We start from the raw sequence: 116,553 nt of genomic DNA on the forward strand, positions 1-116,553 counted from the left end.
GATTTGTGATACGCCTAATTTAAAGGTGATACTTCGCGCTCTCAGCGTGATAAACGAGGAGAAGAGAATACTTTCGAGCTAAGCCGACGAGGTGGGCTTTCTTTTAAAATAAGGACATTGTCCTAAACTGATATTTACAAGAATGAGATATGTGTTATCATGCCTTGATTTGTTTTGTCGTGCCTATCCCTCGTGGCTATGCCATTATTGATTTAATCGAATTCGGATCCTTGTAGAGCCGCAAACTCTACTTGGGTTAGTGTACACCAATGTTAGACCGAGTGCTGGCGTACGGGTCGGCCTGTCTAGTGACCTGGATTGCGGCCGCATTCCTTGTCATGTAGAATGAGGATATGGTAAACGCCGATGTGAAAAATGGTTGCGCGACCGTGATTTTAGATAAATGATATATATATTGTGGTGCCTCGGGCCTTTCTAAAGATAAAACCCCGATGGACACTTGAGAATGGCATGATAATTATTGTTGTGATAAAACTGTTTTCGGCAATGAGTCCACTGAGTATGATTATAGTACTCAGCCCTGCATGTGTTTTCCCTATGTGCAGGTTGAGCGGTGACGAGCGGGCAGCGGTGTTGAGTAGGAAATAATAACATGATCTGTTGAAACTTAAGTGTCGTTGTGTCTCCATACATGGCTTCACTTCTCTCTTGGTCGCTTCCGCTTAAATATGGAAACTTGTGATCTGTTGGTTGGGTTAAATTCTTTTATTTCCTGGGAATATTTTGGATATAAAACAGATGAGATTATTTTGGAACCTTTGCTATTTCGGAGCATTTATTGTGATAGCCTTTTGTTGGATTCCATTGCTAAGGCATTATTTTTCTCCTACTTAATTGTTCATTAAATACTCTGGTAAATTGCCTTTAAATGAGACCCTAGCCTATGATCTTTGTTGCATTTAAGTCTTCCTGGATAGCGATCATCATTATTGTTGTACCCTAGAATGGCGGGTCGTTACAGTTGGTATCAGAGCCTCAGTTCTTTCCGCTCTGGACCCAAGAGTCTTGTTGAATTAAAAATCTGAAATTTGTGTAAATTGACTAATTGATAATTGTCGAAGGCTCAACACCGCGACTCGTCTCCGCTCAACTACAACGAATGAGGTAACGAGTATCTCTTGAATATTGATTGAAATGTGAAATGTTGGAAATTTCAATGAATGAAAATTGTTGTGACATTTTGAGATTTTCTTGAAGTATGAAATGATGTATATGCATGGATATGAAATTGCTAAGTGCGACTATGCCAAAAATGATGAATGCGGTTACGCAAATGAAAATGTGTTAAGACTTCTTTGAGTTGAATAAATGAGATGCTATATAATTGCGACGGCTTGATTATGTGATGAACGACATCTAAGAGAATGAGCTTAAGCATGCTGCTATACATAGTTGTAAGTCGTGTCGTGAATGAAAATTTTGTGATAATATCGAACTTGGAGGCATCAAACGCCGAATACGAGGCGAGCGACTTATGAGAACGAATTGCGTATCATCGAAACGCGAATATATATATATATATACAAACCTTTTGTCACGGAAAGGAAATTCCGTTATTTCTTGATATGATATTACTTTCACACCTCCGTCGTTCGACGCATACACACACACATATATATATATATACATATATATATATATATATATATATATATATCCATCATACTCTCGGCATCAGTTTGAAACCTCATACACTATTAATTTTCCGATCCTTGTACTGATGCTGAGGTTTTCCTTTTTGTAGATGCCTAACCGGTATTACGCACCGATGCGAGACCGTTACGCAAAGAATAAGGTTTTCCCTGTTGAAACCTACCAAGAATTTGAGTGGGATGGAAAGTCTTTTCTCCTGACCTTCGTCACCGAATTCTACGACCGCTGGATGGATGCATACACGTATGGATGAGTTACCCATCACGCGGGGATCTCGAGATTGATCCACAGTCTGCCGAGTCCTTGGAGCGAATGGACTGCCCAAGCTGCATTGCCATATACATGGTTCAGTCCGCCAGAGTACAAGCCTCGAGGCGATATAATCGGCTTGATAGGAATGCTACTCCCAGCCATGGCAGCTGTGAGGGATGGACCGCCGCTTAGTCCTCCACCGCACAAGTATCCGCCAGGTCAGGCCCGCCGATGGAGATATCGTCGCGATAAGGAGCCGCATGTTGATCGTGTCCCTACTAGGCCAAGACTTAAGGCTAATGCGGCTAACCCTTTGATCATCCATGGGAATGTGGAGGACATGCGTGCGATAACTCCACCGCCCCCGGATGTTGGTGAATATGGCGAGAATGAGGGACCGGACGAGGAAGGACCTGCTTTGGAAATGGATGAGGACGAGGACCCCGAGGAGGATATGAACGATATCGACTAGGAGTGATAGTCATGGAATATTTGTTTTGCTTCCCCCATGTTTTTGGATTGATTTGCTTGATTTTCTACCCACTTCATTAGTTTTGCTACTCTTTTATTTTTCTGCATTTTGATACTAAGACCTCTATGAGGCAACGTTTTTGATTAATATGCCATGGGGAGATATTTTTGATGCAATAGATTGCCTTTCATACATGGTGTAAATTATCTATCACTATGTTATCACGCCATCACACCATGCCTCTTATCGCACCACCATCTTTGAGTACCTTATGGCGCCCTGTACTCGCCACTCAAATTGTACAACTGCTTCTTAAGTGCAACTACCTTGATGATATGGAACATTGATCTTTTGATGACCTTGACGCAACCTATTTTTTTGTAATAATGATTGACACTACTCTTTGCAATCCGTCTATGTGACGAACTTTTGATATCTTGTGCTTGGCCATATACTCTAAAACAATTGACCCATGAACCTTGTTATTCAACTATACCACGTGACTATTGTTAGAATCATGGGAATATTTTGTGTGTTGATAAATCAGAATGCCACCAAGACGCCACCGAGAACAAACTCCTCAACCGGAGGAAGAGGACAGCGTGTCACAACCCATTCCGCACCCTCCACCTCCTCCGCCTCCGCCGCCTCCGGTCGATCGAGAAATCGTGAAGCTATTTTTGGAGCAAAAGCCACCTGTGTTTGATGGATTGGGAGAACCGACCAAGGCTGAATCTTGGATCCGGGCAATAGAGCGCATCTTCGCGATTTTGAGATGCAACGATAGAGAACGCATGAGTTGTGTGACCCATCAACTGACTGAGGCAGCCGACTTTTGGTGGGATACTAGAACGAAGACTATGCCACGAAACCAAGTAGAGGCGATGACGTGGGAAGGTTTCAAGACGGAAATATACAACAAGTATGTGCCGAAGAGCTATCGGAAAGCAAAGGCATCTGAGTTTCACAATCTGACTCAAGGACGCATGACGGTGACCGAGTACGATCGAGCGCTCAACAGCATGACCCGGTATGCCCTCGATCAAGTCGACACCGACGAGAAGCTGTCCGACAAGTTCCGTGAGGGACTAAGACCCGAGATAAGAATGTCGTTGGCCAGCCGAGGGAGACTCCCCTACACCGAAGCATTAGCACTTGCGCTAGATATTGAGGCAGCAATGCCTAGGGAGAAAGCTAAGGAGAACACTACCTCATCTTTGCCCCCACCGCACTACTCCAGAGAGAAACGGAAGTGGGATGAGCCTAGAACTTCACACGATGAAAAACGGCACTAGTCGAGTCAGCATCGATCCCAGCACGGAGGAGGGCAGCATACGTCTAGCCAGAGAGGAGACTACCGACCTAGGGCACCACAATGCAATGTGTGCTCTGAGTACCATTTCGGAGAATGCCGGTACCAGAACGTGATCAAGTGCTACACTTGTGGAGGAAACAGTCACTTCTCTAGGGAGTGTCCAAATAACAAGGTAGGATCGGGATCGAGACAGAACGATCAGGGATCCCGTCAACAAGCGAGGGCACCGCCGAATGAATCGGGAGGAAATCGCGACCCATCATCGCGGCAACAACAACCTCACCGCCCCAGACTTCCTCCCCAAGCTAGAGCGTTCGCGCTGGAACAGAAGAAGCCAAAGAAAGAGCAAGAGGATCGTGGGAAATGAAACTTGACAGGTATGGGCGAAATTCTCGATATCCCCGTTGTTGTGTTGTTTGACACGAGCGCATCGCACTCGTTTATATCTGAACTATGTGTGCACACTTTGAGCTTGCCTACTAGCAAATCTGAACGTAGAATGATGGTGTCCTCACCAGTAGCAGGAATGATAGAAATATCTAGAACGTGCTCGAACGTAGAAATTGTTATGGGAGAATTTAAGATAGTTGCTCACGACTTGCGAGTCATAAAAATGGAGGATATCAATATAATCTTGGGAATGGACTGGCTGACAACGAACTTTGCGACGATTCGTTGTAAGGAGAGGCAGATATCTCTACAAGCTCCGGGAAGCGAACCCACCATATACCACGGAATCTCGATGAACCGGCGAACCGCCATCATATCCGCGCTTCAGGCGACCGCAATGATGAAAAAAGGGCGAACTGCCTATCTTGTCTACCTCCATGGAGAGGAGAAGGACGAGAAGAAGATGGAAGATGTCGCTGTCGTGCAAGAATTCCCGGACGTTTTTCCAGAAATGTTACCTGGACCACCGCCAGATCGACAATTGGAGTTCACGATTGACCTTGAACCGGGAGCCGCACCCGTATCAAAGGCACCATATCGAATGGCGCCAAAAGAGTTGGAGGAATTAAAGATACAACTCCAGGAACTCATGGACCTAGGTTTCATTAGGCCTAGCGTCTCGCCATGGGGCGCACGAATACTTTTCGTGAAGAAGAAGGACTGGTCGATGAGAATGTGTATCGACTATAGGGAGTTGAACAAATTGACCCTAAAGAACAAGTATCCACTGCCGAGGATAGATGATTTGTTTGATCAACTTCGAGGAGCAGACGTGTTTTCAAAGATGGACTTGAGGTACGGATATCATCAGCTAAGAGTTCAAAGGGAGGACATACCGAAGACCGCATTTCGTACGAGATATGAACACTACGAGTTCGTTGTGATGCCGTTCGGCCTAACGAATGCCCCAGCGGTGTTCATGGACTTGATGAATCGAATATTCCATCCGTACTTGGATAAATTCGTTTTAGTCTTCATAGATGACGTACTAGTCTACAAAGAACGAGAAGGAGCATGAGGAGCACCTACGAATCACGTTGGAGACGTTGAGGACCGAGAAGTTGTACGCCAAATTCAGCAAGTGTGAATTCTGGCTGAAGGAAGTGAACTTTCTAGGACACATTGTGTCGGCAGAAGGAATCCGAGTGGACCCCGCCAAGGTTGAGGCGGTACAACAATGGAAGTCGCCTTCAACACCAAACGAAATTCGAAGTTTCCTAGGATTGGCATGATACTACCGAAGATTCATTGAAGGATTCTCTAAGATAGCGAGACCAATGACGCAACAACTTAAGAAGGGAGTCAAGGTGAATTGGACCCCAGAGTGTGAAGCGAGTTTTCAACTCTTGAAGGAGAAATTGACCACCGCGCCAGTGTTAGCTGTGCCCGAGTCTGGAGTGAATTACGTAGTCTACACCGACGCTTCGAAGGTTGGATTAGGATGCGTATTGATGCAAAATAACAAAGTGATTGCCTACGCGTCACGACAATTAAGACCACACGAGTTGAACTACCCAACACACGATTTGGAGTTAGCAGCAGTGGTACATGCCCTAAAGATTTGGAGGCATCATCTCTACGGAGTTAGATGTGAAATCTTTACGGACCACAAGAGCTTAAAGTATTTCTTCGAGCAGAGAGACTTGAATATGCGACAACGAAGATGGCTCGAACTAGTGAAGGACTACGATTGTAGCATCAACTACCACCCCGACAAAACAAATGTGGTGGCAGATGCTTTGAGCCGTAGAGATCATTCACAAATAGCTACTTTTCTGACGGAAGAGGAGAGCTTGATACGAGAATTTAGCAAAATGCGATTAGAAGTGATAAGAGCACCCGAAACAGTGGAAGGGCGAATTGCCACTTTGGTGGTTAAACCAGATTTGAAAATGAGAATCGTTGCAGCGCAACGGATGGATGCGGAACTAGAGGAAATCCGGATTGAAGTGAGAACCGGTGAATCCGGAAAATTTAGTGAGGAGTCCGACAACGCCCTCATCTTTGAAGGAAGGTTGTGCATGCCAAACAACGAGGAACTTAAGAACGAGATCATGAGCGAAGCTCATGAAACACCATACACTGCCCACCCTGGGAGCACGAAGATGTACCAAGACTTGAAAAAGTCCTTTTGGTGGAATGGCATGAAGAGAGATATCGCGGCATTTTTGGAACGTTGCTTAGCCTGCCAACAGGTGAAGGCATTACATCAACGACCACATGGAAAATTACAACCATTGGAGATACCCGAGTGGAAATGGGAGCACATCGCCATGGATTTTGTGACGGCCTTGCCGAAGACCCTAAATGGGAACACCGCAATCTGGGTGATTATAGATCGACTTACCAAGAGTGCGCATTTCATACCGATTCCGGTAACCCATGGATCGAGCAAGCTGGCTCGGATCTACATAAAGGAGATCGTACGATTGCACGGAGTCCCAATGACAATTACGTCCGATCGTGACCAGAAGTTCACATTGAAATTTTGGATTAGTCTACAGTGCGAGCTTGGAACACGATTGAACTTTAGCACGGCGTTTCCCCCGCAATCCGATGGGCAATCCGAGAGGACGATCCAAACCCTCGAGGATATGTTGAGAGCCGTGATACTCGACCGCAGTGGAAGTTGGGAATCCGTACTACCGCTAATTGAATTTGCTTACAATAACAGCTTCCAAGCAACAATCAACATGGCGCCATATGAAGCCTTATACGGAAGAAAATGTAGATCGCCGCTCTACTGGGATGAAGTTGGAGAGCGACGGGTGCTAGGACCCGATGCGGTCGAAGAGATGGTTGAAGTCGTTCGACAAATTCGTGGGAGAATAAAGGAAGCTCAGGACAGACAAAAGTCATACGCTGACGTCCGACGAACCGACTTACAATTTCAAGCCGGTGATAAGGTTTTTCTTAAAGTGTCCCCGTCGAAAGGGATAACGCGTTTTGGTGTTAAAGGAAAATTGAAACCACGTTTTATCGGGCCTTACGAAATTCTAGAAGAAATAGGACCCGTAGCCTATCGATTGGCGCTACCGCCAAGTCTTGGAAACGTGCACAACGTCTTTCACGTATCGCAGTTGCGAAAATATGTGTTCGATCCGAAGCACGTGATTCACTACGAAGAAGTCGCGTTGAATTCCGACTTGAGCTATGAAGAGAGACCCCAAATGATCTTGGACCGAAAGGTTCAAAATTTGAGAAATAAATTCATTGCTAGCGTGCAAGTACTATGGAGGAACCACGAATATGAAGAAGCCACGTGGGAGCTTGAGGACAAGATGATGGAACTGTACCCGGAACTTTTTCCATGAGGTACCAAATTTCGGGACGAAATTTCTTTTAAAGGTGGTGGAATGTAACGCCCCACTTTTTCAAACCCTAATTTTCGGGTTATAAAATTTTTGCATTAAATGCCTTAAATGCTATGATATGTGGATTAATTGATGAGTGATTAATTACATGATGTCTTTGTGACCTAATTGTGTATGGGAGTTGAGATTGAGTTGAATAGTCAACTTGTTGAAAATATGACATGGCTATTGAATAGCCAAAGATGTGGAAAATATGACGTGGTCGTTGAAAGGTCAATGCATTGAGAAAAGGAAGAGAAAGTAAAGAGATGATTGATTTGGTGTGAATATTTGATGCGGAGTAATATAATTGTGGGGAATTATTTTCCCAAGGGTTGAGTGAGATTAAATAGGATTTTCATAAATATCCTACCCAATTATTTGAAATATTCGACCATCACTATTATTGGAGAAGGAATCCTATTTTCTTGGATTTAATTATTTGCTTGGGATAATTATCCGAATTAAATCCAAAGTCCAATTATACTTTAATTCCACCTTGGAATTTTCGAAAACTCCACCTTTGATTACCATGAGATTTTCGAAAATCTCATATAATAGGGAAGAAGGAATTGTTTATTATATTATTTGATCCCTTATTTATTCTCTTCCATGAATAAATATAAGTATGCTAGAATATCTTACTCCCTCCGTCCGCGAATAGGAGTCCCGATTGGCCATTTTCATCCGTCCGCCATTAGGAGTCCCGGTTAGACATTTTATCTTGGGAGTATAAAAAATGACCCCACTTTTCCCTTAATTTAGAAGCTGCAATTAATTTTAATCCACTTTGATTGCAAATAATAATATAAATGAGTCTCGCATTCCACTATCACACACTTAAATTATTACACTCAAACTTTTCTTTAAACCCACACCCAACTCAACTGGGACTCCTATTCGCGGACGGAGGGAGTACCAAATCTTGTCATATCTAAGAAGATATTGACATATCCTAATTAAATTAGGATTTGAATTTAAATTCCTTGTGGGAGAGGCATAAAAATTGCCTACTACTATTATTTGGGGAGGATTTTATTATTTTATTCTGCTCCGTGATATATTATTCTACTCCGTGAAATATCCAAATTAAATCATAGGCTAATTAAATAGCCTAAGAAATTCGAAATCCTCCCTTTTCTCAACGGTTTTAACGCCAGTTACACCAACAAATCTTTCCAAATCTTTATTTATTTAATTAAAGATATTATTTTTTTGGCACTCTATAAATACATGAGAGATCCTAAACCCTAGCAACACAAATCACGCCTCCCCCACTCCCAAAATTTTGAAACCTCTCTCTCCCACTCTCTCCAAAAATTTCTTCTACTTTCTTCAAGATTTCTTCATCAATTGAGAAGAATCCAAGTTGAAATTCAAAAATTTATTGAAGAATCAAGGCTATAACTTGTTTCTACCGTTCGTTCTTTTGGAAAAGGTATTTTCTATACTAATCTTTCTTCTTCTACCGATCAATCGGTGTTCTTGAGTCCACATGCATTTAGATTGAGTGAAGGGGAATTAAATTGATGAACTTGGGATGCATGTGATAAGTGTGTGTGCGCGACCGAATGTGTGTGTGTGCGTGCACGCCTCGGAAGGCGTGCACATGTGTTGTGTGTGTGTAGAACACTCATGCGCGACACGATTTAATGGTGAATTTGGAGTTGTTATTCGAATAAAAATGATATGCTAATCGTACCTTGATTTTGGATGATGATATTAAAGATTTATCGATGGGAAAAAGGAAAACGTGGGAACATGCATGATTTGAAATCAATGTTCGAAACTGATTTGTGATACGCCTAATTTAAAGGTGATACTTCGCGCTCTCAGCGTGATAAACGAGGAGAAGAGAATACTTTCGAGCTAAGCCGACGAGGTGGGCTTTCTTTTAAAATAAGGACATTGTCCTAAACTGATATTTACAAGAATGAGATATGTGTTATCATGCCTTGATTTGTTTTGTCGTGCCTATCCCTCGTGGCTATGCCATTATTGATTTAATCGAATTCGGATCCTTGTAGAGCCGCAAACTCTACTTGGGTTAGTGTACACCAATGTTAGACCGAGTGCTGGCGTACGGGTCGGCCGGTCTAGTGACCTGGATTGCGGCCGCATTCCTTGTCATGTAGAATGAGGATATGGTAAACGCCGATGTGAAAAATGGTTGCGCGACCGTGATTTTAGATAAATGATATATATATTGCGGTGCCTCGGGCCTTTCTAAAGATAAAACCCCGATGGACACTTGAGAATGGCATGATAATTATTGTTGTGATAAAACTGTTTTCGGCAATGAGTCCACTGAGTATGATTATAGTACTCAGCCCTGCATGTGTTTTCCCTATGTGCAGGTTGAGCGGTGACGAGCGGGCAGCGGTGTTGAGTAGGAAATAATAACATGATCTGTTGAAACTTAAGTGTCGTTGTGTCTCCATACATGGCTTCACTTCTCTCTTGGTCGCTTCCGCTTAAATATGGAAACTTGTGATCTGTTGGTTGGGTTAAATTCTTTTATTTCCTGGGAATATTTTGGATATGAAACAGATGAGATTATTTTGGAACCTTTGCTATTTCGGAGCATTTATTGTGATAGCCTTTTGTTGGATTCCATTGCTAAGGCATTATTTTTCTCCTACTTAATTGTTCATTAAATACTCTGGTAAATTGCCTTTAAATGAGACCCTAGCCTATGATCTTTGTTGCATTTAAGTCTTCCTGGATAGCGATCATCATTATTGTTGTACCCTAGAATGGCGGGTCGTTACAGTTGGTATCAGAGCCTCAGTTCTTTCCGCTCTGGACCCAAGAGTCTTGTTGAATTAAAAATCTGAAATTTGTGTAAATTGACTAATTGATAATTGTCGAAGGCTCAACACCGCGACTCGTCTCCGCTCAACTACAACGAATGAGGTAACGAGTATCTCTTGAATATTGATTGAAATGTGAAATGTTGGAAATTTCAATGAATGAAAATTGTTGTGACATTTTGAGATTTTCTTGAAGTATGAAATGATGTATATGCATGGATATGAAATTGCTAAGTGCGACTATGCCAAAAATGATGAATGCGGTTACGCAAATGAAAATGTGTTAAGACTTCTTTGAGTTGAATAAATGAGATGCTATATAATTGCGACGGCTTGATTATGTGATGAACGACATCTAAGAGAATGAGCTTAAGCATGCTGCTATACATAGTTGTAAGTCGTGTCGTGAATGAAAATTTTGTGATAATATCGAACTTGGAGGCATCAAACGCCGAATACGAGGCGAGCGACTTATGAGAACGAATTGCGTATCATCGAAACGCGAAAATATATATATATATACAAACCTTTTGTCACGGAAAGGAAATTCCGTTATTTCTTGATATGATATTACCTTCACACCTCCGTCGTTCGACGCATACACACACACATATATATATATACATATATATATATATATATATATATCCATCATACTCTCGGCATCAGTTTGAAACCTCATACACTATTAATTTTCCGATCCTTGTACTGATGCTGAGGTTTTTCTTTTTGTAGATGCCTAACCGGTATTACGCACCGATGCGAGACCGTTACGCAAAGAATAAGGTTTTCCCTGTTGAAACCTACCAAGAATTTGAGTGGGATGGAAAGTCTTTTCTCCTGACCTTCGTCACCGAATTCTACGACCGCTGGATGGATGCATACACGTATGGATGAGTTACCCATCACGCGGGGATCTCGAGATTGATCCACAGTCTGCCGAGTCCTTGGAGCGAATGGACTGCCCAAGCTGCATTGCCATATACATGGTTCAGTCCGCCAGAGTACAAGCCTCGAGGCGATATAATCGGCTTGATAGGAATGCTACTCCCAGCCATGGCAGCTGTGAGGGATGGACCGCCGCTTAGTCCTCCACCGCACAAGTATCCGCCAGGTCAGGCCCGCCGATGGAGATATCGTCGCGATAAGGAGCCGCATGTTGATCGTGTCCCTACTAGGCCAAGACTTAAGGCTAATGCGGCTAACCCTTTGATCATCCATGGGAATGTAGAGGACATGCGTGCGATAACTCCACCGCCCCCGGATGTTGGTGAATATGGCGAGAATGAGGAACCGGACGAGGAAGGACCTACTTTGGAAATGGATGAGGACGAGGACCCCGAGGAGGATATGAACGATATCGACTAGGAGTGATAGTCGTGGAATATTTGTTTTGCTTCCCCCATGTTTTTGGATTGATTTGCTTGATTTTCTACCCACTTCATTAGTTTTGCTACTCTTTTATTTTTCTGCATTTTGATACTAAGACCTCTATGAGGCAACGTTTTTGATTAATATGCCATGGGGAGATATTTTTGATGCAATAGATTGCCTTTCATACATGGTGTAAATTATCTATCACTATGTTATCACGCCATCACACCATGCCTCTTATCGCACCACCATCTTTGAGTACCTTATGGCGCCCTGTACTCGCCACTCAAATTGTACAACTGCTTCTTAAGTGCAACTACCTTGATGATATGGAACATTGATCTTTTGATGACCTTGATGCAACCTATTTTTTTGTAATAATGATTGACACTACTCTTTGCAATCCGTCTATGTGACGAACTTTTGATATCTTGTGCTTGGCCATATACTCTAAAACAATTGACCCATGAACCTTGTTATTCAACTATACCACGTGACTATTGTTAGAATCATGGGAATATTTTGTGTGTTGATAAATCAGAATGCCACCAAGACGCCACCGAGAACAAACTCCTCAACCGGAGGAAGAGGACAGTGTGTCACAACCCATTCCGCACCCTCCACCTCCTCCGCCTCCGGTCGATCGAGAAATCGTGAAGCTATTTTTGGAGCAAAAGCCACCTGTGTTTGATGGATTGGGAGAACCGGCCAAGGCTGAATCTTGGATCCGGGCAATAGAGCGCATCTTCGCGATTTTGAGATGCAACGATAGAGAACGCATGAGTTGTGTGACCCATCAACTGACTGAGGCAGCCGACTTTTGGTGGGATACTAGAACGAAGACTATGCCACGAAACCAAGTAGAGGCGATGACGTGGGAAGGTTTCAAGATGGAAATATACAACAAGTATGTGCCGAAGAGCTATCGGAAAGCAAAGGCATCTGAGTTTCACAATCTGACTCAAGGACGCATGACGGTGACCGAGTACGATCGAGCGCTCAACAGCATGACCCGGTATGCCCTCGATCAAGTCGACACCGACGAGAAGCTGTCCGACAAGTTCCGTGAGGGACTAAGACCCGAGATAAGAATGTCGTTGGCCAGCCGAGGGAGACTCCCCTACACCGAAGCATTAGCACTTGCGCTAGATATTGAGGCAGCAATGCCTAGGGAGAAAGCTAAGGAGAACACTACCTCATCTTTGCCCCCACCGCACTACTCCAGAGAGAAACGGAAGTGGGATGAGCCTAGAACTTCACACGATGAAAAACGGCACTAGTCGAGTCAGCATCGATCCCAGCACGGAGGAGGGCAGCATACGTCTAGCCAGAGAGGAGACTACCGACCTAGGGCACCACAATGCAATGTGTGCTCTGAGTACCATTTCGGAGAATGCCGGTACCAGAACGTGATCAAGTGCTACACTTGTGGAGGAAACAGTCACTTCTCTAGGGAGTGTCCAAATAACAAGGTAGGATCGGGATCGAGACAGAACGATCAGGGATCCCGTCAACAAGCGAGGGCACCGCCGAATGAATCGGGAGGAAATCGCGACCCATCATCGCGGCAACAACAACCTCACCGCCCCAGACTTCCTCCCCAAGCTAGAGCGTTCGCGCTGGAACAGAAGAAGCCGAAGAAAGAGCAAGAGGATCGTGGGAAATGAAACTTGACAGGTATGGGCGAAATTCTCGATATCCCCATTGTTGTGTTGTTTGACACGAGCGCATCGCACTCGTTTATATCTGAACTATGTGTGCACACTTTGAGCTTGCCTACTAGCAAATCTGAACGTAGAATGATGGTGTCCTCACCAGTAGCAGGAATGATAGAAATATCTAGAACGTGCTCGAACGTAGAAATTGTTATGGGAGAATTTAAGATAGTTGCTCACGACTTGCGAGTCATAAAAATGGAGGATATCAATATAATCTTGGGAATGGACTGGCTGACAACGAACTTTGCGACGATTCGTTGTAAGGAGAGGCAGATATCTCTACAAGCTCCGGGAAGCGAACCCACCATATACCACGGAATCTCGATGAACCGACGAACCGCCATCATATCCGCGCTTCAGGCGACCGCAATGATGAAAAAAGGGCGAACTGCCTATCTTGTCTACCTCCATGGAGAGGAGAAGGACGAGAAGAAGATGGAAGATGTCGCTGTCGTGCAAGAATTCCCGGACGTTTTTCCAGAAATGTTACCTGGACCACCGCCAGATCGACAATTGGAGTTCACGATTGACCTTGAACCGGGAGCCGCACCCGTATCAAAGGCACCATATCGAATGGCGCCAAAAGAGTTGGAGGAATTAAAGATACAACTCCAGGAACTCATGGACCTAGGTTTCATTAGGCCTAGCGTCTCGCCATGGGGCGCACGAATACTTTTCGTGAAGAAGAAGGACTGGTCGATGAGAATGTGTATCGACTATAGGGAGTTGAACAAATTGACCCTAAAGAACAAGTATCCACTGCCGAGGATAGATGATTTGTTTGATCAACTTCGAGGAGCAGACGTGTTTTCAAAGATGGACTTGAGGTACGGATATCATCAGCTAAGAGTTCAAAGGGAGGACATACCGAAGACCGCATTTCGTACGAGATATGAACACTACGAGTTCGTTGTGATGCCGTTCGGCCTAACGAATGCCCCAGCGGTGTTCATGGACTTGATGGATCGAATATTCCATCCGTACTTGGATAAATTCGTTTTAGTCTTCATAGATGACGTACTAGTCTACAAAGAACGAGAAGGAGCATGAGGAGCACCTACGAATCACGTTGGAGACGTTGAGGACCGAGAAGTTGTACGCCAAATTCAGCAAGTGTGAATTCTGGCTGAAGGAAGTGAACTTTCTAGGACACATTGTGTCGGCAGAAGGAATCCGAGTGGACCCCGCCAAGGTTGAGGCGGTACAACAATGGAAGTCGCCTTCAACACCAAACGAAATTCGAAGTTTCCTAGGATTGGCATGATACTACCGAAGATTCATTGAAGGATTCTCTAAGATAGCGAGACCAATGACGCAACAACTTAAGAAGGGAGTCAAGGTGAATTGGACCCCAGAGTGTGAAGCGAGTTTTCAACTCTTGAAGGAGAAATTGACCACCGCGCCAGTGTTAGCTGTGCCCGAGTCTGGAGTGAATTACGTAGTCTACACCGACGCTTCGAAGGTTGGATTAGGATGCGTATTGATGCAAAATAACAAAGTGATTGCCTACGTGTCACGACAATTAAGACCACACGAGTTGAACTACCCAACACACGATTTGGAGTTAGCAGCAGTGGTACATGCCCTAAAGATTTGGAGGCATCATCTCTACGGAGTTAGATGTGAAATCTTTACGGACCACAAGAGCTTAAAGTATTTCTTCGAGCAGAGAGACTTGAATATGCGACAACGAAGATGGCTCGAACTAGTGAAGGACTACGATTGTAGCATCAACTACCACCCCGACAAAACAAATGTGGTGGCAGATGCTTTGAGCCGTAGAGATCATTCACAAATAGCTACTTTTCTGACGGAAGAGGAGAGCTTGATACGAGAATTTAGCAAAATGCGATTAGAAGTGATAAGAGCACCCGAAACAGTGGAAGGGCGAATTGCCACTTTGGTGGTTAAACCAGATTTGAAAATGAGAATCGTTGCAGCGCAACGGATGGATGCGGAACTAGAGGAAATCCGGATTGAAGTGAGAACCGGTGAATCCGGAAAATTTAGTGAGGAGTCCGACAACGCCCTCATCTTTGAAGGAAGGTTGTGCATGCCAAACAACGAGGAACTTAAGAACGAGATCATGAGCGAAGCTCATGAAACACCATACACTGCCCACCCTGGGAGCACGAAGATGTACCAAGACTTGAAAAAGTCCTTTTGGTGGAATGGCATGAAGAGAGATATCGCGGCATTTTTGGAACGTTGCTTAGCCTGCCAACAGGTGAAGGCATTACATCAACGACCACATGGAAAATTACAACCATTGGAGATACCCGAGTGGAAATGGGAGCACATCGCCATGGATTTTGTGACGGCCTTGCCGAAGACCCTAAATGGGAACACCGCAATCTGGGTGATTATAGATCGACTTACCAAGAGTGCGCATTTCATACCGATTCCGGTAACCCATGGATTGAGCAAGCTGGCTCGGATCTACATAAAGGAGATCGTACGATTGCACGGAGTCCCAATGACAATTACGTCCGATCGTGACCAGAAGTTCACATTGAAATTTTGGATTAGTCTACAGTGCGAGCTTGGAACACGATTGAACTTTAGCACGGCGTTTCCCCCGCAATCCGATGGGCAATCCGAGAGGACGATCCAAACCCTCGAGGATATGTTGAGAGTCGTGATACTCGACCGCAGTGGAAGTTGGGAATCCGTACTACCGCTAATTGAATTTGCTTACAATAACAGCTTCCAAGCAACAATCAACATGGCGCCATATGAAGCCTTATACGGAAGAAAATGTAGATCGCCGCTCTACTGGGATGAAGTTGGAGAGCGACGGGTGCTAGGACCCGATGCGATCGAAGAGATGGTTGAAGTCGTTCGACAAATTCGTGGGAGAATAAAGGAAGCTCAGGACAGACAAAAGTCATACGCTGACGTCCGACGAACCGACTTACAATTTCAAGCCGGTGATAAGGTTTTTCTTAAAGTGTCCCCGTCGAAAGGGATAACGCGTTTTGGTGTTAAAGGAAAATTGAAACCACGTTTTATCGGGCCTTACGAAATTCTAGAAGAAATAGGACCCGTAGCCTATCGATTGGCGCTACCGCCAAGTCTTGGAAACGTGCACAACGTCTTTCACGTATCGCAGTTGCGAAAATATGTGTTCGATCCGAAGCACGTGATTCACTACGAAGAAGTCGCGTTGAATTCCGACTTGAGCTATGAAGAGAGACCCCAAATGATCTTGGACCGAAAGGTTCAAAATTTGAGAAATAAATTCATTGCTAGCGTGCAAGTACTATGGAGGAACCACGAATATGAAGAAGCCACGTGGGAGCTTGAGGACAAGATGATGGAACTGTACCCGGAACTTTTTCCATGAGGTACCAAATTTCGGGACGAAATTTCTTTTAAAGGTGGTGGAATGTAACGCCCCACTTTTTCAAACCCTAATTTTCGGGTTATAAAATTTTTGCATTAAATGCCTTAAATGCTATGATATGTGGATTAATTGATGAGTGATTAATTACATGATGTCTTTGTGACCTAATTGTGTATGGGAGTTGAGATTGAGTTGAATAGTCAACTTGTTGAAAATATGACATGGCTATTGAATAGTCAAAGATGTGGAAAATATGACGTGGTCGTTGAAAGGTCAATGCATTGAGAAAAGGAAGAGAAAGTAAAGAGATGATTGATTTGGTGTGAATATTTGATGCGGAGTAATATAATTGTGGGGAATTATTTTCCCAAGGGTTGAGTGAGATTAAATAGGATTTTCATAAATATCCTACCCAATGATTTGAAATATTCGACCATCACTATTATTGGAGAAGGAATCCTATTTTCTTGGATTTAATTATTTGCTTGGGATAATTATCCGAATTAAATCCAAAGTCCAATTATACTTTAATTCCACCTTGGAATTTTTGAAAACTCCACCTTTGATTACCATGAGATTTTCGAAAATCTCATATAATAGGGAAGAAGGAATTGTTTATTATATTATTTGATCCCTTATTTATTCTCTTCCATGAATAAATATAAGTATGCTAGAATATCTTACCAAATCTTGCCATATCTAAGAAGATATTGCCATATCCTAATTAAATTAGGATTTGAATTTAAATTCCTTGTGGGAGAGGCATAAAAATCGCCTACTACTATTATTTGGGGAGGATTTTATTATTTTATTCTGCTCCGTGATATATTATTCTACTCCGTGAAATATCCAAATTAAATCATAGGCTAATTAAATAGCCTAAGAAATTCGAAATCCTCCCTTTTCTCAACGGTTTTAACGCCAGTTACACCAACAAATCTTTCCAAATCTTTATTTATTTAATTAAAGATATTATTTCTTTGGCACTCTATAGATACATGAGAGATCCTAAACCCTAGCAACATAAATCACGCCTCCCCCACTCCCAAAATTTCGAAACCTCTCTCTCCCACTCTCTCCAAAATTTCTTCTACTTTCTTCAAGATTTCTTCATCAATTGAGAAGAATCCAAGTTGAAATTCAAGAATTTATTGAAGAATCAAGGCTATAACTTGTTTCTACCGTTCGTTCTTTTGGAAAAGGTATTTTCTATACTAATCTTTCTTCTTCTACCGATCAATCGGTGTTCTTGAGTCCACATGCATTTAGATTGAGTGAAGGGGAATTAAATTGATGAACTTGGGATGCATGTGATAAGTGTGTGTGTGTGTGACCGAGTGTGTGTATGTGCGTGCACGCCTCGAAAGGCGTGCACATGTGTTGTGCGCGACACGATTTAATGGTGAATTTGGAGTTGTTATTCGAATAAAAATGATATGCTAATCGTACCTTGATTTTGGATGATGATATTAAAGATTTATCGATGGGAAAAAGGAAAACGTGGGAACATACATGATTTGAAATCAATGTTCGAAACTGATTTGTGATACGCCTAATTTAAAGGTGATACTTCGCGCTCTCAGTGTGATAAACGAGGAGAAGAGAATACTTTCGAGCTAAGCCGACGAGGTGGGCTTTCTTTTAAAATAAGGACATTGTCCTAAACTGATATTTACAAGAATGAGATATGTGTTATCATGCCTTGATTTGTTTTGTCGTGCCTATCCCTCGTGGCTATGCCATTATTGATTTAATCGAATTCGGATCCTTGTAGAGCCGCAAACTCTACTTGGGTTAGTGTACACCAATGTTAGACCGAGTGTTGGCGTACGGGTCGGCCGGTCTAGTGACCTGGATTGCGGCCGCATTCCTTGTCATGTAGAATGAGGATATGGTAAACGCCGATGTGAAAAATGGTTGCGCGACCGTGATTTTGGATAAATGATATATATATTGTGGTGCCTCGGGCCTTTCTAAAGATAAAACCCCGATGGACACTTGAGAATGGCATGATAATTATTGTTGTGATAAAACTGTTTTCGGCAATGAGTCCACTGAGTATGATTATAGTACTCAGCCCTGCATGTGTTTTCCCTATGTGCAGGTTGAGCGGTGACGAGCGAGCAGCGGTGTTGAGTAGGAAATAATAACATGATCTGTTGAAACTTAAGTGTCGTTGTGTCTCCATACATGGCTTCACTTCTCTCTTGGTCGCTTCCGCTTAAATATGGAAACTTGTGATCTGTTGGTTGGGTTAAATTCTTTTATTTCCTGGGAATATTTTGGATATGAAACAGATGAGATTATTTTGGAACCTTTGCTATTTCGGAGCATTTATTGTGATAGCCTTTTGTTGGATTCCATTGCTAAGGCATTAATCTTTTCCTACTTAATTGTTTTTTAAATACTCTGGTAAATTGTCTTTAAATAAGACCCTAGCCTATGATCTTTGTTGCATTTAAGTCTTCCTAGATAGCGATCGCCATTATTATTGTACCCTAGAATGGCGGGTCGTTACAATCTATAACCTGGAAATGGTGAAAGACAAAGAAGAGGCTCAGAAAGCTAAAATATCTCAGAAGAGAAAGTTAACCGAGCTGAGTTTTGAATGGGATGCAGATAGAAAAGGTGAAGCAAATAATGATGAGGCTGTGCTGGACAGCCTTGAACCTCACTCGGGCATGAAGATGTTAAAGATTGCAGGATTCAAAGGCAAAGATGACACGTATGTCTTTGATAGGGGGGCTGATTGAGATAACACTTAGCGGAGGATGTGAAGAAATCCCATAGCTGGGGCAGTTGCCAAATCTCAAGTGTCTTAGTTTGAGGGGATTGTGCAGAGTGACGCGCATAAAATCTTCTTTCTATGGGAATAAAGTTATAGGTGACAGTGTTCCAGCACTTGAAACCCTCTTATTGACAGGTATGTCTGAACTGGAAAAAATAGAAGATGTTGGCCTGAATATGAAGAGGGTATTTCCAAGGCTTAAATCCTTGAAAATCTACGGGTGCCACAAATTGGAATATATGTCTCCCAAGTTGGTTACTCGTTCAGGCTTTTGGTCTCAAAGAAATGGATGTAAGAAATTGCTCTAAATTGAGTGCTTTACCAGATCATCTAGATAACCTCAATTCACTAGAGTCGTTGACTATAAAAGGTTGTCAAAATCTGAAGTCAATAGTGAACCCAGAGAGTCGACGGGAGTTAACATCCCTTTGTAGTTTGGAGATTCGTGAATGCCAAAAGCTGACGGATATTCTAGAGTCACATGCACCTTCGCTCAAGAAAGTGTCTTTGGTGGAACTAAAAAGCCTAGGGAATATATCTAAGTTTCTTGATACCTTGGAACAGTACTCACCTTTGCTAGCACAACTGACAATTGTAGGTATACCTAAGTTCATATCCTATTATGAGAAATGGCAATTCAACAATCAGCGAAAATTAGAGATTGATGTTTCTATGGAGTTGTCAAGCGGGATTTGTGATGTCATGAAGAAGACAGTTGACATCATGCTGCAAAGCTGCCGCTCATCACTTGGTGAGCTAAAGTTGACAGGGCTGGAAATTTGGGATGTGGTGCCTGAATCAATTCCACATTTCGCTGCTCCTGATACTACTGCCCTTTATAGTTTAGAGTTGGAGAATTTTGGAGTAACTGAGTTGCCTAAATGGTTTAAGGATCTCTCATGTCTGAAAAAGTTATGTCTATCAAATTTTCCAAAGTTGACACATCTGCCCTCGATGAAGCACTTCAACGAATTGCAGGAGTTCCACATATGCAATTGTCCAAAAATAAATATGGAATATGAGGGGCTCAAGATTTACCGTCGCTGTGCCATCTATGTTAATCGTGACCCGCTTTAGATCCCCTCCTCAATTGTAAGTACTTCATCCGTCCTTTTAAACTATTGTTCATTTTGTCATTTTCGTCAATCCCTCAAACTTACTTTGTCTTCCTATGTCTATACACTACCCTTTGTTTTTCATACTATTTCAATTTATTTACATGAAAGCCAAACATGTCGCACACACTTAACTGACATTTATAATCAAATGCAAAGATCATCTGTCTATGCCGAGAAGAAATCGACAATGTTTCAAGGGACGGAGGATGAAAATATTGTTACTAGCTACTATTATTACCATCAGCTAAGTATGTCATTTCTTACATCTTATTCCATCCGTCCACAAAAAATAGATCACTTTTGTCATTTTGGGACGTCCATAAAAAATAGATCACTTTCTAAAAATAGAAAGTTTATCTCTCATACTTTTCTCACTTTTTCTTCCCTCTCTCATACTTTACTCACTTTTTCTCCCTATACTTTACCTACTTTTTCTCCTCATCTCTACTTTACCAATTCTACATTAAAACTCGTGCCGAACAACAATAGATCTATTGTTTGTGGACGGAGGGAGTATGAAATAAAGTACTTAATCTATGATACCTAGCTAACTTCTAACAACATTAATTTATAGCATTACAGTTTTCGTGTGGTTTTTGTGGCTGGAATTGTTGAAGGTTGATCCAGTTACAGATTATCATGACTTGCTATCCTATCACATTGTGTTCAGTCATAAGAAAATATAGGTTGGTTTTTTCACTTTATTGACAATGAGGAGAAACGCTAACTAAAGTCGAAGATCATTATAATTTGTTTCCTAATAAAAGAAAAATGATTTTTGTTAAATTTTTATTGACAGGTGAATTGTAGAGCTAAATAATCTTTTGGATGTTCTCTAGTACTCCTACTTTATATTGCAAAAACATTATTTCTTTTATTTAATGAGGAAAAAACATTTTGTCATATATGATTTTCCTTTTTTTTGTTGAATATAATATGGGCAAGCAAGTCCATTATTCAAAATTATAGAAATGATGGACTATTTGGTGGACCTCAGATCACGTAAGACCACTCAATTAATTTCTTTGTAGAATAAGTAATTACTTAGTCCACATAAATATTGATAATCTATCTGCATTATTAGGCAACATAAGTAATTTCTTTGTATATATATCGTATATTCGATATATAACGTAATTTTTGATACGGTACGACATCTCACTATGTGATTTTTCATATACCTTGGTATATATACCGAATACACAGTGTATTATGAATAATACTTTGAATATGTTTCTAAAAAATCCTAAATACTTTAAAAAAGAAACCCTAAATACTAAATACTCTTTCAATCCTTTCTCTCCCAAAATACGGTAGTTACACAATTCATGCAAAATGTTTCATCTTTGTTTCATGTTAGTAAAATGTTTAAAGTTTGCATAAATTATACTCCTACCGTAGAAAAAGTTCCATCCTCGTTCCAGTTAATACATTTCGTCATACTCCATATGTTTGGACGTCGTTAACTCTTTAGTTACGTGGTGTACAAAACATGAATCAATGATAAAAATTTTGTATTAAGATAGAATTTTTGTAAAAATTTGAAACAATGTTGAAACATTTTGTACTCTACGTAAACAAAGATTTAACAACATTCAAGCATAAATAGCATAATGTATTATAATAATATAATGAAATACGAATGGAATTTTTGTATTATGATATATGTAAACTTTCAAATTTTTTATAACAAATGTGAAATTTTTTGTATGAGTTATGTATAATGTACCCCAAATGCCCACTGACGCCACATGTCTCACTTTTCTGGCGGAACTCAGCATCGCAGCCTCACCTCAGCCCTGACGTCTCGCCTCAACCTTGACGCCTTGCCCGTCTTAGTGCATCACAAATACGGTACAGATTAATTAGCAGGATGAACATATGGGGTAAAAAAATAAGTGACCCAATATTATAAGGACATGAGTAAATGTTAGTGGTGTTTGTTTGAGGGTTTTTTCAAATTCGTCGTGACTGGCAGGTATCCAGAATGGAATGAAATTATGATCATATTCTAGAGCTTGATAATAACTTGAATAATCCAGGGATGAATCTGGCAGTAAAAGTAAAATATGTTGCTACAAATACTGCTACTTGGAATTGAAGAATGTTTTCTATTCCTTTAACACATTTATTTGGATTTTAATCCATATACCACTCTAATCTAATTTAAATTGTCTTTTCAAGCTTACAGCCAATATTGGTTTTGTATGTGTAGGAGAAGTTTGTAATGATAGTACTTTGCATGTTTGCATATAATTTTGAAAGATGAGCATGAGCAGTAGTACCTTTTTGTCATGATGATTGAATTTTGACTCAATTTTGTATGAAGTATCTAAGTATAAAATTTGAGTCTTCAGCTTAATTAGAAAGCATGATCAGGTGGTGTCGGTTATTGCTTATCATCTTGGTTTACGTTTGCATTACGTCTGCTGTCTGCAGATCTGTTCATCTTGTGGGCAACATGCATGGCCACCCTTTTAAGAACTACCCTAACCAGAATGAAGAGTCAACAGATAGGAGATCATGTTACAATCGTGGAGAGATGGGGCATTTTATGACTCCACTGCAGCCAACCTCTTCAAGATGGTATGATTATTAAATCTTATAGTACTATGGAATTTATAAGATGAATTTTTCATTATGTGTCATCATCCCGTCAATATCAATTATAACTGTCTTAGAGTCAATATGGAAGCTATGGTATTTCCATGTTCATTGTGGAGAGCTTAGAGATTTAGGAAAAGTTTAATTATATATAGTCTAGCCATAGGATGTAATTGTTTTTTATTTTCAGTTTTTATAATGTCAAGATTGTCAAGTATTCAGTGTTGCTTTCTCTAATTGTTTACAATTTCATTTTATGAAGAGTGTTGATGATCAAGGTTTTGTGCGTGGTAGGGCTTAGGCTAACACTTTTCTTTTCTATTTGTGTGCTTGCTTCAACTGGTCAGGAGGGTACTAAATCTAGTCTTGTCATTGGGTCTGTGCATAAACCTTGTATCAAAACTTCAACACACTTTATTGGCTAGTATAGCAGAGTAAGGATTGACCCACGGAGATGGATAAGACGTGATACACTTGTGACGATATCTCGGAAAGAGTTGGCTTGCTGCCACACTTTTTGTGGGTTGAACTAACTAGTTTTGGCTTTGACTGAAACAAAATCTCTACCTAAACTGACCACAAGGTCGAGTGTGACTCAAAATGCAACATGCTATAAATGGTGTGCATGAATGTGAAAGACTTAATTGTGCCCTTGGAATCAAAAGCTGTTGGACGAAACTTGCTAAAATTTGACTGGACAAAAGATAAAAGCACCTAGACACAGAAAAGATGAAAAATAAAAGGTACAAAAGCATAAAGTACACATATTCGGTGCCAAGCAAAACCAACAGAAATTAACAATCTCCATGGATGATTTCTTGAGCTCAAATATATAAGTGCAGTATTTAACTTGAAAACAAGAACGGAAACAAGATAAATTAAGATCTATGTAAATTGGTCAGCAGACGAGAGCAACGAAAACAAGCAGGATTGAAACCAAGCATTTTCTCTTACTTTGACCGGTTAAAACATGCAAAACTGCTTGGAAACGACGATCTACTTAAAACTAGACATTACTAAGCAAACATCAAAATTCAAGTTAAGAATAACACATGATAAACCAAACAAAATCTTCATACCATAAACAAATCAAGATCCCAAGGTTCAAACAACGAAATGATATCAAACACAAGATTAACTCCAGAAATCTGGAAACTAAACAATAGCAATGTTAAAAACTGAAATGAAATGCAAACTGCTGATAATTAGAACGACTGGAATAAAACAGGCACGATGAACCCTCCTCCGGCGGGCGACCGAAGGCTTCAAGTGGTTTTTGGAATGAGTCCGAGTGAAAGATGGTAAGTGATGAACGAAAATTGAAGATTGTGTTATTTCATTTCATGTTAAGCTCTCTATTAATAGGACGTCTTGGCCTCAATCCCTAGGGATACTTCTCTCTTGCTTTGACATTTTTTCCCTTCGGAATTTTCTAAGCTAGCCTCATCCTCTTGTGCATCCTACTGACCAATTTGCACCTTTTTGCTTCTTTTCACTTGATTTTCCTTCGACACCCCTTGCACGCGTTTCGACCCTTTTCCTACACACTTAGCACCTAAATTGCACATATTATCTATTTAAGCACCTTCAAACTGACCAGAAACCAATGCACAAAACTCGACTTATCAAGTGTGTATGATTCTTATTTATGATGGCTATTAATAAATTCTAGAGTATAGGGTATATATGATGCATAAATTATGAAATATTATAGTCATAGCTTGATATAGTTATTGGTGTTCAAGATGGTGCAAGTTTTGGAGTTTTTAAAAAAAATTCCCCTAGTAGTTCCTAACTTTAAAGGTTGATTATGCTTTATTTTTCGTATGAGTTGAGATACCAATAATAATCCCACGGTAGTTCCTAACTTAGCCCACCACTCATATAATAAAGACCTAGCGAATTGTGGGGTCCATTTTTTTAATAGAGAGTATTTATTTTTAGGACACAGACCAAAAGAAGAAAAAAGAAATTTCTATTTTTAGGAAACATAGTAGTATATATTTTTGCTAGTTGTAAGAAATTTGAAATATCAGGAATTCTCACAAGTAGCGGTGGTCACTGTTGAAAATAGGCAATCACTTGGATAGTTATCGTATCCCATACTAGTCTAAATCCGGTTGGTCTTTAACCTAGTCAAATATCAAGAATTCTCATTAGTACTCTTTTCATTTTCTGCTTTCGATATATTTGTATTTTGGAGCAGATATCTGTTGCAAGGAAGAAGTGAGTATAGAGAAAAGAAGTGCAACCGCAACTTAGTTACTAGCTCAATTAACTAAAGTGACACCTCATCAAATACGGTTATACCGGTTGGGAGCTAACAACTTGATAGCTGGAGCTGGAGAGAGAAGAAGCGGTAGCACGAAGAGTATAAGACAAGAGAGAGGAGGCGATTAGAGCATTCATTCTTGAATTTGATGTATATTGAGAGTAGGTCTCGAGAGTCCGGAGATTCTATTTGAATGTATCGTGTATCTTTCTCAATTGTATCATTCCTATCTTGTACTCCCTCCGTCCAAGGAAGATAACCCATTTTTAGGGCGGTACATGATTTTGTGCAATTTTATTTTATGTGTTAAATGAAGAGAATAGAGTAAGAGAGAGTAATAAAGTGGAGATAAAGGTATTTCTTTTTTTGGTAATGAATTATCTTGGTTGAAACAAATCAAAAGAGAAAATGAGTAATTTTCAGTGGGAGGGATAGAATGAGTACTTTCTTCCTATATTGAGTATTGACAGGAATTATTTGCAACAATCTTTTGTATGCTCTACCAGCGGGGTACGAACACAAGACTATGCAGATAATATCTTAATCAAAACCTGAAATTTAATTAGGGTAGGTAGTTAGAATTTTAATCAGGACAATTGAGTAACTTTTAGTGTATGAAAGTTAATTTTACTATTAATAAGTTATACTACTGCCTTGGTTCCATAATAAGAGTTCACTTTTATTAGTGTTATACTAATGAATTTGAGTGGAATGAGTTAGTGGAATGTGAGATCTACTTACTATTTATAGTAAAAGTACTAAAATGATAAAAGTGAACTCTTATTGTGGGACAGACTAAAATGATAAAAGTGAACTCTTATTGTGAGACGTAGGTAGTAGTAGTTAAAAGTAAATTTTTTTTGTATCAAGAATAGAAGTTAGGACTTAGGAGTACTAATGTTTTTTTTAACTATCCCACTTTAATTACTCCTACTACGGAGTGCTAATATATAGATAGTCAACCTAAGGTCAAGAGGTATATCAAATTAATTTAATTTGACTAATCCAAGTCCCCTGTTAAAACGTAATAGCCAAATTACTATTACTACTATTTGTTTTAAATTACACGCACTCCGCGAACTTTCTTTACCGCATTCATATGTTTTAACACAAGCTGAATCTCTATCGACTACCTACAACTAACCTACAACTTTTAAATAAGGAGTACATTGATTTTTAATTATCTACTAAGTACTACTATCAATTACAGACTCACAGTTCTGTATTTTGTAACTCCAATTGTTATGGTCAAATCTCAGTGTTTCCATTAGTCCATATGTCATAAAGATTTGTACCTTAAGCAATTTAAGTCGTCGACCAACCAAGGTCCAAGATGATAGTAAAAATTACTGTAAAAGAGAAGCAGCAGATCCAGATCTAGATCTAGAGAAGAGAACTCACTCACAAATTAAAATACTTAGAAGATGCTGCCTGTTTAACACACCTCCAAGGCTTCAATTCAATATATCCTGCTTCGTTTCATTTCTACCTCACTTGCTGTAAGTATGTATATATACTAGTACCAGTATTTAAGAATATACTCCCATGACCATCTTATATATTCTGGAGAGTTCACAACCTTTCAATTTTTTGAATGTTGTCAACTTTAAGTGCAGTGTATGTAGTATTTGCGCAAAAGTAATGCAGCTAATATCACTTTTTTTAAATCAAAGTTGGTACTCCCTGCGTCCCAGAGAAGATATCACACTTGGGAAATGACATGGGATTTTAGGAGATGTTATTTTGTGTGTTAAGTGGTGAGAGAAAATATAATTTTATAAGTGATGTGAGGAGGAACTTTTTCCAAAAGAGGAAATGTGACATTTTTTGTGGGACAAACTAAAAAGGAAAGTGTGACATCTCTTATGGGACGGAGGGAATATGATTTTTTAAAATATTAATGGACCACATTTTTTTAATATTTAAGTTATGCTTGGTATGATGGAATGGAATTAGGAGGGAATGGAATGGAGATGGGAATGAAATGAAGGTGGGAATGGAATGACAATTCCATTCCATTCTTGTGCTTGGTGAATGTAAGGTTTACAAATGGAATGGAATTGTTATTCTTTGATTGATTTCATTTCTATGCTTGGTAACTACAAAATAATATATGAATGGAATGGAATGAAATATGAATAATTAATATGTTGATTCTATAAAAAAAATATTTATTCAAAAATATTTGTCAATATTTTGGATCATATAAATTTGTACGATACACGTAAATGTGTGCATATGTGGTGTATGTATGTGTTGATGTGTGTGTGTATATGTGGTGGTGTGTGCGTATTTGTTGTTGTGTGTGTTGCTGCGTGTGTGTTGTTGTGTGTGATGTGTTGTTGTGTGTTGTTGTGTGTGAGTTGTTGTGTGTGTGTGTTGCTGCGTGTATGTTGTTGTGTGTGATATGTTGTTGTGTGTGTGTGTTGTGTGTGAGTTGTTGTTGTGTGTGTGTGTGTGTGTTTTGCTGTATGTGTTGTGTGAGTTGTTGTGTGTGAGTTGGTGTGTGTGTGTGTTTTGCTGTGTTTTGTGTGTGTGTGTGTGTGTTTTTTACATTATTAAAAATTTTAAAATTTTAATTTATGCTAAAATTGAGATGATATTAAATTTAAATATAATATTAAATAATATTTATATAATTTTGTTAAATTTTAAAATAATAAGACAGGAAAATGAAATAGAATGGAATGGTCATTCCTTAGCTAAATGGATGAAATGGGTATTTCCATGTGGAATGGAATGATTCCTAATGGAATGGTGATTTCTAAGAAAAAAATTTACCAAGCAAAGGAATGGAATGGAGGTAGGAATGCCATTCCATTCCTCCATTTCATTCCATCATACCAAACATGGTCTTAGTGTTTTTTATGTGGCCAGGGTTTCTTTCGTGGATCTAGTCCGGAATCATCACCTCCATCGTGTATTGGCATATCTAAAGGTAATAAACATAACTTACCAACAATTTAAAGTTACTTTCATATCTAGAATCTACCACTCAACATTCCTTGTGTCAGTTTTTAAATCTACATCGAATCTACTCTTTCGAAAATGTAAACTCATAATAGCTACTCCATGACCATTTTTTCAAATTTTCCCGTCGATTCGAAATGACTTTGTTTAGATTAATTAACATAGTTTTTCGGCTTATTTGGTGCCGAAAAAATGAGTGTTGTAGATTTAGAGAAAAAAACACACTTTGGTACTATTCTCTAACCGAAAAGAGCAACTTTTGATTAAAAATCTCTAATTTCTTTTCAGTGTTGTTGTGTTAGAAATTTGGGCTTCCACATAACTAATTTAATATGTATGGCTATTTTTCAGTTGTCCAATTAAAGTAATCTATTAAAGATTAAAGTTTGGGCTAAAGTATATTTATTTTTTATGGAAATAAGTGTAGATGCTATTTTGTGATTTTCTATTTGATGAGGGACCGAATAAAAAATAAAGGGGTTTATATTTAATATAAATATAAGCTAGGGTTATGGTTCCATACGTCAGAAGAACATTCGATATCTGTGTATTCTCTAGGCAGACTATTACAAAGAATGTCTCTGATCGTTTGGAAGATCCATAGCCGCTGCAAAGCAATTCTGCAGTTCAATTCGTCATGGATCAAGGTACGCTTCCGCTCTACAGTTTATGCTCCTTCTCCGTTGTTCTCGGTTAATCATCATAGAGAGCTTTATGTAATTGTTCATTCAATTATTTCAACAAGTGGTATCAGAGCCACTCTATTGATGATTATCTGAGAATTGGAAAAGGAAAATTAGGCATTTTTTGTTCTCGCTTGATTTGGATGAATTCATAAAATTTAGGGTTTATATTTTATGGATTTACTTGACTGTTTTGTTGAATTTTTTGCGCACGTATAACTATGAATTTGTGAATTAAGTTTTCGATCTTGACTGCTGTGGAGAATTGGATTGAATGTTTTCTTTCTCAATTATTTGTTACTGTCAATGCATTAACATAGAGAATTAAGGTAATTTTTTATTGTATAAACGTCTTGAGATGTTGTGCCATGATTAAAATAAATTTGCTTCCATATTGGTATACATTGGAATTTTTTTATTACGGCAAATTCACAATTCCATGATTATGGTGAATACACGTGCTTATATATATGATGGTGTATTGATTTTGTATAAACATTATGTATATAGTGAATTGTTTTGTGGATATGTGGAATCAAGTGTTTGTCGAGAAACTGGGATTTATAATTGATAATCTCAGTTTTGTTTTGGTGCATATTATGAAATATTGGATTATGGTTTACTGATGAATTCATGAATCATGAACTAGTACTAGTTTTAATTGCAGTGGAAAATTAGTTGTTGATTATTCAAGAGTACAGCTTGAATTCAATTGAGAATTCAGTCCATTTTATTGTTGATGCAGAATTAGATTATTTTGGTGAATCTATAAAGATGTGGTTTATGTTCTGTAGATTTAATTGTTTGATTGTTTTGATGTTGTTTCTGGCTGTTATATTTGTTTGTTACGATCTTGGGAACATCAAAATTCAGATATTTTGTCGATTTTAGTGAAAATCGGATTTGAAAAAATTATATGGAATCCCATTAAGAGTCAACAAATTGCGATTTGTTGGGGAGTTATTGAACTGGCCGTAAGGATTTAACGACTTGCTGAGTTTGCAAGATATGTGAACCCAGTGCCTCGTTGGCTAGCCACTATATTCCGAAAAGTTATCAACGACTTGCTTGCAAGCGTTTGTATTCAGTTTTTAAAAAATTTAAATTCAATAATTTTGGTGCATCTCATGTTCCTTTTATTGATGTGTGTATTTTAATGCGGATATTAGTCGGCCCAAAGGAAGATTAATATTTGGCACGAAATACACACATATCTTTGGTGATAAATACATGACAATTATTCAGTTTTCGTGTAAGTAGTGTGATGCCCAAAGGTGGACACTATTTGACATGATTTTATTGTCAGTGTTTGATCACTATAAGGAGGTTGCCACTTGCAAGTTCACATTACTGTCAAAAGACTTAATGTGGATGTTGTGCTCGGAACCTCGTAATATTTTACTAATGTTCAAAGTAGATTAGTCGAAGTAAGACGTTGCAAAAGTAAACTCTCTTGTCTAGACTTCTTTATTGCGAATATTAGGACGGTGATGTGTGTGTATTTTTAATGCGGATATTAGTCGGCCCAAAGGAAGATTTTATTTGGCACGAGATACATACATATGGTGATAAATGGGTGACAATTATCCAGTTTTGTGTAAGTAATTGTGATGCCCAAAGGTGAACATTACTTGACATGATCTTATTGTCAGTGTTTGATCACTACATAGAGAGGTTACCACTTACAAGTTCATATTACTGTCCAAAGACTTGGTATGAATGTTGTGTCGGTACCTCGAGATATTACCATTTTATTTGAATTTTATGATGTGAGCATGACAATTTATTTGGTTTTGTTCTCTGTTCAATTATGATGTCTGCTTCTGCAGTTTCTTCCAACATGAACAATATGCCAATGTTGAATGGGTCAAATTTTAAGGATTGCGAAGATTATATTTTGATTGCTCTGGGTTGCATGGATCTGGATTACGCGCTAAGGATTGAGCAACCTACTTCTCCTACGGATGGTAGTACTTCTTATCTAAGGAGAAACTATGAGAAGTAGGAATACTCGAATTGTGTAAGTCTACTGATCATAGGTTTAGCATCCCAGAAGCCTTTCGAGGTACTGCATCTAAGTATATCACTAAGGCCAGTGAATACCTTGCCAAAATTAAGGAACGTTTTGTGAAAAACGATAAGGTTGAGACAAGCGTGCTTGATCTCAATAAAGTATATAAGGGCAAGGGCTACATAAGGGAGCACATTATGAAAATGTCTCACGTTGCTTCAATTAAGCTTGAATTCTAAAGACTTGTATGTGCATTTGGTGTTGCACATCTGGTCAGTATCTCAAGAAATAAAGTAAAGGGCATTAAGAAAAAGTGTATTAAGAATGCTGCAATGGATAAGGGTTCATCACAAAGGTAACAACATAAGGACAATGGTAGTTGTTTCTTTTGTGGTAGATATAGATATAAAAAGGAGAATTGTGACAAATATCACGCATGTCGTATAAAGGAAGTTACAATTCTTATTTTGGTCTGTTCTGAAGTTAATTTGACTTTAGTCCCTAATGATATTTAGTGGGTAGATTTTGGTGCTACTACTCACATAAGGTTATCATATGCAAGGCTGTCTGAGCTGCCGCAAGTCAATTGATGTTGAAAGATACATTTAAGTGTGATATGACAAATCGGTGGAAGTATAGGCTATTGGGCATTATAGATTGTTATTAAAGACTGTAATTTTGCGGTTTCGAAGGATACCTTGTATTGTCTTTTAGACAAAATTTGGTTTCTATATCTGCTTTGGACAAATTTGGTTTCTCTTGTTCATTCAGAAATAGTAAAAGTTATTCCTTCAAATAATTCTAGTATTGTGAGCACTGTTTCTTAAGTTCATATAACAATTTTTGTATGCTCGATTATGTTACTTCTTATTCAGAAGCTTTACATGTTGAATCAAAAGGGACTAAGCAAATTAAATAATAAAAATTTGGTTAATTTATGACACAAGTGTTATGGTTATATCTCAAAATAAAGGATTGTGAGACTTGTGTCAGATGTTGTATTGAATAAACTTATATTTTCAGAACTTGATTTGTGTGTTTAATGTATCGAAGGAAAGCAGACCAAACTTAAGAAATTAGGTGCTAATAGAGCTATACATTTAGAATTGATGTATACAGACATTTGTGGTTCATTCACTTCGATTTCTTAGAATGATCAACAATATTTTATATCATTCATAAACGAATATTCTTGTTTTGGGCACCTACATTTAATCTATTAAAAGTTTGAGGCTTTAGACAAGTTCAAAATATTCAGGGCTAATGTTGAGCTCCAACTCAACAAAGGCATTAAGAAAGCCAAATCTGACCGTGGTGGTGAATACTACGACAGAAATGACTGTTCAGGTGAACAATGTCAAAGACCTTTTGCCTTCTATTTGGAAGAGTGTGGGATCATCCTTTTGTACACCATGCCGGGATCACCTAGCATGAGTGGTGTAGCAAAAAGACGAAATAAAACTCTTAAAGATATGCGAAGGAGTGTGATTTATCATTCTTCCTTGTCGCATTCACTTTAGAGAGAGGCATTAAAGACTGTAGCATATATTCTCACTTTGGTCTTCCAGAAAAATTTAGGGGTTTTTAAATTTTGTGATCCCACAAAAGGAACTGATTTAATAAGTGACATTATTTTTGAGGAGGTGTTAGTATCGACACCTACTACTGCTTCTGACAATGTTTAGGTATCAATTACTATCATTGAAGAAGAAACAGATTAAGAACCTCATTTAAAGTCAATCTCAACAACCTCAATTAAGACTCTCGTTAATAGTACCACAAATTTTATGAAGCAGTTCTTTCATTTGGATTTAGAAAGAATGCTATTGATAGTTGTGTGTATCACAAGTTCAATGGGAGCAAATGCATCTTCTTGGTATTATATGTCAATGACATATTGATTGTGATTAATGATAAGGATATGTTGCACTGACACCAAGAATTTTCTCTCGAATAAATTTGAGATGAAAGGTCTTGGGGAACCCTCTTTTGTATTTGGAATCGAAAGAAATAATTTTCGATTGTCACAGAAGGGATATAGTGAAAAGGTGCATAAAGTATTTGAGATGCATAATTGCAAGTAAAGAAATACCCCTATGACTAAAGGAGACAAACCTAGTCTCATTCAGGGCCCAAGATAAATCTTGAGATTTAGAAAATGCAGAAGGTTCCATATGCTTCGGTGATTGGGAGCCTAATGTGTGCTCAAGTGTGTATTAGACCCAATTTGGTTTTAATTGTTTATATGTTGGGCAGATATTTTAATAACCCGATATGGATCATTAGGAAACATCAAAACGAGTTATGAGATATTTATAGAGAACTGAGCATTACATGCTCACATACAGAAAATCAGATCATTTGGAGAGATCTTTAGGCATTTTGATTCTGATTTTGTTAGATGCCAATACAGTAAAGGATCCATTTTAGATTACCTGTGTCTGTTGGCTGTAGAGCCATTTCGTGGAGAAGTGCTGAGCAAACACTTGTAGCTACTTCTGCCATGATAACAGAATTTGTAACTTGTTTTGGGACATCTAGTTAATGAATATGACAGTGAAATTTTGTCACTAGGCTCCATATTGTAAGGTATTGAAATACCACTTAAGTTATGTTGTGACAATAATTCTGTGGTATTATATTCTAAAACAACTGGAGCTTCCTAGTTGTTAAATAAAGGTTTCAGAATGGACAAATACATATAGAGCATAAGGGAATGGATTTGATGATTACAAATCCAGTCACTAAGGGACTATCACCCAAGGTCTTTCATGGGCATGTAGCCCAAATGGGTGTTATGTTGTTTAAGGATACTTTCCGTTCAGTGGGAGTAGTTTTGGTTATTGCTCTATATTGTGTTTTGAATATGTAGTTATAAAACTCATGTTATTCTCTGCAGAATAAAATATTATGTTTTGTCCATTATTTTTGGTTTGATCTCACTTTGGGATGACCAGTTGGAAATAGGCATGTATGATCACCTTGCATGAAATTTCCATGCTACACTCCATAATTGATCTGTTGTTGATTATATTTGCATATGTGATTACTGATGGGTTTAATCATGAAAAAATATGGTGACTGCCCCTTTAGTCCTATGTCGATATGGTTGATAATAAGATTGTTTGGAAATACACTATTTGATAGCACTTTTGAGCGCTCATTCAATTTGTACACATTTATTTGGTGTCATGTGTTGCCCAAGTGGGAGATTGTTAGAAATTTGGGCTTCCACATGACTAATTTAATGTGTATGGCTATCTTTCAGTTGCCCAATTAAAGTGATCTATTAAATATTAAAGTTTGGGCTAAAGTGTATTTATTTGTTATGAAAATAAGTGTAGATACCATTTTGTGATTTTCTATTTGATGAGGGACCGAATAGAAAATAAAGGGGTTTATATTTAATATAAATATAAGCTAGGGTTATGGTCCCCAGACGTCAGAAGAACATTCGATATCTCTGTATTCTCTCGGCAGACTATTGCAAAGAATGTCTCTGATCGTTTGGAAGATCCATAGCCGCTGCAAAGCAATTCCGTCGTTCAATTCGTCATGGATCAAGGTACGCTTCCGCTCTACAGTTTATGCTCCTTCTCCGTTGTTCTCGGTTAATCATCATAGAGAGCTTTATTTAATTGTTCATTCAATTATTCCAACAGGTTGTTTGTCTAACCAATTCAGACAAGATATTAGTCAGTATTCTAATTTCCCTAGAAACATGTCATATTTCATTTTTCGTCCATCTCATAGAAATAATTCATATATATTTATGATAATCTTTTTCTCTTTCTTTTTCACGCTATTATTTATGAGTTTCACCATCCACTACACAATTTCAACTATTTTTATTTTTACTTTATCAATTATGCATTAAAACTCATGTTAATCATAAATGGCCATTTGTTACAAGACTGGTGGAGTATAATATAGGTAACGTATTTGAAGAGACTTTTCTAAATAAAGATTAACTACTAGGTTATATGGTTCAATCTCCATTGTTCGCTTTATTGGAACAAAAAAATAGCTTTGGAATTTTAATCAATTTAAAACATCATGTTTTTTTAAGTATACTATTCTTTTGGAACACAATAGTCGGGATTCATAATCCCTTGGGAAAATATATACTCACTCCGTTTTTCAAAAATAACAACTACTTTTATTTTAGGTTATTCCTTAAAAATAGAAAGTTTAGAATCTTTCTATTTTAGGATGTGGACCCCACAATCCACTAACTCTAATTTAACTACTCCCTCCGTCCCGGAGTATTAGACTCACTTCTTTTGGGCACATGATTTAAGGAATTGATATTTAAATAGTTAAAGTGGAGAGAGTAAAGTATGAGAGAGGGAAAAAGTAGGGGAGAGAAGAGAGAAAAAAGTAGGTGGAGAATAAAATAAGATAGATGTTTTTTGCTAAAAGGGGAAATGGGTCTAATATGTTGGGACATCCCAAAAAGGAAAGTTGGTCTAATACATTGGGACGGAGGGAGTACTTTTTATACTTCATCTCTCTTATTTTACTCATTTTTCTTTTCTTCTCTTACTTTACTAATTCTTCTCACTTACTTTGCCAATTGTATATTAAAAACTCGTGTCGTTTCAAATATTTCTATTTTTTAAATACGGAGGGAGTAAGACTTAAAAAGTGTTCGATTAATAACAAAAAAAAACTTAAAGTTCCCTTCATTTGTTGCCATTTAAGAAAAAATAAATAGAGTATGAAAACATACAAAAGAAGTACAGAATGGAGTTAGGAATACATATTTATAGGGATGTATTAAGATGACAACCGTTCTTAAAATGACAATGTGACATCAACTTTGCTTCAATAGTATAAACACTGCAGTGCAATATTATGAACGTTACACTACAATATATATTATAACGCTATACTGCAATATTATGAATGCTACAATGCAAAATGTATATAATGCAAAACTAAACACTCTATATTGCAATATGATGAACGCTATAATGCAAAATAACTGTCCTACAAAACTAAACAATCTAACTGCAATACGTCCATATTGCAGTGTAGATCGAGTTTATATAATTGTATTGTAGCATTTATAATATTGCTTGCTTCGTTGTTGTCACGTTATCACTTTAAGAGTGGTGTCATCCTAAGGCACCCCCATATTTATATATTGACTGTTTAGGTCTCATGTCATATAAATATGTGCAATTAATACTCCTCCATTTCACTTTAGGAATCTCATTTGAGTTCAGCATAAATTTTAAGATATGTAAAAGAAAGTTTGTGAAAAAAGATAGTGGGATGTGAGTCTATTTTTATATACTATTAATTAGCTTTATAGTAAAATGTGAGTGGAAAAAAGTTAGTAGAATTTAAGGCCTATTATCATTTATGGAATATTCTAACCGGGATTCCTAAAGTAGGACATCCAAAAATGGTAAATCGAAACTGCTAAAGTAGAATGGAGGGAATATAATTCGTACTTTGTGGGTATAATTTCTCTTAAAGTCGCATTTACTTTAAAATAGTCAAATTTGCTTTTAAGAAAAATCACAATACAATTACGAAAGAGTATTATCAATTTTAACATTCCCTTCATCCTGAAAAAATAGGCCTAATATACCGCAACACGCATTTTTAGAAAAGAACCAGACTTTCATGTTCGTGTCTATATGAGCATCAGCAATGGTAATTTTTTGGTCCGGACGATCGCTCGTCCGCGACGTTGTCTGAGCTCGTCCGACCATTGCAGGTCGATGGATGATCATCTGGATGAGCGATACGACTGAAAATTCGGTCTCGGACGACGCGTCGTCCGCCCATTGCAGGCCCACGGACGAGCGCAGACGAGGACGAGTGACGCATTTTTCCATTTTTTTATATATTTTTTTTGAATTATAAATATGTATCATTTTCACTCATTTCTTGCGTCGTGCGCCCATTGCAGGCCCATAGACGAGCGTGAACGAGGATGAGCGATGCGTTTTTCCTTTTTATTGATTTTTTCAATTTTTCAATCTATAAATAAACCTCATTTTTACTCATTTCTCACACAACATTTTTCAACTCTCAAATCATTTCTCACTCACTCACTCACTCTTACAAAATGTTTACGGGCGAGATCCAAATCGGGCTATGGAGCGGATAATGTTTGCTTTATGGGACCAGATTATCGCTGGTATTTGTGCAATACAAGAGCAAGAGCAGGCCCCGAGGCCCATCCGTCCGCCGAGAGCATGATGTAGCTCATCAACGTCTGTTCGAAGACTACTTCGCCGATGAACCACGGTGGGGATCGATAGTTTTTCGCCGGCGGTTTAGGATGCGACGAGACTTGTTTCTCCACATTGTTCAGATGCTGGGAGGGCGCGACGCGTACTTCCAGCAACGGCAAGTTGCGCCCCGCAGAGTCAGGCTATCCCCGCTTACGAAGTGCATGGTTGCGCTTCGTCAGTTGTCTTACAACACCACGACGAACATGTTTGACGAGTATCTTTACGTCAAGAATACAACTGGGCTAGTGCCTGGCGAAATTTTGTGAGCAAGTGGTGGACGCCTTCGGCGCTACATATTTGCACAAGCCGACTGCCGCTACTTGCCAAGTCCTGATGGACATGCACGAGAGGGTGCACGACTTTCCTAGAATGCTAGGGAGCATAGATTGTATTAACTGAGAGTGGAAGAATTGTTCGACAACGTGGACAGGACAATTCACTAGTGGGTATAAGGGTATCTACCCGACGATGATCCTTGAAGCCATAGGTGACCACCGTCTTTGGATCTGGCATGCTCAATTCAGCGTGGTCGGGTCAAACAACGACATCAACGTGATGAACACGTCGAGTCTCTTCACCTAGCAATGCAATGACAACGGTCCGGTTATCGAATTTATTGCCAACGGACGGCAGCATATATTTGGTACTACTTAATTGATGACAAATACCCGAGATGGCCAGTTTTTCCAAAGAGGATCTCTTGCCCAACGGATCCAATGAGAGCTTTATTTGCACAATGGCAAGATTCTACACGCAAGGACGTGGAGCAAAGTTTGGTGTACTTCAAGCGCGTTGGGCAATAGTAAAAGGTCCGGCTCGTTCTCGTTACATGCATTATATCGACAATGTCATTTATGCGTGCATCATCTTTAATTATTTTTCTCTCTACATCTTTCTTACTATACCAATTTTACATTATAAATCGTGCTGAACCCAAAGTGCATATTCTGTGAGAACGGATGGAGTATTTAATTTTGCCATTTATAATATATGAAAAAAATATAACATTAAAAATTAAATGAAAAATGGATTCAATTGACAAGCGGACACTAAAGCATTGCAGAAGGATGGGTCGGACTAAGAAATGATGATGTGGCAATTAGGGCGGACTCGTGTCCGACTATTGTGGATGCTCTAATGCCCTTCCCAAATAACATGCCAAGACTTTCAAGGCATTGATGATATTTTAATCCAAAAATTTTTTGGAAATAGTAAAAGATATTTTGATTGGTAGTAACTTGTAGTTGATGGACATCAAATAATATTTTCAAAGTTCACGGATCTAAAACTATAGTTCGACAAAGTTCATAGACCATAAAGAATATTTCCCCAACTTTTAATTGATCTTTGATTAAATCTGAGAATACTTTCCATAAAAATTACCCCCTTATTGTGAGTGGAGAAAGGTCACATCTAAGCTAAGGGATATTGTTAGCAATGATTACCAAATGTATGTATGCTGGAACACCAATTTAGGAGTTTAATTGTCAGGATCTCATAAGATTAACATTCGAATTAGTCATGTTTATACCAAAAAGGGAATTAAATACGGAAAACGAGCCTTAGCATACTCTAATGTATTCATATATACAGAATTCATTTATTTGTAATATTCTTACAGGTCCCACAACCAGAAGATGAACTCTGTGAATGAAGAATCACAAACTGTACTAGCTGAGTTGTTAGTATCTTCCTTTGACAAAAAACTTGATAAGTTGTCTGCAGATCCTGCATATCCCTATGCAGCATCTATCTATAATGTTTCTCAGAGTCTGCGAAAAGAAAAGGAAGAAGCCTATACTCCTAAATTAGTATCAATTGGGCCATTACATCATGATGAATCGCAACTTCAAGGCATGGAAGCTTTTAAATTGAGATTCATGTATAAGTTCTTGACGAGATTTGGAGTTGGCCTAAATACCATTGCCAAATTTGCAGCAAAGGAAGAGGGTTTTGTTCGTGGGTGTTATGAGGGTACAGTTAAGCTTCGTCCTAAGGAACTTGCCGAAGTGATTGTGTTGGATGGAATATTCATTGTTGAACTTTTGCTGGAAAACTATTTCATTCAGCTGAGGGACGTAAACGAGATATTATTTAATACTGACTGCTGGATGTATTCTGACTTGATGCATGATATGCTGCTGCTAGAGAATCAGCTACCTATAAGAATAATGGAGAGCCTACTGAATTTTGTGGATCTTTCATTAAATGAAGGCACCAGGGTCACCATCTATGATCTTGCTCACATTTTCTTCAAGAACATTGGTATTACAAGCAAGGTACCATTGACAGCACATTGTAGTCAGGCTAGGCATTTTGTCGAGTTCCTTCTGTTTCTCCATGCTCCGACAGAGAAACATGCGGCTTCCAAGGATAAGGGACTGAGAATTCAACTAGCATCTAAGAAGTTTGAATATAATCGTAGTGCAACAGAGCTTGTCAAAGCTGGAGTCAAGCTTCGTAGCAGAGATGGAAATTGTTTGTTTGAGGTTTCTTTTGATAGTGAGAAAGGTGTGTTGACCATCCCCAAATTGACAGTTAATGAATCGACTGAGACATTCTTCCGGAATCTTATAGCCTTTGAACACCTGGGCTGTTATGGCTACTTCTCCAAAAACATAACAAGTTATGTAATGCTCATGGATAGGTTCATAAACACTTCAGGTGATGTTGCTCTACTTGTTAAGAATGGCATTATCAAGATTGACATAAAACACAAGCATGTGAAGCAACACAAGAATGTGAAGCAACAAGTAGCAGACCTTTTTAATAACCTGCACAAAGGAGTTCTGACTGAAGTAAACGATTTCTACTTTGCTGCTCAGTGTGAAAGTTTGGATGTTTACTGCAAAACTAAATGGAAAGCCCACTGGTTTAGATTTACAATGAAGGTCAGAGACAAATGTGTTGAATCACTAGATATTCTGGGATGCAATTATTTCAACAACCCATGGTCGATCATATCTGTTTTCGCTGCATCTCTCTTGCTCTTTCTTACCATCATACAAACAGCCTGTTCAATTCTCCAGGTATAGTTTCACATCTAATCACATCTCCCTTGCTTTATATTGGTCTCCAGAAACTCTTTAACTAGTGCTGCTCTATCGATCCCCAGTCACTTGAGCAGTTTTGTAATTAGCTCAAATTTTATCTTGTTCTTTGTATAGGTTGTACCAGTTCAATTTATTGGCGATCCATGGGTGCTTCGTCGAAATTAAAGATCTTGCTCAGATTCTCCTTAATCAAGTTCTGATGAGGTTTACCTTTGAGCTTTTCTTTACTAAAAAAATCAAAAATTTATTCTCAACTTTAAAGTATTCACTTTTATCTTTCTCTCTTCTACTTTACCCACTTTATTTCTTTACCACTCGGAGTATTTTGCAGCACCACATTTAAAGTTCTATTGCAGTGTGAATGTAGTATTTAAGTTTTACGAAAAATTATCTATCAATTACATTCTTTGAGGCAATAATTGTGGCCTACGAACTTGAGGCCAAACAACCAGATACTATGAAGCATGTAATGAGATTATGAATTCTATATCCTTCAGATGTTACCTTACCAGATTTCCAAATGTCCATTTCGCCCCTCGCGCGATAGGAAAACGTGATCAACGGTCATGTTCTCAGTGGAAGAACAATATCTGTCAATTGGAAAGTATTTTATTTCTTATATCATTATCATAATTGTACTACCTAACTTTGAATAGCATTTATAGCATTAGAGCTTATGTTATACTTTTTGTTGCTGAAATTGTTGCAGGCTGATGAAGCTAGATAATATTTTGAATGTTATCTAAACCTTGCACGTGCTAGTAATTCGTTTAATTACAGTTAGATTATCAAATCTGTATGTGTTGGCACTCTTGAAACAATCAGCCATGTATATTAGGATCTGAGTGTTTAAGATGCTTGATGAGTCATACATGTGAAATGAAGCACGTGGTTGTTCATTCTTCTGTTATTGAGGAGTTCTCCAAATTGAATAGGTTCGAACCATAATCCCCGTCAACATTTTTTCAATAATATTCACTAGAAAGTCTGAGAGGCATACGCAATATCTACTTTGTTCCTTTCTTTTTGCACATGCTTATCTGCCAACCTATAGATAATCATGTGCATTTCTTGTGGCTGCTATTAGTTTATAAAGTTGAGTTGCAGAAGAAGATGATGTTAAAGAACAAATATAGAGAGGAAAAAGAATGGCTGTAGGCCCCATCCCCACCTTTCATGGGACCAGAGTCATTTGAAATTTATTAGAATAGCTTAATTAGTTAATGGAGATATATTATTACTAACGATACCTTATTTTTAAATACTACTGCCTCCGTCCCATTGAAGATGACTCACTTTCCTTTTTAGTTTATCCCAACTAAGATGATCCATTATTTAAAATGGAAACACTTTTATCTCTACTTTATTCCCTATCTCTTACTTTACTCTCTCCTCTCAACACACAAAACAAATTTGCATAAAATCCCGTGCCGCCCAAGAAAGGAGTCATCTTTCTTAGGACGGAGGGAGTATTAAATATAATGATTCAACAGTTTCATACCTATTTGATTAATTATCCGCAGTATTAAAATTTTTGTCACTTAATTCTAATCTTGTGCATAGATTTAAGATATGTGATCATAGCAATGTGAAATTACTAACTCAATCTTTAATCGTTAGCTATAGCAAATTTAAAATTATAAGATTTATAGAAATTTAGTGCTTTATAAATATATAATTTTGTTTTATAATTATATAAATTTAAAAAGATAAGAAAATTACTAAAATTAGAATTTTTGATCAAAATGTCAATATAATGTACTTATTAAACACATCAATACGATTCATTGAATATGTCAATACAATTTTGCATTGACATTGTATATGTACTATATTGACATGTTATGATAGCTATCTTGACCATAAATTACTTCTTGAAAAATATGAAAATTGTAGATTTATTTTCAAATTTTGATATCCAAACATATGCAAGTGAGATCTCGTTAGAGTCCCTATAAAATTATTATTAATTTGATATATGTTGTGTGAAAAAATAATTTAAATTGGGATAATTATAATCATAAATTTTTTAGATATTTTTTAAAAGTTAATTATAGTTAACTTTTTATTAATTAGTATTCTTATTTTGAGTATTTTTTTACACAGTATTGGTACTTATAGGTGGTGTTCGGTTTCCTAGATAAAATAATACCAAGATATAATCTAGGATTTAGTTGTGAGATTATTTTAGACATATGGAGGTTAGCTATGACTAATTATCTCATGATTAGTCATCTAGGATTGAGTTGTGAGATTATTTTAGACATATGGAGGTTAGCTATAACTAATTATCTCATGATTATTCATCTAGGATTGAGTTGATGGACTAAATCTTATAAACCAAACACACTACTAATCTAATCCCGAGATACAATCTTGCAAACCGAACACCCCCTAGAAGAATGATCTTGTAGTACCTTAATTTAATAATTCAATGCCTGCTTTAATAGTCAGTTATCAATATAATATCCTACCTATGACCATATAAGTTTATTTTATTAAAATTTCAAATTTGATGGAGTACTAGTAATAAACTTGTCGACTACCAACTTTTAAGAAAAAGGCTTTTTCAAAAAGCAATTGAAGCGTCCCCATCCAACAATGACAAATCAAAAATAGATAAGATCTGGGATGATAAAACACGAGAAAGACTAGAGAACAGTCTCATAATTCACAAACACAGCATAAAATAGTGAAAGCAGAACCTGGTTAGCACTTAGCATTCATATCCTTCAATTATATTGGCTCTACAATCATATAAGTTATCTCCCCTCTTTATTTCGATTTTTCATTTGAATTTCATTAATTCCGTTAATTGTTGTCTACTTGTCTTTATACATATATTTAAAGGGATATGATATTTTTAATATAATATGATATTGATTAGTTAACACTACACATTTATTAGTTAAGTACACTAACACAACCCTTTATTTAAATTGTTGGTCCATTATCAAAACTAAATCTTTTCAAAATGGAGATATGCCATCAGGGTATGATGTCCTTGAAAGTAAAATTGCAAAAAGATGTCAGGGTTTGCCATTAGCTGCTAACGTACTGGGTGGAATGCTTAGAAATAAATCAAAAGAAGAGTGGTTATTTGTCGAAAATTTTCTTTCTGATAGTGAAGAAGCTGAGCGTATCTCAAATATATTGAAATTGAGTTTTGATCGTTTGCCTTTGTCATTACTCAAGATGTGCTTTGCATATTGTTCAGTTTTTCCTAAAGGTTGGAAAATTGTGAAAAAGGAGTTGATTGAACTATGGATGGCCGAAGGGTTTCTTCAACCAAATGAAGGAGATGACATGGAGTCCATGGGTGAAATGTTTTCAAATGTACTCGTACACAATTCTTTAATTCAAGTTGCAAAGAGAGATGGTTATGGAAATGTTTTGAGTTTTGTGATGCATGATCTTGCAACTGCAGTTTTAGGTTCTTCTGATGACACAGATCAAGTTTATCATTCAAGTGCCATCCCAAAAGTAACAGCAAAATCTTTGCGTACATTAATTTTCCAAGGTGAAATTCTTGATACCGCCATGTTCTCGAGTTACGAATCTCTGCATGCTCTTAGTCTTGACTGCGATCAGGTTAAAGAGCTGCCACGTTCTATTAGAGAGTTGATACATTTGAGAAATCTTAATGTTTCAAGAACAGGAATTGAATATTTGCCAAACTGGATTTCTGAACTCCATTACTTGCAAACCATAAATGCATCTACAGAATCTTTGAGAAAACTGCCAAGTACATTGAAGTACTTGATTAGTTTACGGCATCTTTATCTCTGCCATGATGTGGAGTTGCCGGCCGAGATCCGAGATTGGGAGATTAACTAATCTGCAAGCACTCAAGTAGAGTAGGGGAGCGCAAAGGATACAGAATTGAAGAGTTAGGGAATCTGAACAATCTCAGACAACTATCTATCTATAACTTGGAAAAGGTGTGTGATAAAGAAGAGGCTCAGCAAGCAAATATCTCCGAGAAGCAAAACTTAACCGAGTTGAGTTTTGAGTGGGATGCAAATATAGAAGGTGAAGGAGAATGTGATGAGGCTGTGTTGGAAGGCCTCGCACCTCACCCATGTTTGAAGATGTGATACGATCTTGGAAGCCGTGTATCAAGGATTTCAACTGCAGCTGGATTCAACCGGAAACCTCCCTATCAAGATGATATCCGAAAGCTATGAAACTGCCACCATCGTCTTCGTCTTGGAAACAGCTTCGCGTGGGTATCTTGCACATCTCAATCGGAGTCTGAATGAGGGAGTTATGGCAGTTTTACAGAAGTCGCGCAGAACTGGCGAGGGAGTCCAGAGAGAACACCCGGGCGGGTGTTTTGCACCCTGCAATTCATCCGACCGGGTGAATCACCCGAGACTTAGTTTTTGTGGGCCTTTTTCCACATTTTGGGCCCTTAGTATAAATACCTTTTGGTGTCATTTTTCATTTTAGAATAAGATTGTGATTGAAGTTATCTCTCTAGTGAGTTTTTTCCTCTTTGAGGAATGTATCCAATTCCTTCCTTGAAGGTTGCTTGTCTCAATTTCATAGATTGATTCTAGTAGAGGTACGCATCAATGGGGTGTATCCATTGAGTAGTGGAGCCAAGGGGTGATAGAGCTATTGAAAGTTGCCTAGGGTTGTTTCCATTATTTTGGTCAAGGTCCTAAGGTCATAACTCTTTCATCTCATCATTATACACATGCTTTCCATTCCTAATCTTCCATCAATTCTTGTTTAGATTCAATTTTTGTTGGTTGGGTCTACCTTATCCTTTGTTTTATTGATAAATTGAAAATCAATTTCACAAAAATAATTAGATCAAGTATCATAAATGGGTAATCCTTGGGAAATGGATCATAAACTACATGGATCCTTATCAAGATGTTAAAGATTGCAGGATTTAAAGGAAGTTTCCATCATGGGCTAAGATGTTGAGAGTGTTTGACAAGCTGATTGAGATAACACTCAGTGACTGCCAAGGATGTAAAGAAATCCCAGAACTGGGGGAGTTGCCGAATCTCAAGACTCTTAGTTTGTGGAGATTGAGCAAAGTGAAGTCCATAAATTTTTCACTCTCTGGGACTATAAAAGGTGTCAGTTTTCCAGCACTTGAAACCCTCATATTGACAGGTATGGCTGGGCTGGAATTGATAGAAGAAGTATACTTATATTGACGAGTACTTCCAAGGCTTGTATCCTTTAAATTATATTGGTGCGACAAATTAGAACGTCTCCCAAGTTGGTTCTTCGTAAAGGCTCGTGGTCTCAAAGAAGTGGATATAAGGCATTGCTCCAAGTTGAGTAGATTACCAGATGATCTGCACACCCTCGATTTTCTAGAGTCAGTGACAATAAAAGGTTGTCAAAATCTGATGTCAATAGTGAACGGAGAGAGCGGAGGAAGGTTAACATCCCTTCGTAGTATAGAGATTCGTGATTGCCAAAAGCTAATGGAAATGGTTGAGCCGCATGTGCCTTTGCTGAAGAAAGTGTGTATGGTGGAACTGAAAAGCCTACAGAATCTATCCAAGTTTCTTGATTCCTTGAAACACTCACCTTCTCTAGCACAACTGACCATTGTTGGGGTACCTAAATTCGTATCCGGTATAAGGAGTTGGCCTTTCCAAAAATTGCGAAAATTAGAGATTGATGTTACTGTGGAGTGGTCAAGTGAGAGTAGTGATAGGATTAAGGAGACAGTTGATTCGATGCTGCAAGAATGCTTCTCATCACTTGGTGAGCTAAGGTTGATGGGGCTGGAAATTTGGGATATGGTGCCTAAATCAATTCAGCATCTCACTAGTCTATATAATTTAGAATTGGAGATTTTTGGAGTGAATGAGCTACCCAAATGGTTCGATGATCTATCTTACCTAAAAAGGCTATGTCTATCTAATTTTTCAGAGTTGAGGCATCTGCCCCCGATGAAGAGCTTCACCGAATTGCAGGAATTCCACATCTGCAATTGTTTAGAAATAAAGATAGAATATGAGGGCCACAATATTTTCCATCGTTATGCCATCTACGTTAATAGTCACCCACTGTAGATCGTAAGTACTGGCTGAAACCATTCTTCATTTTCTCATTTAAATAATTTGCATCCATTCTCTTGTTCTAAGGAGTTTCTACTTTCTACGTTGCTCATTTTTCATTTACATTCTCATACGTATATAACAAGGTTACAAAGAGATTTGATGGAAAAGTTGCAGGGAGGAAACTGTTACGTGGTAGAGCTTCTCAATAAGCGTACGAGGGAATCAATCTAAATAAGTGTTCATGGTTACATGGACACGTGGATTGAATGGGATGAAATCACGCCGTGAACGCGGTGTAGAGAATAGATACTTAGTTAGTTGCTGAGCTGTGATGAAATGTACGATGCATGCTCAATATATGAGCTGCATTTTCCATTGTATTGTTTTCTTATGATTTGAGAATTAATGCAAACTCCCCCTTCTTTTTCTCATATACTTTCCCTTGTAGCTCTATTCGCGTAGGTGCAATCCCGGTGGCCGTTCCTATCTCCGGCAACCCCGATCCTGTACCAAGTGGTATCAGTTCCACCGATCTTATGGTGGAAACACGTTCCGGCGATACTCGCCATCTAGAGGAAATGCTTACTGCTGCGATGACAAATCTGACCAACAAACTAGCTGATGTCGATCGCCGACGAGTGGAGTTCGACAAAATCCGCGATCAATCTGAATCAGCGCGCGATCTATCACTGCGTCAGCTTCATGAGGAATTCTTAGCTCTGCAACTCCAGCATAATGAGATCATGAATCGATATGTGAATCCTGGCGGTGGTGGTCCAGCACAACCTCCGGGTGGAGCTGGTGGATTTCAGGCGAGACAACATCAATACTTTGCGACGCGTCAGTTGAAAGTGGGGTTTCCTCCCTTCTCTGGTGAGGATCTGGCTGGGTGGATCATTCGATGCGACCATTTCTTCACGGTGGATCTCACACCGGAGGAATCTAAAGTCCGCCTTGCGATCATCAACTTCGAAGGTCGTGCGTGGCAATGGTTTCAAAATTGGGCAAAATATCATGACCAACCCATGGCGACACCGTGGCCTCTGTTTCTCCAAGCACTGGAGGGTCGGTTTGGTGATCATCTCTTGGGTGATCCGATGACAGAGCTACCGTCACTCAAGCAGTCAGGTTCGTTTGCTGACTATCATGATCGATTTGAGCTGCTTTTGGGTCGTGTTTCTATCCCTGAGTCGTATGCTATCAGCCACTTTATCAATGGGTTACGTCCTCATGTACAAAAGGTTGTTCGCTTATTCATGCCCCAAACGCTTATCCATGCTTACACCCTCGCTAGACTTCCGGAGTCGTCTGCTCCGGCGAGGGAGGGGTTTTCTCAAGCTCCTAAACGGGGTAATTTTGGTGTCTATGGTGGGGAATCTAATAAATCTAATACTTCACCTTTACTCCCTACTCCTATTGTACCAAAAGTTAAGAGCCGCCGTTATTTGACCCCTGAGGAGATGGCTGTGGAAAGAGCTTAGGGACTCTGCTATGGATGCGATGAAAAATTTGAGTGGGGGCATAGATGTGCTAAGACACAACTTTATTTGTTGGAGATTGAGGATGGGATTGAGGAGCAGGATCCGGGTAGCAATAATATTGATGAAGAAGTTCCAGAGGATAATAATCCTCTAATTTCAATTCATGCTATAAGTGGCTCAACTTCTAAAGGGTACAAAACTATGCGAATCACGGGCAGAGTTGGCCGGAAGGCTCTGCATATTCTCATTGACTCTGGGAGCACCCACCAGTTAGCTAAGAAGTTGGGACTTCAAATCACGCGAGTAAAATCTGTGATGGTAGATGTAGCAGATGGTAATAGACTGGAGTGTGACTCAATGTGTAACGGAATGAAATGGATGTTGAGGGGTACTCTATTTACTTTTTGCTGCTTCCTCTTGGCAGTTGTGATATGGTATTGGGGATTCAATGGCTTGAAACTCTGGGTGCCATTCAATGGAACTTTAAGACACTAACTATGGAGTTTAAACTGAATGGGAGGAGATATCTGCTACGAGGGGGTCAATCCAATCAGAATGTAGCTGAAGTATCTGAGAAAGAGATGGATAAATTGCTTACTCATGAGGATGATATCCAATTATGCTGTATTAAAGTCAACCATGAAGGCCATTCAGAGTTGTTAACTATGGCTGGTTCAGAGGATGAGTCACAGGCTATTCCTCAGTTCATCGAGGCTTTCATTGATAATCAGTCTAAGGTATTTATAGAGCCTTCTACTCTTCCCCCTATGAGGTCACATAACCATCAGATTGTCCTCAACAATGGAGCTTTCCCCGATGAATTGCAGAACTTATAGACATACAACCATGCAGAAGAATATCATTGAAAAACAGGTTGCAGACTTATTACAGCAAGGCTTTATTCAACCAAGTACAAGCCCTTTTTCTTCCCCGGTGGTACTTGTGAAGAAAAAGGATGGGACATGGAGGATGTGTGTAGATTATAGGAGGTTGAACAAGCTCACTGTTAAGGATAAGTAACCAATCCCTTTGATTGAGGAACTTCTAGAAGAGTTACATGGTGCTTCAGTCTTCTCTAAAATTGATCTCAAATCTGGGTATCATCAGATTCGAATGGAGGTGAAAGATATCCCTAAAACCGCTTGAAAGGTCGGGATTTTGCACGCGTGTCGTAGGCGCGTGTCCCTTCCTATTCAACAAGATTTATAAGTTCCCACTTTCCAAAATACTATTGATTAGTATGTGGTAAGTTAGGGTGTCGAACCCACGAGGAACGGTAGCATCCGTTATGTATTTCCACACTTAAGAAGGTTTTGGCGATGCCGCCACGCTTTAAATTGGGGGTGGAACTGAACTACGAAATGTAAATAACACTTAAACTAATGTGGGAACTAAACATGCAAATAAAATACAGTAAGAAGAAAGTAACTGGAAAGCAGACTGGACAAGTTGGTAAACTGGGCAACTTAGCAGTGGCGAAAATAAGAACATTTCGGAAATGAAAAGAGAGCAGCAACTTGCATGAGCATCCTAAGTTCAGAAAGCAAAAAGAACTAAGTTAAAAGCTAAGGAAGATAAACTAGTAAGTGTTGGCTACTAACGAAATCTAGAAACTAGGATTGTGACATGTTCAAAAGGTTAACTTTAAATTCCTAACTAATGTGACTTAAAGCTTAAATGAAAAGCATGTGGAGTGCAGATATTATCTAATCTAAATGGCTGCCAAAAGTGAAAAGAAAGCATGTACTTGTTGTCTCCCAACTTCTATTACCCAAGGTGTAAAACCATTGGATAAAGGCCTACAACTAATGGTTCTTCCACTTAACTCCTAAAAGCTGATCATGGCTCCTAATTCTACACTAAAGGCACGAAAATAAGAGTGAATAAAAGACTAAATGGCTGCTACACAACTAACCAAGCAAGAGAAACACCAAATCATCAATTAAACTAGCTAAACATGCATTGAAAACACCAAATTAAAAGCTGAAACTTAAAGCACTTAAACATGATGAAAGAAGCTTAAAAAAACAACAACAATGGAGGATGAAATACAAGACAAGAAATTAAGCAACAAACATTAAACTTAAAACATGCAAAACTAATTAATCTAGGTGATTTAAACTCAAAACAAGAACACAACTTTTTTTCTTCTTTTCTTCTTGAAACTTTCGAAACTAACAACTAACTAAAACAATTAAAACTGAACTAAAGACATTGGGCAAGATTTTTACTAAGCAAGAAAGGTTTAACAAACACTAGAACAACAACAACATAAAAACCGAAAATCAACAAGAGCTAAACTTTAAAACACATTCAATACATAAACACTAAGAGCAATTACTACTTGAAATAAGATTTTAAAACAAGAACAACAACAATAACTAAGAGTGAGATTGATGCAAAAGAGCTCCAAAAGGTAAGAACAAGCTAACTAGAGAAAGCAAACACTACTAATAAATTACTACTACTTCAACCCATGGTGAATTAAAGATCTTGGCAGCCTTGAAGTTGAAATCTCTCTTCTTAAGGAAGAGAGAAAAGTTTTCTAGAGAGAGAAATAAACTAAAACTAAACTAAAGCTAAAGTGATAAAGTCACTAGTTGTTTGGGGAAAAGCATAGTTAAATATTTTGTTACATCTTTCAAATAAAAGTTATTTCCCCTTTCTCATGCCCTAGGGACGGATGTGGACACGTGTAGCAACAAAGAAGCAGTCTTGTAATTGTGCTCAAGTGGCTTCATGCAGTTTTTCCGTCGGGTCCAGCTTGGCCAAGCTGACAGCTTGGGCAGTTTGCCATTTTTCTGATTTTCTTCAAATTCTTGCACTTTTTGCCTCCTTTTTGCATCATTCCACTACAAATGCCTTTCTACAATGCCTCAGAACCATAAGCTCAATTCCCTGCCAAAATAGCATCTTCTTATGCAAATATTCAACTTATAAGTGCGAAAAGTGATCAAATCCGAGTGACGAAAACTAGCCTATCACCGCTTTCAGAACACATGATGGACATTATGAGTTTGTTGTGATGCCCTTTGGGCATACCAATGCTCCTGCAACTTTTCAAAGCTTGATGAATGACATTTTCAGACCCTATTTGAGGAGGTTTGTGTTAGTATTCTTTGATGACATACTTGTATACAGTGGTAACTATGAGACTCACTTGCATCACTTAAAGCAAGTGTTTGCTAAGCTGAAGGAGCATTCTCTCTTTGCTAAAAGAAGTAAATGTGAATTTGCTAAAGAAAGGATTGAGTACTTAGGTCACATCATATCCAAGGAAGGGGTAGCAACTGATCCTAAGAAACTCAAAGCCATGCAGGATTGGCCAACACCTACTGATATTTCTAAACTCAGGGGATTTCTTGGACTTACTCGATATTATAGGAAATTTATCAGAAATTATGGGATGATCAGCCGGCCTCTTACTGATTTATTAAAGAAAGAAGCCTTCCTTTGGAGTGAGGCTGCTGATGAAGCTTTTCTGGAGTTGAAAATGGTGTCACCCCGATTTTAGCTCTACCTGACTTCTCCCTCCCTTTTGTTATAGAAACGGATGCTTCAAGTTATGGTATTGGGGCTATGTTAATGCAACAAGGCCATCAACTTGCTTTTATACGCAAGTCTTTGTCTCCCAAACACAAGCTTCTCTCAGTCTATGATAAGGAACTATTGGCTATTGTCTTTGTTGTGACACATTGATGCCATTATTTGGGTCATCAATCGTTTGAAGTGCGTACAGATCATAAAACCTTAGCTCACCTTTTGAAACAGAAGCTCACCACACCTGGCCAATTGAGTTGGCTTTCTAAACTCATGGCTTTTGATTTTGAGATTACTTATAAAAAGGGTTCTGAAAATATTGTTGCAGATGCTCTATCTAGGGTCCACTCCTCTGAGGTCTTTTGTATGGCCATTACTGCTGTCTCTACAGACTTATACCCTTTGATAGAGGCGAGTTGGAGTTCTGACCCTTTGCTACAAAATCTGATTAGGGAGCTGCAGCAGGACCCTAAAAAGAATTCTAAGTTTTCTTGGATAAGGACTCAGTTGAGGAGGAAAGGCAGGTTGGTGGTTGGAGATGATGAGGCCTTGCGACTGAAGCTTATCCATTTATTCCATAATTCTAGTACAGCCGGTCATTCTGATATATTGGCTACTTATAAAAGGCTCACCTCTCTTTTTTATTGGCCTCATATGGAGAAGCATATAAGGAAGTATATCAATGAATGCGATGTGTGTCAACGCTTTAAGTATGACAATAGTGCTTACCTCGGCTTATTACAGCCTCTTCCAATACCTGATGAGGCCTGGTCTCAGGTTAGCCTTGACTTCATTGAGGGTCTTCCCCTATCACATGGTAAATCTTCTATTCTAGTGGTGGTTGATCGACTTACTAAGTATGCTCATTTCTTAAGTCTTACTCACCCATATACGGCCCTGACTGTTGCTCAAACATTCATTGATTCGGTATTTAAGCTACATGGATTGCCTGCCATACTTATCAGTGACAGAGATAAGGTTTTCATGAGTCAATTATGGACTGATTTCTTTAAACTCCAAGGGGTCGAATTACACATGTCTACGGCGTACCATCCTCAGTCCGATGGCCAAACCGAGGTGGTGAATAGGTGCTTAGAGACTTATTTACGTTGTATGTGTGGGGATCAGCCAACTACATGGAGTAAATGGTTGAGCTTGGCTGAGTTTTGGTACAACACATCATTCCATTCTACTATAGAGATGACCTCATTTGAAGCTCTGTATGGGTACCCCCCACCAATCCATGTTCCTTATTTCAGAGGAACGTCAACAGTGCATGATGTGAACGAAAGCCTGATCACTCGTGATGCTATGATGGAGGTTCTGAAGCATCACCTCCTGCGCGCACAGCGGCGCATGAAGCAACAACATTATAAACATCGCTTGGAGAGGAAGTTTTCGATGGGCGAATGGGTATACTTGAAACTCCAGCCTTATCGGCAGAACACACTGCGCGACCGTCAATTCCACAAGCTGAGTCCTCGTTACTTTGGTCCTTTTAAAGTGGTGGACAAAATGGGTGAAGTAGCCTATAATACCGGCTGACTGCAAAATCCACCCTGTCTTCCATGTCTCACAATTGAAACGGAAGATGGGGCCCTTAAATCAGCTTCATGGCTCTTTGCCTACAGTGGGGAACTCGACATTTCTCGAGCCTGTGCAGATTCTGGAGCGTAGATTGGTGAAACGAGGCAATCGTCCGGCTACGCAGGTCCTTGTTCATTGGGCTATTTCCTTTCCGGAAGATGCCACATGGGAGTACTTACATGATCTGCAGGAGAGGGTTCCTCATTTTAAACCTTGAGGTCAAGGTTTATTTTGAGAGGGGGAGATTTGATACGTGGCAGAGCTTCTCAATAAGCGCACGAGGGAATCAAGCTAAATAAGTGTTCATGGTTACATGGACACGTGGATTGAATGGGATGAAATCACGCCATGAGCGCGGAGTAGAGAATAGATAGTTAGTTAGTTGCTGAGCTGTGATGAAATGTACGATGCATTTTCCATTGTATTGTTTTCTTATGATTTGAGAATTAATGCAAACTCCCCCTTCTTCCTCTCATATACTTTCCCCGCGTAGCTCTATTCGCGTAGGTGCAATCCCGGTGGCCGTTCCCATCTCTGGCAACCCAGATCCTGTACCAGAAACACAAACCAGGACGTGGCTGTGAGCACTGCTGCTTGGCCGCCCCTAATCATGTGTGTGCTGCGTGCTGAAGGAGAGTAAGGGGAGAAAGGGTTACCAATTTTCATTCCGTTTTCTATTTGGTGTTTTAAGTGATTTGGAGTATGTAAATTAGTCTCTAGAAAATGAAGTTTACATTTTTTAAATTCCTAAAATTAAACATAAAAACAAATCACATAAAAAATGTCTTTCATAACCATTTTACAACGAAGAGAGGAGAGCGAGTCGCGGCCGCACGCGATGCCCGTTGTGGGTGGCGAGGGCCGCACCGAAAGGGGTTGAGGGTTTAGTTCAGGGAGAAGAAAAGGAAAGTGAAGAAGAAAAGGGGAAGAGGGGGTGGATCGTGGATGGGTTTAAATTTTGTTTTTAAAATTTCATTTCTTAATTTCTATTACTATTATTTGTATTTATTTTTTTAATTTCAATATTCATTTTTTTATTATTAATGCAATTTATAATTTATATATTTTTAATTCAATTAATTTTGAATTATTAATTTGTGAATGTAATTGTGATATGATAATTAATTAAATTTTTAATATACGGAGTATAAATTTTGAAGTGCAAATTTGGTATTCTAGCGTAAAGAGTGAATTTTACATGCTTTAAAAAGAGTGAATTAATAACATGGAACAAATGTCATATTTTTGGGAATGTCGTGAATTTTGACCTGCTTTAAAAAGCGTGAATTGATAACATGGAACAAATGTCATATTTCGCTATCTAATGAAGATACTTTTATTTTAGCACAAGAATTTAAATAGGAGTATTTAGTTAATTAAATTGTTCATATTAAAATTAAAAAGACTATAAAGTACTATTTAGTTAATTAAATTATTCATATTAAAATTAAAAAGACTATAAAGTAAGAAAGAGAAAGAGAAAAAGAAAGAGAAAGAGAAAGAAAAAAAGAATAAAAATGAAAATAAAATATTTTAAAAAGTCAAAAATAAAGTAAAAGAAATAATAAAATAAGATAAATAAGAACATAAAGTAGGAGAGATGCATGAGTAAATTATTACTACTAAAGAAATAAACGTCTTATATAGGTTGGAATGTGCCAAAAAAACGTCTTATTAAGCTAGAATAGAGAGAGTATTTATTTATGATTGCTATGATTTATTATTTTTTTTATCTCTAAATGACACACTCATCTAGTATGTTTCACTGGTAAATTAATTATTTAGTAGTAATAATTAGCATAAAAATAATACTTCATCTATTCAAGAAAAATAATCTTATTTTTTTTATGAATGACATAAATTTCAATAAGAAATTGATAAGTAAATAAGAGAGAGTAAAACCAATGAAGTAGAAAAGGGAATGACAAGATGTATAAATGGGTAAGGTATGGTAGAAAATTGTCACTTTTGTAACTAGACTTTTTTTTAACATCCAAAGATAAAAAATAGGACTACTTTTTGTGGACAGACTATTTTTATTAGACACCCTAAGATAGAAAAATAGGACTATTTTTCATGGACGGAGAGAGTACTATTATAGTAGATCACAATCCAAATTTATTAATACCTCCGTTTTTAAAAATAGATCACATTTGTCAATTTAGAATGTCCCTTAAAAATAGACCAATTCTATTTAAGGAAAAAAAATTCTTTCTAATAAGGTGAGTCTCATTCTTTACTAACAACACTCTAATCTCTTTATCTAGCTATCTCTCTTATTTTACCAACTCTGCATTAAAACTCGTGTCATTTCTAAAATTGTCTATTTGTTAGAGATGAAGAGTTCATACTCCCTCCTCCCATAAAAATATGTGTACTTTCATTTGGATCGGTCTCACATAATTATTGACTTCTGAACTCCAACTGATCGGCCTCACATAATTGGGCTTGGATCTCCTGTTGTGGAAGAATCACAGCAAGGGATGTTGTTCCTCACATCCCAATTTTTTAAAATTTTTATTTTTTTGTTTAAGTGTTATATTTTAAGTTTAAAAAATTGGGATGTGAGGCACAGCATCCGCTGCTGTGATTCTTCCACAGCAGGGGATCCAAGCCCCACATAATTAGGGGAATGGATCCCCTGCTGTGGCAAATAGCACAGCGGGGGTGCAGTGTATAAAACGCAAGATTTAAAGCATGAAACACATCTATTTAATTTGATAAGAATATTACTCCCTCCGTCCCCGATTAAGAGTCATATTTTTTCATTTCGGTCTGCCCCCAATTAAGAGTTACATTTCATTTTTACCATAAAAAGTAAGCAGGTCCCATATTTCACTAACTCAATTCACTACATTTTATTATAAAACCAATAAAAAAATGGGTCTCGCATTCCACTAATTTTTTCAAACAACTTTTCTTTACATTTCTTAAAATTCAAAGTGTGACTCTTAATCGGGGGACGGAGGGAGTATATTCTTTGCCTTCCTTTATTTTATTGTTTACATTCATTTTCATAAGGAGTAGTACTTGTCATCTTTAATTTTGGTTTCACGATTAATTATTTTTATAAGTAATTTTTCGGTAATTATTTAGTAATCATACGTGGACCATTTTCATTCTTTGATTAAATCCAATCACAAAAAAAACTCTCTTTATATGAATTAAAAATAACTTAAAAATTCTGATTACAATCACTCCTAAAATAAACAATTACCAAAATTATATTAAAGGAAAGATACTAATACCAATTAAAATAACTTAAAAACGTAGTTTATGGTGAAATCATAATTGAAGAAAATGAATGTCTTGCTTTTTATTAACAGTAAAATAAATGGAAGGCAAAGAATATAATATTTATATCAAATTAAATAACTGCGTTTCATGCTTTAAAACTTGCATTTTATAGACTACCCCTGGTGTGCTATTTGCCACAGCAGGGGATCCATTCCCCATAATTAGTGACTTCTGAACTCCAACTGACCGGTCTCACATAATTAGTGACTTCTGAACTCCAACTAATTCCTAACCAATTAACCACTTCTTAACTCCTTTCCCAATGGCTAATTCCAGAGCTCAGTTTCTTCCCACTTCTTCTCTTTTGCCTGCTCAAATCCATAATTCTCTTCTATCCTCTGCTTCAGTTCTCTTTCTTCCTATCACATATGCGGAACAGGGCCACAGTCGACCAGCTACTTGACTCTTGTTTCTGAGGTGAGCCCTTAAATTATTGAGTTAATTTAGTAGCAGATAACGCGATTTTGAGTTAACCGAGCAAGTTGGGTTGGTAGAAACTTAGAAATCATGACTACCTGCGTAGCGATTTGTTGACTGTGTCTCTTAGCAAGTAAATTAATCAAGAATTTCAAGTTTTAGTCTTAATTTTCCATTTATTAGCAAGTTTCGATGAACTGAATGTTCAAAGGGCCGAAATGTAGCGTGCTCAACTCTCTGCTTTTGATTCTTTCATAATGGCCAAGTTTTAACGGTACAAAATGCTATTCAAACGTTCTTGATACTCTTTAGGGTGCATATATGAACTAAATAAAGTTTCTTGGACATCTTTCAAAGTTGCAACTGCTTACAAGATGTTTCATGATTTAATAAATTTTCAAAGTGTTTAGGTGATTGAGCTAAAGAGACAATCTTGGTTAGATGAATTTGAAAAGGTTTATGTTGGAAATAACAAATTGTTGTACAATTACTTTTGTAAATTGCTTGTTGCTTATAAGATCACTGAATACATAAGGTGGGGTTGATGAACTTTTTTTATAACTTAGCTGCTTGAACTTATTTTCAAAACTCTCACCTAGTTCCTTGTTGATTATAAGCTCAATAGTTTGAACTTAGTTGATAATAAGTTCATTGAAAATATAATATATGTGATATTTAAGAGCATATGTTATCAAACACTTCTCAAGAGCACATAAGCTCCTCCTAAACACCCTCTTTGTTTATTAGCTCAAGTGCGCCACCTTCTCCATGTATTCATATGTAAAATTCATTTATTTATAAGGAATGTTTGAGGCGAACCTTTTTTTCCTGGAAATGTACAACCATAATTTTGAAGCTGTTGATTCTATAATTGTCATTTAGGAATATTTGATTGTAGTATGTTAGAAAAAGGAAAAGATATTAGCTTGGAGATCAAGAAAGCTTGGAGGATAAGAAACACATTAGCTTGGTGCCTAAGAAATATATTAGTTTGGTGCCCAAGAATACTTGGAGCACAAGTTTTACCATATTTACTTGTTTGTAATCCCTATTTAAAGGGTGCTTTATACAATGAAATTATCATCCTATTCTACACAATTGTTTCTTCCTCTCTTCCTTTCCACAATGTTTTCTGCACCATTTAACATGGTACCAAAGCAGGACTCAGAAAAATTTTATCACTGTCCCTAACCTTTCTCGGCCTTAAGCCAAATCTGCAAAAAACCATTCAAAACAAACAATGTCAGACGAAAAAAACCCATCCCAGTCGGATGAAATTGCTCGGCAAATTGCTGAAATCATGAGCAAAAGTCTTGCCATGATGATACCATCAACACCCAAACCAGAGAACACAAAAAATCCACCAGAAAAAACCCATTGTGTACAAAATCGATACACAACCCCTCCACATCGGAGGAAGAAAATTGAATGGAGAAAATTACTCTGAATGGGCCGTCCTGATGAAGACGGCTATAAGCGGCAGGGGAATGGTTTCTCACGTAACCGGAGTTCCACCTCCCCCGCCACGAACCGATCCAGCCTTTCCGCAATGGCAACAAGCTGATCACTGTGTGTTCACATGGCTCACACAGAATATCGAACCTCGGTTGGTCAGCCGAGTTTTGAAACAACCGACAGCCAAACACATATGGGATGCATTGGCTATCACGTACGGGAGCGGAGGAGATAAACTCCAAATATACGATCTGAATATCAAAGCCAGCATGGTGAAACAAGGAAATCAATCGTTAGAGGAGACATGGAGTACCCTACAAGATTTATGGATGTCAATAGATCAGAAACGGACAAATCCTATGAAGTACCCGGAGGACATGGAAATACATGATAATTGGATCCAAGAACAGAGACTATACGTTTCTGACTGCAATAGACGGCAAATATGAAACAACCAAAAGGGAGATAGTTAAAATGGAGCCACTTCCCTCGGTTGACCTTGCTTACAATCTGATCAAACAAGAAGAGACACGGTCTCAAGTGTTACAGTCAGGAGCCGGAGCCACAACAGAAGGCATCGGAGCAGGACTTGTCATCCGAGGAGGATCGCACCAGCACGGCAGCGGCTCCAGTGGCAGCGGCAATCGCGGTGGAGGAGGCGGATGGAACCGGCGGAACAATGATGAAGACAAATCGAAGCTTGTCTGTTCTTATTGCAAGAAGAAGAAGCACACGAAAGAATCATGCTTCGAATTGATCGGATTTCCCAATTGGTGGGAGGAGAAACACGGCAAGAACTCATCCGCACCACCGCCATCCGTGCCACCACGCGCTCCCTGGAACCGCGGTGGCCACGGCGGCCACGCTGCTGCAGTTATCCGAGGGCAACCGAGGGACGGAGGAAATTACCCTATCGCCACCGCTGATAGCAACAGGGAAGCTGCTCAGACTTGGGGCGGCGACAGGGGAGCAATCGGTGCTGCTCAGCCGACGGGTCAGATGGAAGCCGCCAACTTCGCCAGAGGAACGGTGGTGTCGAATTGGTCAGAGGAGGAATTTGGGGAAGATGAAGAAACAACGGCGGCAGGTAACGTAGGGTTTGTGGGTTCTTTGGTTAAAGAACCCCAAACTTTACATAAATCCTATTTTTCACCCCAGCAATACAATAAATTACTTAGTGTACCCCATCTATTGCCTAATGACCCATATTCTCTTGTGTTGTGCAAATCTGACCCCGAACTAAGTAATTTCCCTATTAGTACCCCTATCGTGTGTAAAAATAGGTTTCAGCCCCTAGAAAACACTGGAATTGCATGTCAGGTGTCTAGTGGATATGAGAAAAACGATAGATGGATATTTGATTGTGTGGCGACTGATACAATAACTTATGATGCTTCAGATCTTACAGGTATTCAAAAACCTCAGAAATCCCATATTCAGACAGCTAATGGGGAGTTTACAAAAGTTGAGGGGGGGGGGGGGAAACTGTGAAAATATCACCTACCCTTCAATTATCTAACTGCCTTTATATTTCTTCGATGTCTCATAAATTGTTGTCTATTAGCCATGTCACGAAGGAATTAAATTGCACCTTATTGATGCAACCTCATTTCTGTCTGCTGCAGGATATCCGAACTGGGGAAATAATTGGACGTGGCACTGAACGTGATGGATTGTACTATGTAGATGAGATAGCTCAAAAAGGGACCGCCGTGCTAACTCACGGGTCTGCCAATAGGAAGGTTTGGCTTTGGCATCGACGCTTGGGACATCCTTCTATCGATTACTTAAAATTATTGTTTCCTGATTTTGTTTCTAAACATGATGAGTATTGTGAAACTTGTTTTTTGGCCAAAAGCCACCAAATCTCTTATCCTTTGAATAATACTCGCGTTGATTTTCCTTTTTCCTTAATTCACTCTGATGTTTGGGGGCCCGCACCTTTTACTGGGGGGCAGGGTCTTAGATACTACTTAGTTTTTGTTGATGACTGCACTCGCATGACTTGGGTATATTTCATGAAACAAAAATCTGAGGTTTATATACGTTTTTCACACTTTTTTAACCTTATCAAAACCCAGTACCAGTCTTCTATAAAAATCTTGAGATCAGATAATGGGAGGGAATTCGTTAATTCAGCCATGAAACAATTTTTTCAAGAAAATTGTCTGATTCATCAAACCAGTTGTGCCTACACTCCCGAACAGAATGGTGTAGCCGAAAGAAAAAACCGTTCCCTCCTAGAAATGACCCGCTCTATGCTCATTGAATCAAAAGCCCCAAAACACTTCTGGCCCGAAGCCATTGCCACCTCAGCCTATCTCTTGAACAGATTACCCACAAGTATCCTCATACACCAAACACCACTCCAAGCCCTATCCTCCTTCACCAAAATTCCACCACCTTTAACTCTTGAACCGCGAGTCTTTGGGTGCTCCGTTTTTGTTCATACCCCAAAACATGAACGAACCAAAATTTCTCCTTGTGCAATTAAGTGTGTCTTCGTGGGATATGGGGTAAACCAAAAGGGGTATAGGTGTTTTGATCCTAAAACCAATCGAATGTTTGTCACGATAAATTGCAATTTCCTTGAAACCGAATACTTTTATACCCACCTTAGCAGTCAGGGGGAGAATAGTAGTAAGGACTCGCTAAGTTGGATATCAGTGTCGATGCCAACACCAAGTAATCCCAAAGTGGACATAACAGAGACGGCAGTAAGCGATTCCGCTGAGCAAGTCTCTGAAGTAGGACAGTCCGTTCCTGAAGGTGACACTCAACCAGCTACTTTCCCGTTGAGGCTATCCAATTTAAGTATTGATAACCTTGTTCCTCCAATTTCCTTTACTACTGATGATGTAAGTGTAGAGGAAGAAGAAGGCCCTGTTGTGGAAAACACAGATGGAGACACTAGTAAAGAAGTCGAAGGGATTGACCCCGACACAGGGGGGTACATTCTTCCACATCGGGAGAACAGGGGAGTTCCACCAAAAAGATATACACCTGAGAGGATTAACAGGAATGCTCGCTACTCTGTTGCTTGCCTAGTTACGAGCCATCAGTTAGAAATGGCTCAAGCATTTGAGAAGGCACTGTATGAGGATGAAGAGATCCCACAGTCATGGGAAGAGGCTACGCGGCACAAGAACTGGAGAGAGGCAATGCAAAAAGAAATAGATGCACTGATCCGGAATAACTCTTGGGAAACGTGCATCTTACCTAATGGGAAGCGACCTGTAGGATGCCGATGGGTCTTCACTATCAAGAGGAGACCAGACGGCTCAGTTGAGAGGTACAAAGCACGGCTAGTCGCGAAGGGATATACTCAGACATATGGGGTAGATTATTCAGAAACTTTCTCCCAAGTGGCCAAGATGAACACAATTCGAGTCTTATTGTCTGTGGCGGCAAATAAAGATTGGCCACTGCATCAATTCGATGTGACGAATGTCTTTCTTCATGGTGAGCTAAAAAAAGAAGAAGAGGTGTATATGGAGGCCCCTTCAGGATTCGCAGCAGACTTCAAGATAGGAGAAGGATGTAGGCTGAGGAAAACTTTATATGGGTTGAAGCAGTCCCCAAGAGTATGGTTTGGGAAGTTCGTCGGGGCAATGATTAGTTATGGATATAAACAGAGCAACTCCGATCGTACTCTCTTTTTGAAGAAGAAAGGAGATAAAATCACTTGCTTAATCATATATGTCGATGACATGATTATCACAGGTGACGACTTGGAAGAGATTGAGAGCTTGAAGATGAATCTGTTTTGGGAGTTTGAGATGAAGGACTTAGGGGATCTCAAGTATTTTCTTGGGATCGAGGTGTTAAGATCACAAAAAGGGATTTTTTTTAGACAGAGAAAATACATCCTGGACATCCTTGCAGAAACAGGTCTCCTAGAGTGTAAACCGGCAGATACGCCTATAGCGGTTAATCATGGATTACAGATTAATGATAAAGCTGAGTTGACCGATCGAAGTCGATATCAACGACTAGTTGGAAAGCTTATCTACTTATCGCATACTAGGCAGACATTGCCTATGTCGTAGGGGTCGTGAGTCAGTTCATGCATAAAAACCACAGACGGACCATATGGAAGCAGCGCTCAGGATTTGCCGATATCTGAAAGGGACAACAAGACATGGAGTGTTGTTCTCTAAGAGTGATAATCTTGACATTCATGGGTACACCGATGCTGATTGGGCGGGGAATCCTAATGATAGAAGGTCAATCGCCCGGTACTTTATCTTTGTTGGAGGTAACTTGGTGACTTGGATAAGTAAAAAGCAGAAAGTGGTCGCCCTCTCGAGTGCTGAAGCAGAGTTTCGTGGAATCAAAAGTGGACTGACTGAGATAATGTGGCTAAGAAGACTGATGAAGGAACTCAGCCTAGCTCCTAGCAGAAAGTGTCGACTATACTGTACTGTGACAACAAGGCCGCAATAAGCATCTCAGAGAATCCAGTTCAACATGATCGAACCAAACATGTTGAGGTGGATAGACACTTTATCAAGGAAAACATTGAAGGAGGCATTGTAGAGCTGCCATTTGTTCGCTCAGAGAATCAGCTTGCTGACATTTTGACAAAGGCAGTCAACAAGAGGTTTTTTGAAGATGCTTTTTGCAAATTGAGTATTGGAGGGGAAGATGGGAACCAAACATGATCGAACCAAACATGATATGTTGTTGCTAGAGAATCAGCTACCTATAAGAATAATGGAGAACCTATAATGGAAGATGAAATCTGTCAATGAAGGATCTCAAACTCTGAACCAACATATCATGTTTGGTTCGATCATGTTGCAAACTTCCCTGAACCAGAAGATGAAATCTGTCAATGAAGGATCTCAAACTCTACTAGCAGAGATGTTGGTATCTTCCTTAGATAAAAAATTTGATAAGTTATTTGCAGATCCTTCATATTCCTATGCAGCATCAATCTATGACGTTTCCGAGACACTCTGGAAAGCAAATGAAGGAGCCTATACTCCTCGATTAGTGTCAATCGGTCCATTACATCATGACCGATCCCATCTTCAAGGCATGGAAACTTTCAAATTGAGATTCACACATAAGTTTTTGACCAGATTTGGAACTGGCCTTCATACCATAGCAAAGTTTTCAGCAAAGGAAGAAAGATTTGTTCGTGGGTGTTATGAGGGTACAATTAAGCTTCTTCCTAAGGAACTTGCAGAAGTGATTGTGTTGGATGGAATATTCATTGTTGAGCTTTTCCTGGAAAACTATTTCATTCAGCTGAGGGACAAATATGAGAGAATATTTGATACTCACTACTGGATGTACAATGATTTGATGCATGATATATTGTTGCTAGAGAATCAGCTACCTATAAGAATAATGGAGAACCAATTGAGTTTTGTGGATCTTTCATTCTTAAATGAAGGGACTATGGTCACCATCTTTGATCTTGCTCACAAGTTCTTCAAAAATATTGGTAATACAAGCAAGGTACCATTGACAGCACACTGTATTCAGGCTAGGCACTTCGTTGAGTTCCTTTTGTTTCTTCATGCTCCAGCAGAGAAACTTGTGCCTTCCCATGATAAGGGACTGAGAATGCAACTAGCGTCTAAAAAGTTTGAATACACTCGTAGTGCAGGAGAGCTTGTGAGAGCTGGAGTCAAGCTTCGTTGTGGAGAAGATAGTTGTTTGTTTGATGTTTCTTTTGATAGTGACAAAGGTGTGTTGACCATCCCCAAATTGACGGTAAATGAATCAACCGAGACATTCTTCCGGAATCTTATAGTCTTTGAACACTTGGGCTATTATGGCTACTTTTCCAGGAACATTACAAGTTATGTGATGCTCATGGATAGTTTCATAAACACTTCAGGTGATGTTCATCTACTTGTTAAGCATGGCATCATCAAAAATGAATTAGGCCGGGGTCAACAAGTAGCTGACCTATTTAATAATCTGCACAAAGGAGTTCTAACTGAAGTAAATGATTTCTAATTTGCTGAGCTCTGTGTGGAGTTGAATGACTATAACAAGAGTAGGTGTCACCGGTGGAAAGCCAGTTGCTTTAGATGGAGAATGATGCTGAGAGAAAAATGGGTTGACTGGAAAAAGATGTTAAGACGCGATTATTTTAGCAACCCTTGGTCCTCCTTATCTGTTGCCGCTGCAGTTTTCTTGCTCGTTCTTACCATAATACAAACAGTCTGTTCAGTTATCCAGGTATAGTTTCACATCTTATCACATTTTCGTGCCATTCAATTATGATTGCATTGTGGAGTATTTGTCATCTGAAATATCTCATACTACCAGATATTGATGTCCAAAAGTTCTTGCACGAGTGCTGCTGTATCCCCAGTCACTTTAGATCTAACATTCTCTTATTGTTTGGTTAGGTTTTATGAGTTCTTCTCCACCACCCTGCCGCCATTTTCTACTAATCCAAGATGTCCGACGAACAAGCTGGAGAATGCAGTCCACCACAGCCGTATTCGGATTTCGGATCTTCTGTTAATTTTGTCTTTCCAAAATCAATATATTGCAATTAGTTTTAGTACTCCATATGTATATCTATTTAGCAGGGTGTGTTCTAGTCATCTTCTCTGATCTAGGACTTTTTTAAGATTGTGAATGGTCTAAAGTTATCCATTCGAACCATGTGATTTGAAATGAGTTGTGCACATGTTTAAATGACATGTGTCACAATACTCATCACGTGAAATGTGATTTTTGAGTTCACACTGTTTATGGGTCTTCATGTTCATGTATGGCCTTGGGGGTGGTGAATGACCTAATTTGTGCATAAGCTGGGGCTTGCGTGTTGCATCATCCTCAACTGCCTAGTGCCTAGTGCTCTGATAACATTTTATAATGTCGTTTAGCATCTAAAACTGGTTTAATTGCTTTATATGTTTCCTACGTTAGAGATATTTGTCTAGCACCCCATCAGCATGGGCGGTTTTGACTTGAGAGGCCTAATGTCATATTTGTTGAGTAAACTTCTTAAGTCATTTTCTGTAATTGTCTTTATGAGCATATTAAATAATTTATTGCCTTGTTTTATACATGTGTCTCGTAGTTATTTGGTTGACGCTAAAATTAAACTCGTCCACAGATATGCTAGACCATCCCCAGTTGTTTGGCCCATAGTTCTTGGTCTTCTTTCTATTTTTGTTTACATTTTGTAGTTGTATTCATTTTCTTGACATATTTTCTTGCCCCTTTTCAGGTTCAATGAATTTGGAGACAATGGTGGACCTGCAGCAGAACAGTGGGCTCCCAAATTGGCTCTTGTCAAGAAGCATATTGATGGAATAATTGGGAAAAACAATTTCCACATTGATGTAAATCTCCAATTAATTTGTGTTACTCTATTTTCCTTGAAAACTCTGAATCATTGGGTGTTCGAATGCCATATGATGTCTGATAATCAAACATACAGGCCAGGACTTTCGTTGCTGCATCCATCTTCCTAAATGGATTTGGAGGACTTCTATTTGTTCTTGGCAGCAGTTTTGGTGCTTATCTTCTGGTGAGAAACCCTATCCTGCCTCTGCTCTCCGATATTTGCCACTCATTCAATCTATTAAAAGCAAAACAGCACAAAAGCTAATCTTATCTGCTCCTTGTAACAGATGTATTACTTGATATTGACAACTCCTTTAATGTATGACTTCTACAACTATGAAGCTGGAAAGCCAGAGTTTTTCAGAGTCTTATGTGAGTTCCTTCAGGTACAGAAACAAGTCTCAACACCTTCTGTGGTTGCACGTGCTTGTGTAACATTTTTCATGATTTCCTATCAGTGTGCGGCACTTGTTGGTGCATTGCTGTTCTTCCTCGGAATGAAGAACTCGATTACAAGGAAGCAACCAAAAAGAAAGATCACCAAATCGAAGGCTGCTTGATGCAACGAGAGAAGCAGGCTCTGGGAAATTGTTTAGAGGAGGTTGGATTCAAAGGCATAGGTTAAATTAGGCAGAGTCGATAAACTATTCAGTGTCAGCTCCTATTTGCTAAGCCAACATTTGGTGCTGTATTCTGCTGTTTTCTTAGTCAATTTTTTAGTCTGGAACCCTTTTTTTAAAACAAGCAATTTGATTTTTTATGCCCAAGTTTTTATTCATTTGTTCACATTTAAGGCTTTTTGCTAAGAAAATATCTCGCTTTGATATTGTTTTTACACATGATTTCATTCTAGCATAATCGTTCGGTATTCTCAATTGCCATTTCCAGGTGTTGTCTTACTGCGTTAGGCTCTCAGATGTAATGGTCCATGCCAGGTTTTCCATGAAAAGTTAGTGTTCTGTTTCTGGAAAAAGGGGGCCCTTTTGCTTTAGGCTTGTTTGAGAAACTCACTCTCAACATTCTGCGGCCATATTCCTGCCAACAACGGCGGCACACATTCATTTAAGGAAATGCTTTGCATCCTCACACAAACTTGGCTCTTTAAGTTAATGACATGACCCCCTAAATGGCAGTCCAACTATATAGACATGACAATTTTGACTTGATCTCACTTTCACAAACTTAACTGCATAGTGTGTGTCTGTGTGAGAGGGAGAGATGGATCACATTTTTATTTGCTGGATGATGATACCCTATATAAGCAACTTAAATTTGTTCATCAACAAAAAATCTCAATCATCTCTGCCGAGCACGATTAAATCTAGTCCACAAGTATAAAGAAAGCCATTAACCTCTATAGGAATTACAAGAAGAACATAGAAATGAGAAACAATTCTCAATATAAGGAAAAATGAGAGAAAAGATATTTCTCATTCAAACGATATGAATCATACAAAAGGAAGATAGCTGCTTATTTATACTTCTAGGGGTCATGCAGCACGCATGCACACGGGTGCATGAGTTTGATCACATGAGATCAAAACCCTTCTAACTAACTATAACTACCAACTAATTGCCAGTTCACTTCAACGTCTCCCTTATTTCACGTGCTGCTATCTTCGAACTATGACTTCAATAACCTCCACAGAGGTAAAAAAATGTTAAGCAAGGAATAAATAATAATACGGACTTAAATATGACAAACATCTTCAGCAAGAGGCATGGAAGAGGTGTTGGAATCACGCCAGGTTTTTCATTCTACTTCTCCGGGAAAGTAATTTTGTGCCTTCTTCCAATCAGGTTTTATGTCGATAGTTCAGATTTAAAAAAATTTCATTTCCTCTTCCCCTAATTATCACAAAATAAATAAAACCTTCTCACTTCCAAAATTTAATCAAAAGAAATCCATAACGACACTCTTGTTATTTTCTTCATAACTTCCTTTTATATATGTATGGATAAATTATCTATAATTACATCAATAAACGAAGTAACCAATAATATACACGTCTTTTTTGTTTCTAATTTTCTTAAAGAAATTACTAAGATAAGTTTAATTGCTATCCATAAAAATTTATCATATCTATCCATTCAAAATTAGTCCATTACTAAAACTATAAAAATTAATTCCTTTTTATTAACTCTATATCTCTGTCTAATTTTATCAACATTTTTCCTTTCACTTGCTCAATCTTACTTTATTCACTGTATATCTTTTCTCTCTCATATTATATTAATTTTGTATTAAACTTGTACCGTCCATCAATAAGATTATTTTTGCTAGACGAAGGAAGTATCACATTTTAATTTTTTATCAAATGACAGCCACTCACGGAGTACTCAGCCGGTCAAAGGGGATCAGCTAAGCCTTTTCCTAAGACATTTGCTCCTACACCAATAATAAATTAACATGTCTACACTCTTTAAAAAAGTAAAAAATAAATTAAATATTATGTGGCATCTCTCCCTCCTCTCACACTCCACACTCCGCTGAATTCAATAGTTATTTCATCTTCCCCACAACTCTCCACCTTTTGAACATCATATTGCCGCCGGTAAAAAGCCAAAGCACCACCTCTGCCTCTCTCTCACCCCCCCTTCCAAACTATTGATGATTTGTATCTATTCCGAGTGTTTGTAGGTGTGGATAAGTTGATAATGATAGTGATAAAAGGAATTTTTGGGGTAACTTTCCGGCAGATAGTAGGATACGCAGAGGGTTTTGACGTGATCCGTTTGAACGAGGTCGGGCATTCTGGAGTCAGGGACACCTTTTTGACGGAGAGGAAGGCTCTGATATTAAAGGCAGGGTATTTAGATGAGATTGGTTAGATCCTCATCGCAGGTGATCGAAATCAAAGCGTCCAGATCATCCGCGAGCAATTGGCACCTCAAACTCACCGATGATCCACACATCTCCCTATCTTCACCAACAGCTCTTTAATTTACGAATTAACACGAGTATTAAAATCAATACAAAACCTAAATCTGAATCAATTATTCTACGCAATCGAGATTTGGCCGCCGGAGAGGAGGCGGGTTTGGCCGCCGTGATAGCGGAGCTTGCCGTCTGAGTGGCGGGGGAGAATCCGACCGCCGTAGCTGCAGAGAAATTTGATGGAGTTGGGAGAAGGAAGTGAAGATCCGTTGGTGCACCGCCGGCTCAGCTGGCGTTTTAGATTTGTGGGGAAGATGAAATGAATGTTGAATTCAGCGGAGTGTGGAGTGTGAGAGGAGGAAGAGATGCCACATAGGATTTAATTTATTTTTAATTTTTTTCAAAGAATGTACACACGTTAATTTATCATTGGTGTAGGAGCAAATGTCTTAGGAAAAGGCTTAACTGATCCCTTCCGGTTTTTTGAAGATGCATGATTGCGAAGTTGGAAGCATGATTTTTAATTTGGTGCGCTGCATGGCAATAGAGTTACTCCATTTGTCCTAATTAAATTGAGTTGTATTCCCTTTTTGGGATGTTTCAATTAAGTTGAGTCATTTTTATTAACCCTAAACCCTAATCAATTCCTGTTAATTTATTCTCTTTCATATTTTACTATTTTATCTCTCTTATTCCACTATATTATCTCTTTTACTTTATTCCCTATTATTTTATTTTATTTTATTTTCATACACTCCATTTAATACGTACAATTTCTTAGTCCCTATAATAAAAATACGTAACAACGAAGGGAGTATTATTTTTAAAATAAATTCCACGGAAACAAACTCAGAACAATTTTCCATTCGGCTTTAATTATGTTACCAATCAACTTAATTTAGGAATATTAAGAACGTGATGGAATAAAATGAAATCAAGGACATGGCCCTAAAAAATAAATAGAAAAGGATAATAAAAAAGAGTAAATGCACCAAACAATAATTGAAGTCGTCGAGTCGTCGACCAACCAAGATGATAAAAAGAGAATGAGATCCAGATCTAGATCTCACTCTCAAACACTCCACAATTCCATCATTTCTATTGGCGCTACAATCCTGCTTCATTTCTACCTGTAACTGTAAGTATATAACAAAATATATCTATCACGCTTGAAAATTTTTGAATGTTGGTGTAGTATTTGTCACTTTCTAAATCAAAGTTGGTAATGTTTTATAAATACTAATAGGCCACATTTTTAAGTAATACTACTAACATACAACGTGTGAATTGATTTCGTTTTTTTTTCTTATGTGGCCAGGGTTTCTTCTGTTGAGCTACTGATAATCTCATTCATAGGCATTTCAAAGGGTTCCATACCCAAAGACCGAAGCCCAGAATTTCTATTCGATCACACTTCTTGGGTTAGTTATAAATTCAGATCGGATATTTTATTTCTATAGAGAAGTCACACTTCAACTAATATGGCATTTTAAAAATATTTCATCCCAAATATAAATTACTTTGTTTATATTAACTTAACATAATTTTGGCATGTTTGGACTTGGTGCTGAGATAGTGAGTTTGTTGTACGGTAAGTCTCTAAAGAAAAAGAGCAAACTATATTAACCTAAAAATAAGTAGATTATAATTATTTCGGATAAAAAAATACCACTAATAATAACGGCAAAGATTCATGATCACTTTGAATGGAAACACCTAGACTTAAAAGCGTACAATTAATAACAAAAGGCAAAACTTAAAGTCCCCCTCTATCAATACTAGTGTAATTAAGAAAATAAAAATAAAGAAACTGAATGGAGAAAGAACACATATACTCTATTTTACAAATATCTTATTCGTACAAAATACATAAATGTCCGAGAAATATTTATATTGATTGAAAATTTGAAACAATTCTAATCAAAATCAAGATCATACAATACTTTTTTTTGTATCCTTTTAATTTGGAGATGATATTTTGCAAAATTGGCTTAAAAGAAAAACTGTGTTGTTGTCGTTTAGTATTGCAATCTGGTTATTGGACATCCAATACTGAAACGTATCCTCAATCAATTTTGAATTTTTTGGGAACACAGCTGTAAACACACACAAACACAAAAGAATTTATTGCTTTGATACGAATTGTAAAATTGGGTTTAACTAACTTTTAAGCGCTAGCAAATCTATGTTATCAAATTTTGTAGGTTAATAGAAAAAAATAACCAGTTCATTAATTATTTCTGATTCAATAACAATTAAATTTACATTTCTATCCCGGTAACAAAATTATCTCCTCTTTTTTCTCTCCCTAAAAAATAATGCCTTTTTTTTTGTTTGAATGAACAACGCAAATGGTCTCTAAACTATGCATTTTGCATGCAAATGATACCTAAATTTTAAAAATATATATAGTACTCCGTAGATAGTCTCTGAACTAAGGTGTAATACTAACATTTATGATACTTTTTCACTATTCATCACAATTTTACACCCAAAATGCCCCGAGCCATGAACGACATTTTTGGACTTTCATATTTAGGTACTGCATTTGATATTTTCTTTATCGCTCAATCTGGTACCGAATATGATATTTTCTTATACTCCCTCCGTCCCGCTTAAGATGACACGTTTTCCTTTTTAGTTTGTCCCAACTAAGATGATACATTTCCTTTTTTGGTAACTTTCTCTCTCCAATTAATACACTCAACCACTTTTTCTCACTCCTATTAAAATATCCATCTTTCTTTATCTCTCTACTTTAATACTTCACTCATCTTCTCTCTCTCCAATTAAACACTTTAACCAATAACTCCTAAAATCCCGTGCCGGCTAAGTAATGTGTCATCTTAGCCGGGACGGAGGGAGTAGTTTGAGTACCTAAAATAATTATTTACTTCACTTTTTCAATCACTTTATGTCAGATCTTTTTCTCTCTCATTCTCTAAAACTTTTAGAAAGTAAAAAATTAAAGAGGGAACATTTTTTTTGGTCCACGAACTTTGCCAAAGTATCATTTTAGGTCCGTGAACTTTGAAAATATCATTTGAGGTCTGCCAACTATGGGTTAATATCAATTGAAGTACTTTTTTACTATTTTCAAGTTTTTCTGGACGAAAATACCCTCAATATCATTAAGAGTATATATTTTTAATAAGAGAGAACATCTTTTTTGGTCCACGAACTTTGCCAAATTATCATTTTAAGTCCGTGAATTTGAAAAATATCATTTGAGGTCCATCAACTATGGGTTAATATCAATCGAAGTACTGTTTTACTATTTCCAAATTTTTCTGGACGAAAATACCCTCGATACCTTGAAGGGGATATATTTTTAATAAACTTATCATATACTCATAGTGTTTATAAATATCTTTACTATATATTTTTGACGAATTTTCTAGATATAATTTGACCTTCAATATTATCACTTAATTTTGTGACATGCAAGTAAAGTTCCTTCTTCATTTTTTATAATTAAAGAATTTGAAAATATTTTTGATGTATGAATACTCGTAAAAATTAATGTCGCAGTCAATAGATAATACTTGAATATTGATATACTGTAATACCTCAAAAATATTTTAAAATTATTTAATAATAAAAAATTAAATAAGGAACTTTTCTTGCATGTCACAAAATTAAGTGATAATATTGAAGGTAAAATTATATTTAGAAAATTCATCAAAAATATATAGTAAAAATATGTATAAAAAATATTAGTATATGATAAGATTATTAAATATATATACCCTTCAAGATATTGAGGGTATTTTCGTCCAGAAAAACTTGGAAATAGTAAAAAAGTACTTCGATTGATATTAACTCATAGTTGGCGGACTTCAAATTATATTTTCAAAGTTCACGGACCTAAAATGATACTTTGGCAAAGTTCGTGGACTAAAAAAGATGTTCCCTCAAAATTAAAATAAAAAATCATATAAATTCTTAAATACATTAATTATAAAAATTAAAATTATAAATTTAATTATAAAAATAATTTGTAGCAAAATTTGATTTTGATTGTGATTTAATTATTTCTTTAATATTAAAAATTTAATTTTTTTTAATTAACACTAAAATTTTAATTTTTAATTAATTCTAATTTTTAATATTTAATATTAAAAAAATAATCGAATCAGAATCAAAATTAAATTTAAGAATTTCGTAGTAGTATTTTTTATTTTAATTTTACTTTCTAAAAGTTTTAGAGAAAGAGAGAGAAAGAAGATGCGACATAAAGTGATTGAAAAAATGAAGTGAAAAATATCATTTTAGTATATTATATCATATATATAATATATATTCTTCTAATATATTTTTATATAATAAATATTATATATATTATATTAATTTTACATTATATATATTTATATTCTATTAGTATATATAAAATAAAATAAATTAGATATATTAAAATATATTATTTTTTTTCGGTTTTTCGGTTTTGTTTTGAAATTTTGGTTTTTTCGGTTTGGTTCGGTTTTTTAAGTTCGGTTTTTGGTTTTTCGGTTTTCGATTTTTCGATTTTCGGTTCGGTTCGATTTCAATTTTAGCCTAAATTCGGTTTTTCGGGTTCGGTTCGGTTTGGGCGAAAAACCGAACCGAAACCCGAATGCACACACACCCCTAACTGGTTGTATCCATATTATATGAATGGATTTCAAATTTTAATATACTTGACATCTAATATAAAAAAATAGATAGATCAAATTGAACTATTCAATTTGTGATCAATAGTCAACTAGATTAAACCTTGTCATTAAAACTGAATGTTGCAAAGTCAATAGATCAATTAGTGAATTATAGTCATCTAGTAACTATTTGACTTGTAATAACAAAAATTAATGACATGATTGAGATCTCATGTTGCCAGATGGTGATTTGATTAAAATAATTTTGAAGGTGCTTTAGAGTCAAATAATTGTTTAATATGCTTGTGATTTAATATTGCAACAATTTAATTACTGACTTATTCTAATCCAACCCCTTTAATAACACTAAAAACACGTTTGTATAATAGTATTTGATTAAATAAATTTTTTTAATATGCTTATAATCTAATATTACAAACAAGATAGATCAATTAGTATTTTTTTCTCATCCAACCTTTTTTTAATTAAAGGGTAAGCACCCTAATTATTTTATTTGGTTCGTAAGAGAGATAATAGTCTTGATTGATATCCAATGTTATAAAATGAATAGATCAAACCTTGTTATTGAGATTTAATGTCGCAAAGTAAATAGATTAATTAGTGCATTATTGTCATCTAGATTTGATCTGTAATAATAATAAAAAAAATTAATGACATTAGTCGTGATTGAGATCTCATGTTGCAAAATAGATAGATTAATTGGTGATTTGATTAAAAAATATTTTAATGTAGAGTCAAATAATTTTTTTAATATTCTTGTGATTTAATAGTGCAAAAATTTAATTAGTGATTTATTCTCATCCAACCCCTTTAATAACATTTGTATTTGATTAAATTAATTTTTGAATATGCTTAAGATCTAATATTGCAAACAAGATAGATGAATTAGTAATTTATTCTCATTCAACCCTTTTTTTTATGAAAGGGCAAGCAACCTAATTGTTTTATTTTTTTCATAAGAGAGATACTAATGACATTAGTCTTGATTGAGATCCAACATTGCAAAATAGATGGATCAAACCGTCATTGAGATTTAATGTTGCAAAGTAAATAGATCAATTCGTAAATTATTGTCATCTAGTAACACTATTTGATTTGTAACAAAAATATTATGACATTAGTCTTGATTGAGATCTAATGTTGCAAAATAGATAGATCAATTAGTGATTTAATAAAAATATAAATACTAATGAAATTAGTGTTCAGTTATTAGAGAAATCTTAATAACAATATTATTTGGGTTGAATGTGCTTGTTATTTGATATTGCAAGTAAATTTATTCTCATCCAACCCTTTTAATGACGTTAGTATTTGATTAAATAATTTGTGAGTGTGCTTATGATCTAATATTATAAAGGGTTTTTGGCTTTTTAAATCAAAATCTTTCCCCGAATTCCCGTTTTTCCCATGAACTATTTGTTTTTAAAACCACGAACTTTCATTTCGTTAGGATTTTCCCAACCCGACCCGAATAGCACATTTCCGACCCGAATAGCATAATTCAAAATGTTAAAGTTGTGTTTTGTTTATTCAAAAGTTGTCATTTGTTATGTAATAATTGTGATTGTATGTATTATTGTGCCAAATAGGATCCAAGTAATCAATTTAGTGACAAATAGGATTAAAATTGATATCTAGACAACTCGGGTTTCGTCGTTGACCCGCCGGGGGAAAATCCTAACAAAAACCCATAAAATAACACACATATATTTCAATTTAGTTAAAGTGGTCATCAAAGTATTAAAAGTTGTGTTGTTGAAAGAGAAATATCCATCTTTTTTCCAACTCCCAACAATATTAAATTATTGAATATTCCAAAGCAAACTCAACCATTATTGAATAAGTGAAATTAATCGTTGTGATATTTTGATCAAGCACAGTCTGTCATCAAGATTGATTTATTTTGCACAGTGAATCAATTTACCTCAAAATTATGGTTATATTTGAAGAATCAAAGATAATTCCAAATAAATGGTAATTTTACAACTAATGTTACTGATACGATGCAGATCGTATCGTTGTGTGGCGACGAGAGATCACCGGATAAAGGGTAGGTTCGTTCGCGGGATCTTCCCGTCGAGCAGCCTAGGGTTTCGGCCAACTAGGGTTGGACGAAAACGAAATTGCAAGAAATTAAAGACACGGAAAATTTAGGTAAATTCTGAAGTATTGATTATTGAGGTTTCAATGCACATAATCCCTATTTATAATTCTAAGGACCCTAGGTATGGTTCGACTCGATCATTCCAGGAAAGAACCATCAAGAAAATCCGAAACGGAGCTTATAATTTGCTCGACTCAATAGTTCCAAAAATAGATAATCCAACAATAATCTAGCTTCTTGGACTGCTGCGAAGATCTTCGCGGTTCCTCTCTTGCTCGCTGCTATCCTCCGGTGGTTCATCCGTCAGCTCTGGTGCGCCGTCGGGTTGGTGCACTGTTGTATCCATATCAACCCCTCCCCCGTTAAGGACCTCCTTGCCCTCAAGGAGCTTCGGAAAATGGCGTGCGATCACATCTCGAGGCTCCCACGTTGCTACTGCCTCTTCCTCGTCAGCCCATTTAACCAACACCTGCTCTATCGGATTACCATTCGTCAAAGCCGTGCGACTGTCCAGAATGCTCACCGGGCACACGGCAGAGCGGCTACCAACAAACTCACGCGGGAAATCAACATTCACATCCGACGATGCGCCCTCCACAAACGGGCGAAGCAAACTGACATGAAACACATCATGAATCTGGGACCCATGCGGCAGCTGCAGCTGATAAGCAACTTGGACAATCTTCTCTGTAACAACGAATGGGCCATAGTACCTCCGAGCTAGCTTTGCCGAAAGCGGTTTCGCCACCGAGTGCTGTCTATACTGCTGCAATTTAAGAAGAACCTTATCACCCACCTTAAAATGAACGTAATGTCTGTGCTTATTTGCATTATCACGCATCCGCTACTGTGCGCACTCCAAATTCCTTCTCAGCTCCACCAACAACGCCGACCTCTGTGCAATCAACTCCGCCACTGTCGGTTCGTCTCGGATTCGCCCAGCCGACGGCTATACCGCCACCAAGGCCGGAGGCTCGTGACCGTAAAGAGCTCGAAAAGGAGAGGTGCCAATACTCTCGTTGTGGAAGCAATTAAGGGCCAATTCCGCCCAAGGAAGAAAGTTCGCCCATTTGGTTGGGCGATCCGCGGTAAAAGCACGCAAATATTGCTCTAACCCCCTGTTTCGCACCTCCGTTTGGCCATCGGACTGAGGGTGGTACGCGGTCGAAAAGTGCAGCTTGGTACCACTCAAACGCAGCATGTCTTTCCACACATCGCCCAGAAAAATCGGATCGCGATCAGATACCAAGGTTTTGGGAAACCCATGGTGTTTTATCACTGTCTACACGAACAGGCGAGCGTCGCGGAAGGAATCAAAACGGGCAGGTAGCACGGCAAAGTGCGCGTATTTGGACAAATGATCGACCACAACCATGATGGTCGTATAGCCTTTCGAAAGAGGCAGTCCCACTATGAAATCCATCGAAATATCCTCCCAAACTTGTGTCGGGATGGGCAACAGTTGGAGGAGTCTCGCAGGCTTCTGCGTCGAATACTTTGTCGTCTGGCAGGTGAGACACGACGCTACAAAGGCCTTTCGCGCCGCATGTTCGGTCAATGGAAGAAAGCATTCAAGCGACGGAGCGTGCTCTCAAACCCCGGATGACCGACTTGAGGGGTACTATGATGTTCGTACAAGAGAGCTTCTCGCAGAGGAGAATCCTTAGCCACCACAATGCGGCGTTCCCAATATATCAACCCATCAGCCACTGAAAACTTGGGGTGTGCCGATCCATCATCAATCTGCTTCCTCAAATCGCACAATTCTGGCGCTGTAGCAGTTTCCTCTTTCAACAATTGTACAATGTCCGGCATAGGCTGGGCGAGAGCCGTCAATAAATCTGCATCTGCTGCTACATCCTCATCTCTGCGTGATAACGCATCAGCCACCCGGTTGGCAGCGCCGTGCTTCTACTCGATGGTAAACATGTAGCCCATCAACTTGCAGACATAAAGATGTTGTTCTGGTGTCTGCACGACCTGTTGCAAGAGCTCCCACAAGCTCTTCTAATCACTCCGGATAACGAACTCGCAGCCCAAAAGGTATTGCCGCCACTTCTAAACCACCTTAACTATCGCATAAAGCTCCTTGTGATAAGTGGAAGCACTTTTGCGCTGCGGTCCTAGTTTCTTACTGAAATAAGCAAGGGGATGCCCGTTTTGCATAAGGACGGCCCCAACCCCGAAATCAGATGCATCTGTCTCCAATAGAATGTTTGAGTAAAATCCAGAAGGTGGAGAAACGGAGCCGCCGTCATGGCACGCTTCAACTCCTCAAAACTCGCCGTCGCAGCAGGGGATTAAACAAATGAATCACGTTTAAGCAGGTCGGTGAGAGGAGCCGCAATAACCGCATAGTGGGCGATAAAACGCCGATAATAACTGGTGAGGCCCAGGAATCCATGGAGCTGTTTCACGGTGCCCAGCGTGGGCCAGGCGACCATCGCCTCAATCTTGGCAGGGTCGGCCTTGAGCTTGCCTTCGGTGATTAAGTGCCCCAAATAGTCAATCATTATGCTGCAGAATGAACACTTAGACAGTTTAACAAAGAAACGGTGGATCTCCAAAATTGATAAAACCTGGTCAAGATGGTAGCTGTGGGACTCCAACGTAGGGCTATAAACCAAGATATCGTCAAAAAAGACAATTACCGACTTCCCCAAAGGTGGCTGAAAAATACGGTTCATAGCTGATTGAAAAGTAAATGGTACATTCGTTAGTCGGAACAGCATGACCAAAAACTCGAAATGTACATCATAGGTGCGAAACGCCGTTTGTAAGTATCTGCGTCGTGCATGCTAATCTGGTGATACCCTGACCGGAGATCCATCTTAGTGAAGAAGCGAGCTGCACCTAATTCATCAAATAGCTCGTCTGCCTTCGGGATTGGAAAGTGATCCGGCACTGTAGCCTTGTTCAATGCCCTGCAATCAATACAGAACCGAAATGTTCCATCCTTTTTGCGCACCAACAAAACTAGGGAGGAAAAAGGGCTCTGACTGCGTTGAATAACACCCTGATCCAGCATCTCCTTAACCTGCTTCTCTATTTCAGTTTTCTGAAAATACGGATATCTGTACGGTCGCACGTTCACCGGCCTGGAGTTTGGCAAGAGGTGGATACGATGGTCTAATTGGCGCACCGGTGGCAGGCCATTGGGCAATTGGAACACCACTGCATGCTTGGAGAGGACGGCCTCGACCTCTGGCGGCAGATCGGCCGGAAAAACAATAGCGGTTTGTGAGGGCTCCGTCGAGACCTGGTCCATCGGGATCAACTCATACAGCTTTAAAGCGAAGCATGCGACACCAACGACGCAAAGGAGGTCTACGACAGTTGCGCCGGTGGCGGATTTGCCCCAGAAAGGACGATCAGCTTATCACCACGCACAAACTCCATTGATTTGGCAACATAATCCGTCGTCACCCGGCCTAATGATTCCAACCACTCCATACCCAAGATAACGTCAGGGCCATGCACATGCAGAACATGTAAATCAACAGAGAAAGGAGTATTTTGCATGACTAGGCTGGTTGCTTTACGCATGTGCGAACATAACAGAGATTCCCCATTTCCAACATAGACCCGAAACGGTCGTACTGCAGTGAGCGGCAGTCGAAGCCTCTCTGCAATCCGTGGATGTAGGAAATCGTGGGAGCTTCCAGTGTCCACCAAAACGGACACGGGTACAGATTCGATCATTCCCGAAAGCGTGAGGGACTTGGAAAGGCGTTGACAAACGTGGCCCGTCACCCATTTTTCGGGGCAGAAATAACAAAGGCCCAACCTCCTCCGGTTAGCTTTCTGGGCTGCCGACAGTCGAATAATCGGCGTGGATGCGGTGTCTTGGGAGCGCGGTGCAGAAAACACCGGTTTGGCACCCGAAGCCGGCGATGCCTGGCTGGTGGGGCCAGTAGGTGCTGAAGGCGCAGAAGGTTTGTTATCCCGTCACTGCCACTTACGGCGGGAGTAAGAGGATGGCGTTTGCATTAAGTCGGGCCTGCAGGACGCCAACTGTGTTGCCAGTGCGAAGGCCACGGCCAACGTCGCCAGGCGGTGGAGGAGGACCTCGTCCTGGATCGGTTGTTTCAGCCCGGCAACATACAAATCAAGTAGCACGTGATCAGGAACACCAACAACTTTAGTTTGCAATTTCTCAAAAGCTAACTGATAGTCAGAAACTGTACATGTTTGTTGTAGTTTCTTGAGAAGTCCCACATGGCTGATGTAGCATTGTGGATCAAAGCGGCGTCGTACGTCGTCCAAGAATTCGGACCAGGTCACAAAGGCATTGCTATCGCAATAGTTCCAGATCCAGTCCGCAACATTCGGCTCAAAAAGCATGATCACATAGTGGAGGCGCTGTGCCTCGGGTGTACCAACATGATCAAAATAAAACTGCACACCCCAAATCCAATTGTTGACCTCCGTTCGGTCAAACCGCGGTGGCTCCATCTTAACCTTGGGTCGCCTCTGATCAACATCGAGGGATCCGGCTGATTGCGTCGGACGTGGTGGCCCCCAACAAGACGTTGCGCTCACCATCCGTGTTCTCGGTAACTGAATGCAATCCACTGGCCGACGTGAAGGTTGGTCCTGCAGCCAAGGTTGCGATGACGGCTGAGAAACCCTAACAGTAGTCGGAACCGCGCTCGCAGCATCCGTAAACCTGAACTGTGGGAAAGTAGTCGGCGGAGACAGCCTTAGGGTTTGGAGAAACCTGAAGAGAAAGGCGGAAGAGATATGTCCCCAATGTGCGGCCCCACGATAGAGTGGGTGTGTAAGTAAATATCGGCACGGTATCAGTAGACTGCGTCGAATAGGGTCTGGAGAAAGGCGGCGCCGCCGACGGACGAATCATGGTTGACGTGTCCCCGAATCTCAAGTCTGGCCCGTCCATCCGTGTCGTCAATTCACTAATCACGGCGGTTAGTTGCTCCAGTTGGGAAGAGAGCGCAGTTATATACGGGTCCGGAGTCACCCCTGACATCGGTGGAACTGTGGTGGCGCCGATCGCCTCCGTATGTCCAATACCTGAATCGTTCACAACCATCTTCGAAGAAGACACGGCAGAAGGAAGAGAACAGGTGAAAGCAACAGATGATACGATGCAGATCGTATCGTTGTGTGGCGACGAGAGATCGCCGGATAAAGGGTAGGATCGTTCGCGGGATCTTCCCGTTGAGCAGCCTAGGGTTTCGGCCAACTAGGGTTGGACGAAAATGAAATTGCAAGAAATTAAAGATACGGAAAATTTAGGTAAATTCTGATGTATTGATTCTTGAGGTTTCAATGCACAAAATCCCTATTTATAAATCTAAGGACCCTAGGTTTGATTCGATTCGATCATTCCGGGAAAGAACCAACAAAAAAATCCGAAACGGAGCTTATAATTTGCTGGACTCAATAGTTCCAAAAATAGATAATCGAACAATAATAATAAAAATATAAAAAGGTAAAAATGCTATGCTAACGGGAAACAAAATCCTTGAACCAATCTGGCTTCTTCGACTGCCACGAAGATCTTCGCGGTTCCTCTCTTGTCGTGCCTTCCTCCTCGCTGCTATCCTCCGGTGGTTCATCCGTCAGCTCCAGTGCGCCGTCGGGTTGGTGCACTGTTGTATCTGTATCAGTTACTATCTCTTCACTGCTGCATCCAACCTAGCAGATTGGATCCACACTTGAAACAAAGACGAGATAATTCTTTGTTAAACTAATTATACCTAATGCACCAATAACCTACTCCATCTGTTCCATAGTAATAGAGTTATTTTGTCATTTCGGTACGTTCCATAGTAACATAGTCATTTCCCTTTTTAGTAAAAGTCAACACATTTTTCCACACCTACTTTACTCTTTCTTATTTTTTTTCTCTCTTCATCCCTCTGCCTTTTTCATTTTCCACTTTACTTTCTCTTTACTTAACTCACCTAACACAATTTTTTTCATCTCCGTATCGAAAATAAACGCCTCCATTACTATGGAATGGAAGGAGTAAAATTTAGCCTTCTGCTTCCTTAGGAACACATATTTGATGGGATTAATTTCCCCAAGAAATTGCTTTTCCAACTATTGAATCGGTCGAATCAAATTTCTTCTTGTTGTGTAGCGTGATAAGAAATTAGGAATGGGCAAGAGGCGCAGGAATACATTAAGTTGTGATAGTAAATTTGAGAATTGAAAAAAAGATGAAGAGAGAGGAATTGATAAATAGAGCAAAATTAACGTGGAAGAAAGAAGCTAGAGATATAGGAGTGAGGAGAAATACGTCCCCGTCGGTGTGCCTAGTTATTATACTCCACAGAATGTGAAGAAATATTAAAATTTGCAGAATATTGTTGTCATATAGTAGTACTCCATTAAAAAATTGTGTATTAACTTCTTACTTATTTTAGGATCTGTAAGATGTAATTAATGCATTAGTTAAAATTTTAAAAGTAAAAGAGAGGGAATTCAGATAAAAACGAATACGAGGAAGGCTAATTAAGTCTTTTTAATTAATCCACTAACTATGTTTAATATTTTAATATATAATTAATACATCAACTTATTAATATAACTTTATTTGATTGTACAAAATTTGGTTATTTATTACTACTATCACTCTGCGCAACGCAACGCTTCTGTTTGTAAACTCACCATTTCTGTTTGTAGGACACAAAACAATGGAAGTTGAAACTGCTGCTGCGGCCGCCTTCATTAATGTTGCAATTGAAAACGTGATCAACTTCTCAAGAAAGATGTCACTAGGAAAGTTAAGCAAGAGTCTGGAAACTGTGCAGATGATGTTGAACAATGAAGAGATGACGCCGAGCGTCACCTCTGAGGTTTTCACACAGTGGCTGAAGAAGCTTGGACCTGTGGTGTTAGATGCTGACAATGTTGTGGATGAACTCAAATATCATCTTCTCTCCAAAGAAATCAACATTTTCAAACCTCACACCATCAAGGCTAAGGTACTAACATACTTGCCATCCCCTATTCTGGACACAACTGAGATAATCATGGCCCCTAAAATCAATGAAATCAATGAGAAGTTGGAGCCCATTATCAAGGAAGGTAAGGATGCTGGACTCATTGGGGGAGCCGTGAATGCACCTAGTCAGTTTATTGCTACTGGAGGAGAGACTACTGTTTCTTCTTTTCCTGCTCCTGTTTTTGTTGGAAGAGATGATGACGTGCTCAAATTAGCTGACAAGCTCATCACAAACGCCACCAAGCAAGAGAAACATGTGTTGTCCATCCTTGCAATTTTGGGCATGAGCGGAATGGGAATAACAACATTGGCTACAAAAATCTTCAGTTGTGAAAGCATCATCACTCGATTTGGCGAATCACGTATTTGGGTGCATGTTGGCCAAGCTTTTGATCCAATCATTCTTTACACTAAAATCCTTGCAACATTTACTTCTGATCCAGCTGAGAGCAGGGATGACATTCTCAAAAGGCTTCAACAATCTTTAATAGGCAAAACTTTTCTCCTTGTTCTTGATGATGTCTGGTATCATGATGTTGTGATATTGGAAGATTTTCTAAAATCGTTGAATGGAGTTATTACTACCAAGGGAAACGCCACTATCATCACTACCAGGGATCAAAAGGTTGCTGAAACAGTGAAGCCTTTTCACATTCATCAACCTAAGGCCTTGTTAGAAGAAGAGTGCTGGTCCATAATAAAAAACATAACTTTTGGAGATCAAGGTGTGCAACCAGATTTTGAGGAGAAAGGAAAAGATATTGCACGAAGATGTGGGTCGTTGCCGTTAGCCACTTATTTAGTTGGGGGAATTCTTCGTGGTAAAACTCAACAACAATGGGAGTTGATTGCGAATACATTGCAGTCCCAAGATGAGCAGAAACTTACCTCAGAAATATTGAGATTGAGCTTTCAGAATTTGTCTCCACCATCACTGAAGATGTGCTTCACATACTGTTCAATTTTCCCAAAAGGTCACAAAATTGTTAAGCAGGAACTGATTGAACTATGGATGGCACAAGGATTTCTTGAATCAAATGATAAAGATGACATGGAGTTTGTGGGAGGCACGTTTTCAAATGTACTTGTACACAACTCAATGCTTCAAGTTGCAGAGACGGATGAAAATGGAAATGTGGAAAGTTTTGTGATGCATGATTTGTTGCATGATCTAGCATCGTCTGTTTCAGGTTCTCAATATAGTGGAGATGGCTTGGTCCCAGTCCACTACCTGACTCTCGAAGAAAAATCAAGTCCTGTCACAAAAGAAATGGCAAAACATGTGCGCGCGTTATTCGTGGAAGGTGGTGAAATTTCTGATAACATGCTCTCAGACTATCCAAGTCTACGCACTCTTAGTCTTACAAGGGTAAAAGAGTTGCCTGATTCAATCAGCAAATTGATACATTTGAGAAATCTTAATATTTCAAAGTCATGGATTACACAATTGCCAGAGTGGATTGGTGAACTCCATAACTTGCAAACACTAAGAGCCGATACGAAACATTTGTGGAAACTGCCAAGTACGTTGAAGTACTTGATTAACTTGAGGCATCTTTATGTTCTCTCTCGTGTAAAGTTACCGGCTGAGATGGGGAGGTTAACTAATCTTCGAACACTGAGGCACTTTGCAGTGGGTGAAAACAAGGGCTATCAAATTGAAGAGTTATAGAGTTTGACCAATCTCCAAGGAGGACTACGTATTTCTAATCTGGAAAAGGTGCGTGACAAAGAAGAAGCGGCCAAAGTAAATATACATCGGAAGCAAAACTTGTCTGAGTTGGAGTTGGAGTTCAGATGGAGTGAAGAAAGGGAAGGTGAAACAAATGATGAGAGTGTACTGGACGGCCTCCAACCTCACCCACACCTCGAGAAGTTAGGAATTGTAGGATTCAAAGGCAAAAGATTTCCATTATGGACTCAGCGGATGGCTGTACGCGATGTGCCACTTATTAACCTGATACAGTTAACACTCGCCGGGTGCTCAGAGTGTGAGCAAATTCCGAGGTTGGAGCACTTGACAAATCTCAAATCTCTTTCTTTGATAGGATTGAAGAAGGTGATGCACATGAATTCTTCATTCTGCAATTTAATGTCTCTCACCATACGTGATTTGGAAGGATTGGAAAGTCTCCCACACTGGTTATTCTTGAAGAATCGAAATCTCTCAAAATTGGAGATTATTGGATGCGCCAAATTGGAAAAGTTACCATATGGGCTGGACACCCTTGATTCTCTAGAAGAGTTAAATATAACTAAGTGTCAAAATATGAAGATGATCGTTAATCCATGTGACGGAGAAAGACTATATGCAAAAGGGATCCTTCGTGTGCTGAGGATTGTAGGATGCGGAGAGCTGAGGGAATTGCCACGTCAAATGGTGGAGTTGTGGGTACCGTTGCTTGAGGTACTGGAATTGTTTGAATTACGGAGCCTAAAGAATCTACCAGTGCTAATCGGATGCCTAGCAAAATCAGCTCGTCTTAGAGAACTGAAAATTGGATGTGTTCCTCAATTAATGAATACTTGCTGTGTTGAGAGTTGGCATTTTGGCAACTTGCAAAAGGTACATCTAGATGTTAGTTGGGAGAGTACTGAAGTTACTGAAGAGAAGGGTAATGACTTCTTGAAAGGAAGGCATTTTGGCAGCTTGCAAAAGTTACATTTAGATGTTAGCGGGAAGAGCAGAGTTTCCATTGAGAATGTGAATGACATCTTGCAAGGTTGCTGCAACTCACTCACTCAATTATGCTTATTAGGAAAGGAAATTTGGGAGCGGGTGCCAGAATCAATTCAACATCTCACTCTTCTTTCCAAGTTAGAGTTGCACAACTTAGGAATTGAAGAATTGCCTGAATGGTTTGGGAAACTTTCATATCTAAGTAAGCTATCTCTATCTAGTTGCATCGAGATGAAGCGTCTGCTCTCCTGGGAGACATTAGAAGGCCTCACTGAATTACGGGTTTTAGATATTAAAGACTGTCCGAAATTACGAATTGGATTTGAGGGGCGCAACACTTCTCATCTCACCATCAAAATTGATAACAGCTGGATTAAACCGTACACCAAGTAAGTATCAATTGTTTTTCTTTGTTCACGAACTGAAATACTCCCTCCGTCCCGGATAATTCGGATCACTTTGACCGGGCACGGGTTTTAAGAATTGTAATGGAAAGTGGGTTGAAAAAGTTAGTGCAATGTGGGTCCTACCTTTACGTATTAGTTTTATTATAAAATGTGAGTAGGAATGAGTTAGTGGAATATGAGGTCTACTACCAAATATGATAAAAGTGAAGTGAGATAAATTATGTGGGACGGACCAAATGGAAAACTGGGACGAATTATCTGGGACGGAGGGAGTAACTGTTATGATTATGATAAAAAAAAAAAAAAAAAAAAAAAAAAAAAAAAAAAAAAAGTATACCTATGTTATTGCAAAACATAGAACTATCATTGTGTTACTTAGTTTTTAGGTCATTTTATCAAATTTGAATTTGAAAAATACGCAGGTAACTTTTAGATAATTTTAGATCATTATTTTTAAAATGACCTAGAAACAAACTAACAATAATATCCAAAAATGACTTGTATTTTGGTTATATATTCCGAAATATATATACTCCTGCAAGAAAAATAAAAAAACAGTATTATCATTTGATTACAGACAGTTCCACTTTAATATCATGCATTTTTCTCTGTCTGTCAGCGAAATCGTGGATGGAGGTATATCTTCTGCGGCCACTGAATTTCTTTTAAAGAGCCTTGGCAACACTTTCAAGCTGGAAAAGAACTCTGGCAACGTAGGTGTCAATGGAGATATCGAACAACTGCAGAAGACTTTGGTCACTGTTCAGAGTTACTTGAATGACGCCCAGAACAAGTCTATTGGCGAAGATGATGTCAAGGTCTGGTTAATAATGCTTCAACAAGTGGCTTTCGCTGCTGGTAATGTTTCAGATGAATTCAACTACAGTGCTCTCCACAGCACAGTGAAGAAACTGAAATCCAAGGCCAAATATAAGGCCCTATCAAGGCTCCCATCCTTTAATCAGATCCTACGTCAGATAAAAATAGCTTCGATGATCAAAGATATCAATATGGTATTTGAATCAATGATCCAAATGGCGGAGGATTTCGGTGTTCAAAGCAAAAGAGGGAGAGAACCTGACGCAGCTGATGCTAGTGCTTCCTCTGATTCATTTACTGTTGATCCTATCTTTTTTGGAAGGGATATTAATCCAATCTTTTTAGGAAGGGGTAATGATGTCCAAAAACTAGTTGAGACTGATATCCCAGGAGATACCATATTCTCCATCATTGCAATTGTTGGAAAGGCTGGGTTGGGAAAAGAAACGTTGGCAAGGACAGTTATCAATCATGAAGAGGTTAAGGCTCGATTTGGATCATATGTTTGGGTTCATGTTTCTCGAAATTTTGATCCAATCGTGATTTTAAAAAAAATCCTTTATGCGTTGACATCAGAAACTAATATTGGCGAAGTTGAGACCGAGGAAAGTATCCTCAAGAAGCTTCAACAAGCTTTGAAGGGTAAAACTTATATTCTTGTTCTTAATGATCTTTGGAATGAAGATGATCTGAAATGGAAAAAGTTTATTAATTCGATATCGAGAGTAACTTCTATGAAGGGTAATGCAATTATCATCACTACCAGGGAATCCAAAGTTGCTTCATTAGTGAAGCCACTTCACACTTACGCTTTGAATGGCTTATCAGATGAAGATTGTTGGTCAATAATCAAAGCAAAAGCTTTTCCAAATGGAGATGACCGGGACTTGAGACCATTAGAGACAAAATTGTAAAAAGATGTCAGGGTTTGCCGTTAACTGCCAATATACTTGGCGGAGTGCTTAGCGGTGAATCAGAAGAAGAGTGGTCCTCTATCACGGAAAAATGGCTTTCATACGAAGAAAATGTATTCAAAATGAGTTTTGATCGTTTACCTTCATCATCACTCAAGATGTGCTTCGCATATTGTTCAATTTTTCCTAAAGGTTGCAAAATTGTGAAGAAGGAACTCATTGAGCTATGGATGGCAGAAGAGTTTCTTCAACCGAATGGACATGACATAGAGTCCGTGGGCGAAATGTTTTCTAATATACTTGTACACAACTCTTTACTTCAAGTTGTAGAGAGAGGTGCCTATGGAAATGCTTTGACCTATGTGATGCATGATCTTGTGCATGATCTTGCAAGTGCTGTTTTATGTTCGACAGATGACACCAATCAATTCCGATACTTGTTTCAGGGAGATGAGTTAATTCCCATCCCAGAAGGACCAACAATATATTTGATGCGTACGTTAATCTTTAGAGGCGAAAAGCTTGATACCACCATGTTCTCGGGTTACAAATCTTTGTATGCTCTTACTCTTGACTGTGACCGTGTCAAAGTGTTGCCGAGTTCCGTTCGTACGTTGAAATATTTGAAAAATCTTAATGTTTCAAGAACACGAATTGAATCTTTGCCACGCTGGATTGATGAACTCCATTACTTGCAAACCTTAAATGCATCTACAGAATCTTTGAGAGAACTGCCAAGTACGTTGAAATACTTGACTCGTTTAAGGCATCTTTATCTGTGCCATGATGTAGAGTTGCCTGCCGAGATGGGGGGGTTAACTAATCTGCAAGCACTCAAGTTTAGAGTAGGCGAGCACAAAGGATACCGAATTGAAGAGTTGGGGAGTCTGAACAATCTCAAACAACTATCCATCTATAACTTGGAAAAGGTGCGTGACAGAGAAGAGGCTGAGGAAGCAAATATCTCTAAGAAGAAAAACTTAACCGAGTTAAGGTTTGAGTGGGATACAAATATAGATGGTGAAAGAGAACATGATGAGGCTGTGTTGGAAGGCCTCGAACCTCACCCAGGCCTGAAGATGTTGAAGATTGCAGGATTTAAAGGAAAAAATTTTCCATCATGGGCTAAGGAAATGAGTGGGTTTGACAAGCTGATTGAGATAGCACTTAGTGACTGCCAAGTATGTGAACAAATCCCAGAGCTAGGGCGGTTGCCGAATCTCAAAACTCTTAGTTTGTGGAGATTGAGCAAAGTGAAGTCCATAAATTTTTCATTCGAAAGGGGTATGGAAGGTGTCATTTTTCCAACACTTGAAACCCTCTTATTGACAGGTATGCCTGATCTGGAAGTGATACAAGATTTTGGCGATAAAGTGAAGGTATTTCCAAGGCTTGTATCCTTGAAAATCTTCTGTTGCAACAAATTGGAATGTCTCCCAAGTTTGTTATTCCAAAAGGCTCATGGTCTCAAGGTAGTGGATATAAGGCATTGCTCTAAGTTGAGTGGATTACCAGATAATCTACACACTCTCGATTCTCTAGAGTCAATGACTATAAAAGGTTGTCAAAGTCTAAGGTCGATAGTGAAACCAGAGAGCGGAGGAACGTTCAAATTCCTTCACAGTTTGGAGATTCGTGATTGCCAACAGCTGAAGGAAATGGTAGAGCCACATGCGCCTTTGCTCAAGAAAGTGTCTATGGTGGAACTAAAAACCCTACAGAATCTACCCAAGTTTCTTGATTCCTTGGAACACTCGCATTCGCTGGCACAACTGACCATTGTAGGTGTACCTCAATTCACATCCAACATTAATGTTTGGGATTTCCAAAAATTGAGAAAATTAGAGATCGATGTTACTATGGAGTCGTCAAGCGAGACTAGTGATGCCATTAAGAAGACAGTTGATATCATGCTGCAAAACTGTTGCTCAACACTTGGTGAGCTAAAGTTGACAGGGCTCGAAATTTGGGATGAGGTGCCTGAATCAATTAGGCGGCTCACTGCTCTTTATAGTTTAGAATTGGAGAACTTTGGAGTTGATAGGTTGCCTGAATGGTTTGAGGCTCTCTTACACCTAAACAAGTTATGTCTATCTAATTTTCCAGAGTTGACGCATCTGCCCCCTATGAAGAGATTCACCCAATTGCAGGAGTTCCACATTTGCAATTGTCCGAAAATAAAGATTGAATATGAGGGCCACAAAATTTCCCATCGTTGTGCCATCTACGTTAACAGTCACCTGCTTTAGATCTCCTCTTCAACTGTAAGTACTTCATCGACCCTTAAAATATTGCCCATTTTTCCATTCTAATATGCATCTCAAAAAAAAATTTATTCCATTTTTGCACACTACCCTTTATATTTTTGTCTAATTATTTCTACTTATATATAAAACAAAGCATGTCTCGTACACTTACCTAACTTTTATTATAAAATACAATGCCCACAGAATAGAGTTGAACCATTTTTCCACTACATTTAGTATTAAAATTCGTGTTGGAATGAAATCGACAATGGTTTAAGCCTCTAAGGGACGGATTGATAAAAAAACTGTAGCTACTATTATTACTATCAGCATAGTATTTTATTTCTTATATCTATCATTACTGTAAAATGTACCTAACTTCTAACAGCATTAATTTGTAGCAATACAACTTCTGTAATGGTTTTATGGCTGGAATTGTTGCAGGCTGATCAAGTTACAAATCTCACTAATTGTGTTCAGTCATATAATGACAACAAAATCACTGTGTGTAAGAAGACCAGGTTAGTTTCTTGACAATGACAAAATGTTAACTGCAGTTGAAGATCATTATAATTTTATTTACTAATACCAAGAAATGATTTATTTGAAATTTTCATTCCAAGATAGCTAGGAGAGAAACCGTGGAGCTAGATAATCTTTTGAATGTTCTCTTAACCTTGCACCTGCTAGTAATTACAATGAAATTGTTGAAAATGCATGTGTTTTCACTCTTGAAATAATCAGCCATGAAGTCTATTGGATCGTTGGTACTAGGATTTCAATTTGTTTCGATTGAGATAATGGTTGTATATTTTTCTGTTTTAGAAGCGGCTACAGAGATGAGTTTTGCTGGGAGAAAAATCAGATTCTTGAATAAATTTAATCTGAAAATGGTTCAACTTACAAAGACTCTTCATTCTATTATTTAAAGATGGAATACTAGACAATTCATTTAGGAAATGAAAACACATGCTATAGAATTAATGACTAATGTAATAATCAACCAACCGTCTAATGACACTCTAAACAAAAAAGCATAATTAAACTTTTGATGCACATTAACTACATAGTCAACATTATGATCTGAGTGTTTAATATTCCTGATGAATCAGATATGTGAAATGAAGCATGACATTGACAACAAAAGCTTCTGTTTTGGTAATTTCAATTTGAATTATTTTTTTTGTTTTTTCTCTTGGTGTTAAGGAGTTTCTACTTTGATAGGTTGCTCATTTTACATCTAAATTGTCATGTAACAAAAGTAGTACTACAAGGAGCTTTGTTAAAAACTTTTAATTGAAGCACAAATTAAGAACTCATACATATTGTGATCATGTCAGTACATGCCTCTCTATATATACACATGGGATCAATTTCATAGTGACGGGAAAAAACTTTATCATCCACTTCTGTAAAAGTGGATATAAGAAATACACATTTTAAAAATTGCTACGTCTCGAATAATTAGCATTTTGTTTATTAAATGTTATGGAGTAGTACTATAATTCAAAGATATGATGCAATGTTAACTACTCCGTATTTAGTTTTTTTTTTTTTTTTTTTTTAGACAATGATTGAAATGTTTCTAAGCTCAAAGTGCATATTCAGGCGATGTCCGAATCACAACAGGTTAGTTGTCATGCTTATTCTGGTAAAAAAATCACGTCCCAGTTGAGAATAACATAATTGTAGTCAGTTAATTCAATGATTTTAGTTTACCGGAGACGAGGAATGTTCATTCCGTATAGAAAATTCCAAAATTTCGGTAGACTAGAATCATGAAAGCCACGATTGGAATCATGTAATTTTCAAATAGCATCGTGTCTCATTAATTTTGGCAGAACTAACTTTGAGCATTGATACAGTGAGAGAGAGATTTCGAAGGGAGAGTATTAAACATGAGCTGATGTGGCTTGTTACGCACTAAATTTTATGAAATGAAGATCTGAAACAGTAAATATTACATCCTTTTCTGTGGATATGCATGAGTATGAATATTTAGAGGTAGGTATTTTATACAGCTAAATCTATAGTTCTGACTTCTGTGTGGTACCTACAGATTAATGTTTATACAGCTAAATCTATAGTTCTGACTTCTGTGTGGTACCTACAGATTAATGTTGCACTTAATTGGGGAAACAAAATTTCATCAACAACTTTTGGACCATCATTTCACTTGTGATTGTTTCATTTTTGCTAACAGGGTAATTCTCTTATTTTTATATATCATATTTTTGCTTTAATAATAAATAATAGTTTCAAATTAATTTATGTGTGTTAATAATAAGTAATTTATGATTCCTGCACGATTGCATTTCCGATCTCGTGATTGAATCTCTCCTCAACTATGCTTGCTTTCTCACTCCTCTTCTTTCCAGGCGTCGAATTGTTCCTGACCTCCGATGATTTTGACAACCTCTGGCCCTCTTCTCATCTTCCCCTTCCTCTACGCATCTGAGATTTCCATGGCTATCTGACGGAAGAGGATCTCGAGCAAATCCTTGAAATACCAAAATTGGAGGGCGACACAAGGAAATAGCCGAGAGAGAATGATTTAATTATGTATGAAATATTAGAAGTTTTAATTAATCTCATATTATTATACTGTATTAATTAGTTCAAAATGACTTAAGTAGTGTTCACCGTTAGTTTTGTGACTATTTTCATTTGCTTGTGATTTAAAAACCGAAGGAAAAAAAAAATTATGGTAAAGTTTTCCAGAGAAATTATGAAATTTTTACAACATGCTATTAATAAATATTCCCTCCCTTCCACTAAATATAAAATATACAAGATTTTCTTATGTGTTGAGATTGTGTTAACTAAGTAATAAAGGAATAATAAAGTAGTCCACTATAGATGGTGTTGTTTCCATGGTAGAAAATGAAAACCCTGTAAAAATTAAAAAAAAACAAGACAGTTTAGGCAGTCTATGAATCACAATTCTACAAAACAGTAAATGTACGTGCCTACAAAAATGAAGTACTCCGTACTAAAAATTGAATAGACGCAGACGCCTGCTCCATCATAGTCAATAGAGTTGTTGTGCATTAATGGGACTCAACCTGTCCACTTCCGTAGTTTGAGGGGCCAATACTGGATTCTTGAGCAACATTTTTGAGCTGAAGGTTTGTTTTTTCCTTGTCAATGCTAGTAGTCATACTCATAACTGGTTCGTTCATCTAGATTACCTCAATTTGATTCTCCTCTTCTTATGCTCTTTATATTTCTTTGTTGCTATAGATTAACCAACTACTTGGATCCTGTTTCTGAGGTGAGCCCTATTTACTATGCTTAATAATTGAGTTAATTTGAGTTTCAGGGTAAAAATCATGACTAGCTGGATTTCAATTTGTGTTCTGTCTCTTACTTAAAATTTCAATTGATTTTCACTTGCTCAGTTTACAATGACATGAAGCTAACCGCATTTGATTTCTTTCATACACGTCAAAAAAAATGTTAAGTTGTCAAAGGGTTTAGATAATTGAACTTAAAGAGACAATTGTGGTTTGGAAAGAGAGAATCGTAGTTAATTAGATGAATTTGGAAAGGTTTATGCTGGGAATAACAAATCGTAGTACGATTATATTTCTAAATTGATTGTTGATTATAAGATCATTTAAAATATATTAACTTTCTACGTTATCAACTGAGTTGCTTTGTAGGAAGGGGGCAAATTTATATATGAAATTTTTTTAAGAAATTGAGGAAGGGCATTTTGTGAGAAATTAAAAGAAATAAAATTTATATTGGATTAGTATTGTTGTAAGATGTGGCTGAGCATTGCAATGAGGGTGCATGGAAGCTTGAGGTAGGGAACACAACATCAAAGCAAGAAGCTCAAAAATTAGTTGAGCTACTAGCCGTTAGGTAGTTATAACCGTTTCTTGAGTGAAGCTCTTCACTTGCTTTTCTTCTTTGATTGTATAAGTAGTTGTGTTAGCACATTCACTTGAGAGTAATCAAGACCTGTAAATCTTCCTCTGATATTCAATAAAGATTTCGGTTTTCTCTCTCAAAAGCATCTCTTCTCTCCATCACAAACGCTCGTTCTTGATAGTTCAATCACACGCTATTTTCAACAAGTATATATGTGTGGGGAAAAATATGAGGGGCAAATGCCTCACCCACCCCGAAGGTAGATCTGCCCATGCCTCAACTAACTATATGAGTAGTAACTAAGTTCTGATTACAGTTTTTACCTTTTCCATGTATTCATATACATAGAATTCATTTATTTGTAATATTGTCTATACAGTTGTTCAAAGTGAACCTTTCTTCAAAGGAATGTACAACCAGAATTTTGTTGTAGAGATTCCAAAAACATTTTATCCAAACAAAGTAACTGCTTGGTTTTTGAATAACTAGAAAAGTAAAAATAAAGTTCGTATATTTTAGTTGTATTTGATTGTGGCCTCTACAAATTCTGACAGGTCAGGAGATGAAATCTGTCAATAAAGGATCACAAACTGAGATGAAATCTGTGAATGAAGGATCACAAACTCTACTAGCTGAGATGCTAGCATCATCCTTTGATAAAAAGTTTGATAAGTTGTCTGCAGATCCTTCATATTCCTATGCTGCATCCATCTATAACGTTTCTCAGACACTCTGGGAAAAAAATGTAGAAGCCTATACTCCTAAATTGGTGTCAATTGGTCCATTACATCATAATGGATCAAAACTTCATGGCATGGAAGCTTTTAAGTTGAGATCCACACACAAGTTCTTGACCAGATTTGGAATTGGCCTACATACCATAGCCAAATTTGCAGCAAAGGAAGAAAGTTTTGTTCGTGGATGTTATGAGGGTACAGTTAGGCTTCTTCCTAAGCAACTTGCTGAAGTGATTGTGTTGGATGGAATATTCATTGTTGAACTTTTCCTGGAAACCTATTTCATTCAGCTGAGGGAAGGAGAGAAAATATTTGGCATTCCCTGGATGCTCAATGACTTAATGCATGATATGTTGTTGCTAGAGAATCAGCTACCTATAAGAATAATGGCGAGCCTATTGAATTTCGTAGATCTTTCATTCATGAATGGAGGCACCATGGTCACCATCTATGATCTTGCTCACAAGTTCTTCAAGAACATTGGTAATACGAGCAAGCTACCATTGACAGCCCGTTGTTATCAGGCTAGGCATTTTGTTGAGTTCCTACTGTTTCTCCATGCTCCGACAGAGAAACATGCGGCTTCCCAGGATAAGGGAATAAAAATGCAATTGGCATCTAAGAAGTTTGAATACGATCGCACTGTAGGAGAGCTTGTCAATGCTGGAGTCAAGCTTCATCGTGGGGATGAAAGTTGTTTGTTTGATGTTTTCTTTGATAAAAACACAGGTGTGTTGACCATCCCCAAATTGACAGTAAATGAATCGACTGAGACATTCTTCCGGAATCTTGTAGCCTTTGAACACTTGGGCTATTATGGATACTTTTCCAAGAACATAACAAGTTATGTAATGCTCATGGATAGGTTCATAAACACTTCAGGTGATGTTGATCTACTTGTTAAGCATGGCATTATCGAGAAAAAATTCGATAAACCAGTTCGGAGTCGTAAAGTAGCAGACCTTTTCAATAATCTGCACGAAGGAGTTTTGACTGAAGTAAACGATTTCTATTTTGCTGATCTCTGTGGAGATTTGAAGGACTACAACAATGGTACGTATCACCAGTGGAAAGCCTGTTGGTTTAGATGGAGAATGATGCTGAGAGGCAAATGGGACGGATGGAAAAAGACGCTGGGACGCGATTATTTCAAGAACCCTTGGTCCTGCTTATCTGTTGGCGCTGCAGTTGTGTTGCTCATTCTTACCATAATACAAACAGTCTGTTCAATTCTCCAGGTATAGTTTCACATCCAATCACATGTTCACACTATTCAATTATGATTGCATTTTATTATTTTTACACTAGTGCTGCTCTATCATCCCCTGTCACTTATTTTTTGTTTAGGTTTTATGAGTTCTTCTCCACCACCCTGCTGCCATCTTCTTCTAATCCACGATGTCCGGCGAACTAGCTGGAGAATGCAGTCCACCACAGCCGTATAAGGATCTTGTGTTAATTTTATCTTTCCAAAATCAATAACCCTATATATATTGAAATCTGTTGCAATTAGTTAAAATACTGCATATATATTTCAATTTAGCAGGGTGTTTTCCAGTCATCTTCTCTTATCTAGGACTTTTTTAAGAATGTGAATGGTCTAAAGTTATGCATTCGAACCACGTGTACCATGTTTTGGAAATGAGTAGTGCACATTTTGAATACATGCATGCTCTTCTTGTTGATTTTAAAGTTGGATGCTGATGTTTATTGAGGGATTTGTATATTGTTTGATTCTGAGGTTGGAATTGTTCATTTGCATTGTTGTTGTCTATAAGTTTCCTTTCTACAAATTCTGACAGATCCCATAATCAGGAAGATGAAATCTGTCAATCAAGGATCGCATACTCAACTAGTAGTTGAAATATTAATAGATCCGTTTGATAAAAAAAAATTGATAAGTTGTCTGCAGCTCCTCCATATTCCTATACAGCATCTATCTCTGAAGTTTCTCAGACACACCGGAAAGAAAATGAAGGAGCCTTTACTCCTCGGTTAGTGTCAAGTGGTCAATTGGAACCTTAAAAACTGAGATTCATGCATTTGTTTGTAACCAGATATGGAATTGGCCTAGAGTCTATAGCAGCAAAGGAAGAAAGTTTTGTTCATGGGTGTTATGATGGTACCATAATAGCCCTAAGATTCCGGAACTGAGACATTATTGCAGAATCTTAGGGCTATTATGGTACTCTTCCAAGAACATTACTACAAGTTATGCGATGCTAATGGATAGGTTCATAAACACTTCAGGTGATGTTCATCTACTTGTTGAGCATGTCATCATCGTGAATAAGTTAATTTGGTCAGAGTGAACAAGTGGCACAGAGGATTTTTAACTGAAGTGAATGATTTCTATTTTAATAACCTACTTGTTGATTGAGTATAGTAAGAGTTACTGTCACCAGTTGAATGTCGGTTGGTTTTAGACGGAGAATGATGCTGAGAAACAAATGCTCATGAGAACGATTATTCCCTCCGTCTCAGATTAAGAATTATTTTTTGCCATAAAAGTCCGTCTCAGTTTAAGAGTCACTTTTAGAATTTTTCATATTTGGTCATACCATTTTACCTCATTCTTCATTAAAATTACATAAAGATGTCATTATCCACATTAAAATAAATTAAAACAAAAATCAAAAGTCAAAAGGAACCCACCTTCAACCAACTCCATCATCTCACTTCATTTATTACACACTCCACCATCTCACTTCATTTATTACACACTACAACTCTTTCTTAAAATTCGAGCCATAACAATAAGTGACTCCAAATGTGGGACGGAGGGAGTATTTTAGTAGTGCAAATAGTCTGTTCAATTCTGCAGGTATAGTTTCACATCAGCAGTCACATTTTCAGACCATTCCTTTAAGGCCATCCGCATCCTTGTCTCTTATCCGTCTCTTAACCGTCACGTCTATTAATTATTCATAGGCCCCACTGTACTTTTCAGCTCATCTCTTAACTAAGAGACAGCACATGCATCCCTCCATCTCTTAACCATATCTTAACTATTCATTCAATTTCATTTTTTATTTTTAATTCCAACAAATTCAATTAATAAAAACACACTTCATTAAATAAAATAAAAATTACAATTTAAAAACCTAAAAAATAAAAAAAATACATAGTTTAAAATCCTAAAATTAAAAAAATACATAATTAAAATACTCTAAATTAAACTATAAAAACTACTCCGCCGGCGAATCATCCCCCGAAGTCGGCGGTGCACCCAAGTTAGATCGATCTCGAATACCAAGTTGAGCTCTCAGATGCTCAATTCCGTCCATATGGGCTTCAAATTGGCGAGGATTCATCGTGTCAGCCATCGTGGCGACCAGGTACATGGACATTAGGCTATTGTAGCCCGTGCCCGTGCCCGTGCCGGAGCCCGAGCCCGAGCCCGCCTGGCTTGATTCGCCGCGGCCCCTCCCCCTCCCTCTCCCTCTCCCCCTTGTTCTCGCCGCCTTCGCCGCCTTGGTCTCTTGCGGCCGACGTCGTGCACCGGAAGAAGACCCCCCTGCATCATCGGTTGGCGTGCCCTCACGTGAGGTGTTGCCTTCACCGCCATCACTAGACGAGTAGTGGCCACGCGCCATGTGCTTCGTGCGTTTCGAGCCCGACTCGACACTGCCATCCCACCTTTCAAGGTGGTGGACTTGCGACCAAACATCGACAAAATTGAAATCTTTACCGACGTCGTCTTTGAAGACCCGCAACGCCGCTCTTAGGATGTCGGCTCCACTGGCTCCGATTTGATAATTCGCCTCTTCTGCCCTGAATATCGTGCAAAAATTTTTGACATCTTTGTCGCATCGGTCCCAATGACTGCGGAGCATCTTCACGTTGCGGGCAAAGGTGTTCTTCGGCTTTCGTGCGTTGTAAACTTCGGTGACTTTTTTCCAAAAACACTCTTTGGTTTGTTGATTCCCGACGATAGGATCGTACGAGATGCTGATCCAAGCGTCGTACAGAGCCAACGTCTCGTTTTGGCTGTATGGATGACGACTGCCGTCCCCCACAACCTCGTGGTCCTCCTCTTCCTCCTCGGCATTGACGCCGATCCTGCCGACGGAGCCTCCACCTATTGGCCAGTCAGGCAAAGTGCGTTCAGGCGGCAAAAAATTCTCCGAAATTTGGGATAATCCTGGCGATTGCCCGTACCTCTGGGGGAGGGAGGGACGGTAGTATGCATCCACATCAAAATGTGGTGTTTGGTACGCCGGCGGAGTGGTCGAGGCTTGGGTGCTCGGCAACGAATCGGGAGTACCCAAAAAGTTGTACATGCTCGGCCAATCGTCGAACGAGTTCAAGTCGAACCTGCCCGAGCGCCGCCTGCCGGAGTCGCCGTCGCCGCCGCCGGAGCCGCCGCCGCAGGAGTTTCCATCGCCGGACATTTTTTCAACAATTGGAGATAAAGGAATAGATGAGTGTAGTGAATGGAAGAGAAATGAGAGTAGTGTTTGTGTGTAAAATGGTGAATGGAGTTTGGAGTATATTTATAGAATAATAAAAGAAAAGAAAAAAAAATTTAAAAATTCGATCGTTTGATACAACGGTCATTTGACCGTTTAATTTTATTTTTTTCTTAAATTTGAATTTTTTGAATTTATAAAAAAATAAATAAATTATTACGTCATAATTTCGACGCTCACTCGCGGGCCGGCGAGTGAGCGTCACGCCATCCTCCAGCGCGCGCCACGTGGGGCGCGCGCGTCGTCTCGCCAGCTCGAGGCTGGCCTCGCCGGCACGCGTCGCGCGACGAGATGTCTCGTCTCGTCGAGACCAGACCGAGACAGCATCGCGTCTGCGATGCGGATGCCCTAATGACATATATTCATGTCCATAAACTCTTACACTATGTGCTACTCTATCCCATGTCACTTAATCAAGTTCTGATGATGTTTACCTTTAACATTTCATTCACCTTCTTCATATTGTTCAAACTTTTATTTAAATTGTGTATGATGTGTTTTGTAGTATCTAATTCTATCTTGGATTCATCTATCAAATGGAGCCTTATTACTTTAACTTTATAAGTTACCAGAACTCAGATTTTTGTTGAGATTCTTTCTGAAAATGGAATGATATTGTATCAGCGGTTGAAATTGGGTGTGGCTAGTGTTAGATCTGAAACTAAAATAATTGATAATTAGGCTATTCAATTGTGGTTTAAATTGGGAGTACTTTATAAAAAATGTATTTATTGTTTGGTCAGTCGAGATGAATTTAGACATTGATCAGTTTATCGAACGAGCTATCTAGTAGAGAAACGATATCAACTATAACCATTCTCTAATCAATTTGGCAAGCTTTGCGCATATTTGTAAGAGAGTCAAGACTAGTACTAAATTATCATAAATAGAAGATTACAAAATTAATCTGTATAATAAATTAATATACTATTATATGGGCTTCAGACAATATGATATTCGGCCTGCACACTTTAGAGTTCCAAATATCAATTCAGCCGAATATGCTTCGCTAAATCGAAACAATCTCACACAATCCGAAAAAATCTCACAAACATAAATAAAAACAAATCAAGAAAATGACACAAAAATTTGGTAACCCAATTTCGCGAACCACCTACGACAATCAATTGACTACTTGGATATAGGTATACATGAAGGTGGTGTTCGGTTATCAAGATAAAATAATACCAAGATACAATTTAGGATTGAGTTGTGAGATTATTTTAGTCATAGGAGATTAGCTATGACTAATTATCCCATGATTATCCATCTAGGATTAAGTTGTGGGGTTGATTCTTATGAACCAAACACACTACAAATTTAATCTCGGATACAATCTTGCAAACCGAACACCCTGAGTTATTTTTAGTAATGCCGCCTACTTGTACTTGCCTTCGAAACTTATCAAACCTACACATATAAAGTATGAATGCGTCACACACAATTTCGACGCGAGTCACACTCCACAACTTACTTCTTAATAGATATGCGTTGGCCTAACGATAGCCTGATTAATACTGAAGACAAAGTTTATGAGTTCAAGAACACTTCAATGCAACCTTTAAATTTCCATTGCTAGTTGCTCTATTTTTTCAAAATGGAAGGTGGCATTTTGAATAGCCCTCAAATCTAAGATGTTGACTTATGAATCTCACAATACAGTTTCATAATTACATATGGAGATGAATACTCCACTAGATAAGCAAAGCATGTGAGCTTTCTTTGTGGTTATAATTTAATTTTCATATCAAATTCAGAGCCCTTGGGCACAAACTCTTTTTACTGTTGAAAGCAAGATTAAAAAGGAGAAATAATTCAAATATAAAAATAAAAAATTGAAAATGAAGCCAAAAACTAATAAAGTGTTTTTAATTTGTTAACCATCTATATTTATTATTTTAATATTTAATTAATACATCAAAATTACTAATATAATCTTGTTTTGATTGTACAAAATTTGGTTGTTTATGTTACCCTAAAACATAAGCAAAAAATTGCAACACAATAATGTGCAGATGCTCCCCTGTCCCTCTCAACGATTACATCAACTTGTATAATTCAAATCATACTAAGCTATAGATAATAAATGCAGCCCTTGAAAAGACTGCATTGTTACATTGGATTAATAGGTACATTAGCATTTAGAAACATTATTGTAGTGATGTTAAATTTGATGGACAAGTGATGTAAGACACCTAATCAAAATGGAAGTATAAGTTGAACAAAAGTAGACAATCCACCGACCAGTCTCATGCAGCCAGCAATGAGAGATTGACAGCTCATCATTGATTCTAATCAGAATACTTAAAGAAGTTCCCACAAACTCCTAATTTACATTATCCATTGCAAAATTTATTCAAGGCAACAATTACTTTTCTACATTGTTATTTTTGAATTAATCCTTACTATTTGAAGACAAGCTAAGATACATTGTCAAAAGCTGTTTAAAACATAAAATTAGACATAGCATCTAGTCACAAGTAAATATAATAACTGATCAACCTTGTGTTTATACTATATATATGAGTAGTATAAGATTAATTTTCCTAAAAAGGCATTGAGCATACGCCAAGAACCGATTTGGATAATGTTGATTAACTAGATTTGGATCCGATCCACAATATTCTTTACATATCTATGCATCAAACGTGTGCGATTCTCTCTTCTTAGAAAGTGTGAATAAAATAATATTTATTTGAGAAAACAATTGTGTAGGTCAAGATAAGAGATATATAGGGGCCCAAGTGGGAAAAGGAAATGAACAAAGTGTCTACATACATACGTTGCTCAAGTTCATGCATGTTCCCACCTAATATAATACACATGCTTCTAATAAAAGACATGCTTCGAATCTATTTCAAAATAACTTCTCAACCTATAATAACATTCCTTCCAACACAGACCACATGCTCACACACACACACACACACACACCATATATTTATATTAGTATTAATATTTCATTTTCTTAAAATGAAATATTTTACCAATTGAGTTGTGATGTTGCAATGTTTTAAAAGCTGAATTTAATTGTAAAATACTCATTAAGCTAACCAAGCTTTGAACACTAATGCAATACAAAAGAAGATTTTTTGTATACTTTTTGTGTAATACTAATAGCTACCGATCAGATTCAGACAAATAAATGTGCCTTTGATTTTATTCTAACAAGGCATAATTAATTTAGTTCATTCAATCAACTAACAATATCTAGGAATATAGTCTATTCGCCTGCAGCAAAATAGCCTCGAGCTCATAAGCAATATCTTGCAACGAACCTGGTTTTGCAAAAACACCATTCATTCCAACCTGCAAGCACTTCTCCCTCGTCTCTTCGTCGTCGCTCGCGGTCAAGGCCACGATCAGCAGCCAGTTCCGGCTCCTGAACTTGCGTAACTTCATGGCGACTTCGAAGCCATCCAAGTCGGGAAGGTGAAGGTCCAGAAGCACGAGTTGGAGTGAGGACGCAGACAGACCAAGAGCACTGAGGCATTCGTATCCAGATGAGACTGCAGACACGACGCATCCCAGCTTCTCCAGCAACTTCCTCGTCACGGCTCTGTTCACATCATCAGCATCGGCTAAGAGAACTTTCAGACCTCTGAAGGCAGAGTTAGATTGCATGCGCTGCATAGATTGTTCATTTTCTAATATGCCTCTTGCAATGGATGCCCGGGCCTGGAAGCGCAAGACGAGAGCCACACTCTGATCGAAGCCCTCCGGATTTGATATCATCCAGATGTCTCCTTGCATCAGCTGTTTCAGTAATTAGATTAAGAAAATATTCTGGCCACGAATCAACAAAACTCTAGAAATCTAACACATTTTACATAAACTTAATAACCATCTATACATCCCAATTTCATGAATTTCAACAGAGGATCCGAACATTTGCTCATAAAGTAAAGAGGCTGAGTGCATACCTGAACAAGTTTTTTGCATACGTTAAAGCTCATGGTTTCCTCGCCTCCACCAGAGCATCTCTGCCTACTGTACTGGATCATAGAAGAACTGTTGGCTTCTTGGGAACCGGTATGGCAAATACCGGCTTCAAGCCTAACATAAGCATATCCATCTGATGAATTCGACCTCCATTGCCCTCGTCTCTGCTCATTCCACACCTGACTCCCACTTGCTGAATACACTCGTAACAAAAGAAAACCACCTCCTCTGTTTGCATTCAACAGATTACCAACCATATGCAAAATCACCTGAAACACTCTTCTCTCATCACCTATCACATAATTTGGCAACGACTTATCCACTTCAATAACAAAATTATATCCCCTATGAGCACATAGGCATTTGGAGAGGCAAGCAGCTTCTTTAATCATAGAATGCAGTTTAAAGGGCTTCATATCCAAGGGGAATCTCCTATTGTCCTTCGCTGCAGTGTCCATGACATCATTTATCAGTGTTGAAAGAACGTTACCAGTCTTGAATGTTGTGTCAATGAGAAGAAGCTGCTCCTCACTAAGCTGTTCATCCTGCAACACTGAGAGCAGGCCAAGAATTGAATGCATTGGCCTTCTTAATCCATTACTCATCACCATTTGAAATGCATTGCGTGCCTGACTTGCCATTAGTGCATCCTGTTTGGCCTGCTCCAGCGCTCGATTTTGTTCCACAAGCTTGTCTCTCATGAGTTGAGATTCTTCAAGAATAGCTGCATGGGATAGAGCCACAGCAACTTGATCAGCAACCACCTCTACTATCTCGAGTTCCTGTTTGCTCCACGTTCTACCCTTCCCATCGGGAAGGACCAACACGAGTATGGCATAACAGGCGGGAACCATCTCAGGAGTGCCACCTTTGAAATTGGAAACCCTCAGCATTGGCACCCTAATCGCAGCCACAGATCCCGGCTCACCAACTTCCCTACTGCTTGCAAGAGAAAGGGGTGATTCGGGATCAAGTATTTTCACCCGTTCACTTCCCTTGATCTCTCTCACATCAGGCTCACTAGTAGGGATGACTGAGGTATATGCGTTTGGGTAGTTATGCTCTCTCAACTCATGTGTTAAAGTTATCTCCGTTCTACCCGTGTTTGGCATCCAAACAACGCAGTTCTTCAAATCCAGAGTCTTTGACAGCTCAACAAGAGTCGTGTACAAAATAGTATGGCGATCAAGATACTTGCGGATCTCATGTGTTAGCATCCTAACATGCAAGCCAGCCTCCTTCTGCTTCTTGATAATCCCAACTTCCCGGTCAAGATCCCAAGTCTTCTTCTTCAGCATGATCTCCCTCACCTTCACCTTTAGCAGCAACGGGATGAGGGTGAAGAGGGTTATAGCCGTTGCAAACGAAACAAGGGCAGTGAGACACTTGAAAATGGTGAGAGCAAGCATGAGTTGAAAGGTGTGAGGTCCGTACGTCCAACCATTCAGCAAATGAGTCATCCCACACAGGACAATGAACGCGATGAACTGAATCAGCACCCATTTGAAAGGAATGTTGGAGCAACTAAGGAAGTAAAGCAGCTCAATAGGGATGGAGAAGTAGGCCACTGCGATCAAGAAATCACTGACTTTTTGGCACTCCAAGATGTTCTCAACGCTCCAAAAACCCTCCTCGTCACAGCTGCAGTGGTACTCATTGTCTGCAGCCGAGACGCAAACAGACAACGACAACAAAAACAACAACACCAGCAACGCAGATGCAAATGTCTTGAACATTGCATCCAACGAATTTTGATGCTTCAATCCATTTATCTCATTTAGGCTCCCAATGCAACTAGATACACAAATGGACCACTCCTATCACAATCTCACAACAAAACCGCGGGCATTCATTTCCTGACGGAAAATATTCAATCGAATCAAAACCCATAAATAGATATACAAGATTACATATATTATTCAACCCAGAATTCAACCAAATGCAGACAAAAAAAGATCTGACCCGCCAACCAGCCTATAACTTCCAAAAAGGGCGATTATAATATTCAATTTCTGGGATTCAGAACTGTAATTGAACTAATCACATAAACAAATTTCCAATAGGACCCCAGATTAACACCCCCACACCCCAAAAAATGAAATAAAAATCTGGAATCATGCCAATTGAACTGACCGATAAAAATATCAGAAAACTCCGAAAGAAAAATACGGTAAAATCAATAACAACTGGTACCTGGAAAATCACACTATCCTTTAGATCTTATTCTTCAATTAAATAGAAAAAGGATTTTAGACCTTCATCTGTGTCTCGCTGCTACCATCGAGCAGAAGCAAAAGCTTAAATTTCTGCTCAAGAAATCAAAAAGCCCATTGATAAATCCTTCAAAAGAGAGCTTCCGAGGAAATTTTGTTGCCAAAAACAGCCCAGCTATTAGAAGCTGAAATTTTGATCTACCTCAGCCAAAATGCTGCTTCATCTAATTGTTTTTCAACCGGCACAATCCGCCGCTCAGAAGAGATTTTGCAAGCAGAAAATCAGGATCAAGCTCCATTACACGCATTTGCATCTGTACGTAGTCTAATTGGCAGGAAGTTCACCAGGATACTTTGGAAAAAGTTGGCTATCAATTCGTTCCAAATTTTGTGCTTATATGTGGAAATTTCGAAAGAAAAATTGAAGAGAGAGACATAGATGGGAGTGTTAGGCAAATCGCGGAGAGAAAGAGATGCGTGAGGAGTTCGTTCCCAGCAGTGGCTGGAGCGAAAACAGGTGGAGAAATGAACTGGAAACGAATAGCAGGAAAAGTGAGAATATTTCGTATGTTTATATGTTTAGAGAGAGAGAGATGAGAAAATCTAGAGAGAGGTGGTGGGGCCCGCTGGGTTTCACATTAAGAGAACTTAGACGCACTCCTTTTTTTTATTTGTTCCATCCTTACCAACCAATAAAAGTACATTTATAATATTAGCAAAACTATAAAAAGATATATTTATTTCTTTTTACAGTATACTACTCCCTCCGTCCCAGCTTAGCCGGCACAGGATTTTAGGAGTTATTGGTTAAAGTGTTTAATTGGGGAGAGAGAAGATGTGTGTAAGTATTAAAGTAGAGAGATAAAGAAAGATGGATATTTTAATAGGAGTGAGAAAAAGTGATTGAGTGTATTAATTGGAGAGAGAAAGTTATCAAAAAAAAGAAACGTATCATCTTAGCTGGGACAAACTAAAAAAGAAAACGTGTCATCTTAAGCGGGACGGAGGGAGTACTTCTATTAGTAGTATTCAATTTGTAATTTCAGTTTGTTTTTTAATTTGGTAAATGAAAATGCATATACTTAACTTGAAAAAGACTCCTGTGGCCGCGCGCGCACAGCTTAATGTCATTAATTACATATTTAATACTAACTTAATAATTATAAAATTAAGAATATCAGTTATATTTTTGTAAGAGCAGCAATGGTGCTTAGGCCAGCCATAGGCCAGCCATTCTCTCCCCTGCCACGTCAGATTTAGGCCAGCCATAGGCTGCAATAAAAACAATTCAAAATATACTACATTTACGGAATTAAAATTGTGATATACGGAATTAAATTTACGACATATATACGGGAAAAATAATCCATTCCATTAAAAAAAATTACAAAGATTTAAAAAAAAAGTGCATGATTTTTTTTTTAAAAAAAATGGCTTCAACACACGAGCCCCGCCACTCTCTACTCCTCATCGCCGTCGCCGTCGTCCTCGTCGTCGCCGCCGCCGCTGCCGCCACCCGTGGTATCTGAGCCCACGTCGGAACCCCCCAGCCGTGACCTCGCGATCTCTAAATCAGCACGCATGCTCTCGAGCATCTCGTAAAGAAACCTCTTCTCCGTGGGGTCAGCGGCGTTCTTCCACTCTCGGAAGACCTGTAACATCTGAGCCCGCGTTTGGTTACGCGAATGGAGAGTGTACTCGAGTGGGGCGGCTGGGAGGGCGGAGGACTGGACCTCGCGGGGCGATAGGGGGGGTCCGCCCCTCGCAGCCCGCTGCGCCCGCTTCTGTCCAACCGGACGGGGGCGACCAGTAAATGAAGGAGGGGATGGAAACTCCTCAGCATCCGGGGGGAGGTCGTGGGATCCGCCGCTGCTGCCGCTGTAGTCGCCGCTATAGTTAAGTCGCTGCTTCTTCGGCCACCCAGCGTCGCACCCCGCCCGGAACTTCTCGGAGTCCTTCAACAACAAGAAGCACTCCCAGAAGGTGAACTCCTTATACTTCCCCTCCAAGGGGAACTGACTCGCGGCTATCCTCCGAGCGTCGTCCTCAGTCTGCCCACTTCTGAGCTGACGGAGGGCGTTGGCGTACAAATTCGCAAAACGGCCAACCGCGGCCCTGGTGCACTCCCACCCCTTCCGGACCTCCTCGTTGCTGAAGTCCTTCCCGTGCGGGCAGTGTCTCTTATAGGCAGCACTGATCTTCGCCCACATGTTGACGACCCGCTGGTTGTTCGCAACCAGTGGATCGTCGCACACCTCCAACCACCCCTTGGCCACCCCGGCGTACTCATCCTCCGTCCACTTCCTCCGGCCAGTGGCAGCGGGCTGCGATGACTCGCCGACCGCCTTGCCCTTCCCCTTCCCCCTCGTCTTCTTCTTCGGCGCGGCCGGCGTCGCTGGAACGGGAGTATCATCGTCCTCGAGATCGATCCCCATATCATGCAATGAGGTCATCGCCAGAGAACTGCGTCACCAGGGTCGACGTGTGAGACGAAGCCGTCAATAAATCAAGCGAGGGCCGATATACCGCGTCCCCTCCCGGTGACCCCTGCACCCCTCCCTCCCCGGCATCCCGGGATGCATACCGTGCGGCATCCCCCCTGCCACATCATCCCCATCATCTGCTGCTGCATCTGGGGCATACCCCCCACCCGGGCGCTGACTGCCCGCCACTCCCCTGCTCGCCGCCCGGCATCCCCTACGGCATACCCCCCTGGTTCGCCCCCCATCGCCTCCCCCCCCCGGCGCACCAGCCATCATCCCCATCATCTGATTCCAAGGGATGTTAAACACCGGGCCCATCTGCCCCCATCCAGATCCCACGGGTACTGTGGGAGTCTGAGATCCGCTCGTCGCCGGACTGGACTCGTTGTTGTGATCCATCGCTCGATGATGCTCTTGTACAGAAAGTTAGAGAGAGAGAAAACTCGTTAAAACAAGTGGTGCAAGTGAAAATGAAACGAAAATCGCGTTTATATATGATTTAAAAAAAAAAAAATGAAAATCGGCGCTGGCCGATCGGGCCTCCACAATGGCGGCTAGCCGATCGGCTAGCGCTTCGGCCAGCGACTAGCGATCGGCCAGTCCACGCCGATCCGCTCGCCGAAATCGCCCTTGCCGGTTGCAATGGTTCGGCTAGCGCGACGAATCGACTAGCCGGTCACTAGCCGACCATTGCGGATGCTCTAATGGCGTCTTCCTTTATAAATTGGTTTTAATATACAAAGCAATTAAGTAAAAGGTTCGCGATTTATTTGAAAATACTGTTTTTCATAATTGTAAAGTCTCTTTTAAAGTAATAATAAAGGGAGAGAGTCGCAATTATCTCCCAAACCCAAAAAAAGTGAAATTGATTAATTATGATATATTATAGTATCCCACAAGGAGCTATGAATCAGGCAATATTTCCCAGAGTGATTCATGCCATTTTTCCAGTAATTGTGCGTTCCAGTTAATTACAAATCTTCAATATATCATGTGTATGTATTACAAAAGTAATGGAAGCAAAGAGTAAGAAATGACTCCACAGTTCATAAGTGATGAAACAAATGAAATGATCAACTAAGGAAGAAGCAATTAGGCTCTTCTCCCTTTTATTGAACTTAACTTTTTCAATAAAATTCCTCTAGCAAATATCCCAAAACACAAACAATCAAGATAAATATAAAACTCACTTTGTATGCACCATCACTTCATTAAGATCCATTTGATCGATCAGGGGTCGTGGCCGAGGCGGAGCTCCAAATCCTCTCCATTCTCCTCCACACTGACCCCTCCTTCTCCATCAGCAGGCGGAGATGGAAATTCCCAATTTGGAAACTAGGGTCTGATGAGGGCAAGTACATCTGATATCCTAACATTTGCTGGTGATGATCATTCACTGATACAAACCTCGAATCCAAGTGATTCTCTTTTGACATTCCGAAAACTTGATTCTTGTAGTTGGGTTTGGCCTTGGCCTTGTCTTTCCTGTGGATGTTCATGTGGCCGCCTAGGGCTTGCGCGTTGGTGAAGCCGCGCTTGCAGAAGACCTCCCCACGCCCGCGTTGTCATCCTCCTCGTCTTCTTTCTTCGATGCATCACACTCTCCATGCTTTTCTAGGTCCATGGTCTTAGATAGGTTGGGAATTACTAAGACAGGATATTATTTGTGAAATAGGGTTGAGATAGGGAAAGGGATGGAATTTAAGTAGAAGATACTCAATTTAAGATAATTGGTTTTTTTTTTGTATTTCGTCTTTACTCATCTTCAGAAACACTTGTTTCTTTCATACAAGTTGTATTTTATTGGTTTTATTCGTCTTGGCCGGCATACCATTGTGAATTAATTCAATGTGGTTTTAGTTTTAATGTTGGTATTGCCTCATGGTGTGGTATTACTTTTAAGCTCATACCCATAGGTATGTATGCAAAGACTTGGTCGTTCCACATATTTTGGATTAAAATTAGTTAAAGAAGACAACTGTGGCACAGCAGTGATAATTAAAATCTTCTCTTATGGGCTGGTTTAGGGATTCAAGAGATGCAGCGTATCAAAGTTATTAATTGTAAGAGATCATCAACTGCATTCAATTCATCAACCCACCTATTGTAAACGTCCCAAAACGTGCCTGGGTACCTTTTTTTCTTGTTTTTGTGGAAATACAAAATATTACTACCTCCGTCCCCCAAAATTTGCTACACTTTGACCCGACACGGGTTTTAAGAAATGTAATGGAAAGTGAGTTGAAAAAGTTAGTGGGATGTGGGTCCTACTTTTAAAGTATTAGTTTTATAATAAAATGTGAGTAGGAATGAGTTAGTGGAATATGGTAAAAAATGGTAAAAGTGAAGCGTATCAAATTTTTAGGGACGGACCGAAATGGTAATATGTATCAAATTTTCAGGGACAGAGGCAGTAGTATTTACATATCATTAAGGATATCAACTTGTCAACCCATCGAGTTTCTTTTCAACCCATCTCAGGTTTTGGGCTAATCAAGTTTCAATTAATCAGGTTGAAATTTTATCGCGTTCTATAATCCTAAACATTTAGGGTTTGGGCTAGCCCAACGCACTAATCAAACTGCAAAAGATAAAATTATCATGTGATATCTAATGTATAATGATGAAAATTAATGTAAAATATTTAATTTATAAATATATGGAATACATGTTCAAACAAAAGTGATTGGGTCACTATAGCTTGATTGGAGTCATAAATATATAATGCTAAAAAACCAAAATCACTTGCTCGATCCCTTCTTGTTTTATTAGTGAGAGCTAGTTTCCAACTTTATAATCTTGTACTTGGATGAATCAAATTAGAAAAATGAGAAAAGAATGAAAATATGTGTCACAAATAAGCAATTTTTAAGTATCATATCTTAGACATAACTTGTGTATTGTTAAGGTTTTAAAATTATACATAGGTAGCTGGTTCCCTGCGTGAGAAACGAAAGAGACGGCTGGTGCAAGCTCTCAACTTTTGACCATATATGTCTGTTTGAACTTTGATATATGATCCAAATCTGTACTTGCAGACGGCAAATTTTCTATAAATTATTTACTCAAGTAGCATAATATTTTAAAATTCTAATTACTATCCGGGAAACCTTTTTTTTTTTTTTTCTAATGGAAGAATGATGTTATATAAATTAATACTAACCTTTTTTTCTCTAAGGGCAGAACAATGGTTTTTAAATTAAGTAAAAGAGTGTCAATGTTACAAAATCACAAATCAATTAATTCAGAAGCCCATCAGAAATATAGCTCCATTAGCCCAATTTGAAGTATAGATAAGCCCAATTAATTGACGCTGAAATGCGTGGACACGGATTTTTTTCTTTTTTTTTTTCCTTTTTATAGTGAAATACAATGACACGATCGAAGATGATGTTTGTGAAGTAGAAAAATATTACTCAAGAAAAATAACTACATGACTAATGTGTTTTATTAATTTCGTAGTCGCGTTTTGAGACTGAATATGCTTTTAATTTTTGCTACACATTTACTTGTAAATTAATAAACATACAGACTTTGAAAAATGAATCTGGGGAGAAGAATTATATATGTATTGGGTAGGGCATGTGATCAAATGAAAACTCTAAATATTGTACAAACTCAAAACTATGATCTGGACCATTAAAAAATATCAACAGATCACAAAAAAGCATCAATAGGAAAATGTCAACAGAATTTCAACGGTAGTCAATGATTGATGTTGTGTTGATAATGTGTTGATACTGTGTTGACATTAAAATCTTGAAATTTTACACTGTGTTGATATTGTATTGAAACTATGCTGAAGTTGTGTTGAAGAGTTTTGAGTTTGTATAATATATAAGTTTGCATTTTATCACTATCCTATTGGGTAGTTTCTGATTTGGTTTTGATAAATTTAATGTATACCATAGTTTTGAATAAGTTAATGACATAAAGAGTATATAAATCATAAAACGTCAAATATGAAAGACTTAGATCTATAATTCAAACAAATAGATTTTGAATCATGTCTTGCACTTGAAAAAAGGAAAAGGGAAGTGGTATCAGTTTGTACTAATATCTTCATCCAATTGCGTGATAAAAATTAACCAGTGTTGAATCTAGCTCAGAATTAGGAGGGACAATTGTACTCCAATTTTTAGAATTTTTTGTTTTAGTATTCCATGTTCACAGAGATGATGCAAGCTCAGTACTGCATCTAAAATAGAACGTTATTAATTTTAAAAAAAATATCATAAGAAAAGATTGACTTAAAAGGTAGAAAGGGTAGGGATGATGCTATTGGCCACCAGTCATTCATAAAATCTAAGCTAAATGCAGCACAATCTTTTGCATTTTTATGGTATTGAGAAACTTTACCACATTTTAGAGAAAGGAAATGGCAAGAAAATCTTGGCACTCAGATACATTTTTCTATGATATCTAAGGGGGTTTGTACTCTTCTCCAAAATGTAAAGATTTTTTAATGAAACTTTTGCTGGCATCAAACAACTTGAATGACTACTTATTAGTAATTATTGCGATTCATATGCTTTCTGATATTAACACAAACTAGAATCAAATAGGATTGATGAGAGAAGGGTAATAAATAATGTCTTACTTTTTTCTTCAAGCAACAAACGAAATAAATGAGGTGCATCTTATATGTTCTAACAATAATATTTATTGTCTTGGATCATGTTAAAAATATACTACTACTAAAAATGCAGCTTCTAGTTTGTGTGGTGCCATAATTATGTTTCATTGATAAATCATTGTTTTATAATTTTCAAGATATTTCCACATTTTAATGATTTTTAAAATATGTGCGTAGAGGATGTGATTTTTTCTATAAAAAACAACAAAAAACGGGTGGTGTGACTGAAATTCGTATGACTATTTTTCCTTTTATGTGAGGATTTAAGAGTAGGAGACTAATTTTCTGAAAAAAATAGGAACCCTTACCTTTGCAATCAAAACCCAAATATGCATTACTTTTTATACTTGAATCACGTCGATTCAATTGATAGTGTTTACTCAGGCTTTATATATTGTAGTATTAATTAGGGTAATTAATTACCTATACAAATGGTGGAGTGCGCACATGACTGCAACTCTCTCTTTTATTCATTAGAGCCAAGTATTAATTGTTGAATCAACGATTACAATTTTCTGTTACATTTTTTTTATCTGTGGAAAAATGACAATCATGATTCCGTTGGAATATTAAAATATAAAATTGATTTCGTAAATATCTAGATATTAATACAAGGTGTGTGAGCAAATACTAACTAAGTTACGGTAATAACTAATAACTAATATCAATTTTGTATGTTAAAAACATCAACATAAAGACATAAATTTATCAATCTTCTTGTGTTGATAAACTTATGTCTTTGTGTTGACATTTTAAATTTACATGTTGCATTAATATAATTATATCTTTGTGTTGATAATTTTAATACACAACATTGAAAGTTATTAGTTATTACTGTAAATTAGTTATCACACTAATGCAATCCTATTATACAAATATCTAGATATTATGTAGAATTATCTAGAATTGGGAGAGAGAATATCTAGATATTTTGGTAGAATTAACTAGAGATAGAATTCCCTAGAATATAGATATTTAGAATATAAAAGTATTAAGTAGGAGAATATCTAGATATTTTGGGAGAATAGTCTAGATTAATAGATATTATATAAGAAATATCTAGATTTTTATAGATAAAAATCTAGATATTTAGAATCTAAAATTATGAAGTAGATGATTCTAGAATAGGAAGGGGAAATATGAGAAATTTGTAACATTTTGTATAAGTGGAAGAAGTTGTGAAGTTGAGAAAGTTTGAGAAATTGAGTGTTCCTTTCTTCCCCACATCAAAACATCTCCTAAAACCATTTCTACATATTCCACCCATTCTCCTCTCAAATATTTCCTCCAAACTAAATTACTCCTCCAACATATATCTTATATTTTTCCAACAAAGTGGTATCAGAGCCATAAGTTCCTACCTGTAGTATGACTAACTTGTCGTCGTTCCCAGTCCCCATGCTCAATAAGAGCAGTTTCAATAATTGGAGTATCAAGATGAAAGCGTTATTAGGAGCCCACGACGTTTGGGAGATCGTGGAGAATGGTTACGAGGAGCCGCAAGACGAGACCGATCTATCCCAACAACAAAGGGATAGATTGCGAGATGCGAGAAAGAGAGACAAGAAGGCTCTCTATCTCATCTACCAAGCTCTAGGGGACGATGATTTCGAGAAGATCTCGAGTGCAAGCACCGCCAAAGAAGCGTGGAAGAAGCTCCAAATCTCGTGTGTTGGTGCGGAGCGAGTAAAGAAGGTACGCCTCCAAACTTTAAGAGGTGGATTTGAATCTTTACATATGAAAGAGTCCGAATCAATTTCGGATTATTTTTCAAGAGTCTTGGCGGTGGCAAATCAAATGAAAAGAAATGGTGAGAAATTGGAGGATGTTAGAATCATGGAGAAAATATTACGCTCTCTAACCCCTAATTTTGAGCACATAGTAGTTACAATAGAAGAAACAAAAGATTTGGAGGAAATGACCATCGATCACTTATTGGGTTCGCTACAAGCATATGAGGAGAAACAAAAGAAGAAACAAGAAATTGTGGAGCAACTTTTGAAGTTGCAAGTAAGCCCAAAGGAGAAAGAAGAAAGCTCGAACAATGGTGGTGGCCCACAAGGAAGAGGTCGTGGACAAAGACAAGATCGTGGTCGTGGTCGTGGTCGAGGATATGCTCGTGGACGTGGACGTGGACGAGGATATTTTTCAAACAATGAAGAAAGAAAGGAGTTCCCAAATATGGGATGAGGAAGGAGCAATCCACAGTCGAGGTACGATAAATCTTCAATAGAGTGTTATAATTGTCATAGATATGGGCACTATGCTTCCGAGTGCAGAGAGAAAAAATCAAAAGTTGAAGAGAAGACCAATTACGTGGAAAATACAAATGAAGAAAATGAAGAAAATGGATGTATTCTTCTAGCTTATAAAGGAGAAGCTGGAAGAAAAGATGATATGTGGTACCTCGACACGGGAGCGAGCAATCATATGTGCGGGAACAGGAGCATGTTCGTGGCGCTTGATAAATCAGTAAGTGGTAACGTCTCCTTTGGTGATGAATCTAAAATTCCAGTTAAAGGAAAAGGCAAGATTCTAATTCGTTTGAAGAATGGAGCTCATGATTTTATTTCTAACGTATATTACGTGCCCAATATGAGAAATAATATATTGAGTCTTGGACAACTCTTAGAGAAAGGTTATAACATTCACATGAAAGATTATAGCCTTAAAATAAGAGATGACAAAAATGATTTAATTGCCAAAGTGCCAATGTCCAAGAATATGATGTTTCAATTAAATGTTCAAAATGATGTGGTGAAGTGCCTTCAAGCATGTTATAAAGATAAGTATTGGCTATGACATCTTCCGATTTGGGAACCTGAATTTTGGTAGCTTGAAATTGCTATCAAATAAAGAAATGGTACGAGGATTACCACCCATCGAGCACCCCGATCAACTCTGTGAAGGATGCTTAGTTGGGAAGCAATTCAGAAAGTTGTTCCCAAAGGAGTCAAGTTCGAGAGCTCAGAAGCCATTGGAGTTAATCCATGCAGATGTGTGTGGACCAATCAAGCCAACCTCCCTCGGTAAAAATAACTATTTCATACTTTTCATTGATGGTTTTTCAAGAAAAACGTGGGTATACTTCTTGAAGCAGAAATCAGAAGCATTTGACGCATTCAAGAAGTTCAAGGCGGCCGTAGAGAAAGAAAACGGTCTACAAATCAAAGCAATGAGGACAGACCGAAGTGGAGAATTCACATCCAAGGAGTTTCTGGAATTTTGCAAAGAAAGCGAAATTCGACAGCTGCTAACAGTTTCGAGATCCCCCCAGCAGAATGGAGTGGCTGAATGAAAGAACAGGACCATCGTTGAGATGACACGAAGCATGCTAAAGACGAAGAATTTGCCGAAAGAGCTTTGGGCAGAAGCAGCGGCATGCGCCGTGTGCCTGTCTAACAGGTCCCCAACAAGAAGTGTATGGGGAATGATTCCTCAAGAAGCTTGGAGCGGGAGAAAGCCAGTGATCGCCCACTTAAGAGTGTTCGGGAGCAAAGCCTATGCACATGTACCAGATCAGACGAGGAGTAAACTCGATGACAAAAGCAAACCATACATCTTCATCGGGTACGACTCTAACACTAAAGGCTATAAGTTATATGATCCAACTTCACAGAAAACCATGATTAGCCGAGACGTGGAGTTCGATGAAGAAGGAGTATGGGATTTCGGCTCAAACAATGACTTCACCTTCATACCTACGTTTGGAGATCAAAGAACAGGTGAACAGACGGGAGAGGAACAACAAGAACAAACGACTCCACCTACATCTCCCACATCAGCTGTCAGAGGCTCGTCACCATCTTTCTTGAATGAAAGAGCAACACAACGCACACGAAGTTTGGGCGAAGTGTATGACGACACCCCAAGGTTAGAAGATCTCACCTTATTTTGCTTATCTGCTGATTGTGGACCAGAAGAAGCTACAACAAAAGAAAATTGGCGAGTTGCGATGGATGGAGAGATCAAAGCCATAGAGAAGAATGACACGTCGGAGCTCGGGTGGCCACAAAAGGAGCGAACAACTATTTGTGTGGATAACAAGTCGGCGATTGCACTATCCAAGAAGTCAGTGTTCCACAACCGAAGCAAGCATATCGACACCCGCTACCGTAAGAGAATGCATTGCAAACCAAGAGATTCAAGTCGAGTATGTGAAATCGCAAGATCAAGTTGCCAATATTTTCACAAAACCCCTCAAGTACGAAGACTTTATCAAGTTCAGGATGTTGCTCGGGATGACAAATCAAGTTTAGGGGGGGGGGGTGTTGGAATATTAAAATATAAACTTGATTTCGTAAATATCTAGATATTATACAAATATCTAGATATTATGTAGAATTATCTAGAATTGGGAGAGAGAATATCTAGATATTTTGGTAGAATTAACTAGAGATAGAATTCCCTAGAATATAGATATTTAGAATATAAAAGTATTAAGTAGGAGAATATCTAGATATTTTGGGAGAATAGTCCAGATTAATAGATATTATATAAGAAATATCTAGATTTTTATAGATAAAAATCTAGATATTTAGAATATAAAATTATGAAGTAGATGATTTTATAATAGGAAGGTGATGTCTATAAATATGAGAAATTTGTAACATTTTGTATAAGTGGAAGAAGTTGTGAAGTTGAGAAAGTTTGAGAAATTGAGTGTTCCTTTCTTCCCCACATCAAAACATCTCCTAAAACCATTTCTACATATTCCACCCATTCTCCTCTCAAATATTTCCTCCAAACTAAATTACTCCTCCAACATATATCTTATATTTTTCCAACAGATTCATGATAACGTATTTCGCAACAAGCAAATGAGTTCCAATTTGTAGTTGTGAACATCCCTAT

The 116,553-nt window shown here is 38.5% G+C and overlaps 9 protein-coding genes, 3 long non-coding RNA genes and 3 pseudogenes across 16 annotated transcripts; 13 read left to right on the forward strand and 2 right to left on the reverse strand.

Annotated features, from left to right (window-relative positions):
* Positions 1-2,946: 2,946 nt before the first annotated feature.
* Positions 2,947-3,693, forward strand: LOC148929347 (uncharacterized). The gene has a single exon (XM_089056810.1). It carries the CDS (start codon positions 2,947-2,949, stop codon positions 3,691-3,693), a length of 747 nt encoding a protein of 248 aa, XP_088912936.1.
* A 15,873-nt stretch (positions 3,694-19,566) lies between these two features.
* Positions 19,567-21,399, forward strand: LOC125197433 (uncharacterized). Its single transcript, XR_007172064.2, has 3 exons — positions 19,567-20,647; positions 20,830-20,921; positions 21,291-21,399. It is a non-coding gene; the product is annotated as an uncharacterized LOC125197433 (long non-coding RNA).
* Positions 21,400-22,443: 1,044 nt separating this feature from the next.
* LOC125197432 (uncharacterized) lies at positions 22,444-25,836 on the forward strand. Its single transcript, XR_007172063.2, has 3 exons — positions 22,444-22,527; positions 23,113-23,259; positions 25,484-25,836. It is a non-coding gene; the product is annotated as an uncharacterized LOC125197432 (long non-coding RNA).
* Positions 25,837-34,633: 8,797 nt separating this feature from the next.
* Positions 34,634-41,270, forward strand: LOC125195291 (UPF0481 protein At3g47200-like). Its single transcript, XM_089057766.1, has 3 exons — positions 34,634-34,778; positions 39,089-40,496; positions 40,635-41,270. The coding sequence occupies exons 2-3, from the start codon at positions 39,105-39,107 to the stop codon at positions 40,683-40,685; spliced, it is 1,443 nt and encodes a 480-aa protein (XP_088913892.1). The 5' UTR covers positions 34,634-34,778; positions 39,089-39,104; the 3' UTR covers positions 40,686-41,270.
* Positions 41,271-43,208: 1,938 nt separating this feature from the next.
* Positions 43,209-45,260, forward strand: LOC125197206 (uncharacterized). The gene is made up of 2 exons (XR_016128650.1): positions 43,209-43,856; positions 43,948-45,260. It is a non-coding gene; the product is annotated as an uncharacterized LOC125197206 (long non-coding RNA).
* Positions 45,261-45,451: 191 nt separating this feature from the next.
* LOC148929348 (putative disease resistance protein At4g19520) lies at positions 45,452-46,570 on the forward strand. The gene is made up of 2 exons (XM_089056811.1): positions 45,452-45,653; positions 45,750-46,570. The coding sequence occupies exons 1-2, from the start codon at positions 45,452-45,454 to the stop codon at positions 46,568-46,570; spliced, it is 1,023 nt and encodes a 340-aa protein (XP_088912937.1).
* Positions 46,571-47,015: 445 nt separating this feature from the next.
* On the forward strand, positions 47,016-53,750 carry LOC148929349 (uncharacterized). The gene is made up of 2 exons (XM_089056812.1): positions 47,016-47,686; positions 53,674-53,750. The coding sequence occupies exons 1-2, from the start codon at positions 47,095-47,097 to the stop codon at positions 53,748-53,750; spliced, it is 669 nt and encodes a 222-aa protein (XP_088912938.1). The 5' UTR covers positions 47,016-47,094.
* A 4,287-nt stretch (positions 53,751-58,037) lies between these two features.
* LOC148929350 (uncharacterized) lies at positions 58,038-59,826 on the forward strand (annotated as a pseudogene).
* A 3,306-nt stretch (positions 59,827-63,132) lies between these two features.
* LOC125195293 (UPF0481 protein At3g47200-like) lies at positions 63,133-64,542 on the forward strand (annotated as a pseudogene).
* A 977-nt stretch (positions 64,543-65,519) lies between these two features.
* LOC125195294 (uncharacterized) lies at positions 65,520-66,439 on the forward strand (the record flags this gene model as incomplete). Its single annotated transcript, XM_048093466.2, has 4 exons — positions 65,520-65,657; positions 65,756-65,845; positions 65,949-66,047; positions 66,120-66,439. Coding segments are annotated over 4 exons (429 nt in total), but the record flags the coding sequence as incomplete, so codon positions are not given.
* A 3,114-nt stretch (positions 66,440-69,553) lies between these two features.
* LOC125195296 (putative disease resistance protein RGA3) lies at positions 69,554-83,944 on the forward strand. 2 transcript variants are annotated; one of them, XM_089056240.1, is made up of 4 exons: positions 69,554-69,677; positions 69,858-69,960; positions 75,201-75,345; positions 81,950-83,944. In XM_089056240.1, exon 4 carries the CDS (start codon positions 81,961-81,963, stop codon positions 83,941-83,943), a length of 1,983 nt encoding a protein of 660 aa, XP_088912366.1. In that variant the 5' UTR covers positions 69,554-69,677; positions 69,858-69,960; positions 75,201-75,345; positions 81,950-81,960; the 3' UTR covers position 83,944. The 2 variants fall into 2 exon arrangements, with proteins under 2 accessions (XP_088912366.1, XP_047949426.1); XM_048093469.2 differs by lacking the exon at positions 75,201-75,345.
* Positions 75,525-78,563, reverse strand: LOC125195295 (uncharacterized). The gene is made up of 5 exons (XM_048093467.2): positions 78,049-78,563; positions 77,613-77,812; positions 77,363-77,493; positions 76,907-77,206; positions 75,525-76,091 (listed from the first exon to the last, which is right to left on the reverse strand). Exons 1-5 carry the CDS (start codon positions 78,561-78,563, stop codon positions 75,525-75,527), a joined length of 1,713 nt encoding a protein of 570 aa, XP_047949424.2.
* Positions 83,944-91,985, forward strand: LOC125196526 (putative disease resistance protein RGA3; annotated as a pseudogene). The gene is made up of 7 exons (XR_016128762.1): positions 83,944-85,340; positions 85,978-89,355; positions 89,782-89,858; positions 90,905-90,966; positions 91,203-91,341; positions 91,451-91,541; positions 91,716-91,985. The product of XR_016128762.1 is annotated as a putative disease resistance protein RGA3 (transcript).
* Positions 91,986-92,354: 369 nt separating this feature from the next.
* LOC125196867 (UPF0481 protein At3g47200-like) lies at positions 92,355-95,617 on the forward strand. Of its 3 annotated transcripts, XM_089055958.1 has the most exons (4): positions 92,355-92,465; positions 92,581-92,611; positions 93,771-95,191; positions 95,301-95,617. In XM_089055958.1, exons 3-4 carry the CDS (start codon positions 93,779-93,781, stop codon positions 95,307-95,309), a joined length of 1,422 nt encoding a protein of 473 aa, XP_088912084.1. In that variant the 5' UTR covers positions 92,355-92,465; positions 92,581-92,611; positions 93,771-93,778; the 3' UTR covers positions 95,310-95,617. The 3 variants fall into 3 exon arrangements, with proteins under 3 accessions (XP_088912084.1, XP_088912085.1, XP_088912086.1); XM_089055959.1 differs by lacking the exon at positions 92,581-92,611 and having other exon boundaries at positions 92,406-92,465; XM_089055960.1 differs by lacking the exons at positions 92,355-92,465; positions 95,301-95,617 and having other exon boundaries at positions 92,473-92,611; positions 93,771-95,197.
* Positions 95,618-101,501: 5,884 nt separating this feature from the next.
* Positions 101,502-105,130, reverse strand: LOC125196145 (protein EIN4-like). Its single transcript, XM_048094537.2, has 4 exons — positions 104,783-105,130; positions 104,561-104,673; positions 102,349-104,223; positions 101,502-102,181 (listed from the first exon to the last, which is right to left on the reverse strand). The coding sequence occupies exons 3-4, from the start codon at positions 104,101-104,103 to the stop codon at positions 101,636-101,638; spliced, it is 2,301 nt and encodes a 766-aa protein (XP_047950494.1). The 5' UTR covers positions 104,104-104,223; positions 104,561-104,673; positions 104,783-105,130; the 3' UTR covers positions 101,502-101,635.
* Positions 105,131-116,553: the final 11,423 nt, after the last annotated feature.

This window comes from Salvia hispanica, chromosome 4 (assembly GCF_029641045.1).
Source record: "Salvia hispanica isolate PSC_SH4W2 chromosome 4, Shi_PSC_v1, whole genome shotgun sequence".
Classification (NCBI taxonomy): domain Eukaryota; kingdom Viridiplantae; phylum Streptophyta; class Magnoliopsida; order Lamiales; family Lamiaceae; genus Salvia; species Salvia hispanica.

Coding starts and splice junctions, on each gene's coding strand:
- LOC148929347 (XM_089056810.1), top strand. CDS start 2,947: ATGCCACCAAGACGCCACCGAGAACAAACTCCTCAACCGGAGGAAGAG.
- LOC125195291 (XM_089057766.1), top strand. CDS start 39,105: ATGAACTCTGTGAATGAAGAATCACAAACTGTACTAGCTGAGTTGTTA. Junction 40,497..40,634: donor CAGCCTGTTCAATTCTCCAG/GTATAGTTTCAC, acceptor TTCTTTGTATAG/GTTGTACCAGTTCAATTTAT.
- LOC148929348 (XM_089056811.1), top strand. CDS start 45,452: ATGTTGAGAGTGTTTGACAAGCTGATTGAGATAACACTCAGTGACTGC. Junction 45,654..45,749: donor TGAAACCCTCATATTGACAG/GTATGGCTGGGC, acceptor GCGACAAATTAG/AACGTCTCCCAAGTTGGTTC.
- LOC148929349 (XM_089056812.1), top strand. CDS start 47,095: ATGGTGGAAACACGTTCCGGCGATACTCGCCATCTAGAGGAAATGCTT. Junction 47,687..53,673: donor ACCGTCACTCAAGCAGTCAG/GTTCGTTTGCTG, acceptor CTATTCGCGTAG/GTGCAATCCCGGTGGCCGTT.
- LOC125195295 (XM_048093467.2), bottom strand. CDS start 78,563: ATGGACCAGGTCTCGACGGAGCCCTCACAAACCGCTATTGTTTTTCCG. Junction 77,494..77,612: donor TCTCACCGACCTGCTTAAAC/GTGATTCATTTG, acceptor TATTGGAGACAG/ATGCATCTGATTTCGGGGTT. Junction 77,207..77,362: donor AGCTTTATGCGATAGTTAAG/GTGGTTTAGAAG, acceptor ACCATCGAGTAG/AAGCACGGCGCTGCCAACCG.
- LOC125195296 (XM_089056240.1), top strand. CDS start 81,961: ATGGAAGTTGAAACTGCTGCTGCGGCCGCCTTCATTAATGTTGCAATT.
- LOC125196867 (XM_089055958.1), top strand. CDS start 93,779: ATGAAATCTGTCAATAAAGGATCACAAACTGAGATGAAATCTGTGAAT.
- LOC125196145 (XM_048094537.2), bottom strand. CDS start 104,103: ATGTTCAAGACATTTGCATCTGCGTTGCTGGTGTTGTTGTTTTTGTTG. Junction 102,182..102,348: donor TATGCAAAAAACTTGTTCAG/GTATGCACTCAG, acceptor TTACTGAAACAG/CTGATGCAAGGAGACATCTG.